Raw genomic sequence first — 144,179 nt, 5'->3', positions numbered from 1 at the left:
CCTGTACTGCTGGTGAGGCCTTCCGCGTGGGTAGGTGGAGAGCAGTGCTTTGCTGGCTGCTCCAGATCCCACTGGGCTTCCCTGATAGCTCAGTTGGTAAAGAATCTGCCTGCAATGCAGGAGACCCCGGTTTGATTCCTGGGTTGGGAAGATCCGCTGCAGAAGGGATAGGCTACCCACTCTAGTATCCTTGGGCTTCCCTTGTGGCTCAGCTGGTAAAGAAATCACCTGCAATGCGGGAGACCTGGGTTCAATCCCTGGGTTGGGAAGATCCCCTGCAGAAGGGAAAAGCTACCCACTCCAGTATTCTGGCCTGGAGAATTCCATGGACTGTAGAGTCCATGGGGTTGCAAAGAGTTGGACACGACTGAGCGACTTCCTCTTTCACTTTCTTTCCAGATCCCACCAGCAGAGGGCAGTGCTTGGAGGCCTTGGCAGGAACCCCCAGTGCTGGGAGTCCTGGCATGAGGCCCCAAGGACTTCTCTCAGTTTCCACATAGACTGTAAGGTGTCAACCACGGATGAGAGTGGAACAAGTGTCATGAGCCTTGATTAGCCGTGACTGCATCTCAGAGTCCCTGGTAGAGCCCTTACCTCAAGAGCTGCCACATGGGCACCAAGGCTATGATTCACAGAGGACTCCTACCCCTGGTGCTACTGCTCTGTTAAAAGACAACTTTTGGATTTGTATCCAAAGAACCCAGGCTGGACAGAGGAGGCTGGAGGACTGCAGTCCATGGGGTCACAAAGAGTCAGACACGACTGAGCACACAACCCAGGCTGAGGAGGGGGAAGGGGGTGGGGTGCAGGGAGTAGAGAAAAAACAGGATTGGCCATGAGCTAAAAATGGTTGAAGATGGATGGTAGTTCATTGGGATTTATTATACTTTTCTATTTCCATATATGTTGGAAATTGTCAATCTTAGTTTTCTGAAGCTGGACCTAAGAGCTGGCTTTCTGTTTCCCACTGAATGGGAGCTTACAGTGGTAATAAGTTAAAGGAGGGAATTCCCTGGTGGTCCAGTGGCTAAGACTCCGCATTCCCAATGCAGAGACTCCACATTGCCAACGCAGATTCGATCCCTGATCAGGGAGCTAGATCCCAAATGCCGCGACTAAGAGTTTGCATGCCACAGCTAAGAGTTTACATGCTGCAACAAAGACCTAGCACAGCCAAATAAATAATAAATAAATATATATATATAAAAGAAAAGCCAAAGGAGGATTTATTGTCAGCTCTTGCCATGCCAGTGTGGATGAAGGCTACATACACTCTTCTCCACCTCCCTAGGCAGGGGAAGGGAGAGGCAATCTGTGGGTCATGGGCATGGGGAGGGGCAGCATTGTCACAGCCACCCGCCAAACATGTGGGGCCTCAAGTTCAATCACTGGGCTAGGGAAGGACAGTGATCCCAGCAGCAGGTTCCAGACAGTGAAACAGCAGTGCAACGGACAAGGAAATGGAGGGCAGATTGGTAAAGGAGACCAAAGAGAGGAAGACCTGTGAGGGAGTTTCGCAGTGTTTCGGCAAGAGGAAAAAAAAAAAAAAAAGTGAGGGTTTGGCTAGAGCAGGAATAATGGATATGGAGACAAAGACACAGATAAGAAACATTCCCAAGAACAACCCATAGTGTTTATCTATATGTGAGATGAGCAGGCAGGAAGTTTTGAAGGTTGCTCTGCATGTCTAAATGTGTGGTGAGGTCATTAATGGAGACAAAGAATCAGGTCAGGGAGGAGGTTAGGGGAGATGCTGCTGCTGCTGCTAAGTCGCTTCAGTTGTGTCTGACTCTGTGCGACCCCATAGACGGCAGCCCACCAGACTTCCCCGTCCCTGGGATTCTCCAGGCAAGAATACTGGAGTGGGTTGCCATTTCCTCCTGCAATGCATGAAAGTGAAAAGTGAAAGTGAAGTCGCTCAGTCGTGTCCGACTCATAGCAACCCCATGGACTGCAGCCTACCAGGCTCCTCTGTCCATGGGATTTTCCAGGCAAGAGTACTGGAGTGGGGTGCCATTGCCTTCTCCATAGGGAAGATGAGAGGAAAGGCAAATGGTTTTCTCGCAGACAAATTTAATTTCAGGCACAGTAAGAACCCAAGTGGTGTGATCTAAGGAGGTTGGATATTTGAACCCGGAGCCCGGGGATGAGATGGGAGCTGGAAGGAAAGATGTGGAATTGATACAGTGCATGAGGGCAGTGAGATCCTCCTGGGAGAGAATCCAGGGGATTCCAGGGTTTAAGGGGCAGGAGGAGGGAACGGAGACAGAGACAGCAAAGACTGACTGAGAGGGGCAGAGAAAGGAGATGCAGTCATGGAAACCAGGAGAGGAGAAGGTGTCAGGAAGAGCAGAGAGTAATGCCACAGTCTCAGAGAGGACTTGTAAAATCAGTGCCACAAAAATATTTCACACAACATCTTACCCACTGGATTTCCCATAAAGAGGTCAACACTGACTGTGGCAAGAGTTTGAGGAATTTGCGTAAATGCATATCTCATGCACTCAAAATTCACATCATACTTAAGAAATCATTTTTTTAAAGAAAAGCAATTTCCAAAACTAGGTCTGAAATGCATGAAACCCATATTCTTCCGTAAATCCAACCTTCCCTCCAGTATGATAAATGTACTTAAGACGTTATTCAAAGTTCTTCAAGAACAATGAAGAATTTTCCAATCTAGACTCTGATGGGAGGAAGAGTTCATTAGTAAGAATAAATCCAGTCGAGAAGGCAGAGAATAGAAGACAAGGATTGATGAGTTAAGTACAATTTAAAGGGGCCCCAGGGTGCTTTTGGCCCCTCCCTCCTTGGCATAGGACTTTGTGTCACCATTGGTAATTTTCTTTTTAAATCTTAGGCATCATTCAAAGTTTCAGTCAACCCCAAATTTATTAAGGGTGTACTGTGTGCCAGGCATATGCTGTCTGCTGCAGATAAGATTTTTTTTAAGTTGATTAAGACAAATCCAAGCCCTTGAGGATTCAGAGTCCAGTAGGGGATAAGGAAGACCCAACAGGAGAACCCCATAGACAGAGGAGCCTGGCAGGCTACAGTTCAGGGGGTCACAAAAGAGTTGGACACAATTTAGTGACTGAATGACAAAACAGATTTTATCACAGAGGCTTAGAGGTGTGAAACAGAAGTGGCCAAGTAGGTCACATAGAACTGAGCCCCAGTGCCCTTACCTATCCGGGGCTCCTCCCTGGATTTGAGCCTCTTAAATCCAGGCTCCGATTTCACAGGGCATCTTACTTAGCCAAGCATCAGAAAGTATGCCAGGGCTTCAGAAGAAGCCAGATAAAGGCATTCAAATCTGTGCCAGGTTCACATGCCAGTGGCTACCTGGCTTGGAGTTAAAAAAAGGCACTTCATTAAAATGTTTCATTTTTCTCTGCCGGTGGCCAGACCTCTGTCGGTTCCTTTATCTCTTCCAAGTAGAAGGCAAACCCCTCTTTAAGACTACTGATGGTCCCAAAGGACAGAGGGCACTCCAGCCAGATTCTTTGGGTCTGCAGAGTGGGGCTTGCCACCAAGTTTCTGAGAGTCTGTCTGCTTTGAAGCCTTCCTTGGTTGCCAGTTTCTGAGGATGGCTGATGGTTTTCCAGCCTCTGCGTTCGAGAACGATTAGATGGTGGAGAAGAGCCATGCCTCTGTGCTGGCATGATAAATACGCCAGAGAAAGGTGCAGGGTGGGAGGTGTTAAAATTGCTGGCAGGAAAATAAAAGCTGAGCCAACTTCCTTCCCATTGAGCTGCTTCTGAGAAAGAGGGTGAGGGCTTAGAAAACTGAGCTAGAACTAGGGTGGCGAGAGTGAGTCACTCACCTCAGGCATAAAATCTCCAGGGGTGCCAAGAATTCAGTAATAAAGAGAAATCACATTCTAAAACAATATTATAAAAAAATCAAACAAAATGTACAAGCAAAAATGTACAAGGAATAAAAGGTCAAAACTTTAGGTCAAGGTACTATCAATAGGATCCATCAGATAGTGGAGTTGCCCTAAACTAGATGGGAAGTGCTGAGGTTGTTCCCAGGAGATGCACCTCTTGCTAACCCTAAAAGTGAAAGTTGCTCAGTTTTGTCTCTTTGCAACCCCATGAACTAAATAGTCCATGGAATTCTCAAGGCCAGAATAATGGATTGGGTAGCTTTTTCCTTCTCCAGGGGATCTTTCCAACCCAGGGATCGAACCCAGGTCTTCCATTGCAGGCAGATTCTTTACCTACTGAGCCAAAAGGGAAACCCAAGAATACTGGAGTGGGTAGCCTATCGCTTCTACAGGGAGCGACCCAGGAATCAAACTGGGGTCTTCTGCATTGCAGGAGAATTCTTTACCCTAACCCTAAAAGCAATTGAATTTTCTCCTCCTGCTTAAAAACCTCCCCTAATCCCAAAAGCAGCAAGATAACTCTTTACCCTGTGACTGCAGCCTTCCCCATTGCCCAGCACACTCTAGCCATAGCAACCTCCTTCTCTTCCCAGGATCAGTCAGTTCAGTCCCTCAGTCAGCTCAGTCACTCAGTCGTGTGTGACTCTTTGAGACTCCATGGACTGCAGCAAGCCAGGCTTCCCTGCCTATCACCAACTCCCGGAGCTTGCTCCAACTCATGTCCATCGAGTCAGTGATGCCATCCAATCATCTCATCCTCTGTTGATCCCTTCTCCTTCTGCCTTCAATCTTTCCTAGCATCAGGGTCTTTTCCAATGAGTCAGTTCTTCACATCAGGTGGCCAAGTATTGGAGCTTCAACTTCAGCATCAGTCCTTCCAATGAATATTCAGGGTTGATTTTCCTTTAGGATTGATTTGTTTGATCTCCTTCCTTGCAGTCCAAGGGACTCTCAAGAGTCTTCTCCAACAGCACAGTTCAAAAGCATCAATTCTTTGGCGCTCAGCTTTCTTTATAGTCCAACTCTCACATCCATACATGACTACTGGAAAAACCATAGCTTTGACTACAGACCTTTGTTGGTAAAGTAATGTCTCTGCTTTTTAATATGGTGTCTAGGTTTGTCATGGAGAAGACAATAGCACCCCACTCCAGTACTCTTGCCTGGAAAATCCCATGGACAGAGGAGCCTGGTAGGCTGCAGTCCATGGAGTCGCTACGAGTCGGGCACGACTAAGCGACTTCACTTTCACTTTTCACTTTCATGCATCGGAGAAGGAAATGGCAACCCACTCCAGTATTCTTGCCTGGAGAATCCCAGGGACGGGGAGCCTGGTGAGCTGCCGTCTATGGGGTCTCACAGAGTCAGACACAACTGAAGTGACTTAGCAACAGCAGCAGCAGCTAGGTTTGTCATAGCTTTTTTTCCAAGGAGCAAGCATCTTTTAATTTCATGGCTGCAGTCACCATCTGCAGTGATTTTAGAGCCTGAGAAAATAAAGTCTTCCCCTGTTTCCATTGTTTCCCCATCTATTTGCCATGAAGTAACGAGACCAGATGCCAGGATACCTGATCTCTTTCCCACCCCAGGACCTTTGCACTGGCTGATTCTCCATCTGGAGCTTCCACCAGCTCTTCCTCTATGAGACTTACTGTCATCCTTCAAGTCTCAGCTCAAGTGCTACCTCCCAGAATACTTCCCAACTCACTGGATTTAAAATAGGTCTCTCCTACATATGGATGATCACCAGCTTCTTTTCCTCTTCCTTAGCACGTTTCACAGTCTATAATTATCTTGTTTACTTGTTCATTATCTCCATAGCTGCAATGTAGGCTCCATGAAGGCAGGAAATCTGACTGTCATTCCTGTGGTGCTGACATACCGCCTGACACGAGGAAGGGACTCACTAAATATTTGTGACCTTGATAGTTGACTGAAGCTCCTTTTCAGGTATCGTCTCCTTTGTTAAGGTTCCCAGTATACATGTCCTCACCACCGCAGAAGTCACTGCTTCATTCTCTGTGTCCTCATTGCCTGTGTCCTCAGGCAATGCATTCTCTGCATTGCCTCAGAGTAATGCAGCATCTGCATTGCTGCATTCTACCTAGCTGGGCACACACCCAGCTCCTCCATGAAGCACTATCTCCTGGAGGTCAGGGACTGAGTCTTATTAACCTCAGTATTCTTGAGCACAACGCCCAGCACAGTGTCTGACATTAAATGCTCAAATAAATACAAATGAAATCTACATCAAATCAAAGTAGCCAGGGGGCACAGTAAATGTGTTCTGGAAATGTAAGGTCTAATTAAAATTTTGCAAACCAAATAATGTTTCAATGGCAGTAGAGGAGTTCACTGCTTAAAGGAACCCTATGGGGAGTCCTACGTAGAGAGAGAATCACCCCCTTACTTATCCTTTAGTTTTTAATTTTAGATGTTCATAAATCCGATCAGGTTGGTCCTAATCCTGTGCACATTCTTCAGAACTTTCAGATGTCGTGCGTCCTCAGCCCTTCAGAGGTTATTGTTAGACCCTGAGGAACCTGGTCACTACCCCATTTGTATATTTTGGGGGATCTTCAAGATGATCTCCAGGTCCCTCTATGTTTTTTTCTTTACCTGAGGAAACACAAGTTTATGGGCAGCCCCTGTTCCATGGAGAAGCCTTACTTGATCTCTACGAGACAGGAAACAGAGCTTCCCCAGTGGCTCAGCAGTAAAGAATCTGCCTGCAATTCAGGATATGCGGGTTTGATCCCTGAGTCAGAAAGAGGCCATGGAGAAGGGAATGGCAACCAACTCCAGTATTTTTGCCTGGAGAATCCCATGGACAGAGGAGCTTGGTGGGCTACAGTCCATAGGGTTGCAAAGAGTTAGACACAACTGAAGTGACTTAGCATGCATGCAGCCAGGCAGAGCTAGCATCTTGGAACAAACCAAATGCCTATGATACCTGAAACTGACTGACCCGGTGCCAGGATGCTACATGGCACACACAGTCAAAGAACGGCAGAGGGAGGAGCACCCTGAAGAAAATCACTGTTGCAGAGTCTTTACGTTCAGTGTGCAATATTTAATCTCTGTGAGCAGTTAAAGATTCCATTATAATCTCTAGAAAATTTCTGCCAAAAGGTACAAGTTAAAAATCAGTAGAGATATTAAAATGAAATAATAAGAAATATTCAATTAGCCTGAAAGTAGACAGGAAAGAAAAAACAGAAAAAAAAATTGATCGAACCAACAGAAAATAAAATATCAAAGTGGTAGTCTTATTCAATGATATCAATTTTGACATAAGTTAAAATTATATGGTTTAACATAAAAGGAAGAGGTTGTAAGAATGGATAAAAATCAACACCCAATTATATATCATCCACCAAGGGACATATTTTAAATATTAAGAAACAGGTTGAAAATAAAAGTCCAGAATGGCATGAAACTATTAATCAAAGAACTTTGAAGTCGTTCTATTAATATCATACAAAGTGAGTTCACAGTAAAACAATACTATGTTTCATAATGATAAAAGAATTAATTCTTCAAGAAAACATAGCAATAATAAATTTGTATGCACAAACACAGACCTTTATTGTGATTGCAGACCTTCAACGTATATGGAACAAAAATACAGCATATCAAAATTAAAGGGAGATCTAGACAAATCCAATATCATCCTCTCAGTAACTGGCAAAAATGGAGACAAAAATCTGCAAAGACACAGATCTGAACAACACTACAAACCATTTGATTGACATTTATAGAATAGTATCCTCAATAACAGCATACAGGGTCTGTTCAAGTGCACAGAGAACAGTCACCAAGGTAAAACATACATTGGGCCACAAAATTAATCTCAGTACATTTCAAAAGATTGAACTCTTCTGGCAGAAAACAACAAAATTCTGTAAAGCAATTATCCTTCAATAAAAAATAAATTAAAAAAAGATTGAACTCTTTTAGAGAATTAACAGAATTAAATTAGAAATCTAAGATAAGATATATATATAAAGGCTTAAATAATTAGAAATTAAACACTACATTTCTAAATCAGTGGCCCAAAACATCCTGGGCCACAAAATAAATTTCCATACATTTCAAAAGATTTAATTCTTCTAGAATATCAACAGAATTAAATCAGAAATCTAATACAAGATATATACCCAGGCTTAAATAATTAGAAATTAATACATTTCTAAATCAGTCATGAGTCAATGATGAAATCACTAGGAAAATTAGAAAATATTTCATACTAAATAGTAATAAGAATACAATGTATCAAAACTGTGTGATACAGCTAAAGCAGCAGCTAGAGGGAAATTCATTGATATAATACCCACATTGGAGAAGAAGAAAGGTTTAAAATTAATTATCTACATTTTTACCATTAAAAAATGAGCAAATTAAACCCTATGTAGATAGAAGAAAGAAAATAATAAAGATTTGAGCAGAAATTAATGAAATATAAAACAGACAATAAAGAAAACTAACCAGAGCCATAAATGTAGTCCTTTTAAAAGATTAATATAATCAATAAAACCTCTAGCTATATTGATCAAAAAAAGAGAAACAAACTATATTAGGGGTCTGGTATCACTACAGATCCCACAAACATAAAAATTATAATAAAGATATAAACAAGTTTATGCCTGTAAATTTGATAACTTAGATGAAATGAATTCCTTAAAAAATGCAAGTTTGCAAAAACTGACACAAATTAGAGAATCTGAAAAGCCCTGTATTAAAGTCATTAGATTTGTCTAAAATCTTAAAGCTAAAATCACAATAAACTCCCTAAATCCAGGTGGTTTTATTGTTCGTTTTATCACCAGTCTTATATAAATGCTTTCAGAAAATAGAGGAGGAACACGCCCCACTGTATTTTATGAGGTCACCATAAGCCTCGTACAAAAATCTGACAAAGCTTCTACAAAAATTACAGATGATAGCCCTCTTGAACACAGGGACAAAAATCATAAACAAAATATAGCAAGTCACATCCAGAAAAACAGGTAATCCATCTTGACTAAGTGGAGTTTGTCCCAAGAATGCAAGGTTATTTCAACATTTGAAAATCAATATATTTCATCACATTAACTGAACAGAGGAGAAAAATAATATGATCACCTCAGCAGATGTTGAAAAAGAATTTGAGAAAATGAAATAATACCCAGGGAAAGGAATTTCTTTTGGATTAAAACTTTATGGGTAAAAACTTTATGGTTTACATTATACTTGGTTGTAAATGTTGGATGCTTATTAAGCATTAGAATCTGCTGCTAAACAGGGAGCTTTTCTAGTAGGAACCTAATGGGTCATGGGGCATTTATTGGTTAGTTATCTGAGACTGCAGGGAAGATGTTCTAAACATATGTTCTCAGGCTAAACTGTTTGCCTCCTCTTCAAACTGAAGAGAGAAGTGTGTGGAAAAATTCCCCATGAACGGTGAGTTTGGACAGAAACTTTGTTCACTGGTCCAAGTGCTTCAGTGGTTCACTAATAAGAGAATAAGACTCTTAACCAAAATTTAAAATATGCCTGTACTTCAGTCTAGAATATCTTCTTCTAGGTTTCTAGCCCACAAAAATAGTAATATGTACAAGGATGAGCAGCATTATCTGTAATGGGGAAAAACTGGAGAAAAACTAAATTCTATCAATAGATTGGTTAAGATTGTGGAATACTACACAGTCAATAAAAAGGATGAACTCAATCTGAATGCAAAGATAGGAAAAAATATCTGTAATATAGTTTTTTAAGAGCAAGTTGATACATGATATTTATAGTACAGAACACACTTTTATTAATATTAATTTTATTTATACATATATAAAACAAATGCCTGAAGGGTACATACTAAAATGTTGATCCTACTTGCTTTGGGTGGTAGTTGTTGGGAGATTTCAATTTTCTTTATGTTCATTTTCAAATGTTTCAACAAGAAACATTTTTTAAAATGTGAGCCACCAATTGTGAAAAATAGATATAATTATTCCCCTTACTGGGAGCTAGGGAGTGGGGAGTGGTTCCATTAGAACCCCAACTGTGTAACTTTGACAAAATGAGGCTCTTGTCTCATCTCCAGTGAGAATTATTATAATATTACATTGTGCAGAGAGTCATTGTGAACATTTGTAAGACCTTCTGTGCTGATATACAGATGAGTCCCCGGAAGTCTTGTGTGTTGATCCATGAAGCAGGCAGAGTTTAAAGCACCACACACAGCACATCCACACCCCTTGCATGCACATTTAATACTAATGATGACAGAACATAGCCTGGGGACAGTCCTGTGCTGTGTGTTTTATACCTGTTATTTCTGGTCCTCTACAAAGCCCAGAAAAACATGCATAATTCAACACTCACTTTATTTAACACATATTCACTGATCATCTGCTGCATGCCAAGCACTTCTCTAGATGCTGCAGATACAGCACTGAATAAAAATGACAAAATCCCAGCACCTTCTGTAGTAAAATGTTCTTAGAAGAGACAAGCAATAAACCTAACGAATATCTGTAACTTACAGAGTTAACAGTAAGTATCTAGTGTGGTTGAAGGTAGCAGATACTACAGAAAAATACAGTGAGATAAGGTGAATTGGGAATGTCAGAAGGGGTTGAGCTTGCAGGATGCAGGGGATTGAGCACAAAAGGTTGATGAGAGTGGGTGTTTTTATAAAGCAAACTTTTGAGCAAACACTTGAGGAAGATGAGGGAGTGAGTCAGACAAATATCTGGGCAAGGGTTTTCCAGGTAGTGGGAACAACCAGTGCAAAGGTGCTGAGCTGCAGTGAGGAGCTATGGAAGCTGCACGGAACGAGTGAAAGGAGGGAAGGTCAGAGAGGGAACATGGGACCCAATCCCAGGAGGCCTTTTAGGTCGGCGTGAAGGCTGAGTTTTATTCTCTATGGAACAGAAGCTGTAACCACAGGGGGCGTGAAGTACACAGGTGTAGGATCTGATCAGAGTTTTAAAAAACTGATTTAAGACAGGTGCCGCAGAAACCAGGACACCGGTTAGGAGGCTACTACAATAATCCAGTCTTGGGCAGGGTCATATTCCCATTTTAAAATCAGGATATTGAAAGTCAACAGGACTGTCTGGCTCATAGTCACACAGTTAATGAATGGAATCCAGGACCATCTGACTCCAAATCTTTTTATCCAGAAACGAAAACTGGGCTTTGTGTTGTCCTGGGAGTTACTTTATTGCCAGTATCCTCACACTTGCTTGAGAGGGGGTATCACCTCTCAACTCCATTTTAAGCCTCTCTCCCACCCCATCATCTCTCCTTCCAACCCTCCTGCCCCTGCTACCTGCCAGCTGTGAAAACGGAGCTGATGTAGGTGCTTCACCAGTGCTGGGAATGCCATTTGACAGTCTAATGTTGGTTTCAAGTGTTTCTCGAACACCTGAAACAGCCTGGGGTGGCAAGTAACAACCATGGTAGTCCAGGCTGGAGAAACTGAGGCACTGTCAGATCAGTAAAGCACCCCACAGTCACACAGCAGTTTGGAGCTGGAGCCTCTTTCCCTCCCCGTTGCCCGTTTAGCACCTCCAGTCTCCTGGTCTGGGCTGCTGCTGCTGCTGCTGCTAAGTCGCTTCAGTCGTGTCTGACTCTGTGCGACCCCATAGGCGGCAGCCCACCAGGCTCCCCCATCCCTGGGATTCTCCAGGCAAGAACACTGGAGTGGGTTGCCATTTCCTTCTCCAATGCATGAAAGTGAAAAGTGAAAGTGAAGTCTCTCAGTCGTGTCCGACTCTTCGCGACCCCATGGACTGCAGCCTACCAGGCACCTCTGTCCACGGGATTTTCCAGGCAAGAGTACTGGAGTGGGGTGCCATTGCCTTCTCCATGGTCTGGGCTACTGGGTATCAAACAGGCTGTTCTTGGTCCCCAGCGGCTCAGTCCCCATAGGGTGCCTATGCCCCTTGGCAAGGGTGAGCCCGCAGCAATCCAACAAAGCTAGGGTGAGTGATTATTATTTCCTCACACAGCATCCATCAGGAGACAAGCCCTGGCATTTATCTAGCTGCGGTGATTGTTATCTGGTGGCGATGTTCATCCCTCTGACAGTATCTTTTAAATAAGGTTCAGCTATCCAGGGGTCTGTCTGCTGCCGATTTCTTCCTGAGGGTTGAACCACAATCAGACCCAAGGCAGCAGGGGCACTGGGTGGGGTGGGGAGAGAGAAGGTGATTAAGGGGGAGGTCATTCTCACAGCTGAGCCAGAGAAACCGCCCTGAGCTTTGATTCTGACAAATGTTTGGGAGGATACAGAACCCTCATTGCCACTTTAGCAAACTTCTATACATAAATGGAACAGATCATCCAGGAAACTCCCTGGATAATGAAGTTCTGGGTGTGAGGAAGGTGAAAGCCTCTTGATCTCTATTGCTTGCCTTCCTGTCATCAGACTGGAATCTGAAATGGGTTTTGATTGAGGAGCTCAGAATGAACTATCATCAGCTGGTCCTGGCCCCCTGCATGAGAAGACCCCACCGACTCCAGGATCCTGGACCTCAGGAAAGTCTCTAAACTTCTCTGAACTTTGATTGGTTCCCCTGCCTAATGAGAATGGGAATGACCCCTTTCTCAGGGGCTGCTGTGAGGCTTAGGGGAGATTATAATACCGTGTCTTAGAGACGCCGTGGCGACGATGCAGTGCTCTTCACACGTGAGCTACTGCTGTTCCTCTTCAGGTCTAGGGTTTGGTTGATGTCAAGTTGCTTGCCCTGCACTGTCCCCCATACCCGTCCTGTTGACTTAGAGGCTAGCCTTCTTTCTATTGTTGGTGCTGTTTTTCAGTCTCTCCCATGCCCGACTCTTTGCGACCCCATAGACTGTAGCCCATTAGGCTCCTCTGTCCTTGCAGTTTCCCAGGCAAGAAGACTGGAGTGCGTTCCGTTTCCTTCTCCAGGGGATCTTCTCGACCCAGGGATCAAACTCATGTCTCCTGCCTTGGCAGGCAGGTTTGTTACCACTGAGCCACCAGGGAAGACCCTTCTTTCTATTACTTTGCCTCTTTTGGTCTTAGATTGAAAGCCACGGTCCAAGTAACGAGTCTTGGCAACCAACCGAGAGTCCTATATAGCTGAGGCTGTACTAGCCTGTGGGGATTTGAGAGGAATGTGTGATTCAGTCTGTGCCCTCGTGGGATTTACTAAGGTTCACTTTTGGACAGATTGAGCCCAGAAGTCAAGGTACAATCATGAACTGCTCTGTAGGTGGATTCTATTTATTGAGGGCCTTACATGTGCTAAATGGTGCCAGGCGCTTCCATATCATTATGTTGTTTAACACTCTACAACCAACCTGAGAGGAAGATGTCCACATTTTACAGATGAAAAACTGCTATTTGGAGAGGTTGAATGACCAACCCAAGACCACTCTGATGACAGGACTGTGCTGAGGGCCATGTCTGGTTATTCTCAAGTCTGGGGCTCTCTCCCCTATTCCAATTAGAGTATCAGTTCAGTTCAGTCGCTCAGTCATGTCCGACTCTTTGAAACCCCATGAATTGCAATATGCCAGGCCTCCCTGTCCATCACCAACTCCCAGAGTTCACCCAAACTCATGTGCATCGAGTCGGTGATGCCATCCAGCCATCTCATCCTCTATCATCCCTTTCTTCTCCTGCCCCCAATCCCTCCCAGCATCAGAGTCTTTTCCAATGAGTCAACTCTTCCCATCAGGTGGCCAAAGTACTGGAATTTCAGCTTTAGCATCAGTCCTTCCAAAGAACACCCAGGACTGATCTCCTTTAGAATGGACTGGTTGGATCTCCTTGCTGTCCAAGCGACTCTCAAGAGTCTTTTCCAACACCACAGTTCAAAAGCATCAGTTCTTAGTGTGGTGCTTTAACCTGTCTATTACAGAGACGTGAAAATTCCTGGCTTGCATCCCAGGCAGCTGAGGCTCTGGGAGGCTCCTATGCATTGATTCTAGTTGCGCCCAATTCTGAGGCCTTGCTGCCATTGGGTACTATCACCTGTAAGCTCCTTTTGAGGGACTTGGAGATTGAAAACCCAGAGGAGAATTGCAAATCAAAACCACATGAGACTACACTTCATACCCACTAGGATGATTATTGTTTTAAAAAATGGAAAATAAAATGTGTTGGTGAGAGTGTGGACAAATTAGAGCTTTTGTGCATTGCTGATAGGAATGCAAAATGGTGTAGTGACTGTGGAAAACCATATGGCAGTTTCTCAGAAAGTTAAACATAGAATTATATGATCTAGCAATCCCCCTTCTGGATACATACCCCCAAAAATTAAAAGCAGAGACTAAAACACATTTGTATACCATGTTCATAGTAGTATTATTCACAATAGCCAAAAAAGTAGAAGCAACCCCTGTGTCCACTGATGGATGAATGGATAAACAAAAGCTGGTGTATACCCACAGTGGAATATTATGCAGCCCCCAAAGGAAGGAAATCGGAACACATGCTACAACATGAATAAATTTTGATGACATTATGCTAAGTGAAAGAAGCCAGACACAAACGGACAAATACCATAGATTCCACTTCTGTGATGTACCTAGAACATCAAATTCATAAGGACAAGAAGTAGAATGCAGGTCACCAAGGACTAAGGGGAAGGCAAAATGGGAATTAATATTTTACAGATAGAGTTTCTGATTGGGATGATAAAAAAATTTCTGGAATTGATCATAGTGCCATTTCCACAACACTGTGAATATACTTAATGCCTTTGAATTGTACACTTAAAATGATTAAAATGGTAAATCCTATGTTATGTATATTTTCAGTTCAGTTCAGTCACTCAGTTGTGTCCAACTCTTTGCTACCCCATGGATTGCAGCACACCAGGCCTCCCTATAGTAGTAAATGTATATTTACTACTATAAATGTATAGTAATAAAATGTATATTTTATGACAATAACAAAAAGCCCTCAGGGAGAAATGCTTCACTTGAAGAAAAGGAATTTATGCTACCAGTTCCTTTCACTAGTGAGTCTAGGTGATGATAATATTTGTTTCAGTTCAGTTGCTCAGTCATGTCCAATTCTTTATGACCCCATGGACCACAGCATGCCAGGCTTCCCTATCCATCACCAACTCCTGGAGCTTGCTCAAACTCATGTACACTGAGTCGGTGACACCATCCAACCATCTCATCCTTTGCCATTCCCTTCTCCTGCCTTCAGTCTTTCCCAGCATCAGGGTCTTTTCCAATGAGTCAGTTCTGCATATCAAGTGGCCAGAGTACTGGAGCTTCAGCTTCAGCATGAGTCCTTCCAATGAATATTCAGGACTGATTTCCTTTAGGATTGACTGGTTTGATCTCCTTGCTGTCCAAGGGACTCTCAAGAGTCTTCTCTACCCCCGCAATTCAAAGGCATCAGTTCCTCGGTGCTCAGCTTTCTTTGTAACTCTCACATTCATACACGCCTACTGGAAAAACCATAGCTTTGACTAGATGGACCTTTGTCGGTAATGTCTCTGCTTTTTAATATGCTGTCTAGGTTTGTCAGCATGTTTGTTTAGAAATCATTAACTGCTCATCAAAGAAGGGGCAGCCAAGACACTCAAGGGATGACAGGGCAAGTGAAACAGCTTTGCAATGTTAATGTAGGAAATGATTTGATTTCGTAAAACTCACTTTCACTTTTTATGCAACTTTCTTCTGAGCCCATCTATTGTCCAAAGCAAACAAACCTGCATCAGTATTCAGAGGAGCTACAAGAAAAACCACAGGTCCCTTTAAGTCACTCAACAATGCACATTTATGCCACATGTTTCTTGGGCTTTTAAAAGGCAATGTTCTGTGCCGATGGTCCCCCTGGCTGTATAGATAATTGTAAAACAAACTCCATATTCCGCTGACACCCTTTCTAATTACATCTTACCTTCATTAGGCTATTAAAGTGATAGATGGTAGCAATTACATTGAACCCCATTGAAAACTCTCTATCTGTGACGCGCAGTGACGAGAACATGAGTTATTTACCCAGAAGCCAGGAAGAACTTGGCTGCCTTAGCCAAGCCAAGCAAAGAGAAACCCCATGTGACCACTAGCAGCGCACAGGTTCCTGGGGCTGTGGTAGGCGGCAGTGGCAGAGTATACAGCTGGTGCTCACTTTTCTACTGGCCTCACAGATGCCTAGGCATGGAAAACAGACACTAGTATCAAGTGTTACATTAACGTGTACAGTGCACTCAGTTGTGTCTGACTCTTTGCAACCCCATGGGCTGTAGCCCTCCAGGCTCCTCTGTCCGTGGGATTTCCCAGGCAAGAATACTGGAGTGGATTGCCATTCCCTTCTCCAGTGGAACTTCCCTAGCCAGGGATCGAACCCCAGTCTCCTGCCTCATCTCCTGCCTTACAGGCAGATTCTTTACCACTGGCACCACCAGGGAAGAATTACTTAAAATAATATGAATGTACTCAGAAGAGAGTCTCCAAAATGCTGAAATATTCTCAGTCATTCCATATGAAATGGCAACCCACTCCAGTATTTTTGCCTGGAGAATTGCATGGACAAAGGAGCCTGGCAGGCTACAGTCTATGGGTTTGTAGAGTTGGACATGACTGAGTATCACTCTCTCATTCATTCCATGTGAGGAGTGGATGAAGAACTAAAGAAGCTGAACCAGGAAAAAAGATGGGAGCAGAGAGGCCATTGCTGGACATTCCAAGATGAACTTGATGTGTTACGTCTACATGGCCCAAGGGAGATGAATTTGGTGCAAGCAACAGAACACCCAACTCTAACAGGTTCCCATAGCTAGGGCATACAGTAGTTTGCATCACTGGAGGTACAGAGATAGATGGCCTTTGAGGGCGGGTGATTCATGGGCTCAGTGACATAATCTAGGCCTCAGGTTCTTTCCATTGCTCCACTCCACTCTTTAGCAGCCTTGCCCTGAATTGGTGACTCCAGAATGTTTATGACGGATGCCAGTAGCATTATGGGCTGTATGCTCTCTTATTCTCTTCCAATAGGAAAGCAAGAGCTGACTTCCTCTAACTCTCATGAAAATAAGGAAAGCTCTTAGAAGCCTCCAGTGAATATCTCTGATCTCATTGCTGGAACTGGGCCACGTGCTCATTTGTAAACTACTTATTGTGTAGGGAGGATGGGATTACTCTGGTTAGGTAAGGCGAATCATGGTCTACCTGGAGCTGCTGAGAGGTCAGCTTCTTCTGAGATACTGGGGAGAAAGTCATGGCAGGACAGGGAAGGAAGGAAGGGGATTGACATTTGGCAAAGCCACAGACAGTAAGGAATCCACCTGCCAATGCAGGAGACTCGGGTTCAATCCCACAGTCAGGAAGATCCCCTGGAGAAGAAATGGCAAGCCACTCCAGTATCCTTGCCTGGAGAATCCCATGGACAGAGAAGCCTGGAGGGCTATAGTCCATGGGGTTGCAAAAGAGTTGGACATGCGTTAGCAACCAAACAACAACAAAACTAAAGACCACAGACATTGTTTGTTATAGAGAAAAACAAGGACCAATAGTAGAGGCAGAAATGACTCATAGAAAGAAGAGCTTTTAGGACTGGGGGCAGATGTGTTGCATCCATTCCATAGCTGCCCTCTTGGACACCCATGGCAGACAAGGTTAATTAACCACACTACCACCAAACCTGGACAGCCTCAGCATCCTCCTTTACTTGACTTGTCCAGGAAGTCACTAACAATAAATTAGAGACTGCTCTCAAAAAGAACCCCTTTTGTCCTGCTATTTTATCAGCTAGGACTGCCCAGAGTTGAAATGGGCAGACTTGTAAGGCAGTGAGCTCTCAGTCACTGGTGGTATCCAAGCACAGGCTATGCGATCTGCAGAGATGCTATCTGGGATATTCAACCACAGGTGAAGGTTGGGATCCAACTGTCCCCAAGATTCCATGACCACAGAGGGCTCTGGAAGAAAGCTGGGGCACTCACGCAAGCTGCAGATTAGTGACAGGGGAAAGGTTTGAGAGCCTTATCCTAGCTTTTGATTTCTCTCCGTGGTCCTGAAGCTGCAGATTCCTTACTTGGGATCTTACTCCAGGCATCCCCAGTCCTTCTCCAGTGTACCCATCCTACACACAAAGTATCTATTCCTTTGCCCAAGGCTTTAATTTGTGCACAGTCTTTCCTTTTAGCTTCAAAAGTCTGATTCTCATTAAAACACACAAGTGAGACGGGCATCATCATTTTACTGATACACATACCTGAGAGGTTGGTTGACTTGCCCAAGATCACACAGTTAGGGTGACGGTAGGACTGAGATGGGACTTTGGGTCTCCTGTCTTGCAGCCCAGAATGTTCCTCTGGAAGCACAGGGCTGTGGGGCGCAGGTGTCCTCATCTGGGCATACATGTGATGGAGACAGTACTGAGATGGGCATGAGGGTCAGACACCTGAACCACTATCCTCATCCCGGGTACCACAGGAGGCTTGAGTGCCAGCGATTCCAAGGACTCTGAGTGTTGTTGGTCATCTCTCCTGCCTGGGTTTCACTTCTTCCATCCACCTCCTACGGCATGCAAACAGGAGATGCTGGAATGGCTAGGATGCTGTTGGACCAAGATGAAAAGTGAAGACACTTCCTCCAGCTTCTCCCTCTATATCAGATACTCTAGTGGGAGCCTGAATGACTGCTTCTTACCATGGGCTCCTGGAGCCTGTAACCTGACTAGATGGGGGTGGGAAGGTGGGGAGGTAGTCTGAGATTAAAGCCACACCTTGACCAGACACACAGCTTCTGTAGCCCTGCTCTGTCTCTTCTCTTAAGCCTTTTTCAGCTTGTAAAGTGTGTGAGAAGACCAGCACAATGTGAAGCAGGGAGCTGAAAAGCTCTGTCTGAAAAGACCACTTGGTTTCAGTGGTTTCTGGCGGCACAGCCAGCACTCTGAGCCCTCCTCTGTGCTAGGCCAGGGGAAGGCACTTCACGCGCTTTATCTGGGCGGTTCTCACTCGCAGAGCTGTAACACAGCAGTATTTCAATCAGCTGCTAGAAATCCAACAGATAGGTATCATAGGGCCTCATCTTAGTAGATGCTAAACGAATAATTCACTGACGGACTCAATGAGTACTTAAACCCATTTTATAGATGAGTAAACCAAGTTAGGTGATCGCTAGTTGTAGACCAAGACTACCTATGAGTTAACAGCAGAGCTTGCACTGGAACTCGGTCTTCTGCCTCCTAGTCTGGTCTGGGGGCAGGACTGGACCATCTCTACCAGCCCTCTGGGCTCCCCAGTAGCCGGACACTTGGATTCTGGACCAGCAAACTAGTCTATGGGGCAGCGCTAGGCAGCAGGACATTCTGCAATGGTGGAAATGCTCTATACCCGCTCTGCAATATATAATAGCCACTAGCCACATGTGGCCACGTGCTAGTGTGACTGAGGAGCAGAAGTTTTAATTCACATGGCTAGTGGCAACCATGTCAGACAGCACAGCTCTGGCATGTTCTCTTCCCCAGGGTACAGCATCACAGCCTCTGCCAAATAGGGATGCAGTGGAAGTTTGCTGTTGGTGATGCTCAGAGAAACTTTCTTATAATCTTGGCAAAACATACCAGGTACCCCCAGATGCATCAGTTATTCTTCAGTGGCTATGCTTCTTTCTACAGAAGGGAGATGAAAACAAAATTGGAAGACTTGAAGCAGAAAGCCTATTGATTTTTAATCCTTTTTTTTTTTATCATCTAAGTAGTTCAAGGTGTATTCCTCATGTCATGGCATTCCTCTCCTGGAAACTGTGAGAACTGACCTGTAAGGCCTGGATGGCATCAAGTGATATGACTTAAACACACTTTAAAGAAAACCTCTCTAGTCAACATTAGTTTTTCCTCAGTGAAATGTTTGGACCTTTACTAACTATTCTTTCTCTTTGGGTTCTTGCCAGGAGAGGATTTTTTAAAAAATAGATTAAAGCATGAATCCATTAACCAGTAATTTAATTTCTAAGCTCTTATTCTTTTAAATTATTTTCTCATCACATAATAGAACCAAGGCACATCTGACCTAGAAAACAGCTTAGGCAACCTCCAGTCCATAAAACTGACAGGATGAAAGAGTTACTACTTATCCAGGTTTATGCAACCACTGGTCTGTGTTCTCTCCACCATAATTGTATGGATATATAAAATTCTTCCCATTTTACAGATGGGTAAGGAGCTGAGCTAGCATTTCTATCCAGGTCTACCTGGCTCTGAGACTGGGACTCTTCCTCTGTACCTTAACCTTTCCAATCATTTCTTGGACAAGGACACGGAGACCCAGAGAGTTGTCAGAACTCCAGCAGTAAGGGCCTGACCCTTTGTTTTTGTGCTCCATTCAGTTCCACCCTCTGACCTCAGATTTACAGTCCCATCCCCACTCAGCTTGCACGTGTCACCCCTTCTCCCATAAAAAGTAACAATGCCTTCATTTGCCATCCAAGCCCCACTGACCCAGTTTGGTACCAACCTTCTGTGCACCATCCCTCATCTCCACTCAGTCAAAGGAGGTGTCTGAGCAAGTTCAGTGCTTGCATTCCTTCTCTACTCTCAGAATCGAGCTGTTTTTTCCTGCCACAGTGAATATATACATATACGCGCACACACACAAATTGTATACCTGTATACTGACAAAGGTGTTTTGGCATTAAACACAAAGATGCTTATTACAGCAATATACATTACAGTAAAAAGTAAAAACAACATACATGGTCATCATAACAGAAATGTTAAGAATAAAGTATTTGTACTCTGTAGATTAATATAAAGCCACTGAAAGGCAAATAAGAGCCCGTGACAGGGGAGTATGCGGCTTCCCGCAATGGGCACAACTGAAAGAGGAGAGAGTCTATCTCCCTGAGGCGTCGTGGGCATATACAGCATTGAGCAAAACCAGAAATGGCTGAAATGGACCCCAGGATAATAATAACAACAAAAGCAGTGAAAATGTGAGCTAATCAAGCTTTGCATTCATTTTTAAGTTCAAGTTTCCAGTACTTGCCAGCTTCTCCTTGAAGCGGTCCCTCAGGGTAGCTGGGAGAATAAAAAAGCACAATGGGCTTAGAGTCAGAAACCATTAGTTCAAGGCCCTGCTGGGTCACTGAGACTTCCGGGTGCCCATCTGTTAAATGGGGGGGGATTCCATCTACTGAGGAGCTGCCTTGAGCAAAACGGGTAGCTATTAGCATTCCCTGGAGTGTGTCTCCCTGCTGTTCCATTGTTCAGGGCTTTCTCCAAGCACAGCGAGAGTTAGGGCAGCTTCCACATGGCAGCCAGGCAGAAAAGGGGGCCAACCACTACCGCTTGGATTTGCCCACCCACCCACCAGGTTCGGCCTTAACCTGAGGAATCAAGTTGTTATGTAGCAGTTTTTCCACAAGGTGGCAGGCTTGGGGAGGCAGGAACCCGCCATGGCTCCCCCTGGAGTCCTGCTGTAAATGTGGGTTCTGCTAAACCAGAATATTAAAACTGGGCTTAGCAACGATGTTAATAGCTGCACATACCTTCGGGGCTTCTCATGCCTTAGCAACCATTTAGAGGACAATTTCCAGACCCTGGTCAGTGCACAAGGCAATTACTACTGTGTATTTCCATAGAAGATTATTGTCCCCGAATGTTCTTACAAATTGTTTAGTTCAGCCCGGTGTGCTAGTGGAAGCCTTGGCGGAATGACTTCAGCCCTGAACTGTTACACTTCAGCACTGACCTGGGGTCTGTCCTCCAAGGCCACAGAGGCTGGGAGCTTACTCACCTGATTTGCTTTTCAAGCCTCTAACTCAGAATCATGTGAGACGGAGAAGAACAGGGATTTCAAAATTTCTAAGCAGCAGAGGATTTTTTTTCCCCCAAATGAAATCACATCTGGAACGTATGTGTTTACTTTATAATTTATAATTAATAATACTTTTTTTCGAAGTCAATCAGTGACAACACTGAGACTGTTTTGATTAACAAATAAGATTAAATCAGGAACCATGGATGACAGTTGCATTTTTATATCAACTTCAGTATCTGATTTATATCTGTATTTTATTCGAGTTGTATTAATAATGCATAACAACTAATACTTCAGCACAGCTCTGAGTACTTCAAGTATTTTAACTCATTTAAGCCTCGGAACTCTTAACAGATTATATTATCATTCCCAGGGGAGGAAATAGAGACCCAGACATTTGGTTAACACTTGGTTAAGTGGCCCAAGATCACATAGCTGGGGAATGGCCAGAGCTGGGTTTCGAATCCAGACAATCTAGATCCATAATCCAGGATTGGAGTAACTAGTTTCTTCTGCAGCTCCCAATGAAAAGCCTTGTGTGTGTGTGTGTGTGTGTGTGTGTGTGTGTGTATTTATTTATTTATTCTCTACAACTACATATATATATGTAGTTGTAGAGAATAAATTTTAATTGCCTGCCCTGCAAACTTGGGCTATTCCTTAATTAAACTGGGAGGGCAGAAAAGTCTTATTCCCTGTTCTAACAAAAAATAATAAATAACCAAGCCCCTAAAGCACTCCCATTAGGATTTGGGGAATAGTTTGAAATTCCTGACCCAGAGCACCAGGGACATATTGAAGGAGCAATCAGTCTGTCAAACACATGTGGAGAGGACCCTCAGGGTAGAGCAGAGGCAAAGACATTGGCTGGCATTTCACCAAATGGAAATCTCTAGTCTCTGGCACTACCCATAGTCCCCATTACAAATCTTTCCAGCTGGTAAACAGAATGATGCCACTGACATTTAATTGAAATGTCAGCACATTTAGAAACAGCCCTGATGAAACTGCCAAGTTAAAGTTATCGCTGATGACTTAAGCTAAATGGAAACAGAAAATCACCACTAACACCCACCACCCCCACACATACACATACCCGCACTGTAATATCAGACAGAGAGAAAGCAGAGAGCTTCAGCTGTCCAAGAAAAATTTACAGATAGTTTTTAAATGGAGTTTTATTCTAGCTACGAAAACTATGAGGCAATTGGAAAAACTTGTGGAAGTAATCAGGTCTGAGACAGGCCAATGGCCATATAAATCAATTCAACAAGCACACACTGATTAAATTGTGTTTGGATAGTAATATTACCTTACATTTATTTGCATAGCTTATAGAGGCTATAGTAGATGGCAAGAAATGGCCACAATTCTTCACTTCTTCCTGAATCTTCACCTTATGCCTTCGTACTTTGCCTGTTGGGCTTAACCATGTGATTTGCTTTGGCTAATGAGTTGTCAGAAGACGTGACATAAGCAGAGGCTCATTTCCATTCATCCAGCCCTACCCTCTGCCATCGCCTTTAGAAGAATATACCTGTGGAACAGAGCCAAGTTGTCCTAAGACCATCATAGGTCAGCAGTGGCTAGCCAATTCCCAGGAATATGAATGAGCTCATTCATATCAGCAGAGCCATTTAGCTGTGACCTGAAGGCCATTTAGCATATGACCACAGTCATATGACCAAGCACAGTGGGAGTAACCAAGCCCAAATCAGCTGAAAGCCACATGCTTTTGAGCTAATTCAGTGTTTACCAGTGTACGGCGCTGTGGTTTCTGAGGGTTTTGTTCAACATCGCTAATGTGGCAACAGATAAGTGATGGGGAGACTCGCCTTGTATGACCTTCTGTGTCCCCTCCTTGGGAAGGAGTGTAGGACAGCGGTTATATCTCCCATTTTATAGATGAGAACGCTGTGATTCATAGAGTTTAAGTGGATTGCCTCTACTCCACAGCTGCTTCTTCTGATGCCTGGTTCTCTGTTTGTGCTTAAGTCATATAGCCTCTCTGAAGTACTTACCCAACAGCATTAACCTAGAGGCTGAATCCATTTTTTCCTTTTAGATCAAAGGGGCAGTTTTTATAGGTTGAAAATGCAGAGAGAGAGCAGAGGTTTCAGAAGTTCTTGGGCCCGAAAGGCAGAAACTGTGTAAGCATTGGCTTTGTGGGCCACTGTACCCACCCCCCACCCCCCACAACCTGGAATACCTCCCACCTTCTCTGGGTTCCACTCTGCTTTGGAGAAACTGTGTAAGCATTGGCTTTGTGGGCCACTGTACCCACCCCCCACCCCCCACAACCTGGAATACCTCCCACCTTCTCTGGGTTCCACTCTGCTTTGGAGAGATATGTGATTCAGCCCATGTCAGATGTGTGTTTCTCTTGCCGTCACTCTGTGGCTGATTCACGCACAGACATTCTTCAAATGCTTCACACAAATCCCTGCCAAGTAAGGAAACCACCAGGGACTTATGAAGAAATGAGCAAGAATAATCTTTTTGCCCTTGCAGTGCTCACCTTAAAAATCTACTCTAGCTCCCAGCTAAGGCCTAGACTCATGTAAGATCCTTTACAGTCTGGACCAACCTACAGTTTGAGCATCACTACTTCCTCCACATCCTCCCCACAAATACCTCTCTGTTTCAGAATCAGAAACATCCTTCTCTTCCTGAATAAGTGGCCCAAGACCACACAGCTAAGGAATGGCAGAGGTGGGGTTCACAGTCAGGCAGGCTAGCTCCAGAGTCTGTCATCTGTGACTCTGAAAGCATTCCGAACTTTTGCCTCCACTTACACTCCTCTCCTGTTCAGAATTCTCATCTCTTCTTTTCCTTCACCTGGTGAACCCCTATTCTTTCCTATAAGATCACTCTCACTGCATAAATACCTTAAAGACCCACCCACTTTATGTGTGTGTTCATACATTGATTCTGTCTGCCCAAGCCTGGGAAGCATCCTAAGACCTTGTTGTCAAAACATCATGGCATCCTGGTTCATGAAGAGCCCTCGAAAGTCATGGGAAACGGCAGGCTTTGTTCTACCAGGCAGCTGCCCTGTTTTGTTCATCTTTCTATTTCTGTATCTCTCCTGGAACTCCTTCTATAATGCTTGACATATATTAGAAACTCAACAATTGTTTGCAAAGAAGTGAAAACCCAAACAAGCTATTGGGCATTAGGTTCCCAAGAGTTCCTCTGAGAAGTAAAGGTACCTCCTCAGAGCCTTTGATGAATTCCCCTAAAAAGCTAGGAGTGCGCTAGAATAGTATGTGCTATTACTACCAAGGAAGGTGTTAGGAAGATCACTTATCCTCATTGTCTGTAAAATGAAAACAGCAGATGGTAGCATCTTAATACTATCACTTAAAAAAGAAAAGCTCATTTTTCAAGAACCTATGACACATGGGGGAGGGAAGCAGAGTGGTGAGTGGTAGGCATGTCTTTTGAAAATCTTTCCACGAGATTCTGACATTCTCACCCACCCCCAACATGAGACTCTTTAGTCTAGGTCTGCACACGAGAGAGTGTGAAGAATGGAGGAGTGTATGGTGTTCCAGCAGAACTCAGAAGTTCTAGATAATTTTTTAAAGAAGGAGTGAAGCTGAAAAAGGAGTGAAGGTGACTCCCAGGAGAATGAAGACAGAAAACATTCAGAGGGCAGGGAAGAGGTAAAGGAAAGTCACCACTGGATGTTTTATTATCCACATAGACTGAGGATAAATGCAGAGAAAAGTCCAAGGCTATGATCCTGGATGTCTTATTGATGACCCTGTGTGTTTTGGGGGAATTCCATGGTCCAAATTCATGGAGTGCGTTAGAAGTATGTGAGGGCATGCTCAGGACCATGAGGGTGTAGGATGTGGGGGAGGGAGAAGCTAGGAAGATGCTTTCATTCCCACTGGCCTTGTGGAAAAAAGAAAATCTAAGATGGAGTAGGTGGTGGCTGCAGAGCAGGAACCAAGAAGGGTTGTTACATGATCTGCAGGAGAAAAGGCCAGCAGGGCCTACAATATCCAAAAGACAGCCCCAGAGAGGATGTTCCAGCAGAGCTTTTGAGATGTGCTCTGTAACTCTGGGCTCTGACCTTGATTTAGTCAAGGCCTTCCCAGTCCAGTATTCTTGCCTGGAGAATCCCATGGACAGAGGAAGCCCACAGGCTACAGTCTGTGGGGTCGCAAGAGCTGGACACAGCTTAGCGACTGAACGACTGAACTGCTTCATCACGTGGCTCCTGGACTATTGCAGGAGCCTCCCAACGAGTCTCCGTAACATCTACTTCAAGTTCCCCACTAGTACCACCAAAGTGATCTCTTCCCCTCTGCATTATAGGTATGTTAAAAGTAGAATCATATATAGATTTATGTATTTACTATATGCATATATATATATATATATTGTTCTTTGTAATTATTTTATTAAAAGGGGATTGATTATATTATACACATCCTTCTGTATCTTTCCTTTCTCATTCAGCCAAACACAAGGAATTTCCCCTAAGTTTTCTAGTAGTTCTGCAATTCATAATTTTTGTTACATAATCATCCACAGTATAGCTGTATCAGCCTATTCAGCTTGGGATCACTGTGAACATCAATAACCAATTCAGTAAACACACGTGTGTGTGTGAATATATATATACAATATATATATATACAATATATATATTCCTCCTATGTCTGTGTCCTTAGAAACTTTTCTTTTTATTTATATAATCTAGATTCACAGAAGTTAGACTGCTAGGTCAAAGAATATATGTACTTTGTATACTAATGACTGTTGCTTTCTAGCTTCCAAAAAGCTGTAAATTTATCACTATCCTACCCAGCAGTGTCTGAGGACACTCTTTATTCTCTGCACCGCTGCCAGCAATAGATATGATAGTTCTTTTTAATTTCCACTGGTCTGGTGGGTACAAGAAGATACCTCATTGTTATTTTAATTTGTGACTATCAGTGAACTGAGTACATGTTGTGCCATCTGCATATGCCCTTCTATGAACTGTATTTTGATACAATTTTTCTGTTTATTGTGATTTAGTTTTTTGTCAATTTATAATTTCTCTTTGGTAGAAGAATTGACACTTTACCATCTGAAGTACAAAAACTGTATTGTCTTCTTATTATCTTTGCTCTGTCTTTTTTTGGTCAGAATGCATAAACTAAATTTTTTATTGAGGTAAAATTTGTGTGTCATAAAATATACCTTTTAAAGTATACAATTCATTGGTTTTCAGTGTATTCACAGGTTGTACAAGCATTAGTCCTATCTAATTCTGGGACATATTCATCCCTGGAAGAGGCCCTGTATCCATTAGCGGTCACTCCTCATTTCCCTCTTTCCCAAGTCCCCGACAACCACAAATCTGATTTTTGTCTTTATGAATTTGCCTATTCTTGACATTTTCTATAAATTGCATGGAATCATGCAATATGTGGCCTCTTGGGTCTGCTTCATTCTCTTAGCATAATGTTCTCAAGGTCCGTCCACGTCGTAGCATGCATCAGAACTTCATTTCTTGTCATGGTTCAATATTCCCTTGTATGCTGCTGCTGCTGCTGCCAAGTCGCTTCAGTCATGTCCGACTCTGTGCAACCCCACAGACGGCAGCCCACCAGGCTCCCCCGTCCCTGGGATTCTCCAGGCAAGAACACTGGAGTGGGTTGCCATTTCCTTCTCCAATATTCCCTGGTATGTATACACCGTATTTTGTTTAACCATTCATCAGCTGATGGACATTTGGGTTGCTTCTACCTGTGGCCTATTGTGAACAGTGCTGCTATGAACATTCATATACGAGTTTTTGTACAAAGATGTTTTCATTTCTCTTCATTCTATACTTAAGGGTATAACTGCAGAGTCACATGGTGACTCAATGTTTAACCTCTGAGAAACTGCCAGACTAGTTATTTTCCCAAGAAGCTGCATCATTTTACATTTCTATGAGTAATGTATGAAGCTTCCAGTTTCCCCTCCTATTATGTGGAAGAACTTATAAAAGGATTAGTGCTGATTCTTCTCTCAAAATTTTCAGAATTCAGCAGTGAAACCACTTGCTTCTAGGCTTTTCTTTGTGGGAATTGTTTTTGTTATTAACTCAGTGTGTTTACTCATTATAAGTCATTCCGATTTTCTATTTCTCCTTAATTAATGTGTCTCTTTCTAGAAACATGTTCATTTTTTCTGTGTTTTAGTTTGTTGGCCCACACGTATTCATAGTATTCTCTTATAATTCTCTTTATTATAAGATCAATAGCAATGCCTCCTAATTTTAGTAATTTGAGTCTTCTTTCCTTTTTACCAGTCTGGTTAAAAATTAATCAATTTGTTGATTTTCTTTCAAATAATCAAATTTTTATTATATTGACTTTCTGTAGTATTTTCTAGTCTATATTTTATTTGTTTCCATTCTAATCTTTATTATTTCCTTCCTTCTCCTTTCTTGAAGTTTAGTTTATTCTTATTTGTCTAGTTTCTTAATTAGGGTAGCCGGTTAGGATTTTGTTTTGAAATCTTCTTTTTTCATATAGTGCTTCACATCTATACATTTTCTATCAAGCATCCCTTTTGCTGTATCACATAGGCTTTAGAAAATTATATCTTCATTTTCCTTCTTCCCAGTTTTCCAATTTTCCTCATGACTTCTTAGACTCATTGGTTATTTAGGAGTTTGTTGTTTAATTTTCATGCATCTGTTAATTTAGCAAATTTCCTTTTGTATTGATTTCTAATTTCATTCTACATGGATGAAGAACAAACTCTGTGTGATTTTAATCCTTTTAAATTTATTAAGGCTTGTATTGTGGCCTAACATATGGTCTATCCTGGAGAATGTCTATATGTCTGGAGAATGTCTATTCAGCTCTTGTTGGGTAGAAAGTTCTGTAGATGTCTGTTGGGTCTAGTTGGCTTGTAGTGCTGTTTTATGTAGGGAAGTATTCTATTTTTTAATTGATTTTCTGTCTAGTTGTTCTATCCATTATTAAAAGTAGGATATTGAAGACTCCAACTGTTATTATTAAAATGTCTATTTTCCCCTTCAGCTTGTCATATATTTTGCTTCATGCATTTGGGAACTCTGTTGTTAGGTGCGTAAGTGTTTATATTTCAATGTCCTTCATTGTCTCTTGTAACCATGTTTGTTTTAAAGTCTATTTTCTGATAATGGTACAGACATAACTCAGACTTCCCTTGGGGCCTAGTGGTTAGAATTTGGGGCTTTCACTGTGGTGGCCCGGGTTAAATCCCTGGTCAGGAAAGATGCCACAGGCTGTGTGGTGTGGCCAAAAAGAATATAATAAAATTAAGTTTTAAGGGAAGCCTGGCATGCTGTGGTCCATGAAGTTGCAAAGAGTCGGACATGACTGAGCAGCTGAACTGACTAACTGAAGTTTTGTTTTTTTTTTTAATTAAATTTATTTATTTTTTTAATTTTAAAATCTTTAATTCTTACATACGTTCCCAAACATGACCCCCCCTCCCACCTCCCTCCCCACAACATCTCTCTGGGTCATCCCCATGCACCCGCCCCAAGCATGCTGCATCCTGCGTCAGACATGGACTGGCGATTCAATTCTTACATGATAGTATACATGTTAGAATTCCCATTCTCCCAAATCATCCCACCCTCTCCCTCTCCCTCTGAGTCCAAAAGTCCGTTATACACATCTGTGTCTTTTTTCCTGTCTTGCATACAGGGTCGTCATTGCCATCTTCCTAAATTCCATATATATGTGTTAGTATACTGTATTGGTGTTTTTATTTCTGGCTTACTTCACTCTGTATAATCGGCTCCAGTTTCATCCATCTCATCAGAACTGATTCAAATGAATTCTTTTTAACGGCTGAGTAATACTCCATTGTGTATATGTACCACAGCTTTCTTATCCATTCATCTGCTGATGGACATCTAGGTTGTTTCCATGTCCTGGCTATTATAAACAGTGCTGCGATGAACATTGGGGTACATGTGTCTCTTTCAATTCTGGTTTCCTCGGTGTGTATGCCCAGCAGTGGGATTGCTGGGTCATAAGGTAGTTCTATTTGCAATTTTTTAAGGAATCTCCACACTGTTCTCCATAGTGGCTGTACTAGTTTGCATTCCCACCAACAGTGTAGGAGGGTTCCCTTTTCTCCACACCCTCTCCAGCATTTATTGCTTGCAGATTTTTGGATCGCAGCCATTCTGACTGGTGTGAAGTGGTAACTCATTGTGGTTTTGATTTGCATTTCTCTGATAATGAGTAAAATTAAAAGGTATAGGTACACCTCAGAGATATTTCAGGATTGGTTCCGGACTACCACAATAAAGCAAATATCCCAGTAACAGGAGTCACGCAATTTTTTTGGTTTTCCACTGCATATGAAAGTTATTTTTATAGTATACTGTAGCCTATTAAGTGTGTGACAGATTTATGTCTAAAAATGTACATAACTTAACTTAAAAATACTTTATTACTAAAAATGCTAAACATCATCTGAGCCTTCAGTAAATCATAATCTTTTTGCTGATGGAAGGTCTTGCTTCAGTGTTGATGGCTACTGGCTGATCAGGGTGGTGGTTGCTAAATGTTGGGTGACTGTGGCAATTTCTTAAAATACTGATAAGACAACCGTGAGGTGTGCTGTATTGATTGACTTTTGCTTTCATGAATACCTTCTCCTTTCATGAATGATTACTCTGTAGCATGTAATGCTGTTTAACTGCATTTTACTTGCAGTAGGACTTCTTTCAAAATTGGAGTCAATCCTCTGAAACCCTGCTGCTGCTTTATCAACTAAGTTTGTGTAATATTCTAAATCCTTTGCTGTCATTTCAGCAATCAGTTAAGTTTGCCATCTTACATGGGAACAGTTCATGGCACCCGAAAACAATTACGATGGTAACATCAAAGATCACTGATCACAGGTCACCATGACAAATATAACAATAGAAGTTTGAAGTGCTACAAGAATTACCAAAATGGAAAACATACTCAAAGTGAGCAAATGCTATTGGAAAAATGATGCCAATAGACACACTCAATGCAGGGTGGCCGCTAACCTTTGATTTGTAAAAAACGCAGCATCTGCAAAGTGCAAAAAAGTGAAGCACAATAAGACAGGTATATCTGTATAGCTATTCCAGCTCTCTTTTGATTACTGTTTGTGTGATGATATGTCTTTTCCATCCTTACACTTTCAACCTATGTATGTCTTTGAATCTAAAGTGAGTCTGTTGTAGGCAGCATATGGTGGGATTATATTTTATGGATTCTGCCAATCTCTGCTCTTTGATTGGAGTTTACTAATTATATTTAATGCTAAATCTGTTTGCATTTAATGCAATTACTAAAGAGGTATTATTTACATTTGCCTTTTGCTATTTGTTTTTACATATCTTTTTTGTTACTCCAGTCCTCCATTACTGCATCATTTGTGTTAAATATTTCCTAGTAGTATACCTTAATTAAGTCCTTTGTCACTTCTTTTACTATCTATATTTTTTAGTTATTTTCAAAGTAGCTGCCCTGGTGGCTACCAGGCTGCTGGTTTTCACAGAGACTGTGAGCTATTGATCTTCAGGACTACTGCAGAGCTGGTGAGAGGGAGATGAAAATAGAACAAACTGAAAAGTCATATGTCCACTGTTCTTATCAAAATTCAGCCACTTTTCTTGTATAAATGCCCTTTGGATTTCTTCAACCCTTTGGTTAATTTTCAGAGTTCTGAAAGAGTTGATTCCAAACATTTTTGCTAGTGTTATTATTGCCTTTATGGAGGAGTGAATTTTTGAAGGTTCTTACTCTGTCATTTTCGCTGATGTCTTTGTAATATCTTTTTTCCCCATAAAAAGTCATTTTAATTTGTATTTTCTGTAAAGGTTTGCTTTTTAAATTTGCATGCAGTTAAATGTTTATACTTTATTTTATTTATTCTAGGTGTCCACTGTTCATTAGCAAAGTCTCCTCAACCTTAGATTGTAGTCTTCTAGGTTAATGTATGGGGCTTCCCTGGTGGCTCAGATGGTAAAGAATCTGCCTGCAAGCCAGGAGACCTGAAGATAAATAAATACCACATATAATATAAATGTGTATATATTATGCATGTACATAATACATTCAAAGATATGCATTATGGTTTTGTGCAAACAACATACATATTCAATTTATTTATATAATTGTATATATCGATATAATGATGTAATGAATTGTTTTAATAGATACTCTCATACTGGACTACCTTTAGTATAGAATTTGCTTAATCACAATATATTTTTCTTTAGATCATTGCCAGATTATATTAGCTAATATTTCCATTTGAATTTTGTACCATACTTATAAGCAATATCGGGATATAGTTTGTATTCCTTGTTGTCTTTATCAAGTTTCTTTTTATTATCTGAAAGAGTTAAATGGAAATTAGCTTTCTTAAGTTACATGAAATCTCAGTGTATAGGCCTAGTGATTTTTTAAAATATAATTCACTAATCAGTTTGTCTATTTCTTCTCTAGTAATTGGTCAAATCAAGATTTTCATTTCCTCTTAAATCAGTTCTAATGGGAAATGTTTTACCTAGAATTAATACATTTACTCTGGTTTAAATATTGCTGATATAAAGTTCAAGAATGTAGCAGTGCCTTGTCTCCTTTTTATTTCCAATCTTGTCTATGTTTATGCTCTGTTTTCCCCGTTAATGAGACTTGCAAGAGGTATATCTGTTTTATTGTTTTTCTTTTTAAAAAATCAGATTTTGGATTTATTTATCCTTTCCATTTTAAAATTTCCATTTCACTGATTTCAAAGAGGAAATTTAAAAAGAAATCACTTCCTAGCTGTATACCAGTGAAAAATATAACACTTCATACAAAATAATACAAGACGCTATAAAAGCAGTACTTAGTTATTAAAGAACACTGAAAAATAAAGGAACCAAGGGCTCACTTTAAACTGTAACAGCAAGCAATCAGGAAAAAAAGAATCAATAAAGAGAAAAGTTAAAATCAAAGAGATCTTTCAATTCTGGTTCTTCCTTGCTTATATGTTTTATCTCTGCCTACAAGGGGTAAAAGATAAGACTAGCTTCTTAGCACAAAACATGGCACCTAAAGTCACTTATCATCTAGTACCTACTTACCTCTTAGCCCCATCAGTTGACACTCTCTAACACAATTCATGCTTCAACAATACCTAGTTGCTTGAATTCCCAAAATACATTCTCTTCCTTGCCTTTATTTTATTGCATTTTATCCCAGTTCTGTGGAATGAACTTCCTATCTTCTTCCACCTGGCAAGCTCCTTTTAATCTTTCAAAATCCAGCTTTATGGCATCTCGGTAGGAAGTATACCCCACTTCTCTACCAGATAGAAAAAAATTTTTCTTCTTCTGAGCCACACCTCTACCTGTATATATCTTCACTGCTAATTTTGTACAGTGGTTGCATCTGCCTCTCTTATAAGACTATGAGCACCTTGAAGGCAGTAATTATATTTTTCTGGGTTCTCTAATGACTCCCAGTTCAGTACCTGGAATGTATTATCAGATTGAAAACTATTTATTGAATGAGTCAATGAAAGCCATGACTGTAATATCCAATCATTCAAAGTCCTTGTTTGCTGGAATACTCTATCACAGTGTTTTACATATTTGCTTTTTCTACTTTCTGTACGTTTGATTCCTCATAATCTTTTACATAATACATTCTGCTCCCATCATTTCAATGAAATGGCTTAACCCAAAATCTCCAACAGCCTTCTTGCTACTGAATTATTCAGTGACCCTCATTTTCCCCAGGTTTTGTTTGGCCTTCAAGTAGCATTTCTCCTGTAAAACCCCTTCATCTTTTTGCTTCCCTCCTTTGATTGTGGGGCAGCATTCTCCCTAAGCATTTATTTTAAATTGCTTCACTTAGCTGCTTCTAAACAAGTTTCGTCTGTGTAGCTTAGTTGTCGTCTTCATTTTTTTCTGAATGGCTTCATGTATTCCTATGGGGACAGATGGCAAATTTGTTGAGGCTCATCCATGCTGTTTTCCACGTGGCTGTACCAGTTTACAATCCCACCCACAGCGCACAAGAGTTTCCTTTACTCCACATCCTTGCCAGCATTTGTTATCCCTTGTCTTTCCTGATGATAGCTATTCTAACAGGCGTGAGGTTATAAATGATACAGAATCTTGTCCCCCATTCACACAGGGCTCCTCCTCTGTGGAGCATTTCTTCTGTCTGTCTCTTTAGTTCACCTGCCATTCCTTTTTATTGAAGTATAAAGCCACAGAATGTCAGAACTGAAAGGGGAAACTGAGGCCCCACAGTTGGAGTGACTTGTCTAAGGCCATATGGCAAAGAGCCAAGGCCAGGCCAGATCCACTTTCTTAAGGACAGTATCTTTCCCACTTGACTCTGTCTGCTCTCTCTTTATACCACCTTCTTTCTGATGCCTCCCTAATGGGAGACGGTATAAGGGAAAGTGTCAGGGAGTGAAAGGAAATGCATAGGCCATGGGGCCCATCGTGTGTGTGTGTGTGTGTGTGTGTGTGTGTTTCCCTCCTTTATGCTCTACGTATAGCCCTCTGTGCGGCTGCATCAGGCTCCTGGAAATGAGCAGAGAAGTCTCTGATCTTGACAGGATCTGTGAGGAAAGAAGTCATCACTCCTGGCTCTTCCCAAATCACTCACCTTCTAGAAGATACCCAAAGCCCACCCAGCCTGGGCTCTGGCACTCTCTACCACGGCAGGGTCAGAGGTGAGCCCTGAATGGCTCACACAGCCACACAGCCTTGACATGTCACTGTCTCTCAGAACCCAGATCCCTAGACATTATGGACACTGGTAAGTCTATGACCCGTCTCACTCCATTGCCTCGGCAGACAGCAACCCAGCAACAGCCTCTGACCTCTGTCCTGCTCTGACCCTCATGGCTCAAACACAGAGCAAGGAATAGCTCAAAGGGATGTCAAGCTCCAGCATCCTCCAATATCAAATTTTTAAAAGTGCATTACCATCAATAGATGTGGTTTTATTGTAGCTGCTTGGAATTTGAATAGCATGCTATAACCATCCCCATAAATTGGACTTCTTTAGATTTATTAAGCTATTTATTGAATGGAAGGTAATAAACATTCGGGATTAACAGCTCTGCAACTTCTCTGAGACAGTTACACAAGAGAGTTGCTAAAATCCCATAAAATAATTACGAATCAGTCACCGTGCTGACAAATCATAATTGTCAAAAGTTCAATGCAGACTCAGGGCCTTATTTAAAAGTTTGTTCTTGTTTGCAGATCTGATGTTCCTCTTCCTTTCTCCTGGCATTTCCTTTCTTTTCTCTCTTTTTCCCTACTTTCTTCTTATTCCCCATGTCCTCGTCTCCTCTCCCACCGTTCCTTATCGTTTCTTTCACTTATAATATATGTAAGAAGTAGCATGGTGTAAAGAAAAAGGTGAGATGTAGACAGCTGAGCTCAAGGCAGGGATCTGCCACCTGCTGCCTTTGGGACCCTGGGTGAGTCTCTCTTGGCCTTTCTCTCTTTAGATCAGTGCGGAGGCCTATGCAGAGCATCCAGAATGTGAGGCTTTGGATGACTTTTGGCTTTTACTTCTCTCCTCCTCCTCCTCCTCCCCCCACTTAGTTCATCCTGAGCATGACTGCCAGACTGGCTCTCCTGCAGTCCCATACTCTCCGTGTCTCTTTTCCACGACTCCTCTGACATCACAGCTCAGCTGGGATATCGAGGCCCATGTGGCCCACTGCCTGCCAACTTTATCACCAACTTTATCACTTTATCTAGGACCTGGCATTATCTGGATTTTAATTCAAGTCAGATGAAAATACACTTTTAAAAACTGTGGTTAAAAATATATATATATATATAAATATATCAAATATATATATATATATAAAACATGGGGGCTTCCCTGGTGGCTCAGTAGTAAAGAATCTGCCTGCCAATGTAGGAGACACAGTTTAGATCCCTGGGTCGAGAAGATCTCCTGGAGATGGAAACGGCAACCCACTCCAGTACTCTTGCCTGGGAAATCCCATGGACAGAAGAGCCTAGTGGGCTACAACCCATGGGGTTGCAAAAGAGTCAGGCACGACTTAGCGACTAACCAACAAAATATAAACTGAAATTTACCATTTTAACTTTGAGTATGCAATTCAGTGATGTTGCATACGTTCGCATGACTATGCAACCATCGCCACCATCCAACTCCAGAGCTCTTTTCATCTTGCAAAACTGCAACTCTGTGCCCATTAAAGAGCAATTCCCCATAGCCCTCTCCCCTAGTTCTAGGTAACCAGCATTTTGCTTTCTGTTTCTGTGAATTTCACTAGTCAAGTTTCCGCATATCCGTGGAAATGTACAGTATTTGTCCTCCTGTGACTGGCTTATTTCACTTAACACAATGTCCTTAAGGTACATTCATGTTGTAACAAGTGACAGATTTCCTTCCTTTTAAGGATGAATACTATTCAGTTGTTTATACTACATTCTGTTTATCCATTCTTCCATCAGTAGATACTTGGGTTGCTTCCACTTTTGACTGTTGTCAAATAATGCTGTGAATATGTGTGTGTTAACTTCTGCTTGAGGCCTTGCTTTCAATTCTTTTGGGCAGGTACCTAGAATGAAATTACTGGATCATATGGTAATTTTATATTTAAATTTTTGAGGATCTACCATATTGTTTTTCATAGTGGCAAAAATGGTTTTAAAATATCTTCCTTAATTTTAAGACTAATATACATGCTTTATGAATGATTTGGAAATGACTGTAAAAGAAAATGAAAATTATTCATAACACCACCATTCAGAGATAATCTATGTTTACATTTTAATGCTGGCCTTGTAAATGAGTTTGGAAATGTTCCCTTTTCTTCTGCTTTTTTTTTTTTTTTTTTGTGAGAAGGATTCAGTTCAGTTCAGTCGCTCAGTCGTGTCCGACTCTCTGCGGCCCCATGAATCGCAGCATGCCAGGCCTCCCTGTCCATCACCATCTCCCGGAGTTCACTCAAACTCATGTCCATTGAGACGGTGATGCCATCCAGCCATCTCATCCTCTATTGTCCCCTTCTCCTCCTGCCCCCAATCCCTCCCAGCATCAGAGTCTTTTCCAATGAGTCAACTCTTCGCATGAGGTGGCCAAAGTACTGGAGTTTCAGCTTTAGCATCATTCCTTCCAAAGAACACCAAGGGCTGATCTCCTTCAGAATGGACTGGTTGGATCTCCTTGCAGTCCAAGGGACTCTCGAGAGTCTTCTCCAACACTACAGTTTAAAAGCATCAATTCTTCGGCGCTCAGCTTTCTTCACAGTCCAACTCTCACATCCATACATGACCACAGGAAAAACCATAGCCTTGACTAGACAGACCTTTGTTGGCAAAGTAATGTCTCTGCTTTTGAATATGTTATCTAGGGTGGTCATAACTTTTCTTTCAAGGAATAAGCGTCTTTTAATTTCATGGCTGTAGTCACCATCTGCAGTGATTTTGGAGCCCCCCAAAATAATGTCTGACACTGTTTCCACTGTTTCCCCATCTATTTCCCATGACATGATGGGACCGGATGCCATGATCTTCGTTTTCTGAATGTTGAGCTTTAAGCCAACTATTTCACTCTCCTCTTTCACTTTCATCAAGAGGCTTTTTAGTTCCTCTTCACTTTCTGCCATATGGGTAGTGTCATCTGCATATCTGAGGTTATTGATATTTCTCCTGGCAATCTTGATTCCAGCTTGTGATTCTTCCAGCCCAGCGTTTCTCATGATGTACTCTGTATAGAAGTTAAATAAGCAGGGTGACAATATACAGCCTTGACATACTCCTTTTCCTATTTGGAAGCAGTCTGTTGTTCCATGTCCAGTTCTAACTGTTGCTTCCTGACCTGCATACAGATTTCTCAAGAGGCAGGTCAGGTGGTCTGGGATTCCCATCTCTTTCAGAATTTTCCACTATTTGTTGTGGTCCACACAGTCAAAGGCTTTGGCATAGTCAATAAAGCAGAAATAGATGTTTTTCTGGAACTCTCTTGCTTTTTCCATGATCCAGTGGATGTTGGCAATTTGATCTCTCGCTCCTCTGCCTTTTCTAAAACCAGCTTGAACATCTGGAAGTTCACGGTTCACATATTGCTGTAGCCTGGCTTAGAGAATTTTGAGCATTTCTTTAGTATCGTGTGAGATGTGTGCAATTGTGCAGTAGTTTGAGCATTCTTCGGCATTGCTTTTCTTAGGGATTGGAATGAAAACTGATCTTTTCCAGTCCTGTGGCCACTGCTGAGTTGTTTTCCAAATTTGCTGGCATATTGAGTGCAGCACTTTCACAGCATCATCTTTCAGGATTTGAAATAGCTCAACTGGAATTCCATCACCTCCACTAGCTTTGTTCATAGTGATGCTTTCTAAGGCCCACTTGACTTCACATTCCAGGATGTCTGGCTCTAGGTGAGTGATCACACCATCGTGATTATCTTGGTCTTGAAGATCTTTTTTGTACAGTTCTTCCGTGTATTCTTGCCACCTCTTCTTAATATCTTCTGCTTCTGTTAGGTCCATACCATTTCTGTCCTTTATCGAGCCCATCTTTGCATGAAATGTTCCCTTGGTATCTCTGATTTTCTTGAAGAGATCTCTAGTCTTTCCCATTCTGTTGTTTTCCTCTATTTCTTTGCATTGATTGCTGAGGAAGGCTTTCTTATTTCTTCTTGCTATTCTTTGGAACTCTGCATTCAGATGCTTATATCTTTCTTTTTCTCCTTTGCTTTTCGCTTCTCTTCTTTTCACAACTATTTGTAAGGCCTCCCAGACAGCCATTTTGCTTTTTTGCATTTCTTTTCCATGGGGATGGTCTTGATCCTTGTCTCCTGTACAATGTCATGAACCTCAGTCTATAGTTCATCAGGCACTCTATCTATCACATCTTGTCCCTTAAATACTTCCACTGTATAATCATAAGTATTTGATTTAGGTCATACCTGAATGGTCTAGTGGTTTTCCCTACTTTCTTCAATTTAAGTCTGAATTTGGCTATAAGGAGTTCATGATCTGATTCACAGTCAGCTCCCGGTCTTGTTTTTGCTGACTGTATAGAGCTTCTCCATCTTTGGCTGCAAAGAATATAATCAATCTGATTTCGGTGTTGACCATCTGGTGATGTCCATGTGTAGAGTCTTCTCTTGTGTTGTTGGAAGAGGGTGTTTGCTATGACCAGTGTGTTCTCTTGGCAAAACTCTATTAGCCCTTGCCCTGCCTCATTCCATATTCCTGGGCCAAATTTGCCTATTACTCCAGGTGTTGCTTGACTTCCTACTTTTGCATTCCAGTCCCCTATAATGAAAAGGACATCTTTTTGGGGTGTTAATTCTAAAAGGTCTTGTAGGTCTTCATAGAACCATTCAACTTCAGCTTCTTCAGTGTTACTGGTTGGGGTTGGTATCCTTTAAAGGGTAGAATTCACTGGTGAAGCCATATGGCCCTGGACTTATGTTTGTTGGGGGGTTTTGATTACTGATTCAACCTCCTTACTTATAATTGATCTGTTCATATATCCTATTTGTTCATGATTAAACCTTAGAAAGTTTTATGTTTCTGGAATTTATCAATTTGTCCTAGGTTTTTCAATTTGTTGGCATATAATTATTCATAGTTGTCCTTTATACTCCTTTGTATTTCTGTGGTATCAGTTGTAATGTCTCCTCTTTCATTTAAAATTTTATTCTAGTCCTCTTTTATTTCTTGGAGAGTCTACTTAAAGTTTTGTCAATTTTGTTTATCTTTTCAAAACAATAGATTTTAGTTTCAGTGATCTTTTCTGTTGTCTTTTTACTCTCTATTTCATTTATTTCCACTCTATTTTATTTATTTCCACTCTGGTCTTTTTTTCTTTTCTTCCTTCTCCTAACTTTAGGCTTAGTTTGTTCTTCCTTTTCTAATTCCTTGAGGTACAAACTTAGTTTGCTTATTTGGGATCTTTCTTCCTTCTTAACGTAGATATTTACCACTATATACTTCCCTCTTAGAACTGCTCTTGCTGTATCTCACTACTTTTGTTATGTTGGGTTTCCATTTTAATTTGTTTTACAGTCCCTTTTCTTTTTTTCTAGTTTTCTTAAAGAATAATTAACATGTATCACTGTATATGTTTAAGGCATACAGCTTGAGGATTTGCGTTATGTGTATCATGAAATGACTATCACAATAGTTTCAGCTAACACCAAGATTTTTCATTTCTCTTTTGTTTTCATCCTTGATGCATTGGGTATTGAGGAGCATGTTGTTTAATCTCCACATAGTTGTGAATTTTTCAGTTTTGTTCTTATAATTGGTTTCTAGTTTCATACTATTGTGTTCAGAAAAGAGGCTTGATATTTATCAAGCCTTTTTCATGCTCTATTATGTGATCTATACTGCAGAATGTTCCGTGTGTGCATGAGACGAATGTGCATTCTGTTGCTTTTGGATGGGGTGTCCCGCAAATGTTTCTTAAGTTCATCTGATCTAACATGTTGCTTAAGTCCAATCTTTCATTACTAATTTTCTGTCAGATGATCTACTCATTGATGAAAGTGAGGTATTGAAATTTCCTACTATTATTATATATCTGTTTCTTTGGGTCATTTAATATTCAGGTATGTAAGTGCTCCTCTGCTGAGTGCATGAATACTTACTAGTGTTCTATCTTCTTGGTGAATTAGTCCCTTTACTGTTATATGATGGTCTTCTTTATTTCTCTTTATTGTCTCTGGTTTAGAGTCTGTTTTGTCTAATATCAGTATAGCTAATTCTGCTTTCTCTTGGTCTCTATTTGCGTGGAATGCTGTTGTCATGTTCAGTCCACTGTGTCCCTTAAGCTAAAATGAGTGTCGTGTAAGCAGCATGTGTTTTGGTCTCATTATTTTCTTTGCTTGGCCACTCTGTGTTTTTTGATAGAAGAATTTAGTCTGTTTACATTTAAATTGATTATTGATATGCATTGACTTACTATTGCCACTTTGTTCATTTCTGGCATTTTGTAATCCCTTTGTTCCTTTCTTCCTCTTTTCTTTCTCTTCTTTTGTGAATTGATGACTTGCTGCTGTAGTATGCTTTGATTCCTTTCTCTTTATTTTTTTTATGCATCCAATATGAGATTTTGCTTTGTAATTACATGGAGGTTTACGTAAAACTTCTTGTATTTATAAAGTCTATTTTAAGCTGATAACAACTTAACATATGAAAGGTCTACATTTTTAGCCCTCTCCCATTCTGTGTTTTTGATGTCACAGTTGCATCTTTTAACTAGTGTGCTGCTGCTACTAAGTCGCTTCAGCCGTGTCCGACTCTGTGCGACCCCATAGACGGCAGCCCACCGGGCTCCCCCGTCCCTGGGATTCTCCAGGCAAGAACACTGGAGTGGGTTGCCATTTCCTTCTCCAATGCATGAAAGTGAAAAGTGAAAGTGAAGATGCTTAGTCGTGTCTGACTCTTCGTGACCCCATGGACTGTAGCCCACCAGGCCCCTCTGTCCATGGGATTTTCTAGGCAAGAGTACTGGAGTGGGTGCCATTTCTTTCTCCATTTATGTAGTGTATTCAATAATAAATTATTATAGTAATAGTTATTTAACACTTTTGCATTTTAGTCTTCACATTAGAGTTAGTATGATTTACCCACCCCATTACAACACTAGCATCATTTACTCAATGAGCATGAGTCTGAGCAAACTCTGGAAGATAGTGAAGGACAGGGAAGCTTGGCACGCTGCAGTCCATGGGGTCGCAAAGAGTTGGACACGACTTAGCAACTGAACAGCAACATTAGAATATTCTAAATTTAACTATATGTTTTCTCCTATCAGTGAGTTTTATACTTTCATATGTTTTCATGTTACTAACTAGTGCCCTTTTATTTCAGCTTAGCATTTCTTGCAAAATTGGTCTGGTTGTGATCAATAGCCTCAGCTTTGATTGTGTGGAAAACTCTTTATCTTGCCTTCAATCCTGAAGGACAGTTTTGCCAGATAGAATATTCTTGGTTACCAGGGTTTTTGTTTTTTTTTTTCTTTTTCTATCAGCACCTTGATTATATTTTCCCATTATCTTCTGTCCTACAAAGCTTATCTAAAAATCCGCTGATAGTTTTATGAGGATTCCCTAGTACATAAAAAGTTGTTTTTCTCTTGCTGCTTATAAGATTCTCTTCTTGTCTTTAACTTTTGACTATATAGTGATAATGTAATGTGGTGTGAGTCTCTTTGGATTCATCTTTTTTCATACTTTATGGTATTCCTGGGTCTTAATGTCTCTTTCCCCAAATGAGAGAAGTTTGCAGTCATTATTTCTTTTAGTAAGCCTTCTGCCCCCTTTTCTTTCTCTTCTCCTTCTGGGACCTCTGTAATATATAAATTGGTCCACTTGATGACGTGTCTTACAAGTTCTTTAAGCTATCATCACTCTTTTCATTCTTTCTCTTTGCTCCTCTGATGGGATAAATTCCATTGATCTTTTTTTCCACTTGATCTAGTCTACTGTTGAACCCTCTCTATTGAATTTTTCATTTGGATATTATATTCTTCAGCTGTGTGAATGTATGCGCTATACTTTTTTATACTCTCCCTCTTGGGCTTCCCTGGTGGTTCAGCTGATAAGAGTCTGCCTGCAATGCGGGAAACCTGGGTTCAATCCCTGGGTTAGGAAGATCCCCTGGAGAAGGGAACGGCTACCCACTCCAGCATTCTGGCCCAGAGAATTCCATGGACTGTATAGTCCATGGGGTCACAAAGTGTTGAACACAACCGAGTGACTTTCATTTTCACACTTTTTTTTAAATTCCCACTTTGCTTCTCTGACCACAGTGAACATCTTTATCACCATTATCTTGAACTATCAGGTAAATCTCTTATCTCCATTTCATTAAGATCTATTTCTGGAGATTTATCTTATTTTGTTTGGAACATATCCTGTATTCTTCATTTTCTTTGCCTCTCTGTTTTGGTTTCTGCACACAGGATAAAACAGCCACCCCTCCCAGTCTTGACAGAGTGGCCTCCTGTAGGAGATAAATCCATCAGTCAGCCTGGGCTGAGCTCGTGCTTGTCCCCCAGACCTCTCTGACTGTCCAGGCCACCATCTTTGTTCTCCCAGTAGTAGAGCGGCTGTGCCAAGACCTGTCTGTGTCCCAAAGGAGAGGGCTGCGTTTAATGCCTAGATGCAGGCTGGTGAGAAGTTAGATTCTCAGGGAGAGTATGAACTCAAGCCCCTTCCAGGGAGAAACTGGAAGACAGGCAGTTTTGTCTGCTCCCTCTGTACCGGGCTGTGGTGCAGGTGCTCAGCTTGCCACTGCTTCTTTGATTGCTACAGCTCTATGGGGCTCATGAATGGAAGCCTCTTTGGCTATTAGAATCGTGCAATGCAGGAACCCATCCATTGGGTAGCACCTGCAAAAAGGAGAGCCTGGAGGTATGTACACACTCTTTTCAGGGAGATACTGGCAATCTGGGTCAGACCACAGGAAGACAGCAGAGGAGATGTCCACCAGCTTCCCTGATCCTTTGAGAGGATCAAAGCCAGCCCCTAGATAAGTGATAAATTAGAAGGCTGACACTTTGGCAGCAACTCGTGAGATGAGGTCTTTTCAGAAGACTGGGAAATGAACGTTTTGTCTATCTCCTCTGGGCCGAGCCCTGAGGGGACAGTCAGTTAAAATTCCTTTGATTGGTATAGTCTTGTGGTATTCATGAATGGAAGCCCCATTGGCTATCAGACCTAGGCAATCTGGGGATATGCACCTTGGGCAACAGCCACAAAAGCGTGGGTGCAGATGTGTGCACAAGCTTCTTTCTGAGAAAAACTGGTGATTTGGAGCAAGTTATGAGAGACAGCGCGGGAGGTGTCTGCCTGCTATCCAGCCCCTGAAGAAGATCATAACAGCCCCAAGATGTGTTCTAAATTAGCAACCTGACCCTCGGGCAGCAGCTTTGAAACTTTTCAGATGGAAAACTTTCAAGGAAAGACTGGGATGTGGGTGATTTTCTCAGCTCCCTCTGAACTCACCCTGGGGAACTGGTCTTGGTGAATGCTTGCATGCCCATTAACAGCTGCCCCTCTGTTACAGTCTTGTGGGTCTCCTGGCTACAGCCTCCTTGGCTTTCAGAGCCAGATGTTTTGGGAGCCTATCGCTCAGGTGGAAGGTTTAAGAATTGGGACAGTAACTGTGGGGTCCCAAACCTGCACACGTCACTGAAAAGCTGGCAGATGGGAGTTCCCTCTCAATTGTATGATGTTACTCCAGGTGTAGGGTTTATGACAAGCGTGTGTCTCAGCCTTTCCTATCCATCTCAAAATAGGTATTATCTCTTTTTCCTTATGTGTAGAAGTTGCTCTGGAGAAGGCAATGGCACCCCACTCCAGTACTCTTGCCTGGAAAATCCCATGGATTGAGGAGCCTGGTAGGGTGCAGTCCATGGGGTCTCAAAGAGTCAGACATGGCTGAGCGACTTCACTTTCACTTTTCACTTTCATCCACTGGAGAAGGAAATGGCAACCCACTCCAGTGTTCTTGCCTGGAGAATCCCAGGGACGGGGGAGCCTGGTGGGCTGCCGTCTATGGGGTCACACAGAGTCGGACATGACTGAAGCAACTTAGTAGTAGTAGAAGTTGCTCAGCTAGTTTCTAGATTTCTTTCCGAGGTAATGGCTCTGTGTGTGGCAGTACATTCAGTGTGGCAATAGGAGGAGGTGAGTCTAAGAAGTGCTATATCACCATCTTGGTTCAACTCCCAGTGATCTTGATTTTAGACAAGGCCCTTTATTCCTGCTGCATTTGGACTCTGTTCGATTCAGACAAACCAACTTTCTACTCACCACCCATGAACTTTCCGTCTTCTCTAGAAAGTTCTCCCTTTTCTTCCCTGCTGAACCATGTGACTCTCCTCCTAAAATTACAGCCTATATGTTCTGCCTCCTCCTGGAAACTTTCCCTGACTGATCCCAAATTGACATGACTCACCTAAAGACTTTCTGATCTACTTAGCACTCAAATATACATACAAACACTGAGAGCCAATGATAAACCGGGAGAAAAAAATTTCTGGATATATTTTACAAATAATACTGAGCCTACTCTTCTGAATTACAAACTCCCTTCAAATTAGTGTTCTCCAAAACAAAGTGTGCTTTGACTGTCTGTGTAAGGGGTTAGACACGCGGACAATCCCAAACACACGGGATGATCATAAAAACAGATAGTCTGACATTTAGAAGGAGATTGTCTGCAAGTTAACCAGGGCTATTCTTCCTGTCTGCATATGATTCTCCTGAGGAACCAACTAGATTAAAAACACATTTTAAAACAAGTTTCAGAAATGAAATGTTGCCTGTCGGGAAATTTGCCTATTCTATCCCTATCATAACAGGCAGGATTCCAAACCACATCCAAATTCAGTCTAGCGAAATCTGACTTAATCCTTTCAAATAAAATAAAATAACAAAGTAAAATAAAATGTTTCCTTCAGTCCTTCAGAAGGGTTTAGATCACAACTCTTTAAAAGATCCTTGATATGAAATTTTCTAGAAGGAACATGTGTGCATGATAAGTCACTTCAGTCACGTCCGGCTCTTTGCAACGCTTGAATTGTGGCCTGTCTGACTCCTCTGTCCGTGGGGTTCTCCAGGCAAGAATACTGGAGTGGGTTCCCAGAGGATCGTCCTGATCCAGGAATCAAAACTATGTCTCCTGGGGCTCCTGCATTGCAGGCAGATTCTTTACCACTGATCTACCAGGGAAGCCCCTAGAAGGTCTCAGTTCAGTTCAGTTCAGTCGCTCAGTCGTGTCCGACTCTTTGCGACCCCATAAATCACAGCACGCCAGGCCTCCCTGTCCATCACCAACTCCCAGAGTTCACTCAGACTCACGTCCATCGAGTCAGTGATGCCATCCAGCCATCTCATCCTCTGTCGTCCCCTTCTCCTCCTGCCCCCAATCCCTCCCAGCATCAGTCTTTTCCAATGAGTCAACTCTTCGCATGAGGTGGCCAAAGTACTGGAGTTTCAGCTCTAGCATCATTCCTTCCAAAGAAATCCCAGGGCTGATCTCCTTCAGAATGGACTGGTTGGATCTCCTTGCATTCCAAGGGACTCTCAAGAATCTTCTCCAACACCACAGTTCAAAAGCATCAATTCTTCGGCGCTCAGCCTTCTTCACAGTCCAACTCTCACATCCATACATGACCACAGGAAAAACCATAGCCTTGACTAGATGGACCTTAGTCGGCAAAATAATGTCTCTGCTTTTGAATATGCTCTCTAGGTTGGTCATAACTTTTCTTCCAAGGAGTAAGCGTCTTTTAATTTCATGGCTGCAGTCACCATCTGCAGTGATTTTGGAGCCCAAAAAAATAAAGTCTGACACTGTTTCCACTGTTTCCCCATCTATTTCCCATGAATTGATGGTATAGTCTCACATAAAAATTTGAAACTAAGAGAAATTCTCTTGGGCCCATGTCATAGCCAATTGTATCTCAGGTTCAGCCAGGAAAAAACACACCTTCAAATTATACAAGTCCCTACAGGGTCAAGATTAAACTGCTAACAGGTGCTACTGTGATCAGTATGGTTATCTGAGAAGGGAACATTTATCTAAACAGTAAACCAGACTCACTATTTTCTATATCTGCTAATATATAAGCATTTCTCAGGAATAGGGTGTGTCTGCTTTAAAATCTTAACCCTTTGCATGAAAATGAAAGTGATAGTTGCTCAGTCATGTCTGACTCTTTGAGACCCCATGGACTGTAGCCCGCCAATCTCCTCTGTCCATGGAATTCTCCAGGCAAGAATACGGAGTGGGTTGCCATTTCCTTCTCAGCGGATCTTCCCAACTCTCGGATCAGATCCGGGTCTCGTGCATTGCAAATAGTCTCTTTACTGTCTGAACCAAATAGCCTTGGCATAGTAAGGGTTGTCTAGTGGTGAACTTTTCCCCTTGGTAAATTTCTCAAGAATGAGGCTCTTATCTCTTTGTAATCCTTTATATTGATTTACAGCTTGAAAGATAATACTTTGTGTTTACTAGCTGGAAAAGAAGGAAGAGGAGAACAAGGTGGAGAAGAGAAGGTCCTGGTTCCAGTTTTGATGGTGCTCCTAGAGGGCAAAATACCCCAGGAGGAGAAAGCTCTTCTGAGCATTTTCAACTCCTGTGAGGTGAGTGTTGGAATGAACTTCTGGATCCTGGATCCCAGGGTTTCTAGGCTGTGCTCCTGAGTCCTCCCCAATTCCGGCGAGGCACTTCAGGGACCTTGAATCGAGGGTGGGAGACAAGGCAGGGGAATGTTATTTGGAAGCCCAGGTGCATAAAAACAGATTTAACAAATCAGTCAGAGAAGCTCTTATGTTTTAAATTGTGGTAAGTCACTCCAGTATTCTTCCCTGGGATATCCTATGGACACAGGAGCCTGGCGGACTATAGTCCATGGGGTCACAAAGAGTGAGACGTGACTGAGTGCACACAGACACAGTCACAGTTGGTGTAGTTGACGATGTGGTGTGGCGGGTAGATCCTGGTTCAGGACTGAGACATCTGGTCCTGAATGGCTTTCCCCTTCTGCTGAAAATGTTAACAATTAATGACTCTCAGTTGAGTCCCTCTCCAGGCATTTCCCTGAATTGCCCTTGGCAGAAAAGAAACACCTTATCCAAGGTCATGCTCCCTCCTCAGAAGCAGCATCACTGGTCCATGTCGGGTATATATAAAAGGCTTGCCCTCACTGGGCCATCCAGAGTCTAGACCTGCTCTCTATGAGGTCTGCTGAGACCTTTGCTGTGATGGCCTCTATCCACTTACTTCTGTCCATAACCTCTCTCTATCCTGTCCTTTTTCCTTCATCCCCTTACCTTGAAAGCACTGATCCCAACAACACTCCTCAGTAAACCTTGTGCACGTAAATCTCAGAGTCTGTCTCTCTGGAGCTTGCCCCAAGACCATTAGACCATTAGACATCCACACACTGTACAAAGGGGATACAGACCTGCACAACTTCCCTCTGCTGCTGCTGCTGTCGCTTCAGTCATGTCCGACTCTGTGTGACCCCATAGATGGCAGCCCACGAGGCCCCCCATGTCCCTGGGATTCTCCAGGCAAGAACACTTCTCCAATGCATGAAAGTGAAAAGTGAAAGTGAAGATATTCAGTCGTGTCTGACTCATAGCAACCCCATGGACTGCAGCCCACCAGACTCCTCCGTCCATGGGATTTTCCAGGCAACAATACTGGAATGGGGTGCCATTGCCTTCTCCCTCTAGGACTCCTGAAGGCTGGCATCCTCCCCCGGCACCACCCAGAGCAAAGAGAGGAGTATGTGTAGGAGAGGCATGGGGGCTCCAAGAAAGAGCAGGCCTAGAGGGGCAGCAGAGCTGGGGCCTCCAGGCAGCCAGACCGTGTGGTCTGAGTACTGCAATGGAAGTGCCGCCACCCAGGAGGGAGATAGGAGAGAAGGGACCCAGGAGGTGAGAAAGAAACCTGTGGTTCTCAATCGTACTAGAATCACCTGAGAATCTTTTCAAATATATTACTGCCAGGAGCACCCTTACTCAATCAAGATTCTGACTTGACTGATCAGGAGTGGGGCCCAGGGACAAACATTTTAAAAATGTTCCCAAGTAATTCTAGTTCATAGGAAGAGTGGAGAATCATTTGGCTACCAGAGGTGCAGACAGGAAAGGCTGATGACTTTCCCTGAAATCCCCTCTACAAGTTTAATCTGCCCCCTGCTGGACTGATCCTGACTTACTACTCACTGGGCCCCGGGCTGAGCTCACCGAGGGCAACCCCACCTTGACTGTGTGAAGGCTAGGGGACCCCTCTTATAGCACCAGTGTCTCGGCAGGGACCATGTGTGCATGTGGTCAGGGGGTTGGCTTTTCTAAGTAGTGGACCAGCCTCAACCAGGCTACTCCAGGTATTCAGTCTCAATGCCTGATTTCCTGAGATGCTTATCAAACCTGTAGATTTTCTGGCCCCACCCCAGACCTACTGAACACAAATTTCTGGGGTGAGGCCTGAAAATCCTCATTTTCAACACACCCCTACCCCTCCAATGACTCTTGTGCACCTAAGTTTGAGAACTGCAACTGACAGTATCACTGATGGCATCACTGACTCAGTGGACATGAGTCTGAGCAAACTCCAGGACACAGTGAAGAACAGGGAAGCCTGGCACACTGCAGTCCATGGGGTTGCAAAGAGTCGGACACATCTTAGTGACTGAACAACACCAAGTGAGAGTTCACTTCCAGGAAACCCTGTTATGCCCCAGTTTGCTGATAGGAAGGCTTTGCTTTCTCTGCAGCAGAGGAGCCCTGGCCTGCTCCTAGTTCTCTAACACACACTGGAGTAGGCAGTCAGCTTCCTGGATGACCAGCTCAGCTTTCCACTGAGCATCTGAGCACAGCCTGAGAATCCTCTTCAGCAAATTCTTTCTGGTTCTTCTTTTTTTTTTTCCCTTTTAGCCGCTCTAGTAAATATGGCTTGTAAATTGTCCCAAATACTTTTTTTTTACATTGTGCAATTGAATCAACAGTTTTGCATAATAAAAGGTTAACATGATGAGTGATCAGAAAATGAATAAAGCTTGATTGTTCAGATTAAGATTTGCCACTGAGCACTCGGTGCTTCTCTCCAGACTCTGCCCATTGTTTAATGATTGCCCTCTCCAGATTAAGTGTGGCTCTGAGGTGGATAAAAATATTCACAGGTTTGGATGCCTCCCCCTCCCAGCAGCATCGTCTCATCAAGGAGGCACGACTATTGCTTTGACCTCCCACATTGGCTTTTAGGAATCATAACCGGCATATCTGAGCTTGACGGAAATCTCATCTTTATGAGGCACCTCTGTGTATTCCTTGGACATGGTACTGAGCAGTTGGTTTGTTTGACTGTGCTGGGTCTTTACCACTGCCAGGGGGCAGGCTTTCTCTAGTTCCGGGAAGCAGGGGCTACTTTCTCCTTACAGTGCGCGGGCTTCTTATTGCAGTGGCGTCTCTTGTCACAGAGCTCAGGCTCTAGGGCTCACAGGCTCAGTAACTGTGGCTCACGGGCTTAGCTGCCTCACTGCTTGTGGAATCTTCCCGGACCAGGGATCAAACTCATGTCCTTGCACTGGTAGACAGATTCTTTATCACTGGACCACCAGGGAAGTGCCTATTGGGCAGTCTTAACATCCTCATTTAGTTACTTTTTGAGGGTGCCAGCATCCATAATAATGAAATTACTTTGATTATCTTCCATAGTGTGTCTGTGGGCAGTTAGGAGCATAGTGCAGATTTTCTGCCGGCTTATACTTAGGGTTTCCCCTTTTATCTCCAAATCTCTCCACATTCTCTGCCTTTTGTTTTCCTGGGGATTCATTTACCTGCTCTGTTAACCTCTTCAGAACATCCCTTTCTTTCTGTACTCCCAATTGAGCATAGGTGTCCTTTAGAGGACAGATGGGGGAGCCCACAGATCCCCAGGCAGAAGCTGCACTGGCCTAACAGGGTTCTCTGAGATTGTGTTCTGAGAGGGTCCCTGGATCTCTGAAGGTTTCTGCCATCAGGACTGACAGCCTCTTTCCAGGTGAATCACTCAAAATTAAGCAATCCTGCCATACCCCCACATGAATTTGGGTTGGTGCTGCCTGTCGTGGTCTGGGTGCAGTTTGGAAAAGATTTTCCAGATGTGAGGCAGAATGAGAGGGAAAGTTTATTAGAGTGGGCGACTGTTAGACCAGTGGGCCAGCTCCAGGGAGAACTGACATTGAACAGGGGTCCTTAGTCCACTTTTATACCCAGGGTACAAGGTGTGGGATAGGGGTCTTATGGGCCATTTGCTGATTGGATGAGGCACATATACTGGGTGATGGGGGTGGAAAGAGTAAGGCAAACATCTTCTCCCTATGGAGTAGGAGGGGAGACAGGTTATACTGCTTAGGAGGACCTGAAATCCATTAATAGTTACAACACAGTGGAGGGAAGGACGATAAGGGTCTGGTTTTTCTGTTCCTGTAGTCCAAGACCCCCCTTGGTTTTATCTGCTCTTTCGTCCTTGGGTCACCACACTGCCATCAGGCTTGGTGGATTCCTGGTCCCTACAGGAACCTGCTTGGTATCCTTTGTCCTGGCCACACTGCCTCTTCCTCTCTGAGTTCTGCTCACCTCCAAGGTCAATCACTGACTTTTCTGGGCAAGCACAGCCTTTCCCCACCTGGTTACCAAATGCCCTTCCTCTCTCTGCAGGCCACTATGAACCATCTTTGAATCCTTCTAATCTGTACTTGTCCCTACCCCATCCCGTTTATCTCCTTTCAGAAAGAAGGGAGAATTTTCCACAGTCCCCTGGGGGAGCTCAAGAATGAAAGTTTGGGGAGTAACCTGACTCTAATCCTCCCCAAGCCAACCTCGTGTGTGTGGGCTCCTGAGCCTTCTTGCCTCCAGTTTCTGAGAACTTTTTCCTGGGGATGCAACCCAGGAAGGAAACAGCAATCACAGTCCTATATCCGTCATCTCACCCACACTGTAGCCTCAGGACAGTGCTGGTCCACACATCCTTCTCGGGCTGCAATGACAGTGATCACCCCTGGACTGTGCTTTCATGGACCTGGGTGTCCAATGATGGAGCCCTTGTCCTGAAGGATGCTGGAGTGTTGCGGGCCACAGCAGTGCCCAGGGGCCCTGCCCCTACACATACACATGTCTCTCAGGGTGCTGGCTTCCTGCTTCTTTAGCACAAGCAGGACATGGGTCCCCCCATCCCTCTCCACCATGGTCACCGTATCAGAAGGCAGGAAAGGGGCCCATCTCCTTTCAGCCCCCTCATTATGAAGAAAGCACAGCTCCTTTCTACTTAGCCAGACGCCTCTGCATTTCTCAGGTCAGCAACATGAGGAACACCGGATAGAAGCACACCATGCTGGTCTCAGTTGGCTTCTTCAGGCAATACTTATGTAGACTTCCTTGTTATGGAAACAGAATTTTATGAAATGAATGAAGACAAGTTTCCTTTCCCTTTCTGGACTTTCTCTTCGTCAGTGTCAAGCTCTCCTTCCCTAGCCTGAGTCGTCATCTTTATCCTTCCTTTATCCTTCCCCAATGAGGCCATGGTTTCCACCTTGGAGGTCCCAGCCTCTCTCCTAACAGCAGTTCTCTGAACTCCCACCAGCCAGGTACTGTGTCTGGCTTCACTAAATAGCCACTGTAATAGCCACTCATCGTTGCACAGTTACCGTGTGTCAGGCATGGTAGTAAGCAATTCACCTGCCTTTGCATTTTTTTTTTTATTCTCATGATGGCTGATGAGTTAAACTCTATTATCATCTCCATTTTGGAGTTAAGGAAACAGGCTTAGCATTAAGTGTGTGTGTATGCAGGTCATTCATGTCTGATTCTCTGCAACCGCATGCACTGTAGCCTGCCAGGGTCCTCTGTCCATGGGATTCTCCAGGCAAGAATACTGGAGTGGGTTGCCATTTCCCTCTCCTAGCATTAAGTAGCTTGTCCAAAATTCCATGATAAGTAAGTGATTGTGCCAGGACATTTTGGTTTGAAAACTTGAGTTTATGATAGAGACAGAGTAAAGGCATGAAATAGGTGATTAAATAGTTTATCCCACTAGGGGATTGTAAGTACAAAAAATATGGGAAACCCCTGTAAGTTAATGATTACTCAAGAAAGCAGGGTTGCTTAACCACAAAGCCAAGCACGCTCGCTTAGCAACAAAACCATGTGGCAGAAGCATGAGACGTGCCCCCAGACAAGAAAACAGTGGTGGCAGGGGACCCATGTCCTGCCCAGTGAGATAAATAAGGTAAGGATCCCTAGGACATACTCTCTGCACACATAAAAACAATAGTTTATGGACCTAGCTTGACCATGTCCCAGGTGGTACAGTGGTAAAGAACCCACCTGCCAGTGCAGGAGACGCAAGAGACACGGGTTCAATCCCTGGGTCAGGAAGATCCCCTGGAGGAGGAAATGGCAACCCACTCCAGCATTCTTGCCTGGAAAATTCCATAAATGAGCCTGGTGGGCTACAGTCCATGGGGTCACCAAGAGTCAGACATGACTGAGTACACACACATACACTTGACCGTGAAGGGACAAGCAAATTCCCCTGCTCAGCTTGGAGGAGGAGCTGATGATGGAAGCACGAGCCAAGGAAGTTCTTCCCCCAACCCCTCCATTTCTCCTTTGATTACGAAACTGTAGCCCGGTAAGTTCCCAGGGTGTGGCATCTCTCACCTGCCCGTTTGTAAACTCACAAGCATCCTATTCTAATAAGTCACTTCTTACCCGTCACTTTTCCTCTCGCTGAATTCTTTTCTACACTGAAACATAAAGAACGACGGTACCAGAGCTCTTCAGAACCTCCCCTCTCCAGGAAATACCAACTAACCAGCTTCATTTATAATGCTTCTCCTGAAGATATTGTTAGACTTGTCACCTATTGCTCGGAGTCTAAGAATATGACTTGCCTGATTCATACAGAGCACAGCCCACACCACAGCACTAAAGCTGAGTGAGCTTGCACTTTACACTTCTTACCACTAAGAAAAATCATCTCACTTTGTTGACTTTTTCCACCCACAGAGGAATGTAAAAACCCATGAAATCTGTTAGATGAGCCATTTGATTACATGGCAAATACTCTGTATACCTGTTTGCCCCACCACAATAGTCTCCTTTGTCATATTTTGTAGGAACTTTTGATTTAATCCCCTAAATCAACACTGAATTTGTTTTCTTAAAAGAGGAAGAGGATAGAGCTTATCAAAAGGCACAGGACTGGGAATAGTTTACCTTGAGGCTCTCCTGGAGGGTAGTAATGGGAAGGAGATCCCCAAGGGGGCTTTGGGGTGCTGGTAATGTCAGCCCTTAAAGTGTCTGTGGGTGATTTGGGTTTCACTTCATGCAAGTTCCTCAAGCTGTCCACTTGGGATTTGTACTTTCTCACCACGCTCACCCTTGCCTGGACCACTTCGCCACCTTTTTTCTTGGCAAACGCTCCACTACCCGTCACTCTTTAGCAGGGCCTCCCATGTCTCATCAGTAGAGACGAGTTTTCCCTCTTTTATATTGTGAGAGAAAAATACTGCCAGCTATGTCAGTAGACAAAGGGTGTTGCAGTCATCAGCCACTACAAAAGCCCTGGATGGATGGAGAGGAACAGGACTGCCCACTGCCAAGTACCTGGGACACTGCGGCCACCCCCAACAGTGCACCCTGAGGGGGACTCAGGCTGAGAAAGAATGGATACTGGCAATAGATAGCCGAGGTGCATATCAAAGGAATGATTCCAATGAGCCTGAACTCACGCCTCTTCCCATAAACAGAAAAGTGCCAAATTACTTAACTTGAGATACCTGATTCTTTCATTAACGGTAACCTTTTGACGTTTCAACGACCTGGTCTTTGTTACAAAAACTCCTATAAATCCTGGTTCCTCCCTTACCTCTTTGGAGCAGTCCCTCAGAGCTATCGGAGAGGCTGCCTCTCAGGCCTGAAGTCCTAAGAATTCAACTTCTAGGCTGTGCATTTTTTTTCAATCAAGGCCTACAACATGAGTGGACCATGCTATCAGGGGTCTGGAGTCAGGAAGTGCCTGCCTTACACGCTTCATCCCTTTCTCCACCATCCATTAAGCACGAATGATACAGAGACCTTCCCCGGGTCTCTCCACGCCCAGGGTTCATCGAGTCTGCCATTTATATTTGTCAAAAGGAGATGCCCTTCCTGCACAAAGCCCATGTGGTGTGACTTACTCTGAGTGTCTGCTCTCGATGTGTGACACCTGGTGAAGGCCCTTGGGATGTGAGAAGAGGCACCAAGGAAGGGCACTTCCCTCTTCTCTCAGCTCTTCCTCTGAAGGAAAAGTCCCTGAAGCTCAAACAAAGCAACTGAATTAGCACCTGGAAACCTCGGAATTCGGCACTTACAGATCAGGCAGCCAAGAAATTGAAAGCTCGGGACTCCAGGAAGTGAAATGGGATCAGGTGGAGACCGGCTTCGGGGAAGATCTGCAGTTAAATCCAATATCTTCTCTCCAGGCCCCAGGATGGAGTCATTGTTTAACTAAGGTGGGGCGGTATCTGCCGTGCCCATATAAGGAAGAGCCCAAGGGGAAGAAGCAAGCAGACACCTGGGCAGCCAGCCATTTCTGCAAAGAAATTGCCACTGTGCCACCACCAGTATCCTCCATTATCCTCCATCCCGCAAAGCAGCTGTAGCCAAGCCTGTGGGACCCACCTAGTCCCAACTTGGCTCCCTATGGGGGAATCCTGCTGACCAGGCTGCATCAATACACCTGTCTTCGAAACAGGTAGGGTGTGAGGGGTAACCTCTCAGGGCTTTGGACCAAGAAAGCGCTCCAAACTTTAGTAAGCATATAAATGTCTCAGAGACTGTCTCAATTCTGCAGCTTTGAAATCTCCATCCCCAGAGATATGGGTTCAGTAGCTCAAGAAAGTAGGTGTCTGTGATGCAAAGGGTCCAAGTACGTTTTAAGAAAAACTAGGGCAAAGGGTGAGTTGACCCCCTAAATGAAGATAACCTCAGCTTTGCCCGTTTCATACAGTGAGAGGCTCTCTTAATCAGCGAGTCACCTTCGCTTTCTGCTCATTCAGTCACAACCTGGAGGGCTACATTATCATCAGGGACACCCTGATGGCAGGAACCATGTCTTTTTTTTTACCGTTGTACACTTTCTGACATACAGGATAAGCAAAATTACTTATCTTTTCAAAAAAAACAGCTTTTGGTTTCATTGATGCCTTCTATCATCTTTTTGATCTGTTTTATTTATTTCCTCTCTACATTTCCTTCCCTCTGCTGACTTTGGGTTTTGTTTGTGCTATTCCTAATTCTTTTAGGTGGTAAGTTAGGTTGTTTCAGATGTTCTTGTTTCTTGAGGAAGCCTGTATCAAACTTTCCTCTTAGAAGTGCTTTTGCTACATAGATTTTTTGAAGGGTTGTGCTTTCATTTTCATTTTGTCTTGAAGTATATTCTGATTTCCTCTTTGATTTCTTCATTGGTAGTATTCAGTGAGTGATTCACTGGAAAGAATGCTTTAGAAGAAAAGGTGCTAGTGAGAAATATACAGATTAATGATCCCCCTACTGACCCTGGGTTTACTCTGTGTCGAGCTCTGCACTTGATCCTCCCATGTGTGATTTCTAATGCTATCATTTGGGCATGTTATATAACCTCTCTGGGTCCCAGTTTCCTCATCACTAAAATGTAACAGTAGTGTATGCTTCACACAATTATTGAAAAGATTAAATGAGATAATATATGTAAAGTACTTAGCAGATAATATATGTACAGTACCTGGCACATGATAAGTGCTCAAAATATTCTAGTTATTACTGTTGATATTATTCTATCCTGGGTTCTCTACAAAACAAAGCTTGAGGCAAAGCTTGAGTGTTAATGCCTCACTGGGAGGTGCAATCCCAGGGCGGCAAAAGTGAGGGAAATAAGAAATGAGGAGAGGAGGATGGGAAGCAATACAAGGCGATGTATCAGCCATGCCTCTTCACAAAGAGACATAGTCAACTGCTTGGCTAGAGCAGAACACCTACAACCGGCCTTGCAAAAATGCTGCGTCTTGGAATAAGCCGCAGGAGACCTGTTAGGGAGGAAATTTACATGTAGGCTCCCTTCTGTCTTCCATCTCTCATTGCTCAAAGTTTGCCCCATGGGGAATTATTGCTTCTGAGCTTCTGGCTTGTGCATCTGGCCCCTTGGCAATCACTGGGAAATCCAGATCCTACTCCTTGAGGTTTGGCACCTCACCTCAGTCCAGAAGAGGTGAGAAAAGCCTCTTTGCCCAGAGTCAAAGAAAACCCTCAAAAGAGAGATAAGGGTCCCAGAGACAGTTGAGACCAAGAGGACCTGGGACTGCACATAAGGTTCTGGCCCACTGGGAAGCGAGCCGTCTGGAGTGACCTGGGGAGGATGAGTTGGAGATAGTAACTCTTAACTTCAGATTATCATTTGATACATGACAGGCCCCAACTTCCTAAATCCCCCTAATGTGCTTTAGAAGGAGTTTAAATTAGTAAGTGGAAAGTGTATCCTCTCTTTATAGATGGGGGAAGAGCCGTGCCCAGAAATTCGAGATTATACTGAACATTACACAGGGTTTCTGGGACACGTGTAATTATAGAAGCCAGGAAGAAGGCTCTGCCATGTCCTCAGAATACATCGGCAAGCTGCTTGGGAACTTTCTAGGCCTCATCTGTATTGAGTAACACGTCAAAGCACTTGGGAGATGGGAAGGAGAAGCGGTTCATGCAAAGATGTTTGGATTTTCTGTGTTTGCACGTGATGAACTTGACTGAAAGGAAAACTGTATCCCAGTTTCACTGCCTGCCCGACAGTATCATGGAGTGTGCATAGAACATTCTCAGTTCCAGAAACACAGAATGTTACAGCTGAAAAGCACTTCAGAGAGTAAGTCCAGCTTGCTCAGTGTTCCAAACGGTGAAACGGAGGCCAGAGAAGAGGCATGGCTCATGGACTTAATGGAGTGGCTCAGACTCCTTGCTGCCTGGCAAGGGTTCTCCTTGTTACCCCACAGGGTGCCCTGGAAGGGACCCATCAGCCATGAGTCCCCGAAGAGGCTGGGTTCACATGGCGAGGGCACCTGCTAGAGAGCACAGTGGGGTAGCCCCGTCCACGGGCCGCACGAGTGGTTTCTGCTTTCTGCCACTCTTGGTGCCAGGCTGTTCATCTCCTTGGCACTCGGCCTGGCGTTGAACCCAGAGTCACTGGCAGACAATGGATAGTTCTATCCTGAGTACTCACTTCTCTGGCACCTGGTTCCCATCTGGGGTGCAGCAGTGTTCTGTAAATCTGAAGCCATGTGAAAGGCTTCTCTCATCACTCCCTCTCCCGAGGCCCTTGGATTAGAGATTATCTCAGACCCCTCTCAGCCCCAACAAAACATCAAGTAAGATACCCCTCAGCAGGGCCCATGACAAGCTTTGCTTCCAGGCCAGAGCATCAGCCTTGAAGCTGGGAGCCAGACAGCCATCTACTCCCCATGCTGCCCAGACACCTCCTGTCTGATCTTAGGCCTCAGTTTCCCCTTCTGCAGAGAGAGCCCTGGGTAGTCTTCCTCTGAGGCTTGCCTTTCCAGGGGCCAGAAGCCTCCATTCACAGCTTCCGGGCCGTCAAGGCAGGGAACGCCGCTGAGACGATTCTGAAGCCGGGGAGCCACCCAGGGAAAGCCCTGGTCTAGGTGTTAAGTTCCATTTTAAAGCTCGAAATTTATGTTCATTCTCACCTTCACACCGTCTCATATGCACTTTCTTTGAGAAATAGTCACGTGCCCTCCCCACTCACAGTGGATTTGACTCTGCCCCAACCCTCCTTCTCTCTCCCCCATCTTTGTTCTTTCTCTCCAACCCTTCTCCCCACCCTCTCTCTCCCTGCAAAGCCCTGAGGTGTGCGCGGTGGCACACAGCTGAGAGTGGTTTGCACGGGGCTCTTTTCCACCGGAGAGCAGTTAAGTGCCTTATTTTCCCCACTCGGGTGGCTAAATTATTCTCGATGTGTTAAACAGTGTAATTAAACACATACACGCGAGTGCGCCGGGCCCCTCCCCCCACCCTTCCTTGCTCCTTGTCAGCAGAGAGCACAGTCAGCCCCAGCCTTCAAGCTCTGTTAGTTTTAATTTGAGTTGTGGAATTAGTAATGGGTTTTGCCGGAACACTGTTGTGGGAAATAGATAGCTCCTCATGTGGGGTGTGGGCACCATTTCCAATGAGTATTTGTTAAGAGAAAAACCGTCCCTTGTCGTGTTCTGCTACATTACATCAGATATATTTCCACTGTTCTGGAAAAAAAACACGAGCTAGGAAAGAGCTGTGTGCAGCCCTCCCTGCAGGGAACAGCTGAACGCTGCTTCCGGATTCTTAGTGGATTGAGAACAAAATGCAAACAGCATCCCTCTTGGTGGCTGGGATGTGCTAAGCTCAGCCCAGAGGCTGGGTCACCAGGACCAGCCCTGCACCTGTCACTATGAGGTCTGTCCTGTCCTATCACTGACAGGAGGGGACTGGGTGGTTTAGTGGCAAAAATACAATGTTGAAGACAAGCAGGTGAGTGCAGAGAACCTCTGCAGGTCAAAGTGAAAGGATCTGCCCAATTCAGGGCTACTTCTGCACCCTTCTTTTATAATCATCCAACCTCATCTTGACTGTCTCCACTTAGGGGTGCTCAGGCCCCCCTGGTTCTGTGCTCATCGCTGCCATTACTCTCTTACCCTTGACTCTGTCTAATAAGACAGCTGCTAGCCATGTGTGTGGGTATTTAAATATAAATTCAGTTCAATCGCTCAGTCATGTCCGACTCTTTGTGACCCCATGGACCACGGCACACCAGGCTTCCCTGTCCATCACCAACTCCCCAAGCTTGATCAAACTCATGTTCATCGAGTCAGTGATGCCATCCAACCATCTCATCCTCTGTCATCCCCTTCTCCTCCTGCCTTCAATCTTTCCCAGCATCAGGGTCTTCTGCAATGAGTCAGTTCTTCACATCAGGTGTTCAAAGTATTGGAGCTTCAGCTCCAGCATCAGTACTTCCAGTGAATATTCAGGACTGATTTCCTTTAATTAATTAAATTGAATTAAATTTAAAATTCAGTTCCTTAGTTGCATTTGCCATATTTTAAGTGTTCAAAAGCCACATGTATCTAGTGGCTACTCTGTTGGACTCAACTCTGGGGACCTGGGAAGGCCTACTGTTAGAAGTCCAGGAGTAGCTGGCCAATACCTGAGGTGCCCCTTCCTGTCACAGGGCAGGGCAGTAGGTACCTGAGGAGATCCTGGTGGTGATGGTCACAAGATCTACTTACCTAGTTGTCGTTATGTTCCAGGCCAAGCCCTTTGCAAAAAACTTCTCATTTAATATCCATCTACTGTTAAAAGGCTGGTTTTATTGCCACCACCTCCAGTCCATTTTATATGTAAGAAAAGGAGGCTCAGAGATATTAAGGGCACTGCTTAGTCACTAAGCAATATCTGGATTCAAACCAACATTTCAACCTGATTCCGCATGCTCTTAACCACTATTCCACGATGTCTTTTTTTTTTTTTTTAAGAGATAGGGCAAAGCCCAGTTTTCTGAAAGGGAGTATTGGGAGTTAGAGAAGCAGCAAAGGGGATTCCACCTGTAGGACCAGAGATTGTTAAATCTGTGCTCTCTAAGACCAGGATTATTCTACAGGGCTGGGGATTAGGTCTCCAGGGCTGGATCTGACAGTCACTGTAAATCATTCAGTCTTTCTCCCAATAGGTATTCCTAGATTTCTAACTTCCCAGGAATTAATCTCTAGATTCCTTGTGTACTTAGCTGATGGCAAGTTTGTGCCAATTAGAAAAAGTCATCACCTTTTCTAGGTGGATATGACTGCACACTAGGAAACCATCCTTGCAAGCAGACTGCTTGCTCCCTGGCCAGGTACCCTCTGCTACTCTCTTTGGATACCATTGAAGATGCTGATGTTTCTCTTAAAGTGTGGCCCCCCCAGAACTAAACACAGTGGGTTAGATGGTCATGTGGGGTCAAGGGCAGCTTTGATTAGGGGGCTGGAAGTGTCCTTTCCACAGCAACCCCTTACCACTGTGACAACAGTACAGACTGTGTCTAATCTTTTACCACATTGCCTCATTTAAAACAGGAAGTCAAATAAGGCACACAAAATAATTCTGAAATGAAATTTAACCGAGGCAGAGCCCACTCACTATTTACTTGCAATTAACTTTAAAATGTGAAGACAGCTTTGCAGTTTCATTGGTTAAATTCCATCTTCTCGATTTTGAGGTCCTTCAGAATTTTGTCTCTGCCATCTGCTTGGTTAATTGTAATGTTTTCTTTCTATCATTAGAAATGATGAAAGTGTTGAAAAGTATTTTCCTTTTCACTTCAACATCTTCATCCAGGACCAAGATAAAAATGTTAGTGCAAGGGACAGAGTTTTGTGACTATTACAGTATGATGATTCCAAGATAATCTGAAATCATTCATCTGTGATTTCTGGTTCACACTGTGAATTGTATCTGTGCTATGCTGCACTGTGCTTCTGTGTAATACTACAGGACACATACAACCTACTCAGTCTAGCTTGATTTTTACCATCTTGTATATAAGGAATAAAGGATGATTTTTATTGAACAATTTTAAAAAATCAATATATTTTATCTATCTACATGTATATAAATCAATCATATACATATGACCGTATATATGGTATTCTTCTATTATTCTAAAGTTGGAAGTCTAATGTTAGAATTAAAAAAAAAAAAGAAAAAGAGCGAGAAAGTTAAATGATTTTTGGTAAGGCGCTATTTGCCTCTAGAAAAACATGCACCGTTTCCTAAGTACACAAAGTGTTTCTTAACAAGTTCATTTCAGAATTTTGCTATGAATATCATAGTGCTTCTTTACAAGTTCATTTCAGAGTTTTGCTGTGAATATCATACTTCTTAAAAACGTTATTATAGGGCCATAAAAATTTATAATCAATACTTTGGGGAATGAATGCATAAATTACAAATGAACTTCCTGTTTTTAGAAAGAGAAACTCTCACAAAGTTTCTTAAATTAGGTTCCCATAAGAATTAACATATGGCTCAATTTATAAAAATTAAACTTCTAAGCAAAGATTCATAACATGTTTATATTTGTATACAATGAATATCTCTATTCATCCAAAGACATTATAAAGGAGGTAAAAAAATAAACCACCAACTGGGAGAAGACGTTTGCAACACATATAACAAACAAAATAGAAATATCCAGAGTAAATAAAGAATGCCTCCAAGTCCATAAGAAAAATATAACTTACAGACAGATAGGCATAGATGTGAATATTCATCTCATACAAGAGGGAGTACAAGAATAAACATTTTGAAAGATGCTTGGTCTACCAGTAATTTCAGGGAGACATAAATTAAGACTGCAAGGGGTTGCCATTTCGCTCCCATCATATGGATACAAATAAGAATCCTGCCAATATGCAGCATTAATGAAGAGATAGAGCAACAGGAACTCTTTTACATCACTGGTGAGATTATAAATTGTTAACAACCTTAGAAAATACTGAGGCATATGCAGTGAAGTTGAATATATGCACAAGTGAAACCCAGAAATCCCACTCAGTAGACATATCATTTCACATATGCACCAATGGTATGTTAAAGTTCCAGCCATTCCATTTTGCCTCACCAATACTTAGTAAAGTCAATATTTTTAATTTTAGTCTTTCTTCTGCATGTATGGTGGTATCTCCTTGTGGTGTTAATGTCCATTTAACTGACAAGATGTGGATCATTTTTCATTTTGGTTATTGCCCGGTTTTGTTTACTTCTTGGTAAAATGTCTGATCAAATCTTTTGATCATTTTAAATGGGTTATCTTCCTTTTATTATTTGATTTATGAGTTCTTTATATATTCAGAGGGCCTGATGAACTATATGGACAGAGATTCATGACATCATATAGGAGACAGGGATCAAAACAATCCTCAAGAAAAAGAAATGCAAAAAAGCAAAATGGCTCTCTGAAGAGGTCTTGCAAATAACTGTGAAAATAAGAGAAGTGAAAACCAATGGAGAAAAGGAAAGATATACCTATTTGAATGCAGAGTTCCAAAGAATAGCAAGAAGAGATAAGAAAGCCTTCCTCAGTGATCAATGCAAAGAAATAGAGGAAAACAATAGACTAGGAAAGATTAGAGATCTCTTAGGGAAAATTAGAGATACAAAGGGAACATTTCATGCAAAGATGGGCTCAATAAAGGACAGAAATGGTATGGACCTAACAGAAGCAGAAGATGTTAAGAAGAGGTGGCAAGAATACACAGAAGAACTGTACAAAAAAGATCTTCACGACCCGGATAATCACGATGGTGTGATCACTCATCTCGAGCCAGACATCCTGGAATGTGAAGTCAAGCGGGCCTTAGAAAGCATCACTATGAACAAAGCTAGTGGAGGTGATGGAATTCCAGTTGAACTATTTCAAATCCTGAAAGATGATGCTGTGAAAGTGTGCTGCACTCAATATGCCAGCAAATTTGGAAAACTGAGCAGTGGCCACAGGACTGGAAAAGGTCAGCTTTCATTCCAATCCCTAAGAAAGGCAATGCCGAAGAATGCTGAAACTACCACACAATTGCACGCATCTCACACGCTAGTAAAGAAATGCTCAAAATTCTCCAAGCCAGGCTTCAGCAATACGTGAACTGTGAACTTCCAGATATTCCAGCTGGTTTTAGAAAAGGCAGAGGAACCAGAGATCAAATTGCCGACATCCACTGGATCATGGAAAAAGCAAGAGAGTTCCAGAAAAACATCTATTTCTGCTTTATTGACTGTGCCAAAGCCTTTGACTGTGTGGATCACAATAAACGGTGGAAAAATTCTGAAAGAGATGGGAATCCCAGACCACCTGGCCTGCCTCTTGAGAAATCTGTATGCAGGTCAGGAAGCAACAGTTAGAACTGGACATGGAACAACAGACTGGTTCCAAATAGGAAAAGGAGTACGTCAAGGCCGTATATTGTCACCCTGCTTATTTAACTTCTATTCAGAGTACATCATGAGAAACGCTGGGCTGGAGGAAGCACAAGCTGGAATCAAGATTTCTGGGAGAAATCTCAATAACCTCAGATATGCAGATGACACCACCCTTATGGCAGAAAGTGAAGAGGAACTAAAGAGTCTCTTGATACAAGTGAAAGAGGAGAGTGAAAAAGTTGGCTTAAAGCTCAACATTCAGAAAACGAAGATCATGGCATCTGGTCCCATCACTTCATGGGAAATAGATGGGGAAACAGTGGAAACAGTGTCAGACTTTATTTTTGGGGGCTCCAAAATCACTGCAGATGGTGATTGCAGCCAAGAAATTAAAAGACACTTTTACTCCTTGGAAGGAAAATTATGACCAACCTAGACAGCATATTAAAAAGCAGAGACATTAATTACTTTGCCAACAAAGGTCCATCTAGTCAAGGCTATGGCTTTTCCAGTAGTCATGTATGGATGTGAGAGTTGGACTATAAAGAAAGCTGAATGCTGAAGAATTGATGCTTCTGAACTGTGGTGTTGGAGAAGACTCTTGAGAGTTCCTTGGACTACAAGGAGATCTAATCAGTCCATCCTAAAGTAAATCAGTCCTGGGTGTTCATTGGAAGGACTGATGTTGAAGCTGCAACTCCAATATTTTGGCCACCTTATGTGAAGAGCTGACTCATTTGAAAAGACCCTGATATTGGGAAAGATTGAGGGCAGGAGGAGAAGGGGACGACAGAGGATGAGATGGTTAGACGGCATCACTGACTCAATGGACATGAGTTTGGGTAAACTCCAGTAGTTGGTGATGGACAGGGAGGCCTGGCGTGCTGTGGTTCATGGGGTCGCAAAGAGTCGGACACAATTGAGCAACTGAACTGAACTGATACAAGTCCTTTGCCTAACATATGTGCTTCATATTGAATATTTTTCTCCTGGTCATGGTTTGCATTTTTGTTAATGATGTCTTTTACACTTCTGATGAAGTTTTATTTATCCATTTTTTTTCTTATAAGGCTAATATTTATGTGTATAAAAGACCCCAAGATTGCAAACATTTTTTATATTTTCTTCCAAAATATCCTTGTGATTCTTTTGATTTGGTTTCGTGTATATTGTATGAAGGAAACGTTTGTGTTTACTTTTTTCCCTAAGTGAATATCTTGTTGCTGTAGCATCAGTTTTTGAAATACATTTCTGTCCCTGTTGAATTGCTTTGGAATCTGGACAAAAATTAATTGACCACATATGTTTTGGTCTATTTCTGGATTCTCTACTCTGCCATGTTGATCTGTTCATCTGTCTTTTTGCCAATACTGTATCTTTATAACAAGTTTTAAAGTTAAGTTGGCTAAATCCTCCAATGATTTCCTTTTAAAAAATTATTTGGTTATTCTAGGCCTTTTGTGTTTAGATACAAATTTTAGAATAGGCTTATTAATCTCTAAAAAAAGAGCATGCTAGGATTTTGGTTGGGATTTTATTGAATCTTTTGGAAGAACTGTAATACTTAGCCATCTAATCAATGAACCTGATCTATCTTTCTGTTTATTTAGGTCTTATTTAATTTCTTGTCACAATATTTTGTAATTTTGATATGGAGAGCTTGAATGTTTTTAGTTAAAATTTTCCCCAAGCATATATAATAAAATGCTACTATTTTCCTATTGTTTGCAGCTTGTATCTTGTGACCTCAAATTCAATTATTAATTCTAATAGTTATCTTGTAGATTTTGTTTCTGAACTCCAAATATCAAGTAGGAATCATTTTTTTCTTCTTTCTGATCTTTTTTTGTTCTTTCCAATATTTTTGCTTTTTATTTTCTTATTGAACTGGCAAGGACCTCTGGTATAATGTTAACTAAAAGTGGTGACAGTGGGCATCTTTGCCTTGATTGTGATCAAAAGGGAAAAATACACTCTTCCATCATTAAGTATGATTTTAGCTGTAGGTTTTTCATAGATGTCCTTCATCAGTTTGAGGAGGTTACCTACTTTTTCTAGGTAACTTTCCTTTGAAAGTTTCTATCATAGATATATGTTGAATTTTGTGAAATAATTCTAGTTCAATTATTGGTTTTCTTTTTAGCCTTTTAATACAGTTAATTGCACTGATTTTTTTAAGTGTTAATCCAACCTTACATTCCTAAAATAAATTCAACCCAGTCTTGATGTATTACCCTTTTTTCTTTTTTACATTGTTGGATTTGGTTTGCTAAACATTTTTAAGGATCTTTGCCATCTCTGGTCATGAGGGATGCTGATTCATAATTTGGTGAAGGGTAAGGTGGGGGTGGATTCCTTCACAGGGCTTGGTTGTCAGTGTTATGCTGTCCTGACAAAATACATTCAGCACTGTTTCCCTTCTCTCATTTCTGAAGAAGCCTATAGTCTTAGTGCTATTTTCCATTGACAGTAAAATAGAATTCACTAGTGAAACCACCTAAGTCTGAGGAAAAGCTTTTGATAACACATTCAGTTTCTTGATTAGATACAGGGTTATTTAGGTTCTTTTCCTGTCAACTTTGGTAAATTTATATTTTTATTTTATATTTTTCAAGAAATGTATCCATGTCATATAACTTATAAATTTGTTGGCCTTAACTTGCTCATAGTATCTCTTCAGTTCAGTTCAGTCGCTCAGTCGTGTCCGACTCTTTGTGACCCCATGAATCGCAGCACACCAGGCCTCCCTGTCCATCACCAACTCCCGGAGTTCACTCAGACTCACATCCATCGAGTTGGTGATGCCGTCCAGCCATCTCATCCTCTGTCGTCCCCTTCTCCTCCTGCCCCCAATCCCTCCCAGCATCAGAGTCTTTTCCAATGAGTCAACTCTTCTCACAAGGTGGCCAAAGTACTGGAGTTTCAGCTTTAGCATCATTCCTTCCAAAGAAATCCCAGGGTTGATCTCCTTCAGAATGGACTGGTTGGATCTCCTTGCAGTCCAAGGGACTCTCAAGAGTCTTCTCCAACACCACAGTTCAAAAGCATCACTTCTTCGGCGCTCAGCCTTCTTCACAGTCCAACTCTCACATCCATACATGACCACTGGAAAAACCATAGAGATCTCTAATGTTTATAAAATCTGTGATGAGAAACTCTTATCGGTGATGATATTGGTGATTTGTGTTCTCACTCTTTTGTTCTTTCCTCATTTGACTTTGGGTTTGTCAATTCTGTTCATGTTTTCAAAGAAGCAGCTTTTGCTTTGTTCATTTTCTCTACTGTTTTTCTCCTTCATTCATTTCTGCTCTTGTCTTTATTTACTGCCTTCTACCTCTTTTGAGTTTTCTTAATTCCCTTATGATATCACCTTTGACTCATGATTATTTAGAAATGTGTTTAATTCTGGATATTTGGGGTTTTCTTAAACATTGTTATTAATTTCTAATTTTAATTCTGTTGTGGTTCGAGAATACTCTATGAGATTCGATCCTTGGAAATAATAGTGTTTTATGGCTCAGCATATTGTTTATTTTGGCGATTATGTATCACATGTTTGCAAAGAAAGTATATACTACAGTTTATATGTATAAAGTAGTAAGTATGTCAGTTAGACTGAGATGATGGATTGTGTTATTCAGATATTCTGTTTCATGAATGTTTTTGTCTAGTTTGTCTACTAGATGATGAAAAATGCACGCTGAAATTTCGCTGTAATTGTGGTATTGTTCCTGTCTTCCTTTACTTCTGTTAAGTTTTGATTTATATATTTTCAGTTTCTATTATTAGGTCGCATTTATGATTTTATTTCTTTCTGATGTATTTTTACCAATATTAAATGTCCCTGATAATTTTATCCCTGGTAACACTCTTTATTATGAAGTCTGACTAATCAATCTACTAAAAACATTCCCACCAGCCTTCTTATGATTACTTTTTTCCACTTATATTTCTTTTTGTCCTTTTTTTTCAAATTATTTATGGCTTTGCTTTTAAAGTATGTCTTTAATAGGCAGAAAATAGTTTAGTCTTACTGTCAATCTCTGACTTTACTGGAATTAAATTAACACTTAATTATTAATATGGTTGGATTTAGGTCTATTTTATTTGTTTCATCCATCTTCCACTTTAATTGATTTCTGTTGATTATTTGAATATGTGTTTGTATTCCATTTTAATTTGCCTACTGGATTTTGGGTATATCTCTTTTTGTTAGTGGTTGTCTGGGAATTAGGGTGCACATACTTAACCTTTCTCATTCTATTGTACCATTGCATTCTAAAATGCAGAATATTTGCAACCATATGCATCCCTTTAATTCCCTTCCACTATTCCTTATGTTATAGTTATCATATGAATTATACCTGCATATATTTAAAATCTCTCCCGATAATGTTATAATTTTTGCTTTACACACATATGTATTTTAAAGAATTTAAGAGGAAAAATAGTCTTATATATTTATTAAGATATTTACTATATACCACTTCTGAAAATTCAGTTTTCCCTATTATTACTCCCTTTTATGATTTATTACTGTTATTTATTATTTATTTATTCTTTTATTATTTCTTCTGAGACATGTCTCTGCATGATGTCTCTTCATTTTTGTTTATCTGAAATGTCTTTATTTTTATTCTTGAAGTTTTCACTGGATATGGAATTCTAGGTTGACATTTCTTTCTTTCAGCCTTTTAAAGTTACTCCTCTGATTTCTGTCCTCCATGGCTTTGGATAGGAAATTTGTCAGTGTTGTCTCCATTTTTCCTTTCTGTTTAATGTGTTATTTTTCTCTAACTTCTTTCAAGAATTTTTCTTTCTTTTCTCTAACTTCTTTCTTTATCTTTGGTTTTCAACAGCTTGATTATGATGTGTCTAGTTATGGTTTGCTTGACTTTGCATGCTTCTCTAGTTCATAAACTTATCATCAAATTTCGGGAGTTTGGGGCCATTATTTCTTCAGGTACTTTTTCTGCCCTGATATCTTGATCCTCTCCTTCTGGGTTTTCAATTACACATAAATCAGACATTTTGATATTACATCATGTGTCTCCCTGTGGTTATATTCTACTTTTTCAATGTTTTATTCAGTCTGTTCTTGGGATGGATACTTTTTATTGATCTTTTCCCTCATTCCACGTATTCTTTCCTGTCACCTTCCTTCTGCTCTTCAGCCCATCCAGTGAATTTTTTATTTAAGATTTTATATTTTTCAACTCAAAATTTAGCTTCAGTTTGTTTCCTTTTTTTTAATAACTTCTGTTTCTCTATTGAGATTGCCTACCTTATCATTCATTTCTAGTGTGCTTTCCTTTATTTCATGGAGCATAGTTTAGTAGTTGCTTTAAAACCTTTTCTTTGTAATTTCCACATCTAAATCATTGCGACATTCTCATTTGTCAGCTGTGTTTTCTCTTGTAAATAAGTCAGCTTTTCTTAGTTCTTTTATTTTGAGAAGTTTGAGATTATATTCTGGACAAAGTGGATGTTGGATAGATTTTGTGTTCTGTTATAATCTTCTGGGGAATGTTGATTATTTTTAGGAGCAGGAATCAATTTTATTAAGTTCAGAGTATACATTCTAGCTCACCTTCTGTGGAAAGTGACTCAAATATCAATTTATTTCTTTAAAGCTCTGCTGTACTGATTTGGCTCTGGACCACACATCTATAATACAGATAGGTTAGGCTAAAACAAGTGCAAGCTTGCTAACATAATTAGACAATCTCATTCTCTAGTGCCCTCTCTTCTCGGCTTCTTTCCCCTAGAGTCTTTCCCCCCAGGTCTGTAGGAATTCCTTTCCCAGAAAAACAGCAGGGTGTTCATCAAAGCTTCAGTTATCTGTACTGGGACACTTGATGACTGAGCCCCGTCCTTATAGCAAAAGTATGAGAGGGAAAAATCAAAGACCTGGAAATTCACCCTCCTGCTTGTTTCTTCTCCAGGTTTTGACTCCCCTGTACAATTTGCCAGCTTTTGTTTTCAGATTCCCAGTTTTTATTGTTTCCAGAGGTTATAGTTACAGTTATGATCAGGAGGACAGGTAGATTGTATAGGGGGCTTCTTACATTGCCATAAAGGAACTGGAACTCCTCTCTATAATTTTTAAAAGCTGAAAAATAAGGAAAAGTAAAATAATTCAATATAGAAATGCATAAATATGTGAGAAACCTGTTTTTCAATAAAAGCAAGAGAATGATAAATACAACATTCTGGTTTTGGCCTCCTCTTGGAGAGGAAAGCACAAGTACCTTCATAAGTATTGGTGTGTTCATAACCTTGGTGTTAGGATCATGAGTGTTCGTGAGATTATGATATTTCATAGTCTACATAGCTTATGTAGGTCAAAGGCTAACAAATTGAAGCAGGTCAAAGGCTAACAAGAGTTTTGCCAAGAAAACGTGCTGATCATAGCAAACACCCTCTTCCAACAACACAGGAGAAGATTCTACACATGGACATCACCAGATGGTCAACACCGAAATCAGACTGATTATATTCTTTGTAGCCAAATATGGAGAAGCTCTATACAGTCAGCAAAAACAAGACCAGGAGCTGACTGTGGCTCAGATCATGAACTCCTTATTGCCAAATTCAGACTTAAACTGAAGAAAGTAGGGAAAACAACTAGACCATTCAGGTATGACCTAAATCAAATCCCTTACTATTATACAAGGGAAGTGATATAGATTCAAAGGATTAGATCTGATAGACGAAAGCCTAAAGAACTATGGATGGAACTTCATAATGTTGTACAGGAGGCTGTGATCAAAACCATGACCAAGGAAAAGAAATGCAAAAAGGCAAAATGGTTGTCTGAGGAGGCCTTACAAATAGCTGAAGAAAGAAGAGATGCTAAAGGCAAAGGAGAAAAGGAAATATATACCCATTTGAAGGCAGAGTTCCAAAGAATAGCAAGGAGAGATAAGAAAGACTTCCTCAGTGATAAATGCAAAGAAATAGAGGAAAACAATAGAATGGGAAAGACTAGAGATCTCTTCAAGAAAATTAGAGTTACAAAGGGAACATTTCACACAAAGGTGGGCACAATAAAGGACAGAAATGGTATGGACCTAACAGAAGCAGAAGATAGTAAGAAGAGGTGACAAGAATAAACATAAGAAATATAAAAATCTTCATGATCCAGATAACCATGATGGTGTGATCACTCACCTAGAGCCAGACATCCTGGAGTGCAAAGTCAAGTGGGCCTTAGGAAGCATCACTGCAAACAAAGCTAGTGGAGGTGATGGAATTCCAGTTGAACTATTTCAAATTCTAACAGAGGATGTTATGAAAATGCTGTACTCAATATGCCAGCATATTTGAAAATTCAGCAGCAGCCACAGGACTGGAAAAGGTCAGTTTTCATTCCAATCCCAAAGAAAGGCAATGCCAAAGAATGCTTAAACTACTGCACAATTATACTCATCTCACATGCTAGCAAAGTAATGCTCAAAATTCTCCAAGCTAGGCATCAACAATACGTGAACTGAGAACTTCCAGATGTTCAAGCTGGATTTAGAAAAGGCAGAGGAACCAGAGATCAAATTGCCAACATTCATTGGATCATCAAAAAACCAAGAGAGTTCCAGAAGAACATCTACTTCACTGTATTGGCTACGCCAAAGCCTCTGACTGTGTGGATCACAACAAACTGTGGAAAATTCTAAAAGAGATGGGAATACCAGACCACCCGACCTGCCTCCTGAGAAATCTGTATGCAGGTCAAGAAGCAACAGTTAGAACTGGACATGGAACAACAGACTGGTTCCAAATCGAGAAAGGAGTACGTCAAGGCTGTATATTGTCACCCTGCTTATTTAACTTCTATGCAGAGTACATCATGAGAAATGCTGGGCTGGATGAAGCATAAGTTGGAATCAAGATTTCTGGGAGAAATATCAATAACTTCAGATATGCAGATAACACCATCCTTATGGCAGAAAGCGAAGAAGAACTAAAAAACCTCTTGATGAAAGTGAAAGAAGAGAGTGAAAAAGTTGTTTTAAAACTCAACATTCAGAAAACTAAGATCATGGCATCTGGTCCCATCACTTCAACTCAAATAGATGGGGAAACAATGGAAACAGTGAGAGACTTTATCTTTGGGGGCTCCAGAATCACTGCAGATGGTAACTTCAGCCATGAAATCAAAAGATGCTTGTTCCTTGGAAGAAAAGCTATGACCAACCAAGATAGCATATTAAAAAGTAGAGACATTACTTTGCCAACAAACATCCATCTAGTCAAGGCTATGGTTTTTCCAGTAGTCATGTATGGATATGAGAGTTGGACTATAAAGGAAGCTGAGAGCTGAAGAATTGATGCTTTTGAACTGTGGTGTTGGAGAAGACTCTTGAGAGTCCCTTGAACTGCAAGGAGATCCAATCAGTCAATCCTAAAGGAAATCAGTCCTGAATATTCGTTGGAAGCATTGATGCGGAAGCTGAAACTCCAATACTTTGGCCACCTGATGTGAAAAACTGACTCATTGGAAAAGACCCTGATGCTAAGAAAGATTGAAAGCGGGAGGAGGGGATGACAGAGGATGAGATGGTTGGATGGCACCACCAACTCAATGGACATGAGTTTGAGTAAGCTCCAGGAGTTGGTGATGGACAGAGAAGCCTGGTGTGCTGCAGTCCATGGGATCACAAAGAGTTGGACACGACTGAGTGACTGAGCTGAACTGACATAGCTTATCAGTTCAGTTGCTCAGTCATGTCCGACTCTTTGCGACCCCATGAACCACAGCACGCCAGGCCTCTCTGTCCATCACCATCTCCCGGAGTTCACTCAGAGTCACGTCCATCAAGTCCATGATGCCATCCAGCCATCTCATCCTCGGTCGTCCCCTTCTCCTCCTGCCCCCAATCCCTCCCAGCATCAGAGTCTTTTCCAATGAGTCAACTCTTCTCACGAGGTGGCCAAACTACTGGAGTTTTAGCTTTAGCATCATTCCTTCCAAAGAAATCCCAGGGTTGATCTCCTTCAGAATGGACTGGTTGGATCTCCTTGCAGTCCAAGGGACTCTCAAGAATCTTCTCCAACACCACAGTTCAAAAGCATCACTTCTTCGGTGCTCAGCCTTCTTCATAGTCCAACTCTCACATCGGTACATGACCACAGGAAAAACCATAGCCTTGCCTAGACGGACCTTAGTCGGCAAAGTAATGTCTCTGCTTTTGAATATGCTATCTAGGTTGGTCATAACTTTTCTTCCAAGGAGCAAGCGTCTTTTAATTTCATGGCTGCAGTCACCATCTGCAGTGATTTTGGAGCCCCCCAAAATAAAGTCTGACCCTGTTTCCACTGTTTCCCCAGCTATTTCCCATGAAGTGATGGGACCGAATGCCGTGATCTTTGTTTTCTGAATGTTGAGCTTTAGGCCAACTTTTTCACTCTCCTCTTTCACTTTCATCAAGAGGCTTTTTAGTTCCTCATCACTTTCTGCCATAAGGGTGGTGTCATCTGCATATCTGAGGTTATTGAGATTTCTCCCGGCATTCTTAATTCTAGCTTCTTCCAGCCCAGAGTTTCTCATGATGTACTCTGCATAGGAGTTAAATAAGCAGGGTAACAATATACAGCCTTGACGTACTCCTTTTCCTATTTGGAACCAGTCTGTTGTTCCATGTCCAGTTCTAACTGTTGCTTCCTGACCTGTATACAGATTTCTTAAGAGGCAGGTCAGGTGGTCTGGTATTCCCATCTCTTTCAGAATTTTCCACCGTTTATTGTGATCCACACAGTCAAAGGCTTTGGCATAGTCAATAAAGCAGAAATAGATGTTCTTCTGGAACTGTCTTGCTTCTTCCATGATCCAGCAGATGTTGGCAATTTGATCTCTCATTCCTCTGCCTTTTCTAAAACCAGTTTGAATGTCAGGGAGTTCACGGTTCACGTATTGCTGAAGCCTGGCTTGGAGAATTTTGAGCATTACTTTACTAGCATGTGAGATGAGTGCAACTGTGTGGTAGTTTGAACATTCTTTGGCATTGCCTTTCTTTGGGATTGGAATGAAAACTGACCGTTTCCAGTCTTGTGGCAACTGCTGAGTTTTCCAAATTTGCTGACACATTGAGTGAAGCACTTTCACAGCATCATCTTTCAAGATTTGAAACGGCTCAATTGGAATTCCATCACCTCCACTAGCTTTGTTCATAGTGATGCTTTCTAGGGCCCACTTGACTTCACTTTCCAAGATGTCTGGTTCTAGATTAGTGATCACATCATCATGACTATCTGGGTTGTGAAGATCTTTTTTGTACAGTTCTTCCGTGTATCTTGCCACCTCTTCTTAATATCTTCTGCTTCTGTTAGGTCCATACCTTCTCTGTCCTTTATCGAGCCCATCTTTGCATGAAATGTTCCCTTGGTATCTCTGATTTTCTTGAAGAGATCTCTAGTCTTTCCCATTCTGTTGTTTTCCTCTATGTCTTCCATTGATCACTGAGGAAGGCTTTCTTGTCTCTTCTTGCTATTCTCTGGAACTCTGCATTCAGATGCTTATATCTTTCCTTTTCTCCTTTCCTTTTCACCTCTCTTCTCTTCACAGCTGTTTGTAAGGCCTCCCAGACAGCCATTTTGTTTTTCTGCATTTCTTTTCCATGGGGATGGTCTTGATCCCTGTCTCCTGCACAATGTCATGAACCTCATTCCATAGTTCATCAGGCACTCTATCTATCAAATTTAGGCCCTTAAATCTATTTCTCACTTCTACTGTATAATCATAAGGATTTGATTTAGGTCATACCTGAATGTTCTAGCGGTTTTCCCTACTTTCTTCAATTTAAGTCTGAATTTGGCAATAAGGAGTTCATGATCTGAGCCACAGTCAGCTCCCGGTCTTGTTTTTGTTGACTGTATAGAGCTTCTCCATCTTTGGCTGCAAAGAATATAATCAGTCTGATTTCTGTGTTGACCATCTGGTGATGTCCATGTGTAGAGTCTTCTCTTGTGTTGTTGGAAGAGGGTGTTTGCTATGACCAGTGCATTTTCTTGGCAAAACTCTATTAGTCTTTGCCCTACCTCATTCCGCATTCCAAGGCCAAATTTGCCTGTTACTCCAGGTGTTTCTTGACTTCCTACTTTTGCATTCCAGTCCCCTATAATGAAAAGGACATCTTTTGGGGGTGTTAGTTCTAAAAGGTCTTGTAGGTCTTCATAAACCCGTTCAACTTCAGCTTCTTCTGTCTTACTTGTTGGGGCATAGACTTAGATAACTGTGATATTGAATGGTTTGCCTTGGAGACGAACAGAGATCATTCTGTCATTTTTGAGGTTGCATCCAAGTACTGCATGTCGGACTCTTTTGTTGACCATGATGGCTACTCCATTTCTTCTGAGGGATTCCTGCCCGCAGTAGTAGATATAATGGTCATCTGAGTTAAATTCACCCATTCGAGTCCATTTTAGTTCGCTGATTCCTAGAATGTCAACGTTCACCCTTGCCATCTCTTGTTTGACCACTTCCAACTTGCCTTGATTCATGGACCTTACATTCCAGGTTCCTATGCAATATTGCTCTTTACAGCACCGGATCTTGCTTCTATCACCTGTCACATCCACAGCTGGGTATTGTTTTTGCTTTGGCTCCATCCCTTCGTTCTTTCTATAGTTATTTCTCCTCTGATCTCCAGTAGCATATTGGGTACCTAATGACCTGGGGAGCTCCTCTTTTGGTATCCTATCATATTGCCTTTTCATACTGTTCATGGGGTTCTCAAGGCAAGAATACTGAAGTGGCTTGCCATTCCCTTCTCCAGTGGACCACATTCTGTCAGACCTCTCCACCATGACCCGCCCGTCTTGGGTTGCCCACAGGCATGGCTTGGTTTCATTGAGTTAGACAAGGCTGTGGTCCTAGTGTGATTAGATTGGTTTCAGTGTGTCTGCCCTCTGATGCCCTCTTCCAACACCTACCATCTTTCTTGGGTTTCTCTTACCTTGGAGGTGGGGGTATCTCTTCACGGCTGCTCCAGCAAAGCACAGCCACTGCTCCTTACCTTGGATGAGGGGTATCTTCTTACCGCCACCGTTCCTGACCTTCAGTGTGGGATAGCTCCCCTAGGCCCTCCTGTGCCTGCGTAGCCACCGCTCCTCAGGTTGCTCCTCCCAGCTGCAGGCCCTGGCCTTGGGCATGGGTGGCTCCTTCCAGCTGCTGTCCCTAGCCTCGGGCCTGGGGTGGCTCCTCAGGGTCACCACCCCTGGCCTTGGGCATAAGGTGGCTCCTCCCAGCTGCCGCCCCTGACCTCAGATGCGGGTGTCTCCTCTCCATTGCCCCTGACCTCGGACGAGGGGTAGCTCCTCTCGGCCATCGCCCCTGACCTCGGACGTGGGGTAGCTCTTCCCGGCCGCCACTGACCTCGGACGCAGGGCAGCTCCTCTCGGCCGCTGCCCCTGACCTCGAACACAGGGTAGCTCTATTCTCGTATATATCAAAATGGCCTATTTTAAAAACTAACAAATGCAATTGTTTGTAAAGTTTAAAGACTTTGGCTGTGCTGTGTTGTGCTTAGTTGTTCACTTGGGTCTGACTCTGCTACTCCATGAACTGTCCATGGGCTACATGGACTGTAGGCTCCTCTGGCCATGGGATGCTCCAGGAAGGAATACTGGAGTGAGTTGCCATGCCCTCCTCCAGGGGATCTTCCCAACCCAGGGATCGAACCCGCATCTCCTGCCTTGCAGGCAGATTCTTTACCATCTGAGCCACTAAAGAAGCCCATGTATTCTTACAGCTATCCATCTCTGAGTGGTAGAAATGCATGAAAGTTTAGGACAAGTTTATTGGAGTCAGAGAAATAAGAAATTAATTTCTTTGTATAATGCTTCATGATTTATATCTCGTCCCACCTATATTTTCATTTTATTTTTCAACAAAGTATCATTGTACCCATTTGACAGAAAAGAAAACTGAAGTTCTAAGTGCTTAGAAAACATCTTTGGGCTCGTATGACTAATAAGGGGCAGAATAAAAACTTGAGTTGGAATCTTCTGAAGTCATTTAACTTTGGGACATTTTTTTTCTTCTGAAGTCTTTTAATTCTCGTCCATCTTCTCTTTATGTTAGAATGGCTATCATTAAAAAGTCTACAAATAATAAATGCTAGATAGGGTGCAGAGAAAAGGAAACCCTTGTAAACTGTTAGTAGCAATGTAAATTGGTACAGTCACTATGAAAACCAGTAAAAAACTAAAAATAAAGCTACCATATGATCCAGAAATCCCACTCTTGAGCTTATATCTGGAAAAGATGAAAGTTCTAATTCAAAAATATACATGTACTCCACTGTTAATAGCAGTGCTGTTTATAATAGCCAAGAAACGGAAGCACCCAAGCACCCATCAACAGATGGTTTAAAAAGATATATAAATATACAGTAGAATAGTGCTCAGCCAGCAAAATATTGCCATTTGCAGCAATATGGATGGACCTAGAGAATATCATACTAAAAAAGTAAATAAGACAAAGAAAAACATGATATAATTTATATGTGGAATCTAAAAATTAATGCAAGTGAATATATATAAAACAGGAAAGATTCACAGACATGGAAAACAAACCTATGATTACCAGAGGGGGAAGGATAAATTAAGAGTATGGGATTAACAGATACAAACTACTATATGTAAAACAGATAAACACCAAGGATTTACTGTAGAGCACAGGGAACCATATTCAATATCTTATAATAACCTATATTGGAAAATAACCTGACATATATGTATATATATATACACATATATGTCTGAAAAAAACTTTGCTGTACACCTGAAACTAACACAGTATTGTAAATCGACTATACTTCAGTTTTAAAAAAGAACTTGATTTCAACTCTTTTTGCCATTTTTCTAGCTTCTCCTGTGCCATTTTCATTTTGAGATCCATAGGATACTGCAGCAGCAAGACTAGGTATATTCTGACTATTGGGTAGGCCTTCCATCTTTCTTTTTTTCTTTCTGTTTCTAAGATAGCTGAGTCTTCTCCTGCCTTTGTTTATTTTGCAACGTGAAGCAAGTATGATATAGAAGAAAAGAAATTAGCCAAAGAGTCCTTGCCAAAGTGACAGGTGGGAATATTGTTTGCCCTTTTCTACTGCATGCAAAAGGGAGATGTTGTCAAGTTCTGTAAACCCTTCATGCCCAAGAAAGCAAGTCTACAGGCTCTTCCCTGGCAAAGCCATTACCAATTCAGAGAGCAAGAAGGTGAACCCAGTAGGTGTCATATCTGTGCCTATGGAGGCTCCCTTCCAGCCTATTCTCTCTTCCCATCAGTATTCTCCTCCCTCCCGGAGCAGCAGACCACCTCCTCCAGCAACGGGGCCAGGCAGCAATGGAACCAGGTCTGCCACCTGGCCCCCAGAGTCTTCTCCTTCCTCACTGCACTCTTGGTTAGTGGATACAGAGCAGTGGCAAAGCCAAGGACACGGGTCTGGTGTACCACTCCTGACCCTTACCCATGCTGGCCCTTCTGGGCCTGGCCCGTCATCCATAAGAGCAAGTCCTCCTCTTACAGAGTGTATGACCTCTGCATGTCCTTTCATGGCCAAAATGATAATAATGTTAATTATGCTAATAACCACTGATCAGTGGCCAGTTTCTGTTGATCAGCCAGTGCTAAACATTCAGCAAGCATGGTTTCATCTGAGTCTCACCACAGCTCTATAGCTTGTCTATTAGTGTCATCTCCATTTCACAAAAGAGGAAAGAGAGTCTTAGAAGGGCGATTCCTAAAGCTACCCAGCCCACTGCCCAGCAGTGGGCAGTAAGGGCCCTGCAGATGAGCCTGGATCTGATCCCCAAACAGAAAGCCTTTTTTAAAGATTCTCGTGGAGAAGTCAAGCCAAACTCTTCTGACTCATTTTTAGCTGTAATTAAGAGCTGCTTAAGAATAGTCCCATAATCATAGGTCAATGGCCTGGCAGTGCTGTGCTGGTTCCACCATCCCTAAGCATGTGCAGCGTTGGCAGACCCACAATTTTCACAACTCTCCCTTATCAGGTGTCGTTGCCTTGTCTTTACTTGGAAACCAAATTCTATTATTGTTTTCTTGTTCTTGAATTGTACCTGACTGTTATTTCAGCTTTATCACTCTTACATAATTTGTGGTAGGTTTTCCTCTTAACCCTATAGTGAGTGGTGAGGTACACTGACATATTTTCACCTGTTATTTTCCAAGAACTAGAATGAAGAAATGTATATATCATATAGGACTAAACCAAATAAAATTGCCCATATTTGCTTTCATATGGTCCAACCTAGTAGTTCACATATAAGTTATTCTTACTTCATTTATTAGGCAATTGTATATATAATTCTCTCTAAATATGTGTGTGCAGTGATACTTCATTGGTGCTATTCTGTGTATTTATTTGTGTTATCTAAATAATTTGCAATATACTATTATATATTAACTGTAAGAAAATTATAAATTATTTTTTGTTTGCATATTTTTTCTGTGATCCGAAATCTTGTTTATAAGCTCATATTCTTTCTTTATGAGTTGTTCATTCATGTTCCTCTCTAGTTCTTTATCATCATTTGACTGCTTTTTCGCTGTGAAGTAGGTATGGATAGGACATATGAACCTTGGGGTCTTTTGTGTCACCTTAACAGACTCTGGTCAAAGAAGCTTGAAAAGTACTAGTTTAAGAGCTAAATAGGCTTTTCAAGTCCTGCAGCTAGTAAGTGTGGATTCAGGTCCAAGCCAGCTTGTCTAGCAGATGGAGGATGTGATACACATTTTGTTAAATGGCAGCAGTTACACCCCTGTAGCTTCCTGAACAAGAAAACCCAGACTTCCTTGACTTCTCTTCAGAGAAATTAGGACGCTGGCATTTATTGGCTGCCTACTATTGCCAGGTGGCTCAGTGGGTAAAGAATCTCTCTGCAATGCAGGAGATGCAGGCAGACATGAGTTTGATCCCCTGGTGGGGAAGATCCTCTGGAGGAGGGCGTGGCAACCCACTCCAGTATTCTTGCCTGGAGAATCCCATGGACAGAGGAGCCTGGTGGGTTACAGTCCACAGGGTTGCAAAGAGTTGGACATGACTGAAGAGTCTGAGTGAACTCCGGGAGTTGGTGATGGACTGGGAGGCCTGGCATGCTGCGATTCATGGGGTCGCAAAGAGTCAGACACAACTGAGCGACTGAACTGAACTGAAGTGACTGAGCATTATTCAGTCTGTTAGGTCCAACCTCATTTAATACAGCAATAAACACTCCAAGACTGGTATCATTAACCTGTGCAGGTGGAGAAATAGGTTCACAGGGCTGAATACTAACTCATGATTGCAGAACTGGATATGTAAGTGGTGAGAGCAGAAAGCAAACTCAAAACTTATTTGATTGTTCATCGTACTGCCTTTTCTTTTTCCTACCCCACATCCCCATATTCTACCTATATCAAGCCCTATATATTCTACCTATAAAATGACTCTGGAATCTCTCTCTCCACCATCTTCATGACAATTGCCAAAACACTGACCCTCCCAAGGACAAATGGAGCAGCCTCCCAACCTCTGCCCTGTCTCAGACCCTCTCCATTCTGCCACGTGGCCTCCAACTTGCTCTGTAATCCCACAAATGGATCTTCAATGGCCCTGCAGCGCTTGAAGGGTAGAAAACAAAAACAATCCAGCTTTCCAACCTACCTTCCTGGCCTTGTCTGGCAACATTCTTTATCCCCAACTCCCACTCCATTGACCCTCCAGCCCCTCCCATTCCTTCTAACACCCATGACCTTTCCAATCCAACTCCTGGTCCTCCATGTACTTGCTACTCGGGATGCTGGAGGGACTTGAAAAATATATATATATATTTATTTAGTTTGCTGTCCTGGGTCTTAGTTGTGGTATGTGGGATCTAGTTCTCCTCAGGGATCAAACCTGTGCCCCCTGCATTGGAAACACAAAGTCTCAGCCATTGGACCACCAGGGAAGTCCTGGAACTTTTTTTTTTTTAATCTACCTACCAGTTCTCCACCTGGAAAATTCTTTTCCCCCAAGGCCAATTGCAGGGTGAGAACTCGTGGGAGAAACATCTCTTGGCAGTTCCTAGGTCCTCCTCTTTATATCCACAGGACAGGAATTTTTACACATTTTTAAGTAGACCATTTCTGTTGAACGATAGCTAGTTGTTGAAATGTCTAATATATTTTGCCACTTGATAACGAGCCTCCAGGGGATAAATATCATGTCATATTTATCTTTGAATTCCCGGCATTCAGAAAAGTGCCTGGTACAAGGTCAGTACTTAATAAATGTTCATTAATGTGCAAATAGTCTCTCATGCATGTAAAAGCATCCTGAAAAGCTGTTCAGTAGGCAGATTGAAAACTGACCTGGAAGGAAGTTTTCTTGGATTCTAGTCTGGGTTTACCCCCCACCAACTGGCTGGGTCCACAGGGGACAGAACTTACCTGGTTCCAGTCTCACTTGTGAAGGTGGCAGACATCTGAATGCCTTCCAGGGCTCACATCCAGTGATGCAAAGTTCCTGACAACTTATCCCTAAAAAATACCTATTTTTCTCACCCAAAAGGAAAGATCTGATACCTCTTCTAGGAAGAACCATGGCACACAACCAGCAGTTTCCAGCCAAGACCCCCATCATCAAATTCAAGGAGCAGGACTTTTACTCCTTGTGGGATCATTGCCTAAACAGAGGGCTGCTGTTTGAGGATGAGACATTCCCTGCTGAGACTTATTCCATAGGTCTGCAGCTCCTCAAGGGAAAAAACCTCTCCAACCTAAGCTGGATGCGGCCAAAGGTGAGTGAAATTCCCCACCAGGGACATGCCCATCTCCTGGGCCCTCTGACTGTCTCCCATGGTACTTCCCACTAAAAATGGATGGGCTTGAAACCTGGTTTTCAGGGCTGGCCCAAACCAAACTGGAAGGAGACTGAAATTCATCTGATCCCCTCAGCTATAGTGTTGCATCCACAGTGGGATGGAAAGACTCTATACCAGGAATCAGGACCCCTGGGTTTTAACACAGTTCTAACACAGCATATCACTAGGTTACATGCCTCAGGATTCCCACGTAAAAAATGGGGAAACAAAGGTATGAGGATTGTAGTAGTAGCTGTAGGGTCTCTTCCATCTCCATAAACGAGCCCCTCTGTCAGTGTTCGTCACTCTTTATTCTGTTCAGGTATCGCTGTCTTTTTCTTTTTTCTTTCCCAGTTAGAGTTTACTCAAAGGGAAGATAACATGTCAATCACTTGTACAATAGGATGAATTTCAACAATTGCCTTGCCTCTCTCACGTGTATTTGTATTTTTAGTCTTATAAAGGCTGATCACCTATGAAAGAGTTTTAGACATCAGTTGTAAAATTAGAGATATTTTGTGGCAATGTTCAAATCCCCTGACTCCCCAACCCCAACAGATGACCACTAACTCTACCTTGCAACCAAGTGAGCCCTCTTGGTTTTTCTAGAACCATCTCAGTTTCAGGACATGAAGCTCCAAGGGAAATTTCTCAGTCCACTAAACATTCTTTTGCCGTCATTTTCAACGATACAAAGGACCTGGCTAAGGGCCACTTTGAGGGCACTGATGCTCAAACATCCTGTTCATGCTTCCAAAAGCAGACAGCAGAACCTAAAACAAGAGGGCAGAGTATAATGTCTAGTAAGCTAATGATTATAATATCACCAGGGTTACTGAATGTGAATGAAACGCCAAGAACTCTGTGGAACACACTCAATGAAGCCAGGTTAGGATATACAGAATAGATGTTTTCTGATGATGGAACAAGACATAAACCCTGGAGTAACCATCTCTTGTCCTAATTCAGGACCAATTTGTAGCTTTGGGGAAGGCGAGGGTGAGTGGGGATCTGATGGAGTTGAGGATGCTGCTTAGTTAAGATGAGGGTGCTTCAAACTTCTAGGATCCATCTCACCAGCCAGAAGCAACAAGTCTCCAGTGACTCTCTTCTGGACTTCACTCCTGAGGAGAACTGAGCAGAGAACTCTATTTAAAGCTTGGAAAGATTATATTTTTCCTCCCTTTGTTATTTTCAGATGAGATTCTTTTAGAATGTTTTTTTTTTCCACAAGGTACTGAGGAATAGATGTGAGACTATATTTGTAGTGTTGGATTTATAACATTTTTATTTAGAAAGGATTGAGTTTTTTATTATCTAATTCCAGCAACATCTCAATTTGTGATGTCTTTTGGGGTCAAGGAGAAACTGAGGCAAACAGAAATGAAATGACTCACACAGAACCATTCCAGGAACCCATAGCAGAGGCAGCCAGGGGCCAAGTACATTTTACTCCCATTTTCCATCTCACCCCAAAGCTTATCCATCCAAAAACTCTACCAGGGGATCAATTTTCATTCCCACATTTCTTTTAAAATGTATATGAGGATATTTCTTTGTATCCCTTATCGCAACTGGCAGCACTCAACACTTGTATTTTTCAGAGCTTTCCATATGTCTTCTCTCTCTCTGTTTTTTGTTCTTTCCCAGTTTTATGAGGGAACAGGTTCAGACAGGTGATGTGACTTGCACAATGTGACATAGTTAGGGAAAGAGCAGGATTTAAACTAAAATCTCTGACTTCACATACTATGTGCCTGCATCCTCAGTTGCTGTCATGCGACTCCTTGTGACCCCATGGACTGTATGTAGCCCACCAGGCTCCTCTGTGCATGGGATTCTCCAGGCAAGAATACTGGAGTGCATTGCCATTTCCTTTTCCAGGCGATCTTCCCAGGGATCAAAACTGCATCTCCTGCATTGGCAGGCGGATTCTTTACCACTGAGCCAACTGGAAAGCACCCCCTCCTCCCCATACTGCACTTTCCCTCATATTGTGTTTTAGGCTCCTGTTTGCTGCTAATAATATATTGTGCATCAATAGAATCTCCTGCTTTGTCTGAGTAACCAGGAATCAATCTCTGTCTGTGTTCTGCCCGTCTTTTCGTTTTTTTTTTTTAGGTGAAAAGAGTGAGGATAAAAATGGTACCAATGCCTAACAAGATTATTTTAAGGAATAAATGAAGACAATACATAGAACATTGTCTAGCACATTGTAAGAACTTACTAAACACTAGTTATTGTTACTCCGATTAATTTGAGAGGGATGGCATAGTGTAGCAGCTACAGGGGCCATCCCCTAGGATTCCTTGGGCTTTCACTGTCCAGTCATCTCAGTTCCAGTCTTCAGCCAATTTCAGCAGACACTTTTAAGGAGAAATGTGGGTCAGAGGAAACCATCTGGGGAGCCCAGAGGAGGCTGGCAGGGAGTGTGCAGGGTGCTTTTCCTCTCACATTCTGCTGTCTATCTCTGTTAGAAGAGTGCCTCCCAATCTAAAGCTTGCTCAGTGCCTGGCCAGAGACCTGACTGGCATCCCCTGAACTTCAGGTATATAGCAGCTGAGGTGGCACCAAGGCTCCTTAGGCCATTTCTGCATTCTGAGTTTTCTAGACAATGGGAAAGCATCCTACTCTAGGGAACTGCTAAACCAGCATGGATATCATCCTACCTCAAGTACTCACTCAGGCTTGGTAGGTTCAGCAACAGAGCGAGAGTCAGGGACATGAAACGAGGCTTGGCTTTCTACACGAAGAAGAAAGGTTGTTTCCCATGTAGCTCATGTTCGCTCTCTCGTTTTGTCTACCTCTTCCTTCTTATCTCCTCTCTCTCTAACAATTAAACCTGATCCATTTTGCTACTGTAGAAGCTCCTCCCATTGCTTCCTTCAGCTTTTCTGGGTTTAAGGAATCAGTAACCCACTCCCCAGACCCTCCCTTCCCCCGACCAGCAGGCAGTCAGGTTCCATAAATGCCTGTGACTGTGCCCAGAGCAAAAGGCGCTGAAAGGACCCAACTCCTCATCCTCCTCAACGCTTCCTGCAGCCCCAGCCTCGGGAGGAGAGATGCCAAGAATTACGCCTGTACTCAGAGACTCTACATGAGATTTCCTTGAACTAAATTTGGTAGAGTCATTTTCTTCTAAAAATTTTATCTCATGAATAATATCAAATTCCATTTATCAAGCATGTCTCTATGCTAAGTATTAATCTAAGCACCTTACATACAACATTTCATTTAGTTGCCATAACAGGCCTCTGAGGAAGATGCTATTGTCTGTGTGTGTGTTAGTCGCTAGTGGTGTCTGACTCTTTGCAATCCCATGGACTGTAGCCCGCCAGGCTCTCTCCATGGGATTCTCTAGGAAAGAATACTGGAGTGGGGATCCAGGGGATCTTTCCAACCCATGGATCGAACCCAGGTCTCATGCATTGCAAGCAGATTCTTTACCATCTGAGCTACTAGGGAAGCCCAGATGATATTATCCTCATTCAATAGATCAGCACCATCCAAAAGAACTTTCTGCGAGGATGGAAATGTCCTTTCTGCAAATACAGGAGCCACTAGTCGCATGTTGGCATCAAGCAATTGAAATGTGGCCAGTGTGACTGAGGTGTTGAAGATTTAATTTCATTTAAATGTAAGTAGCTAATATAGCTTGTGGCTACCATATTGGAAAGCACAGAATTGTGGATAGAGATCTTCACAGCAGGGTCACCAATATGTCAGAGTAAGAGATTGAAATTTCATCTTTGTCTTCATTCTCTAGTGAAAAACATGTTCATTACACACCTGAAGAATGGGCTGTGGGCCCAAAACAGGTTCAGGGTTCAGCACCCAGCCCCACTGTGGATTCTGGCCTGTGGCAAGCCCAGAATGTCACTTACCCAGATGACAACATTCATCTTCCAAGTAACCAGAGCAGAGTTTCCGAAAGGACCATTTACTAGATGTGACTCATCTTGGTTCCAACATAAGTTGTCCCAGAAAGGAAGGGGTTAACAATAGGTAACAGAAGGCAACAGACAGAGAACACAGCAACAGACAATTAGCACAGCACCAAAGAACTTTGATTCCAATAAAGCAAAGTTCTCTAACAAAAAATAGAAAAGGGAGTGACGCTGCCACCTGGCCCTGCCTGAACTCTGGTCACTGGCTGAAAGGGGCTGTGTCTGAAAGCCAGCACGCTAAGCCTGGGGTTTCCCCATCCCAGAGCAGCAACCGTCTGGGGCAGGGCATGAGGAGCTCTTGAAAAGAACACAGGAATCACTGTCTAGAACATAGGAAGTGATGCCACCTTAGAAAGACCCCTCCAAGGTTGACTGCAGTGGAGTGCCTGTCATACCACTTCAGATATGGGTGTGGGTGTGGATGCAGAGAGGGGAGAGGTCGAGATCTCCTATAGGACATAAAAAATAGTAACTGCACAGATATAGCCTGTGACTTCATCTGTTATGAGGAATTGGCACACGTAGTTATGGAGGCAAGACATCCCGCAGTCTGCTATCTGCAAACTGGACACCCGGGAGATCCGGTGGTATAGTGTAGCCCACACGGGAAGGCCCAAGAACCAATGGGGCTGATGATGTCATCCCCAGCCCCTGGGCAGCAGTCAGGTAGAGAAGGGGTGAATTCCCCCTTCCTCTACCTTTTGTTCTGTTCAGGCCCTCCATAGCTTGGATGGCGCCCATCCACGTTGGGGAGGGCAGTCTCCTTTACTGAGTCCCTTGATTCAGATGCTAATTTCATCTGGAAGCACTCCTTTGAAATAATGTATAGCCAAATATCTAGGCATCCTGTAAGCCAGTCAAATTGACACATAAAATGAACCATCACAGCTTCCTTCTGTACGGATGATGTTGCAGAGGCCTCAAAGGGCCAATCTATGTCACAGAATCAGAAAATACTGAAGACCCTGCCTGCTGGTGTGGTCCACGGCAAAGGCACTCTGTGGGTGGAGTGTCTAATGCACAGCCTGCCTCCCGTGTGACCTAGGATAAATCACTTAATCACCAGAGGAGCTATGCAGATCCTGAACTGTACCTCCAGTGACCTACATCCAGCAGCCTGCATATCTGCAAAACTTCTGGGTGATTCTGAGTCACTCCCGGGGTGGAGGCTGCCCATCACCAGTCCTGTCACACTGCCTTACCGTCATGGTGCACCCGGCCCACGTGGTGACAGGGCACCTACCCAGAGCCAGAGGATTTTTATCTTCCAAGCATATTAACCTGTTTTCTCTGAGGGCCTGGTCTCAGAAAGCCGGCCCAGCAGACTGAAATGCTTCTGGGTATGATTTCTGTCTCCTCCTTCCTTTGCTCTTTTGGGATTGCCCAGGACCCTTCTTAACCCAGGGTGAGGAAGGAACAGGTGGCTCAGAAAAAGAGACAAAAAATGCTAGTTTTGTGCCCAGCTTTGATGCACACACTTCTAGTGTTTGTCCATGAACTTGATGACTGATTTTTGGTTTGAAATAATTCCCATTTAATCTTCAGAATGTTAAAGTATCCTTCTGTTCCTACTTGGCAAAATTTGCAGTTTCTTAATTTTAATATACTGGTGAATCAGAAGAAGTTGTGCATTTATGAAATGCCTTCATGGCATTTACTGGAAAGAGAGCAATTATTTTTCTTTTGGCCTATGTAAATGTCATTTGATATCATCAGATATCCTGATAGGAATCCATCCTGGCATCCTACATTTCTATGGCAAACCCTACTTGATGATAGTGGGTTAGTTGTATAATTTATTGTTGATTCCCTTGCCAGGTATTTATTTCAGTATTTTTCCATAAGTGAAATCAGTCTGTGAGGGGGCTGTGTGTGTGTGTGTGTGTGTGTGTGTGTGTGTCGGGTTGGGCATCCAGGCTGTGCTGGCTTCTTAAAATAAACAATGACAGGATTCTTTTTTTTCCCCTAATGCTAAATCTACAAGCAACACAGGAGTTGTTTATTCCCTGAAAATTTGAGAGAACTCAGCAACAAAATTGTGTGTAGAAGCCTTGACAGAGATATTAGGGAGATATTCTTTAATCATTAAAAGAAAAGCTATATCAAGGTTATTGATTGTCAGGTGACTTACCAACTTGGATCATTTTGGGCCATATTAATTTTTGTCCAACAATCTTCAGTATGTTTTAAACCAATTAGTATAGAATTTTACATCATGTTTTTATATTGTTAAACCAAGATTTCTAATTTTATTTGAAATAAGATTCTCTACCATATTAGCCAAAGATTGGGTCTAAGTAAACCTTCTCCCTAAATACAATGTATTTGCTGATCTTGCTGTGTTTCTATTTTGTAATTCATCAGTTGTTCTCTTTATCATTTTCTTCCACCTATATTTGTGAGGCTCTTTTTTTCTTTCTTTTATTTATAATTCGACTGTGTAATTCATGTTTTTATTCTCTCTTGTTTAATAATGAATGCATTGGAGACACTAGGTTTATCCATGAGTGTGGTCTTTTTAATTTTGCAAATACTACAGAAGCAGGGAATCAATATTTATTGAACAGGCCCCTTGTCTGACACTACACTAATATTTCACATCCTTCCTCATTTGTTAAATAATGAAGACTCCTGTTTGGCAAGTCCGTCAGGAGATCACTGTCAATGAAGCATCTTGTCCTCCATGAAGGTTTGGTCACAGCAGCCGGGACATCACGACTTTCTCATTTGATGCCCATTTTCTTACACATGAAGAAACAAGGCTCTAGCAAAGTAAAGGAAGTTGCTTAAGGTCGTCCCAGGAACAATGCAGACAGGATTCCACACCAGGTCCTGCTCTTCTGACCCTCAGCACACCCACCCCTGTTCTGCCCATCAGGGTGGTAAACCAGGAGTAAACGACAAAGAAGCTGCAGCGTTCTTTATGCGGTGGTCAAGAAACCTGAGCCAAAACCCAAACGCCTTCACCCTCTTCTTTAACTCCCTTGAGTGGAGGATCTCCAGCCAGCCTCCACTAAGACCTCGAGTTCCCTCTTCCAGCAGAAAGGGAGGGGACAACTAGAGCCACCGAAGCACCCCAAGTTGCTTTGACACTGGGAGAGCTGATCCCTTCAGGACCCTGTGACAGCTCTGCCCTTCCTGTTGGTGTTAAGAGAGACCCTGAGTTCTGTGCAGCCAAGGGTAGGGCAGAGGGTCAGCTCAGGGGCTCCACTGCAAGGACCTGGGCCTGAGGGCCCCCTTCATGGTCATCAGAGAGGGCCAGTTGTATGCAGAGAAGATGGTGGGAGGAGGCCTGGTGCAGTGGGCTGGCTGACTTGTTTGCAAGCACGCATAGCTTTGTGTGCCCCATGAAGGCTCCACCAGGAAACTGGAAGGCAGTTTATGAAGGGCTGACAGGTCTCACAAGCTACAGGACTTCACATGTTCATGGCTGTTGAGCAGACGAATCCATTTCCACTTTGCAGCCCCGTTTTCTGGGAACTCTCGTCAATGTGAAAAGAAATGACACAGGAACAATTATACCAAATCATGCAAATCCATGCAATGGAGCTACAGGACACAGAGAGGATGCTGAGGAAATCCTGTGGGCTCCTGGTTGCAGGAGAACCTAGAAGCTGCCTGGGGTCTTCCAGAATCAGTCTGGGTGTTAGCCAAGGAGTGGGCAAAGACCTGAGTAATACACAGCCTGCATCCTGTACAGCACGTGGCTGGACTTGAACCTGGAGCTCCGAATGCCTATACTGACTTCTGAGAGATGACATTTCACAAGGACAGTGTGATTATGTTCATAGAAGTTTCCTCTAGTAAATGCATTCTTTTCTTTCTTGGCTGTTTATAGACTCTTAATGAAACACTGCTGTTGAGACCAGGATGGCTGATCATTTGATGTAAGGATCCTGGTCCTTATCTCCTCGTGCAGTCTGCCCATGCATTCATTGCCTATCTGGGCAGTTACACATATGCCCCTCTGACATCTGCCTCCCTGTTAGCAACAAAACCTGAAGAATGAGGGGAACTTTCCTAACTCAGATCCTAAACACCTCTTTACAAAGTAACCTCTACTCCTCAAAGACGAGGAGAGTGATATCTTGGGTACCACCCTGGGAGACAGAGGGATAAAAGATGCTCATGGCTTTCCCCTGCTCTTTTCTAAGGATTTATTGGAGGGTAAATCAGAGCCTCTCTTCATCCTGGAAGGTGCGAGCAGATTCGATATCCAACAAGGAGAGGCAGGTAAGAACTCAACCTCTTTCTTCTTGGACCTGGATGGAGGCAGGCTGCCCATAGTCCACCTCTGAGCAGCAGTGGGTGGAGAGAAGTGCCCCTACTCAGCCCCATAGAGGCCGGCACCCTCAGTGTTGCTGTGGTTGGACTACTCGTGCTCAGACCTTCAGCCTGCAAATCAGCTTAGCAGTGGGTGTGCAGAGCCCTTTAGGGAGAGAAATTGTCAGAGAAAAGGAGAAAATATGCACAGAGTTTAGTCTGAGCACTGAGTAGAGGGAAGTAAATGTTTATTGAACTTCTGCAAGGCTTTGCTAGATACTTTGCATGAAATAGTTCATTAACCCTGCAACATCCTCATTTTATATATGCGGAAGCTAGGGGTCCAAGGGACACAATAATGTCTTTCATGTCACAAAAGCAATACATGACAGAGTTGAGTTTGAATCTAGAGCTGTGTGACTCCCTCCAACCCACTGGACAGGCACAGGGAGGAGTTGTTGCTGAGACCTGAGGAGTGTGGCAGAAGAAGGGAGGCCCCTGGGCGGTAGCAGGTGTGGCCATGCAACACCCCTGAGCAAGAGCCCTAGGAGTGGGCGGCGAGACTCCTTGGGGTGGGCAAGTGGGCATGGAGCCCAGAGACATAGCAAAATAAGACACAACCCTTGGGACTCCCCTGGTGGTTCAGTGGCTGGGGCTCTTTGTTTCCAGTGCAGGGGGCCCAGGTTTGATTTCTGGTCAGCAAACTACATCCCACCTGCCAGAACTAAGACCCAGTGCAGCCAAATAAATAAATAAGACACAACCCTTCTGACAGCAGGCCTTACGCCCTTAGAATGTCACTTTCCAGTTGATGCCCTGGCACTTGGACTTCACCTGGTGAATTTGATAGAAGCCTGCCTGGCTTGCTGTCTGTGTTGGAGAAAGTCCCCTCCAGCCAGTAGCCTCCTGATGGGAGAAGGGACCTCTCCCAGGGCATCCTTGTGGCTTCTGCACCCAGCAGCATGCCTGACTTGAAAGGGCATTCAAGCCATTGTGTGAAGATGGAGAGAAGACTCAGGAGAAGAGGGTGAGCTTACTCAAAAGGGCTCACAGCGACCTTCAAGGAGAAACTCAAAGCCATGTTCCCTCAAGGGGGAAGAGGGGAGAACCTGGATATGGGCTGGAAAGGCCCCAAAACCAGGAGGGACTGAGTAAATATTAGCAAAGAAAAACAGAAATCTGTTCTCCCCAATTTTAGAGTGCACCATTGCCACCGATGCTGGCAACAAAATTTGCTGTAACTTTGGTTCTGGGCACCTTGGGCCAAAAGAGAATCAGAAGGCAAGTTGGCCCATCCGCTTGGCTGGGGCTCTCCTGACTACACTACCGTCACCATCATAGCAGCACCAACACCACCATCCCTATCCCTGCTCCACCCCTATCCCCACCACTGTCTCCATAACTACCACCATCACCTCTATCTTACTTGGAACTGACCCCAGTGAATCTTTCCCCCGATTCTCCTCTCTCAGACAGAAAAAAAAAAGCATTATTAGGAAGGAGGTACGCCAACTCTGAGCAGCGCATGGGGTGGGGCTTTCAGGTGTGTCCTAACAGCATCTCATGACTTACATCCCCCTCCCCTCCAGGGGATTGCTGGTTCCTGGCAGCACTGGGGGCCTTGACACAGAGTCCAGGGTATCTGAAGAAGATCCTCACAGACCAAAGCTTTTCATACCAGTATGCGGGGATTTTCCATTTTTGGGTAAGTATGCTGCTGGGATGCTCCTTAAATGGGATTCTCTGTGAGCCTAGGGAGGCAGCTGTCTTGAACATTCTCTTGGTCTAGCAGCCTGAGATGCGGGAGAGACACATAAGTGTTAGTTAATGTGTGTTAGCTCCTCAAAAGGATTTGAACTCAGGATCTGGCAACACATAGGGAAGAAAACAGTTAACATGTTCATTTGCTTTTTTCCATAGCATCTTTTTTGTTTTCTTTTTCTTTTTTTCCATAGCATCTTATGGAAAGATCTGAAAGAACATTTTAGGCAACCCAATAAAAAGTATGGCAGAAACAATCAGCCAAAGAAAAGTATTATTGATCAAAGACCCCGTACACCATTGTGATTTTGTCTGTCTGGCCTGTGCCACACCCTGTTGTTTTGATTTCAGCAGCTTCACAGTGAGTTGTGACAGCTGGTGGCACGTGTTCTCCTTCATTATTCAGTGTCTTTCCCTCAAAAATATTTTATCTTGTTGATTCTTGCACATTTATTCTTCTGTGAGAATTTTTAAATCATTGCATCTAATTAAAAAGAAAAGCCACCATGAAGCAGAGTAGAGCAGCATTAAATTTATGTATTAATTTGGAAAGATCACATTTTTATTATTGTAATTATTTCTTTCCAAAAGCACAGTATATCTTTCCATTTATTCAGAACTAGTTTTATGTCCTTCAATAAAATGCTATAGTTATGTTTTGATATTCCTTCCATATCCTTCTTGATAAATGTATTCTCAGATATTTTACAATTTTGTAGCTAACATGAATGATTTTTCTAACTATATGTTGATGAAAAGAGAATGCTAGTCCTTTTTTTATGTTAAGTTGTATCTAGCTACCTTATCAAATTCTCTTATTCTAATTTTTTCTTTATTAATGTCTGGATATTTTTTAGTTATCAAATATTATCCACAAATAAAGATACTTTTGTCTCAATATTTATTTTTTATAGAGTTATTTTGTTTTGCTGTATTAATTAGAAGACTGTAATTTTGAATGAGGTGACAAGAGCAAAATTCTGCCTTCTCTTGATTTTAGTGGCATACTTTCTGGTATACCATTCTTTTAATCCACTGTTGGATTCAAGTTGCTAAAAATTTATTAGAATTTCTGCATCTATATCACATGTACAATTGGATTCCAGATTTTTGTTGTTTTGCTTTGGAGTTATACTAGCTTTTTGATATGAGCAAACTGAGATTTACTTTGATCTGAAATAATTTATATAATGGTTGTTAATCATTGATTATCTGTTCTTTGCAAGTGAAATAGACAATTGTTAAATTGTCTGGACCTATCTCCTTTTAAAATATGATTTCTTTAACTCTTCCAGTGTGTTCAATAGCTATTGATCTGCTTGGGCCTCTTATTTCTTCTGGAGTTAATTCTTGAAATTTATATTTTGCTGGGAGAATCAACTATTTCTTCTATAGTTTTAAATGCATTACCCCAAAGTTGCTTAGATAAGTCTCTGAAATTTTATTTAATTTCCTCTAATTTGTGGTTAAGTCTACTTTATCAATCTCTTTGCTATATATATATATATATATGTTAATAAATTATCCAGTGGTTTTAAGTTTGATATATGCAGTCAAGTTCTCTGATTTATAGATTATATGATCTGCAATTATCTCTTTTGTCTTGGCTTATCTTTTGTCTGTTTGATTTGTCACATTCTAAAAGAAGTGAATTAAAGTTCTTTCCCAAAGTTATAGTTTGGAGGGTTCCTTTTATGTTTTGACTTTATAGTTTTCTTGCTCTATTCTTTTGTACCCAAATAATTATGTTTTTGCTCTTCAGCTTTTAGAACAAAACTTACACAATATCCCTCTTTGTTACGTATGAAGCTTCTAACCTTGACTCCCTCCTCACCTGATTTTCACATTGCTACTCTAGATTCCTGTTACTTACATTTCCCTGTTATATTTTTGCTCATCCTTTCACTATCAATTTTACTCTCACTATGTTACAAGTATGTTTCTTGTCCAAAATATATTCAAAACTCACCATTCAAATTCACCATTGTTTCCTTCAGCCTTCATTTCCCCTTAAGATTTTTGTTCTAACTTCATTATCATTTGGTAGGAGTAATTCCTTGAATAGTTTCCTCAGATTACGTATTTTTTTCACTTGCTCTTTCTTTAAAACAGTATTTCAGTTGGATTTAGGATTTTTGGATTACATTCCTTTTTCTCAAAAATCTGTAAACATTTTTCCATTGTCTTATAGCTTCTCCAGTGTTGCAGAAGAAATATCCAATCTATTTTCTTGACCTTGTATGCAACACATTCTTTCAAACTGCAAATTTGTATGATCAAAACTGTGATCCCACTCACAGTCTCATCCGATCCCAGTCACAGTGTGAGGTGGTTCTACTCTTACCACCATTTGATAGATAAGGAAACTGAGTCACAGAGAATTAAGCATCTTATCCAATAGCTATTGCTCAGGAAAAAGCTAGGCCTGGAGCACGGTTCCACTGACTGGACACTGACTCCTACACTTTGCCATCCAATCTCTCTCCTTGGTTCGGAAATTTCTTTAGAATATGTCCAGATGTATGCCTTTTTTTATAATTAAATGTATTTATTTTTAATTGAAGGATAATTACTTTACAGTATCCTGTTGGTTTCTGCTGAACATCAACATGAATCAGCCATGGGTATACCTATGTCCCCTCCCGCTTGAACCTCCCTCCCACCTCCCTCCCCATCTCACTCCTCTAGGTTATTACAGAACCCTGGTTTAAGTTCCCTGAGTCATACAGCAAATTCCCATTGGCTGCCTATTTTCCCTGGTGGCTCAGATGGTAAAGCATCTGTCTACAATGCGGGAGACCCAGGTTCGATCCCTGGGTCGGGAAGATCCATGGGAGAAGGAAATGGCAATCCACTCCAGTACTATTGCCTGGAAAATCCCATGGACAGAGGAGCCTGGTAGGCTACAGTCCACGGGGTCGCAAAGAGTCAGACACAACTGAGCTGCTTCGCTTACTTACTTAACGTATATGTTTCCGTGTTACTCTTTCCATACATCCCACCTTCTCCTTCCTCCCCCACCCCGCTGTAAGTCTGTTCTCTATGTCTGTGTCCTTTTGAAGAATAATCTTGCCTGGAATTCAGTAAGCCCCTTCTTTCTGAAGACCTGCCTCCTTTTTCTGCTCAGCTGTTGCCTTCCATTTTTTTTCTGGGCATCCTCCTTTATCCTGTTTTCTCTTCCTGAAGTCCAATTATTTGCATGCTAGGTCTTCTAACAGATGATGCTGATATTACTGGTCCAAGGATCACACTGAAAAGTTAGCCAGAGGGGGCAGGGTTTAGCTGTGTCCAGGCTCACCTCAAAGCTACAAGTGGTGGAGAGACAGGTGGTTAGGACAAATTGAGGTCTAGGCAGGGTATGCTCTGCCCTTCTGGAAGGTGAAGAAAGTCCCACGGTTCTCCAGAAATAGCTGCAGTGTTGACCTCTGTATATCTGTTCTTTCTGAGTTTGGGCACAGTTCTCAGTAAAGAGCCTTGTATCTGGGCAACTTGGATGCTTTGCCCAAAACCCTTCTGGTTTCCTGCAGATACTTGGGTGCTGGTCAGATGGCTGCCTGTTAAAGGGTGCAGATATTATCTAGGGGCCAGCCCTCCTCATCCAGAGAAGTGAACTAGGAAACACAGATCGCTGACCTCATTCTTGACAAGCCCATTTTCATCAGGCCATTTACATCCTTTCTGGGAACAGTGATTTTATCTGAGGTTCCCTTTGTATAGGGAGAGCAAGTCTGGTCAGCTCTACTGGCCTGGGAAGGTGCAAGTATAGGTAGAACCAATCAGAGGGGCTCATTCAAGCCAGGACTCACTCACTCTTGGTGGCCTACTGTGTGCTGGGCACTATCCTAGGTGCTGAACAAAAAGGCTATTGAAAAAACAGTTCCTTCTTTCAAAACTGTGATCCCACTCTCACAGTCTCGTCCGATCCAGTCACAGTGTGAGGTGGTTCTTACTCTTACCACCATTTGACAGATGAGGAAACTGAGTCACAGAGAATTAAGTATCTTATCCAATAGCTATTGCTCAGGATAAAACTAGGCCTGGAGCATGGTTCCACTGACTAGACACTGGCTCCTACACTTTGCCATCCAATTAAACTCCAGTCGGTCTGTGCTTCTGGTACCCTCCATCCAAAAGCCAGGGTTATCTTCCTCGGTGCTTCAGACATGTTCAGTGGCCTCACTAGAATAGCGTCTCTGCTGGCTCCCCACTTCAGCCGCCTGTACATCTGACCGTAGTGGGGACGCAGACCCACAGCTCTGAGAGCACCAGCTCCAGTGGACTGGTTCGTTAAAGACCGCAAGAACACCTTCTTTGTTTTGTCTCCCCTGACATCTCTGTCTTGGTCTCCATCTCTGCTTCAATAATGCATCCTCATGCAGGTGCAACAGTCCAACACCTGGGACATTCAGCTGTGGACAAGGCCACGCGGATGGCTCCCCCTCACCACGAGCAGGTGATGGATCACATCCACCCGGCCTTACTCTGAACCATGCTGTTGGAGGCTTGCCTGTGTCAAGACTCAGGCCTAAGGCCAGAAGCCCTGTTGCTGATCCAGAGACCAGCAAACAAACTCCAAAAAGCTGCCTTTGTTATGAATCTTCGTCATTTGGCAGCATCCCCGGGTGAACCATTAAGAGTTGAATGCTGAAGATTAAACCAGTCTGTTTTGGAGAGGAACATCTGGTTCGCTCACGCTCTTGGCGGCAGCAGTGCCAGCCTGCTTCATTGCTGCTGCTCTGATGGCAGAGCCAGCCGGACGTGAGGACAGGAGGGCCGGGGTGAGGCTCAACCTGCTCAGTCCTCCCCAGCAACCTCACGTTCGGAGGCCTCTGTGTCCTGCCCACTCTGTGGCTACCATCTGGGATGCTTTCCCACCTCCTTGCCACCTGCAGGAATCCTGCCCTTCTTCCCTTGAGCCTCCAGCTCCCCAAAGACTCTCCTTCCCCATCAGGACACTCCCAGTCAGCTATTCTCCTCTGCTATCAGCATCTGCTCTTGCTGCACCCATTTTGTACACAAGATGTACCTGGAGCCTCTTGCGTGTGTCCGAAGCTCACAAAGGCCATGCCAAAGTGAGGCAGGAATTAGTAGCAAAGTCCAGCTAGACCCGAGACGCCTTCCTCCCTGCCTGTGTTTTCCTTGATTAACTCGACCTGTGACTCACCTGTCAGTGAGATGACAGGCCCGTCCCCTGTCTGCCAACCTGGGCTTGGATTTTGATCTGCATAGACTTCTCGTCACACTGTGGTGGTCATGTGGCGATGGTGGTAATCTTTTGGCCTGGGTTGGGGGATCAGCACCTCCCTCCTGCCCCAGCTCTACTAAGGCATATATTTTGCTCTCTCTCCTCCAGTTCTGGCGGTGTGGCCAGTGGGTGGAAGTGGTCATTGACGATCGCCTACCTGTCCTGAACAACGAGTACCTCTTTGTCAAACCACGCAACAAGCGAGAGTTTTGGCCGTGCCTGCTGGAGAAGGCCTACGCCAAGTAAGGATGGGCCTGTCCCCATGCCTGGGGTCTGGATACTAGCCCTGCCCGCCCAGCCACTAGCCCTGACAGATGCTCCCCGCCAGTCGGTCCCGAGACTTTTGGCAACTCTGCTCAATTCAAGCAGTGCCCCTGGGAGCCTCAGAGCCTTTGCCACCTCGTGGGACATCCTATATAAATAATTACATGTGCAAGGCTGTGTTAGACACAGCCATTGGGAGGGACCCAGAGGCACACAGCGAGGGGTGGGCGGGGCAGAGCTGGACAGAAGTAGGGACTGACAGTGGTACTATTTTCGGGGCTGGTGTACAGGCCCAAATAAAATACAAATATCATGGGCAAAGTCTGCTGAGAGGGCAGAGAAGAGACAGTAGTTCTGACTTTCTGACTCACAGAGAGTCAGCTGACACTGCACAGTGGAGGTGGCAGTGATTGAGGCCTTAAAGGATGGGTGAGATTTCAGAAGAGGGAGAGGGGACATGGGGGCATGGACATCCCCAACAATGGGAATGATAGGAGCAGCAACCCCGGCAGACAGTCTGGGGCCTGGTGTGGGTACCGTGAGATTGGATTTATGTGTGTGGGGCAGGGCAGGAGCTGCTTATTATCATATGGTCTAAACACCCTGTGTCAAGGACTATTTTCTGGTGTTCACAAGCTGAAGTACCTATGAACTCCTCAAGTCACGTGCTTCGCTTGCACAATTTGGGTTGATTTTATTCAACAGATGTTTATTGTGCCTTTTGTCATAGTCTAGGCACTGCACTGCATGCTGGAATAGAGATGCTCAGGCTGGCCCAGGTGGGGTATGCAAGAGTTACATGTGTGTAAGAGGTTGCTAGCATCAAGAGCCACACAAGGGAGGGACACATCACAGCTAGGAATCAATACTAGGAGACAGAAGGCCAGGGAACCCCACATTTCGGGAGAAAATGAGTAGTGGAGAGTGTTCTGGAATCAAGTTCCCCAAAGATCTTCCTAACCAATGCTTAAGCATTGGTTCATATGGGGAAGCCAAGACTCCGAATGGTGATGTGATGGCAGGTGAAAGTGATTAACCTGAGTCCACTGAGGTCTTTGGTCATTTGATCAGGCGACATTATTTGGCAAGACTGTAGACCCCACCCCGCCCAGTCTTGGGCTCTGAAGAATGGTTCCGACCCCACAGACCACTACCAGTCCCTGTCCTGCTGAAGGGCACATAGCTAGCACTCTTTTTAAACATTGTTTCTTTTGAGTCAACTTGTTCAAAACTAAAGCTGTTACTCATTTCCAGTGTCAGGAAGAGCTGGACATTAACATTTGAGAATGAAGCCCAGAAAACAACCAAGGCGGTTGAAACAATCCATATGTTTTGGGAGGTTAATTCACTTCTAAGCTTCTTATGCAAATACTGCCATTATCTTTCTTGGGTGGATTCAGCACTCACCATTCCAGGGCTTCATTTTTTTTTTTTTTTTCCTTTATTGAAAGGGGGGAGCAAGGCGGTTCACTTGGAGAATTAAGAGAGCTCGAGAGTCAAGTGATGACTTTGACCTCATTTTGTTAACAGCTGACCTAAAGCTGTCATTCAGCTTGAAAAGAAATGGGAAACTGGACTCAGAATCCACATTGAACTGCCTGAAGAAACCTAGAGCCGGAGAAAATGTTGCCAACTCCAAAGCTATTTAAAAGCTTTCCCCTCCATCAAAGAAGGGGATTGTAGAATGTGGAGGAAATCAAATAGAGCACATCAGACCTAGACGGAGCCTCTTTCAGCATCAAACCCTACCTTCTCTGAAAGATGAGGAAACCGAGGCTAGTGGGGGATGAAATGACTTGCCCAGAGTCACACAGTGTTTGAAGCCAAGCTGGGATCAGATCTGTCCTCCCCAGGCACATGCCTGTCCATCATCCCTTGACACTGCCTGTCCTAGAAGAAAAGGATTTGTCTTTTGCTTCTTTTTGCTTCAGTCTCTGGCCCACAAGAACAAGCATGGAGAACCCCACATGTCTGAGTGGAGAGGTCCTCTTTCCCTCCCAGGGTGTAGAGGACACTGAGTGAACATTTGGATTCCAGACTTTGAAACACTGTTGCAGCTGGGGAGTCTGGAAATGAATTGGTCAAGTGAGTCAGATGTGGAGGGGAAAAAATATATATTTGCCTGTTTTTTTTTCCCCAGAGGTCACAAAACAGGAGAGTGGGGGACAAAATCTGGTAGGCTGCCTAGCATCCTTTCTGGGATCTCTGCGACTCAGAATTACAGCCTTTCGGCATCCTTCCTGGATCTGACCTGACATCTGAATTCTTCCCTCTCTCCTATCATTGTCAGGTAGAGAGACGTTTTTCTAAAATGAGGCTGAAGCTGAGGGGCGAGAACAAGGCTCTCTCAGAATTCCTGGGTCCAGGTGACAGGCGTAGTGACAGGTGTGGCAAACGCAGCGCTCTCTGTCTTTCCCTCCCTTTCTATTTCCTGTCAGCCAAGGTGGCTGAGAAGAGCTGCCATGTCCCTGAAACACAAGCAGGATCTGTGAGCTCGTGTCTGTAAAGCAGAGAGAGAGCTCTGTCTAAACACCCAGCCACTGCTGGGACAGGATACATAGGCATCAGGGAGACATAGCGAGAGGAGGCTGTGGACGACACCGAGAGAGGGGCTGCTGGCCGTGGATCCTTCCCCTTTCCTTTGGTGTCTCTGTGATGGCTCCAGAGGGTAGGGTGCTGACATCAGATACAAGAGTCATATGTGTGTAAGAGGCTGCTAGCATCAAGAGCCACACAGGGAGGGACACATCACAGCTAGGAATCAATACCAGGAGACAGAAGGCCAGGGGACCCCACATTTCGGGAGAAAATGAGGAGTGGAGAGTGTTCTGGAATCAAGTTCCCCAAAGATCTTCCTAACCAATGCTTAAGCATTGGTTCATATGGGGAAGCCAAGACTCCGAATAGTGATGTGATGGCAGGTGCAAGTGATTAAGCTGAGTCTGCTGAGGTCTTTGGTCAAGTGATCAGACATTATTTGACAAGACTGAAGACCTGGGACCATGCAGTTGTGGGCCCTAAAAAAAGGTTCCAATCCTATACACCACCACCAGTCCCTGTCCTTCTGGAGGGTGCATTGCCAAGTACTGTTTTTGTACATTGTTTCTTTTGAGCCACCTTGTTCCTAACTGAAGCTGTTGCTCATTTCCAGTGTCAGGAAGAGCTGGACGTTAGCATTTGAGAATGAAGCCCAGATAACAAGACGAGGCTTGTAGACACTGAGGTCGTGGCCCTGGAGTGACGGGACAGAGCCAGCAGGGCCTCCCTGGTGTGGCTCTAGTGCAGTTCTATTTGAAGCCAGAACGGGGTGTGGCAGCAAGGGAGGTGGGTCATGCTGGTGGGCTCTGGAATAGATTCTAAAACCCTGGTCTTGGGCTTCCCCGGTAGCTCAGACGGCAAACTGTCTGCCTGCAATGCAGGAGACCTGGGTTTGATCCTTGGGTCCGGAGGATATCCTGGAGAGGGAAAGGGCAACCCACTCCAGTACTCTTGCCTGGAAAATTCCATGGATGGAGGAGACTGGTAGGTTACAGTCCATGGGATCGCTAAGAGTCAGACACAACTGAGCAACTTCACTGGTTCACTGGTCTTGGTGACCTTCTGGCACCCTCAGCGCCCTCTTAATCTATGACCCAGAGCCTGAAAACATGTTGAAAATCAAGTGAGTCAGATATACTGAGACCCACCTGGGCACAATCGTGACCAAAGGGAAGCTTTGCAGTTGACTCAGCAAACATCACAGAGATAAGAGTCTAATACCAAACATAACCCTAGTCAGAGAGAGGGAGATAAGATTTAGAACCAGTTTAATAACAAGTCGAGATCCATCTGTCATCTGTTTCTTGTAGAATGGCCGTTGGGTTCTGTGGGTCCTTTGCTTTCATTAAAACAAGGCTTTCTCAGCATCCATGGTGTTTGTACCTGGGACAGTGTCCTGCGGAGAGCGGCTGCTTATCTGTGCTTGCTGGTGTGGGTTTATGTGAATTTTGGGGGTCTCAGGGGAAGAGAACAGCAGAGTTGGAAGTATGCTGAGAGAGAGATGTCTGAGGGGCCCCAGAGCAGATCTGGGTGAAGGGCTGAGGACTGGGAGGGGTCTTATCCGAGGCCATGGGCCCCAGTAGAGGCGGCAGCAGAATGGACCCACGCCTGACCTTCATCACCAGAAAGCAAGCCAAGGCCAGGGCTTTCTCTGGGAGGGGCTTGGCCACTGCTTGCCCGTCAGGGACAGGAAAGCTGAGATCCCTGGCCAGGGCCAGGCAGTGATGGGGAACATGCCCACCAGACAGCTTTGACTATGGGTGGCAGGGTCTCCCACCCAGCCCGGCTCACCTCGTGTTGTTGTGGGTTTGCCCTGCCTGTATTTTAGGACCCCACAGTAACCTTTCCAGGTCACCTCATTGACAGGAATTTGAGTTCTCAAACCAAATATGACCTCATCCATCCGGCCCCTGCTGTAGGCTTTCCCCGTAATCTATCAATCTTGCCTCTCCCAGGAGCACCAGTCAGTCCATCACTGGCCCCACTCCACCACACTCTTCCGGCTCCAAAGCCTCCCTGACTTGTTCTTCCTCCCCAGAGTGTCTGTCCCACTCTCCTTGTTGTCCAGTCGCTCAGTCATGTCCGACTCTTTGTGACCCCATGGACTGCAGCACTCCAGGCTTCCCTGTCCATCACCAACTCCCGGAGCTTGCTCAAACTCATGTCCATTGAGTCAGTGATGTCAGCCAACCATCTCATCCTCTGCCGCCCACTTCTCTTACCCTCAATCTTTCCCAGCATCAGGGTCTTTCTCAATGAATCAGCTCTTTGGCTCAGGTGGTCAGAGTATTGGAGCTTCAATATCAGTCCTTCCAATGAATATTCAAGGTTGATTTCCTCTAGGATTGACTGGTTTGATCTCCTTGCAGCCCAAGGGACTCTCAAGAATCTTCAATACCACAATTTGAAGGCGTCAGTTCTTCAGTGCTCAGCCTTCTTTATGGTCCAACTCTCACATCCAGACGTGACTACTGGATAAACCATAGCCTTACTTGGATAAAACTTAGTTCAGAGTTGTGCCCCTTCTCAGAAACTTTCCCAGAACCCCCAGTCACTTCTTCTCTGTTCCAAGCTGATCCACGTGCTCTCATAATTAACAGACACCCGAGGAAGGCCAAGCAACCTGACGTGTCCTTTGAAGGGGAGAGCATCTCGGTGGCAAGTGCTGCTGTTCAGGGGGGACAGTAGAAGCAGGGAAGCAGGGACTTGCTGTCCCAATTGTGCCCACGGGAAGCACACCTCCGTGAGCCAGACCCGCTCCACATGCTGTCTGTGCTTTACTGGCAGCACCGCTGCAAGAGCCCGTTCCCTGGATGAGCAGAGGGGACCTTGAGAAGCTCAGCCTCCTGCCCAAGCCTGAGACATCATGACAGGGGAGGCCAGGAGGTGGCCCAAGCAGACTGGCTCTTGAGTCGAGACTGCCTCACCAGTAGGTGATTGGGGCTGCCACAGTTGGGAGAAAATTGGGAGGAAGGCAAGATAGGAGTAAAGCTGGGCTTTTCTCGGGGTGTGGGTCCCGAAGCAGAAACCCCGTGGGAGGGTGGGAGAGGCACTTTGGAGTACGGGTCTGAGAGTTTAGCTGGTATGTATGGGGGATGTGTATGGAAGCCTTGTCCTCACCTGTGTTACCTTCAGTGACATCACCTCCCTGATGATTCTTGGGATTGGGGGAGGGTTAGTTCTGAGGATGGAAGGGGGAATTCTGCATCAAGCTTCACACAAGAGTAAGGACTAAGGCTGCTTATGGTCACAGAGGGCATCAGAGTTGTTGACTGTGGTCTCTTGGAGGGCAGAGGTCTCACTTGTCTTTGAATACAAAGTACCATGCACACAGCCAGTACTTACCACTGTTGTTAAACAGGAAACAGTGGATCCTCATTGTATTAACAGCCAGTCTTTATTAAAAGCTTTCCATGTGCCAGGCACTATGTGAAGCCCAGTCCTAGGAGGTTAAGTAACTTAGATAAGGTCAAGCAGTTAAATATCTGGGGAGATTGGGATTTGACCCTTGGCCTGTGGCCCCAGCACCTGCATTCCTAACCTCTATATAATGCTGCCACCTGTGAGACTGCCCAGGGGACCAGGAAAAAGAAGCGATAAGGGTGGCACATTGCTAGAATCTTTATCCAGGAGGACAGAAGTTGGGCGGATGGCCACAGCCAAGGGGTGGTTTGGTAAATCCTTCCCCTGGGAAATACACAGAAGTCCAGGGTGCTATCTCCCTTCCTGGAGGCACCAGAGGCACCACTGGGGTTGATCTGCCTTCCTCTTTCTCAGGTTTCATGGGTCCTATGCCAACCTGCACTATGGCTACCTCCCCGATGCCCTGGTGGACCTCACGGGAGGGGTGGTCACCAACATCAGCCTGCACTCATCCCCGCCTGACCTGATGACGCTGGTGAAGACGGCAGCGGAGGCAGGCTCTCTGATGACCTGCGGCACCCTGGCCGGGGTGAGTGGGTCAGGGATCTTGTTACACTGTTCAAGCCTTTCCTCACCCCTGAGTGGTCAGCCACTGGCCCATTCAGTTCGTAAGGGGAATGGCCAAGTGACCACCATGGAGCACTGATGCTGTGCTTTGTTGACACTGCCTCGTTTAATCCTCGCAATAGCCCTCCATGAAACCGGGAGCGCAGAATTCACTTACAGAAGAAGAAATGGGCTCAGGGAGGCTAGGTGAAACGCCCAGCATCACACAGCCGGTAAGCGGCTGAGCAGGGCTTCAGGCGCTGTCGTCTAATGCTGAAGCCTTTGCCCACTGCTCCCTGTGACCAGAAGCAGTGGGGTTCAGAGTGATCGGGGGAGGCCCTTTGATTCTCACTGGCTGTAAAGGCAGCACCCTAAAGGCAGCATCCCCCATTGTGAAAAGCTTGGCTCACCCTCCAAATTATCTGATTCTGTTCCAAGGCAGCCAGCGCCTGATCCCTGCAGATCCTTCCTTCGCTCTTTAACCACGTGGGCTTTGAGTCACATGCCCCTGGTCTGGAACACCACCTGAAACCAAAATGCACTTTAAATCCCAATTCCTCATGGCCTGGAGGTGGCAGGTCTTCCTGACTCCCACAAAATGCCCAGAAGATATGTGTTGGGATATGTCTCATTGATAACAAGCCATTAGAGAAAAGCAAGCAGCCCAGGTCCTCAGGACCCAGTGGGCTTCTGTCTGTCATAGGGTGGTCACCTGAGGTATGAAGTCCTGGAGCCTCAGACACCCTACAGCCTTCAAACTCCGCTGCTGTAGGAAAGAGATCCAGGAACACATGGCGTTCCAGCGTGAGTCAGTGGGAGGCTTGTCATCTAGCCCCAGCTCAGCTGCTGAGTGAGTTGTGCTTTTCTGGGGTTTTTTTTGAAGAACACATGAGTGTTTACTGCTTGGTCTGCTTCTCTCCTTTGAAGCCCATAAGCGAGTCCATGAGGATGGCAAATGGACTGGTGAGCCGGCATGCCTACACAGTGACTGGCGCTGAGCAGGTAAGGCTCCCTGTGGACACGGTGCCCCAGGGTTCTTGCTCCCCTAAACAGGAATCAGAATCGCATGCCAAGGGGAGCCCAGCAAAGCTGAAACGGGTACTGATCACTCTTGCCTCTGCTTTGCCCAGGCCTGTCATGGACAATCTCATTCCCTCTATTGGTCCAAAAGTTCTGGTGTCTGGTATCACCATCCTTCAGGGACACCCACCCCCCAACCAGAGATCTACTCTCCTTAAATGTCCTCAGAGAGGCTGAGTGTCTAGCCAGGTTGGGGGATTAGCCCCAGAAGAAAGCAGAATAGCTACCCAATTGACTTTGGAGGAGAGTTTGTCCTGAAAGGGTTTTATTTGCTACATACCAACTTAACTATGACAGAGACTCTCCAAAATGTAGGAGCTCAAACAAGATCAAGTTCATGCCTCAGGTGAGCAGGTGATTCCAGAGCTGGTAGGTGGCTCTGCCATCTGTAACATGGGGCTTCTACCTGTGAGTCCAGGACAGCGGCCTCCGGTCTCCTCATCTCCCATCCTGGGGAGGAGAAAGAGGCTAGGGACACTTATACACCCATCTGGAAGGCATGTGTCAATGCAGGCACACACCTCTCAGATCCCATGAGTCTGGACCTAATCGGGCCACCCCAAGGCCCAGGGGTATCTGGAAAACAAACCTGGTAGGGCCGCCATATGCCCAGCTAGAACTTTATTCCCACAAAAGAGGGGAGGGTGGCTCTTGGGGGACAGTCTTTCTCCCCAGTGCAACAACCGACTTGGGTTGGACAAAATTGCATGTCACCAGTGTGTGCAGTAACATTTATTCTGGAAAACATGACTTAAGTCCAGCCTCCTTCATTCATAAATGAGAAGCCAAGGCCTGAGGGGGGAAGGTCAGGGTTGCATAGCTGCTTGCAGGGGCTGGGCTCAGACACCACGTCTCCTTAGTTCCCATCTATGCTCATCACTCAGACATGCAGGGAATGTCCTTCCTGGTCTTGTGATGATTTCCCACAAATGCTACCCCCACCACGATCCCTGTATTTCTCACAGCTCTTGAGATCTGATAATGTTTTCTAGGGCCTAAGAGACAGAGTTACAAACCCCAGGGTCCATTTTTCACATGTATTTATGGAGCAAGGAATGCAAAGCCTCAGTTTCTATTTCTGGCTTGTTTCTCGTATCTCCCTTCCCTGTGCCAATCTGTCTCTCTTGTCCATTGACCAAAGGCCAGTTGCTTCACTGTTTTGTGTTTGGGTGAATGGTCCAATCTGCAAAACAGAGGCAATACCTTCTGTCTCCTGCCCCCCTGCCTACCTCCCTAAGGAAATCAGGACCAAAATGCTTCCTCTGCACAGCACCTGGAGGATAGTAGGCACCTAATAGATGCTCTTGGATCAATGGATGTGGGCACTTGCCTGCGTGAATCAATGCATTTGTTCTTGGCCTGTGAAAATGACATCACGGATCCTCCATCATAGAATGTATGTGAGGAGCTCAAATATTTCTCAGAAGCAAGGAAGAGGCCCTGACAAACCCAGGCCACAGAAGATCCCAGTCCCAGCGGCTCCGATGCACTTCATCTGGAACTGGCCACGCCCTTCTCTGAATTCTCAGTGGAGACAGACAGTACTGTCATCACATCTGACCACGGATGGATGCTCTGCTCCCCCAAAGCTCCCCATCCCAGATGTGGACAAGTCTAGGCTAGGGAGAGCAAATTGGCTTTCTCGTGTGCCAGCCTTGATCCCGGCACTGCTGCCTAGATAACTGTGTCGACAAGACTTTGGCTCTGCTTCCAGACTGGGAAAAGAGAGCTGTGATCAATGAGTGACATCTGTACTGGGCCTAGAAGGAAAGAGCCATGGTACCTGTGTGATGTGCCAGCCATTCCTGGCAAGGCCCTTAAATACATTGAGATAGCCTCTGTTTCTCCTCTGAACACCGGGGAGAAGGCACTTTGTGTATCGAGAGGTCCAGATGGCTGTGGAATGTGAGTCCTGCCAAGGCTGGGCCTGGGGATGGCAGTGACAGAGTAGCCAAGTAAACTTCTAGGGCAAGCTCAGGGAGGCAAACTGGGGAGTCCAAGTGTGGGTTTAGCTGGGGTTTGGGCTCCTGATGCTGCTGCTCATGGCCCTGATGTTTCTCCCCCACAGCACATGCTTTGAGTTGTTCTTACAATGCATTGAGCAGTCTGAACAGGACAGTCTCCTGTGACAGTAGGTGATGAAGACCGTGTGTCCTGCACGGTCCATTCCCGCCATTCCTGCTGTTCTGTGGCTACTAACACTTCCCAACATGTGCTCTCAGCAGTGCCAGCCTGGTGAGATACTCTGCGAAGGCAGTATTTGGATGTTAGCATTTAAAGGCTCTGAGAAGGCCTGTATTAACAACATAAGTGCAGCTTGGTTTTAATCTACCGTTAGCCATGAAACAATTTTCTCTAGGAGTCACTATTAACCACCTATGGAACTCACATTCAAGAGGATGCTTTCCAGGAGAGATGACCTGGATCACCTCTTCCCAGTGGCTGCCTTTCTGAGAGATCTGACCAGGGTCAGGGTACAGTCAGTAGCTAGGAGAGTAACGCAAGGAAGCTCGCCCATTCTCAGAGGCAGCCGTGACCCTGGCCTTGAAGGTGACCCCTGAACCCCTTGGCCAAGGCCCATGTGGTAACAGAGCCCTGTCAGAAAGAAGTAACACAGTCAGACAAGGACCCAAGAACTTGATTAAAGATTCTTCCTCTAGGAAGAGGGGCTTACAACTCTGACCACAAGTGCTAAGATTAAACCAGCCCATAAATGCAACATGCTTTTTAATCTGCTCATCCTCCCTCTGGGTGGGACACAGACAGGAAGATAAATGAAATTGGCATTTTTTACTATGCACCTAGCTGGGTCGGTGACTCCCCGGGGCAAGGGGATGTGTGTTTCTCTGCACGCATCATTTAGTGCTGCCTCAGCCCCTTCCAGTCACTGGCTGCTCTTCTCCCATGCCTGCCTGAGCCCCTGACTATCCCTTAGGCACTGAGGGTGGCTTATTAAGCTTTTTGGACCACCAGAAGATTGTTTCTCACTTCCCTGTTCCATGGGCTCCATCATATGCTGGCGGTTAGTAATATACCATGTACAAAGCCTGGGGCCCCAGGGGATGGGGCATAGAAGGGGAACCCGCATCTCATGTGGCATTAAAAGTCAGAGTACCTTCCCCTGCAGTGTCAGCCAGACAGAAGTGGACAGAAAAGAACTGTACCCAAGCTCGGTTCTTGTGACTTTCTCTGACCCCATTGCTCTCTCATGTATGTGTGTTAGTTGCTCAGTCGTGTCCGACTCTGCAGCCCTATAGACTGTAGCCCACCAGGCTCCTCTGTCCATGGAATTCTCCAGGCAAAAATTCTGGAATGGGTTGCCATACTCTTCTCCAGGGGGTCTTCCCCACTCAGGGATTGAACTTGGGCCTCCTGCCTTGCAGGCAGATTCTTTACCATCTGAGCCACCAGGGAAGCCCCTGGCTCCTTCATGGCACCACCCTTTTGGTAATCACATGCTCGCCCAGGGTTTCCATGCAAGGTCAAAGTCTCAGCCACATCCCAGAATGAGCTGGGCCCTGGAGCAGCTGTATCCGTTCTCCACTCCCAATTTCAAAATTAAGAGCCTGGGCTTTGGAGACTGACCATGGTGAGGATCAGAATTCCTCCTGTGCCACTCACTCTGTGGCCTTGGGAAAGTTGCTTAACTTCTCCGATGCTCATTCTCCACCTCTGCAAGACGGGGGTTACATGAACATTTACCTGGGAGGATTGAAGGCTACAGCACACATCACACGCTCAGTCAGGCCTGGCTCTGGGCCTGCCTCCACACACATGTTTCTTTCCCACATGGGAATATTCCACTCAGAACTTTCTCCTCTGACCTGGAATCAGTGAACAAATCCTCTCCTTCTTCACCCCTCTGTCTCTTCCGACAGCATTAACACCGATCAATATCACAGCTGTAATTCAATCATGCTTTAATTCCTCTCCCCAGGCAGAGGCCTCCTGGATCCAGGAACTTAGGTTCAAAGGGTTGTGATTGTTTTAACTTTGCAACAAACAGTCCTGCCCTCTGGCCTCAGTGGTTTGCTGACCTCGGTATCTAGGAGGGATAATGATGTGACCCCTTCCACCTCTACCCCCTACCCCCCACTCCCTCCACCCCCCCATCCCCCCGCCCCCAGGAAGGTAGGAAATTTCAGAGCACTCAGATGCCCTACAGAGACAGGCTGCCGGAGCCAGGTGCAGCCCCCACTCTGCCCCCCGCCCCAACTGCAGGCTGGGGAAGGGCTCAATTCCCAGGCAGTCCTCTTCCTGCTCAGATCAGCCTTCTCTATTGGCCTTGCTCAGGACAGTGCTGTGGAGACCCCAGCACAGCTCCCAAGGGGCTGCCAGCCAGGAAGCAGCTATTTCTGTGGAATAGAGATGCCAGCTGCAACAAGATGTGGAGGAGGCTAGGATCCCATAAAGATCTCCCCCTCTGCAGCCGTGGCAGCAGCATCCTCAGTGTTTGTCTGCCAGGCAGTCTCAGCTGGTGCAGGCTTTAGGATGCAGTCTTATGGAATGAGGAAGCCGCACCTGCCTTCAAGGTGCTGCGCAGAAAAAAAAAGGACCATTTTCTTCTCGATCTCATTCCAACTCCACACGGGCAGAAGCATTGATTTTTTTTCCTTTCCATTTTTTCTTCTGGCTGCAGCCAAATGAGGTCAGAAGTTAAATTAGTCCTTGGAGGTGAAAAGCAGCTGCATTCATATCCTTTCTGCCAACTTTTGCTGGAGAACACTGACAGTTTTCCTTTTCTGTTCTTTGCAGATTGAGTACAGGAGAAGCTGGGAGTATCTTATCCGCCTGTGGAACCCCTGGGGCAAGACTGAATGGAGAGGGCGCTGGAGCGACCGGTATGGCTTCTGGAAACCTCTCTCTCTCTCCTTCATGGACACCTGGTGTTCAGAGAGCACCCTGGCCCACGAGGGCAGCAGATGGAGCTCCCTGCGAGCCTATCCAGCTCACACCTGTGTGGCACTGTCCATCCATCACACACTCCCATGATGCCACTTACCAGGCATCATGTAGACACCTACTGTGTACTCTGTACTAAGTACACTGCAGGATGGGAGCTGTGGGACAAGAGACAGTGTCTGTCTTCCAGTGGGTACACCAGAGCAGTGAACTCATACACTACCTAGAAAAAGTAAAAAATTAAAAGGGGTGGGGCAGGGCAGACGCTGGGTTCTACTTGGCAGACAGAGATGGAGATCAGGAGTCTCAGCCCATAAAAGGATCCCATGGGATTCAGGTCCTGATGGTGCTATGTCGTCAGGATGGAAGCAATGGCACCCCACTCCAGTACTCTTGCCTGGAATATCCCATGGACGGAGGAGCCTGGTAGGCTGCAGTCCATGGGGTCACTAAGAGTCGGATACGACTGAGCAACTTTACTTTCACTTTTCATTTTCATGCGTTGGAGAAGAAAATGGCAATCCACTCCAGTGTTCTTGCCTGGAGAATCCCAGGGGTGGGGGAGCCTGGTGGGCTCCCGTCTATGGGGTCGCACAGAGTCGGACACGACTGAAGTGACTTAGCAGCAGCAGAGGGGGAGTTGGCAAACTGAGGCGCAGATCTGGCTGATTTTTTGACTTGGTCCACCTGTGTTGTCTCTCCTGCCCTATCAGTCCAGATGCACCTTGCTGGTGGTGGGAGTGACAGGAGGAAGTGGGTCTTAGTTGTGGCTGTGTTCCAGGCAGCTGCTCGCTGGCCCAGCTGACCTGTGGGCCCCCTCCTGTGTGGTCTGTGGTTCCTGGGGAGCTGGGCTGGCCTTTCCCAGCTGCCAGGAGGACTGACTCCTGGTCCCCACCCCTTTGCTAAGAATGACACGGCAGTCCTGAGCAGGGATGGAGGGCCAGCCACGACAGACTGGTTCCTCTTGGCTCCTCTCCTCCAGTGAGGCCCAGCCCATCCACAGGCCACTGAGGACCTGTATTAGGTCCATGGACAGAGTCCAGAGGCCAAGGCAGCTTAGCACAAGGAAGAGATGATCCAAAAGGAAATGCAAAGCATTCAGGCACACAAGAGAACAGGCCCTAACAAGCAATGAGCATCAATGTGGGGAGAAGCGTGTCCTGGAGGCAAAGGCCAGTGTTGCTCCTGTCCCCGTCCTGACCCCTGTGCTCCAGGCTGAGTGGTGTGTGATCCTGTATGGGTCCCGGGATCCTGTGTGAGCCCCAACAGCTGAGGTGCCTACACAAGTGGGGCTGGAGGGTAGTAACGTGAGAAAGGTCGAGAGAGGAAATAGGTAACCTGACTTAGAGTAAACCTGTTGTGATCTCAGATACCCTCTGAAAAAGGGGCAGCTAGTCCCCTCTCCCCCAACACAAGGGGAATGAACTTGCAAAACCACAAACCACTGGACAGCATTTTTGCTCCCTGCCGCCCTCCCTCCTTTTACTGTACCTCTGTTCTTTTCTTCTTCCCCAGGGGTGTCCATGGCGCTACCAAGTCCCTCCCCCCACCTTCCCAATCATCACTCCAAGCTGCCCACTGTGGCTGGGGCAATCAGATTAGCTGGGATCCCTAACTGGGGCTGGCCGCGATAGCAGAAGTAGAGGAAGGGAAGGTGTCTGCAGTCCATCCTCCTTGAGTGAAAGAAGCAAGAAATTCACACGAGCTGATGTTCTGGCCACAGTCTCTGTGCTAGAGATCAAATGGCCAGTGAAGGCAACTAGGGACCCCAGAGATGAGGGAAGAGAAGCTTCCCACGGGCAGGTCTGTTCAGGGATTGATGGATGGCATTGAATGGAGTTCAACCAAAAAAAAAAAGTATAACTCACTTTGAAAGCGATCCCTAGGTAGGAGGGAAGTGTCAGCTGCTGTGCCTAGACACATTTATTGTGTGTTATTTAGTGTGTTAAGAGCCAGGAAGCTGGCCTGGGGCAGTGGAACGAGAGAGAAAGACGTGTCACAACCTGGAGCCAGGGAGCCTGGTGCCTGCTGAGAAGTTTAGATTTGTGCCCTAGAGTCCTGGGGTTCATGAAGGCCTTTGAACAGGGCAGAGAAGTGTGCAGAGCAGGAGTCGGGGGTGGAGCCCACCACACCTTCTCTGGTGGATCATGACTGAGGGCTGAGGTTCGCAATCCCCTACCAATGACCAGGCTGGAAGGAAGTGGCATGGCTGCATCCTCACTTTCCCCATGCGCTGGTCAATTCCCTCCCTAGTTTTTAAGAACTGGAGAGTGGATGGTCTAATCTCAACCATAATGGAAATTTCAGTCACACACACTTAAAGGCAAACTTGCATGAATCAATAGCGTATTGATTTACACTACATTTATTTTCCCTTACACACTGCAGAAAATGTAATTATCACTCAATTATAAAATTACCATTTTACAATAACACATCTGACTGGCTCAGCCTGCAGCCAGAAGCTGGAGTGGTCCCTGCCTTGCTCTCCTGGCTCAGAAGTGACCCAGCCCCACCCTGCAAGTTACTCCCAGAGAAACATCTCATTGCACTTTTGTGCCTATGGGGCTCATCTCCTATGAGCATGCCTCTGCTCTGAGGAGCAGGCTCGAAAGGAAGGGACAGCTACTCCCTTCTGCCTATAAGAGTATCCTTCACTGTGGACCCTAGGACTAGCTTCTGGAATGCATCATCCCAATGAAGCAGACAGCTTTAATTATTTATTAAGCCGGCATTCTACTATATAACTTTCCTGGTGGCTCAGACGTCTGGTAAAGCGTCTGCCTACAATGCGGGAGACCCGGGTTCAATCCCTGGGTCGGGAAGATCTGCTGGAGAAGGGAATGGCAGCCCACTCCAGTATTCTTTCCTCTCCCCCACTCCCTGCCCCAGCAAAAAAGGGGCTCAAAGAATATAGACAGCTTCCCTTGTGGCTCAGAGGGTAAAGCATTTGCCTACAATATGGGAGACCCGGGTTTGATCCCTGGGTCAGGAAGTTCCCCTGGAGAAGGAAATGGCAACCCACTCCAGTATCCTTGCCTGGAGAATCCCATGGACGGAGGAACCTGGTAGGCTACAGTCCATGGGGTCGCAAAGAGTCGGACACGACTGAGTGACTTCACTTCACTTCACTTCTACTATATGCCAAGGCATGTGTTCAAGCCATAATATCATCCAACATAGGATGATATTATGCAATGCTGAGCAATGTCACTCATCTCATGGACCTTGGAGGCTAATGAGGGACAACAAGAAATATACAGGCACTAGTATCAGAGGGTGCTAAGTGCTGGGACAGGAGTGGTACAGTGTGCTGTGCGGGCTCAAAGGAGGGGCACCACAGGGGACAAGGCAGGTTTCCCAGCAGAAGTAACTTTTAGGAGGAAAAATGAATAGAAGTTATTGGGCTTCAGGACTGAAAGGAGGAGTATTCCAGGCAGAGGGAGCATCATGGTGAAGGCCAAGGTGGGGTGGAGGTTGGATGCTGCCACGGCCGCCAAACAGACCAGCATTTCTAAGAAACAAAGATATTCATTATTGTTGGAGTGTATAGTTCAAGGGCAGGGAGAACAGGTCGCTGCTCAGGTAAAGCTGGAGAGGTGGGCAGAGGTCAAGTTCTGTTTCAGAGTTTGAACTTCATCCTGAGAGAAGTGGGGCAGTGCTTCATGTGTTTATGGAACTGCCATAATCAGACTTCTGCTTTAAAAAGATCATTTTGATTGGAGGTGTGGAGAATGAATAGGAAAGTGGGTAGGGCTGAGTTCTGGGAGGCCAGTCCACGAGGGAGGTGAGGGTTCTTGAACACAGCAATCAGGATGGAAATAATTGGATGGTTTTGAGAGGGGTTTAGAAGGTAGAATCAATGCATCATTAATATTTGGTGATGGCTTGGACGTGGAGGGTACAAGAGAGAATAACCCTTCATGTTCTCCCTTGGGCAATAGGAGAAGACAGTGGGTGAGTATGGTTTGGAATAGGTTGATTTCAAGGTCATGGTGGGGCTCTGGTGGAGACAAGGGATGAAGCATAGCATGTATCCTTCTAAAGCTCAGGAAAAAGGATAAGGCTGGGGACAGTGTAGAAGCTATCAGCATAGAAAGAATTGTCAGGTAGAATAACACTGTCCACTCGCACCTGGAAACTTCTGGAGGCCTGTGCAAAGGGCCCCTGTCAGGGCACGTGTGGTTGAAATGAAACATCCTAGGAGATCTCATCCTATGGTCTGTCTCTCCATGCCCAGGTCTCCGGAGTGGCAGGAAACCCATGACCAGCGGAAAAGCCAGCTGTATGAGGATAAGGACAATGGCGAGTTTTGGTACTTTATTTTATTATTTGGCACTTCATTATTATTATTATATTTTAAATCTTTAACCACTGCCCAAAGCCTCAATCCCCACCCTTTCCCTAAACTTTTGTGAGAATGAGGATTAGCTTTGCAGAGACTTATATAGAAGGAGCTTATTTTCTCCACCAAGACACCAAAGCTTTGAAAAGGATATTGTGTGTTCTCTCTTTGCATGAAAGGCCTTTCAGCTCTGAAATATTAGAACTTGCAGCAGATGTTAACGGTGAAAAGGAATATTGGCACTAAAGCTTTGAAATCAGCAGTTTCCTGGCAACCAGAATACATGGTTATCAGGCGTGTAAATTCTTTGCCGTCTTTTTGGAACCCTGGAGTGCCACAGTCTTTCCTGGCATGAATCATAAAAGAGTGACTTGAGGTTAACCTCCCAGCCCTCTCTCTAGAGTTCTGAGTAAGATGTCAGTGTCATAACTCAGCAGCTATGTAAGACTAGATGCTTTAAAACATATCGTCAGATAAAGAAGATGTAATACATATATACAATGGACTATGGCTCAGCCATTAAAAAGAATGAAATAATGCCATTTGCAGAAACATGGATGGACCTGGAGAATGTCATACTGAGTGAAGTTAAGTCAGACAGAGAAGGAGAAATATATGACATCCCTTGTATGTGGAATCTAAAAAGAAATGATACAGTGAACTTACAAACAGAAAGAGGCTCACAGACTTAGAGAATGAACTTTATGGTTGCCAGGGGCAAGGGATAGTTAGGAAGTTTGAGAAGGTCATGTACACACTGCTGTATTCAAAATGGACAGCCAGCAAAGACCTACTGTATAGCACATGGAACTCTGCTCAGTGTTACGTGGCAGGCTGGGTGTTGGAGGGGAGTTGGGGGAGAATGGATATGTGTATATATATGGCTAAGTCCCTTTGCTGTCCACCTGAAACTATTGGAAAATTGTTAATAAGTTACACCTCAATACAGCATTAACATTTTTTTTATTTTAAAAAATTTGAAAAACATCCTCAGCCCTACACTCACATTTGTAAAGGATAAGATGGACATTTCTCTGATGAATTGTCTAGTTTTTTCAGTGACAAATTTGAATAAAATTTAGTATGTGTGAAAAAGAGACTAGGTCTAAGTAATTGAGAATCAGAGGGACAAATATAAATTAGAAGGAAAAAATATTTTCAGCCTTGCAACTTTAATCAGAGGCATGATTTTAGGTGTTGAGTCCATTGTATTCTGATAAGGGCTTCCCAGATGGCTCAGTGGTAAATACTCCACCTGAGATGCAGGAGACACAGGATATGTGGGTTCCATCCCTACGTTGGGAAGATCCCCTGAAGAAGGAAATGGCAACCCCTTCCGGTATTCTTGCCTGGAAAATCCCACGGACAGAGGAGCCTGGTGAGCTACAGTCCATGGGGTCACAAAGAGTTGGACATGGCAGAGAGATTGAGCACACACCAGCACAAGACTTCAATAGAGCGTTTGGCAAAGGGCCTATGGAAAAGTGACTTTATTAGCACAGTGTAGGACCCAGGACAGAAAGAGACTGACAGCCATCTTGCTGGCCAGGAAAGGGGCCTACAGAACCCGTAATTTGACTGTGTCCTTGGGCTTCCCTGGTGGCTCAGCTGGTAAAGAATCCGCCTGCAATGTGGGAGACCTGGGTTGGATCCCTTCCCTGGTGGCTCAGCTGGTAAAGAATCCGCCTGCAATGTGGGAGACCTGGGTTGGATCCCTGGTTTGGGAAGATCCCCTGGAGAAGGGAACAGCTACCTAGTCCAGTATTCTGGCCTGGAGAATTCCATGGAGTCGCAAAGAGTCGGACACGACTGAGTGACTTTCACTTTCACTTGTCCTCCCAGGAGAAATCAGAAGGGCATTTGCCCACAAATGAACCAGAATGGGGTTCTGGTCTTTGGGTAGGATAGTGGTAAATCAATGGACACTATAGTTGACAGGCAAAGGGACAGTAAAGTGATGGGAACCTCCACCCAAGGAACAAACAAATGGTCACGAAAGCGATGTGTCTCTGTTTATAACAGGATGTCATGTCAAGATTTCCGAGATAACTTCTTCGGCCTGTTTATATGTAACCAAGTTCCAATCAGCCTGGACCATGGAAGCATGCTCCATGAAAGATGGTCCCAAATGACGTTTAAGGACCACCTAATTCCAGGAAACACTGAAGGTAGCTATGACAGTAATTATTCTACCAGGTGAGAAGCTGCCAGCTCTTGCCCTGTCCTGGCTTAAGCTCTCAGTGGCCCTTGATTCTAGACCGTCAGCCTAAAGAAGGGGAGGACTTTGTCAGCCCAAAGGGACAGCTGTGTTTCTCCAGGAAAAAGGATTGCTGGAGGGGGTGGGTGGGAGGCTCTCAGATGTGCCTCCCCTGGCTTCTTGCTTTCCCACAGCCCTTCTGCTAACCTCCACCACCTCCCAGGACTAGAATGGGCCCACTGCACTTCAGTGATTATCCAGGACTTTGGGAGGGCTGTGAGAAGAACACTGGACATGTGTCAGGCCCTGGGTTCAACCACTGTCTTTGCCACAGTTTGGCTTTGTGGCTCTGGGCTCTCTGTCCTCAGTCTCCCTAACTGTTCCCAGTGGAATTAGTCATCTCTGTCTGCCCCTGGAAGCCACAAAGCCCCATCCAGGCACCAGGGAGCATACTCCTACCCCTTTTGGTTGATGTTGACTGGTACCTGCAGGCTGCAGCACCGTACTGAGGTCCAAGAGGTGGGCGCCTCAGAGCCTGTCTTTGGGCTCCTGGAAGATGAATTTTATTGATGAGATTTTAAGGGAGTAAGTGACATACTCTCACTTGCCTCGGCTCCCCTTTTGTGACATGGATAAGTGAAATATCACCCTCTGAAGATGAACCTGAGTGTGATTACACACCCTGGATAGTAAAGGCTATGCAAACAATGTATTTGTGTGTGTGTGTGTGTGTGTGTGTGCGCACGCGCGCCCTTGCACCTTGACATGCGCATTCCCTCTCCTTGGCACCAGTCTGCCAAGTATAGTGTGTTTGAATGATCTCACCACCCACCCTCCCCCAGTCTTTTCACTCTGCTGGTCAGAGAAGCTAGTCACCAGGAGGCCATGGGCAGATTCTGAGAAGTCACTGAGTCACTCTTAGGCAGCAGGTTGACTGATTTAAATCTTCCTGAGCTCCACCTACCCAACTGTGGGGCTAAAGCCCTCTTCCCTAAATATAGTGCAGGTCGAGAAACTAGCCAGAATTATACATTGGTGCCATCGTTAGTAATTCCTTACAAGGGAGAGAGGGCAGGGCGGCAGCCAACAGCACCGGCTCTGTGCTGCTAAGCGCACCTGGGGTGCATCACCTTAGATCCTCACAAAAAAGCTGACAACTGTGACAGTCATGTATGTCTCCCTCTTTGCCTTTCAGAGCTTCCCAATTGTGCCTTAACCTTCTGATGTTTGCTAATTCATCTCTATCTTGATTTATCTTCATTCATTTTTCATATGTTATCTCTGCATTGGAATCTCATGGTTTTCACATTAGTGGTCTCCCTCTGGCTTTGGTGAGGACACTCGGGTAGCAGAGTTCTATGAACTGACATCTCTCAGCCTCTCTTCCTCTGTCTCCATGTGTGCTTGGGGGTTTGACATCATTTCACGGCTCCATGGTTGTCACCAGTGCATAAGCTCATGCATACCTGAGGCCTCGGGAATCCCACTTTTACAAAAATTGTTTTAGTCACCAAGTCATGTCTGACTTTTGGTGACCCCATGGACTATAGCCCACCTGGCTTCTCTGTCCGTGAGATTTCCTAGCTGAGAGTACTGGAGTAGATTGCCATTTCCTTCTCCAGGGGATCTTCCCAAATCCAGGGATCGAACCCACATTTCCTGCATTGACAGGTGAATTCTTTACCATGCACCAGGGAACTTTATAAAAATAGCCCTCCATTTTACAGTGGAAGAAACATTTTCACCACATAGGAACTATACTTTCCCTCCTTGTTTTTAAGAAGAGACTACGGCTCACAAAATAAAGCAGCTTGTGCCACAACTAGTAACTATGGGGACTGGAACCCTGGTCTTGGGTCTTCAAATGCAGAGTTTCTTCCACAACCCACTGAACTGGGCTTGGCGCTCTGAAGTGGTCATGGTTCCATCCCAGAACCCCAGGGACAAGCTGAGGTCCAATCACTGCTGTTCTTCATGCAGGATACCAGAGGGGCATGCAATACACCTTCTCTGTGCCAGACAGCATGGAAAACAACAATGTCATCATGTCCTTCAATATTGGGCCACAAAATATAAAGGCAAAAGAGAGGACATTTCCAGTGAAGTATGAGGTGTTCAAGGTAAGGCAGTATGTTTCAAGGCTTGCCCTTTGGGGACATTTCCATACACCTTGGGTGGAGAAAGCAACTGACTAGCCTGGGAAATTTCACTCGGCAACAGACTCAGAGATAAAACCCAAAGGGCAATTGAGTTCACCGGGTTCAAGTCTATAAATTTGCAGGGAAATCCTGAGACAGAAGAGTACAATGGGACACACCTCCTGTCCTTGTCACTTGTCACAGTTTCCTGGTACACTGGTGGCTCTAATGCTTGTTCCTCAAAAAGTAATCTGGTCCAAGGCCAGCTGTTGCAACAGTGCGTATTTCCAGGACCACCCTCCAACCTGCTGAGTCCCAGTCAATCCCCCTGGACAGAGCCTGAAAGTCTGCATTGTAATGAGCTCTCTGGAGACTACGTATACCCAGGAATGTCTGAGGATCATTGGTTACACTCTGGGAGGAGTTTAAGGAAAAAAAACAGTCCTGGGTATACATCTTGGAGGTACATTTTTCTCTCATGCTGAAACTAAAGTCTGGTGAAAGTTCCATGCTTGGCTTACAAGCATCTGCTTGGCCACTCATCCAAGGCCAGGTCTTCCTCTCTACCCAACCTCTCCCCTCCCCTCTCATGCCTCTCCCAGCCAGCCCTTCAGCTCTGAAGGGGTCATTTCCTCCCCTCACCTACTCATACTCACCTGCACACACCCTAACTGTGAGTAGATGATCAGGGTATTGATTTTTTTTTAAATACCATGTAAAATAAAGGAGTTACGAAAGGAAATCTGACACCCTTGATCCCTTCTCCTTTCCCAAATAATTTAATGCATCCCAAAGATCAAGTGAAGGGTCCTCAAAGCATACACCCTGCAGCCTCTGCACAAATATGGATAGCTAAGTGCACAAACATCCAATGCAGGGATCCTCTGTCCCCATGTTAGAGGTGAAGTGGCATTGTCAGAGTTAATGGCAGATCTGGGGACTGGGCACCAGATGTCTCTCAGGCCTTCAGTACACCCATCATCTGTGTGACTGGAGCTCTGATCATGGCATCTTTAGGATGGAGCCCAGGAATGTTACCCAAGACTAAGGCAATATTCACGTCTAGGGCTTCAGCCCCCTCATGGACAGGCAGAACTTCTGGGTCCTGAAACAGTCTTGTGTACTGGCTATGGTTCACTCTAATAGGAAGGCCTTGCTGATAGAGAACTTCAGAGTTCCAAGCATGTTCACATTCATTGTCTCAAAAACCCTAGTACACCTGCTTTTATAGATGTGGAAGTCACAGGTCAGGAAGAATGAGTGTCCTGCCCAAGGTGCAGTAAGATGGTGACAGGGGTGTGCTTGAGACCAGAACTTGTGGCCCCAGGACCAAAGCTCTCAGCAGGACTTAGGCATGTGCCTTTCTGGTGATGCTCACAGTGCAAAGAAAAACAATGCTTCTGGTTCTAGAAGGTGGAGAACCCTTTGGATCCTGCTCTCTCTGAGCACATTTTCACTTCTAGTTGCATGAAATCAAAACACCATACTTTTGAGGCACCTCAAACCAGCAGAGACTATCAAAAGAACATCTTTGGATGCTGTCATGGACAGTTGTCCTTTTCATCACCACTGGGCACATGTGAACCCTTTCCATGTGGGCAGGGACTAGGCAAGGCTTGGTCTCCCACTGAGGCAAAGAGGTCAAATATTGCCTCTCCCAGCCCTTGGATACAAAGGAGTAGACTGTTGGGCCAGGCTTGTCCGATCAGATGTTCTTGATCACTCTAGGGCTTGAGTCTTGAAAAAGTAACTAAAGGTGTGGGGTCAGCCAAGGGATTCTTTGCAGCAAATCTTTGGGCCCACAAGCAGCAATGCAGTCAGATCCGGTGGTGGTGTCCAGCTGTGTAGCTACCTCTTTTCATTCCTGCCCACCGTCCAAGCTGCATTCCTTAGATTTCCCATTGATTCTGTGACTTTCCTTTCCATAAAAGACTTTTTGCTCACTCCACCCTAGATTGGTTTCCACTGTGTTTGGCCAAGGATCCCAACTTATTCAGGTGCCCCCTAAGAGGACCCTCAACTTAAAAGTCCCCCAGCTCTCCACCTCCAAGAAAAACAAAGCAAAAGGAGTTGGGAAAGGCTGGGAAGGAATGAGGCATCTAGTATACCCAGGTAGACTTTTACAGTTCAGGACCAGACAGGACTACTAAAAATATTTCAGCCTACTCTTCCATTTCCTAATGAGAGAAGTCCAGAGAGGATATAGGGGCTGCTCTCAGTGCACAGAAGTTGGGTGTGCACTTTTTATTGTCATTTGGACAATGTAGCAGCCTTGTGTTTACTGATTTGCTCGAAGTCTTTATTGTTCAGGAGCAAGATTGTAATCATATCTGTTTTCTAAATGTTGCCAAGCCTGTTTGTCTACTTTTCAACTAGAGCTGCCTTATTTCTCTTCTGCCCACCTTGCTGAAGGGACATGCAGACCTCAGCTTCCCAGGTGGCTCAGTAGTAAAGAATCTGCCTGCCAATGCAGGAGACATGTCTTTGATCCCTGGGTCGGGAAGATCCTCTGGAGAAGGAAATGGCAACTCACTCCAGTTGGCTGGGAAATCCCATGGGCAGAGGAGCCTGGTGGGCTACAGTCCACGGGGTCGAAAAAGAGTCAGACAGGACTTGGGGACTAAACAACAACAACGTGCAGACCCATGAGCTCCTCAGGCTCCCTGGAGATCCCATTGGATCTTGTAAAATCCTGATTGAGAGGGTTCTAAACACCAAAGAGCAGTCCAGACCTTGACATCTCAAGAGACACTTGTGGGGTCCTTCCATGGTTCTGCTGAGAAATAGGCCATGTTAATGCCAGCAACTAGGCTTTGAAGTCTCCAGGGCTCCAGTGGTGTTGTGAGGACAAGGCTGCCACCTTGGCACGGGCTTGTGACCCTCCAAGTGTTATGGGATCCAAGGCTCTGCCTTGCATCATACCAAACATAGGTGATATGCAGATAGGCAGGGAGAAGACCGAAAGGGAAAAGGGAAGGGTGGACTAGCTTCATCCTCCCCGAGCCTGGACTTTCCACCTCCCTTCCAGCTTACCCATGAGCTCCAGAGACGTCTGAGGAAGGCAAGTCAAATGGTCTGTACACCTAAGTGGAGCTGAGGATCAGCAGTAGAATAGAACTGAAACCCATGCCAACATGAAATACAGTGCCTGGAGGTGGTGGGTATTAATTGAAAAGGAAGCAACACAGCGCTCTCTATTCTCACGTCCGCTACTGAGACTGCAGAGCCTCAGTTTCCACACTCATAGAATAAGGAGGCTACCTTCTGCTTGGGATTACTGTGACAATCTAATACATTACATGGAAGTACTTTGTAAACCCTGAAGTGGCTTAAAAATGGGACTCCATCTTCGGTGCTTCCTTCTACAACATGGGCAGACTGGAACATAGACATTTCTCCATTCAGACACACACATACATCCCTACAAACACTGGGATACAGTGGGGTGGGGGACATTAGAACAAACTCCCATCATGCTTTACAGCAATTTGACAGAACAAGTTTCCTTCTCATTGGAGCTCCAGAGCTGGAGAATTTGCCCTTGATCCTGTCCCCCTCACCATTTACCTTTTCCTCTCAATTTTATCATCATTGCTGTGAAGAGTAACCAAGCTGAGATGATAAAGGAAGACTCTCCTCTCCTCAAACACCTCCCCCACCCTTGATTTCCTTCCCCTTCAGGTCTCTACAGCAGCTGGCTTTCCTTTCTTGCAGCTTCGCATGGGGAAAGAGTGATGGTCCCCATTCATCTCCCGGGTGTTCCAGGGAACAGGCTGGGCGTGCAAGAAAAAGGAACACAGCCCTGGGCTAGGCTGCTCTGATCTGCTCACCTTTGGGTTTTTGTTTGAGTTCCTGAACCTGCCTTTCTTCTCTTCCTACAGGTCGACTATCAGGTATGGCCACCGCCCTTGCCGTCTGTCATTATTGCTATGCCTCTTCCAACACCCTTGACCTCCATGTGTCTCTCGCTATTCGGTGGCTGCCAGTTCAGTCTTGCTATGTCCTGCAACAGACACAAGCTTAGAACCTCCAAACAGGTCAACAACACAGGAGCTCAGGTCAACAACTTCAGCTGTGCTCATCTGAAGCTGGATTCCTTGGGTTGCTCTCTGGCTTGACATCCCAGAGAGGCTGCAACCATGAAACCATCCTCAACATTTGGCCCCTGATAGATAAGATTGATGCTGCTGATTCCTTCTAAGACGAGAGACAGGACTAACGGGTATCTTTAGCCTCCTGTATTCTTTTTCAGCCCCCAAACTCACCACGACTAGGATGCATGCAATGCAAATACAAGCTCAAGGCATGTCCTCCAACCCTTCTTACAACATCACCGCCACCACCCTCCTGCTAGCTGCTGCCACCACGACAACCCCACCCCCCACCCCAGTAAATATTGTGGCTTGGCATGGGTGAAAGGTGACCAAAATATGGGTAAGGATGGAGAAGGAAAGACAGAGTTTGGGAAACCTGACCTCCCAGGCACTCAGACTGCTTAAATAGATGTGAGCTCTGTGGTGCTGTTATTGCCAAAGGGAGGTGCATGTGACCAGACCAAGGATGGAAGGGAGAAGAGATGCAGCAGGATGGGGCCACAGTCAATGAGTAGTGACTGCAGCCTGCTGGCAGGTCCAGGGACCCTCCTCTAGACCTCCCAGAGGTACCCCGACAGGGAGACAGAGGCTGGGACGAGGGTCTCTGAGCAGGGGGCACACAGAAGCCCAGGCAGACTGCAGACAGCGAGGAGACCTGTCTGTCACAGTGGTGGCACAGCCACAGAGCTGCATTTAGGGTCTGACTCTGGTTCTCAGCATACCAGTCATGAAATTAGAACTGCGGGAAGGACTTCAAGGGCATCACTCAAGTGCAAGAAACAGGTCAGGGTTCTAGTTCTCAGAGCTGGAGAATGAAATGAGGACTTGATTAAAGAAAAGCCATGAGCCCCTTCCCTGGAATTACAGGGTCAGGTCTTGTGATTATAGGAGGCTCAAAGCCCACACACCTCTGCACACACTGCCTCCCCATCTGCACGTGCGCACACACACATCTATGTATACACACACACACACACACACACACACACACACAGAACAGTGCTGACTCTCTGGAGAACTGATCTCATCATTGCTTTTGCCAGAAAGGCCCAAGCGAGGTAGGCTCCAAACCTACTGGGGTGGCTGCTGCTGTTAGCAGAACCACTGTGGAGCCTCAGCCCAGCTCCCTGCTGCTCAGCAGCCACCATGGTCTCCTCGTGCAGCCCAGCCTGGTCCCCAGCCCCTGCAGAGAACCTCTCCCGTCTCCCTGCTTCCCCCCAAGGCAGAGCTCACAAGCAGTCATTTCACGCTGCATGCTCATTCTAAATGGAATCCCAATCTCAACCGTATTGGGGAAAATTTATTTAGTAAGGGGTTTTTATTATGTAATATGTATGTGACATCCAGTAATAGGAACTGCGTTATATTTATTGTTTTGTCTCTGAGCAAATATTGAAATAAAAGGAAAATGATCAGAGCCTATTATTCTCCAGTGAGAAGGCATTTCAGGACTCCACTGGAAGGACCAGATGGAGGGAGTGAAAGGCCCCCAGCTGCTACAGGGGTCCAAGAGTGCTTTGCAAAAGAGCCCAGGGAGAAGGGACTTTAGGGGCTCCGAAGGTAATCTAGTCCTGGAAGAATCTCACTGGTTTTCATGGGATTCGTCTTTATATATAAGCAGAGCGATAAACCCAGAAGCCCAGGATGCTGTAAGGTTTAATGAGGTAAAGCCATGTGTCATATTTCCTCGCATTCATTGCAGTGTTAGCATCTATATTAAATAACAGTCTGAACTCTGTTGCGTGTTGAGACTTCAGGTAAGCAACTGTCTCTCCCTTTTCAGGGCCTGTAGGGCTGTTCTGAGGGATATTGAGGGGCCTGGAAGGAGGAGGGTCTCTCCCAGTGGCTGGGGCCCATAGACATAGGGGGTTTCTCACCAACATCCCATCTCCTCTAGTTCCAGCACTTCCAAGACAGATTGCCATCCACCTTCTTCTCCAAATTCAGGATTGCTGAGAAGGGCATTGTGTCTGAAACCACATGCAACCTCACAGAGTGCTTCAGTCTGAGCCCCGGGACCTACGTGGTGGTCATCTCCGAGGGCAGAGAAGCTGTTGAATTCTTGCTCCGAATCTTCCTGAAGATGCCAGACAGTGACAGGTACAGAACTTCTGGGATTCTAAACGTTTTTATCCTACTTAATTTTATAAGAACACATCACATCATTCTGTGTAGCAATGCACTGTGTCAGTGGGGGACACAGCACAGCCCTCACTCTGGAGAAACTCAATGCCAAGTCCAATGCCAAGACAAAAAAGAGGATGGGGGTGTTGCTTGTTGGAAGGCAGGGTCACATGGGAGACAGCCAGGCAGGGACCCATCTCTGGAAACAGGGCCAGAGGAAGGCTTCTTGGGGGCATGGCATGTGAGCTAGTCCTTGAGAAAAACATAACTCAGAGTTTCAAAGGGGAAGGCAGTGCTGTTGTTCAGTTGCCCAATCATGTCTGACTCTTTGCGATTCCATGGACTGCAGCACACCAGGCTTCCCTGTCCTTCCCCATCTTCCAAAGCTTGTCCTGACTCATGTCCATCGAGTCGGTGATCTCATCCAACCATCTCATCCTCTGTCATCCCCTTCTCCTACCTTCAATCTTTCCCAGCATCAGAGTCTTTTCTGATGAGTTGGCTCTTTGCATCAAGTGGCCAACGTATTGGAGCTTCAGATTCAGCATCAGTCCTTCCAATGAATATTCAGGGTTGATTTCCTCTAGGATTGGCTGGTTTGACCTTCTTGTAGTCCAAGGGACTCTGGTGGAGGGAAAAAGCATGAGCAGAAGCAGGGAGGTGGGCAAGGATGGGGCTCATTGAAGAATCAGCAATGCTGTCCGTAACATGCAGGAAGGTGGTACACGGCATGCATGGTAGTTGTCTGAAATGTGGCCAGAATGTGGGGTCACTGCCAAGTCGGCGGTCAAGACTGGGACCAACAGCACACTCGCTGCTGGGGCACCGAGGCAGGTATCACTGCTGCCGGGGCAGTCTTCACAGCTGAGTGCAGATGAGGCTTTCTCAGTCCAGCATGCCATGCGGTCACTGTGCCACGACTCACTATTGGAACCTAAGACAAATCTTATTTACCATCCTGGCAATGGGGGTCACTAAACACCCATATTTGGGTGTGAAAGGAACAGTTTACTAAATGATTTGAAGGCCGGGGAGGCCCACCCTGAAGACTGGACGTGAGGTCACGATGTTCATCTGTCTCCTGACTGCCCACTTCACAGCCCGCTGTGCTGAGGACTCTCCACGCATGTCGTTGGCATAGATGCCCAATGCCTCCAGAGGTGCCCACTGTATGTAAGCATGAGCCTCCTTTGAATAGTGAGCTGGTCATCCTTGTCACACTGTCCCCTGGTTTTCTAGGAACCTGGATGGCAGTCTCAACCTGCTAGCCCTGCAGGTAGGTTGGCAGCCTTCAGTGGGTCACAGCCCATCCCCAAGAGCGTCTATCTCCTTCCTTCTGCCTCACCACTGACCAGTGAAGGAGAGACACCACAACGGGCTGGTGACAGCTCCAAGGGGGCAGGGACGAGGGGAGAAACCCAGGCTTCAGAGGCCAGGCTGGACCCAACCATCTTCCTTCCACAAGCTTCCATTTTCCTATTCCCCACAAAGGTTTGATCCAGTTGCTGGATGAAGCCTCTAATTTCCAAGTGGAGGTTCTGGGACCCTCACTGTATCAGACAGGGGATCCCTTTCCCAGAAATTTGATGTTGGCTGTTCTTCCTTACATCCAGGCAAGTCTTCCAGGAAATGGCTCCCAGCAGAGCATTTTCTACAAGTATGCTCAGCAGGTACTGTACTTAGCAACGTGGCCATGAGGGGCCCTGCCTAGGACAGGGATGAAGAGGTGAGAGGAAAGAAAGCCTCTCCCACGTCCTTACCAGGCTAGAGAGGAAGATGACCGGCCTCTCTCCCTGGATGCCTCCAGAACTGATCCGGGGAGGTGGGACACCCCAACTTGGTGACATCTGGGGTGAAGTGTAGAGTTTTGAAAGGGAGGGGCTCCTTATAGGAGGGTGGGATGTATAAATCTTTAAACAAGCCGTCGGCAATGCCCCTGAAAATCTTCCCTTCTCCCGCTCTGCTGCCTCCCACTGCCGTTGGCACCCTTCCTCCTGGGAGCTGGCCAGCTTTCAGAAGGCACCACTAGCCTTCTTCCTGCCAAGCCACCTATGTGCACAAGGGATTTTCTTAATGGTTTAATAAGCTGTTATAAAGATCCTTGACTTGTCAGGAGAAAAACAGCTGCCAAGGTCTCCACACAATGGGCCTCCTACCATTAGTCATCATGTCGGTGTGGGAAACAGAAAGCCATACGGATGACCATACACACCGAGCTGGCCTCGGAAAGACAGGTGGGAAGTTCTTGGGCCCTTGCCGTGTCAGACAGGTGGCCTCCTTCCCCAGAAATATGGGTTCCCAGAAGACCCCCAAGGAGGCTTCTTCTTCCCCCTGACCTCGTGATGCTCTGCAGAGCTGCTGCTCAAGCCCTCTCGCCAGCTCCTTCTCCCGTAGACAAGCTTTCGCAGGGTGGTGACATCTCATTATGCCCTCACTGTTACCAGGCTGGGTGTGAGAAATGCCTGCATGGGGAACAGCTCTGCTTCTCCATACAATCATCATGGAAGCCACTGCCCGTAAAGCTGGTCAGGGTCCCCAACAGAAAAGGGAAGGCAGTTAACACCTTCAGAAGTTCAAGCCAGGAAGAGCATCTCTCCCCTCAACCTCTGTTGCTTTCTGTTTTTTTTATCCAAGGGAAACCATGATGTCTCCCTTTCTAGCTTCTGTGGCTGGGAAGATGAGTGCTAAGTCATGTGCTCAATTAGAGCAGCTTCTCTTAGCCTGGATTCCTGGCATGTGTGTCTCTCCTCACCACACACACACACACAACACATAGTAGCCATGTTTTCTCTCACTCCCATCTTTCTGGAAGCAGATGGGGACACATACCTGCAGGGCTGAATTGATTCATTTAACAATACTTCTCCTGAGGGGCTCCCAAGTGCCTGGTATGATGGGGAAGAGGCAAACACTGCTTTCAGCCCAATAATGAATACAGAGAGAAATGCAAGGTGACCCTCACCAGATATCAAGTGTCAGGAGTGATCAGCACTGCAGATGTTCAGGGAGGGAGTTATGGCCTGGAGCAATCAGGCAAGCCTTCATGGGAATTCCCTGAAGCCCTGGTGGTTAGGATTCCATGCTTTCATTGCTGAGGGCACGGGTTCAGTCCCTGGTGAGGTAACTGAGATCTCACAAGTCACGCCACGTGGCCAAAAAGAAAAAGAAAAGGCTTCATGACAAAGGTGAGATGGGAACTTAAGTGCTCAGAAATCCCAGTGCTTTCACAGTCAGGCAGGCATTGCCTCTCAGTTCCTGGGCACTGATGTGATTCCTGCATCCCTTCCTCGTTTGGAGCAGGGGCTGGACATTGATGCTATGCAGCTTCAGAGCCTTCTCAACCGGGAATTCCTAAGAGGTAAGGACCTGCTGGCCCAGCCCCATTCCCACAACCGCACCAGGCCAACGCGCCCTCTCAGACCTCTCAGTCCTTTCTGCTCTTCCGCTCAGGACCTCCAGGGGACGCGTTCTCCTTGGACGAGTGCCGCAGCATCGTGGCTCTGATGGATGTATCCTTTGCAGTCACCATCCACCCCCCACCGCCTCCCCAGCACTGAGAGCCTGTCTGCTCCATCAGCTAACCCCAGGGGTCTAACTGGGACAGTAGAGAATCTTTTTCCACTCTCACTGTTTTCTCTTTTTCCTTGGTTCTAAGGGCTCACCAAAGAGCCTGGGCTTCTGGGGACTCTGCACTAACTCACTAACTCTCTAGAACCACCAAGGCAACAACAACAACACTTACTATCTATCAAGTGTCTACTGCATACTCAGATGGTACTGATAGATGTTTTTTCCCTGTAGTTCTTGCAAGAATCTCTGTAATATAAGAAGTATTGTCCCATGGTCCAATGGAAGAAACAGGGGTTCAGAAAGGTTTAGTCATTCACCCAGATCACACAGCTAGTCAGGATTTGTGCCTGGATTTGAACTTAAAGTTTTCAGCCTCCGAAGCCCATGTTCTAATAGTATTCTTCACTGCTTAGCGAAGGATAGTATCCTCACTTCTTTGCTTCTACCCCTCTCCTTACCACTATTTAAATCCCTTGCTCAACAAAACCCCAGTTCAATAAAGGTAACAACCACCAAAGTGAAAGTCGCTCAGTTGTGTCCGACTCTTTGGGACCCTGTGGCCTGTACAGTCCATCCAGCTAATGTAGGAAACCCTGGGTCCGCGTGGCAGTGACTCCCTGTTATTACTATTCTGTTGCACCGACAGATGAGGCTGGGCTGGGCTGGGCAGTGACTTGCCCTAGTTCCGTGGCCACAGGTGGCTGGACTGGGACCCAAGCCCAGGATCTCCCACCTCCCGTCCTGACTTCCACTCCCCTGGGAGCCATTTCTCCCCTGCCACCCCATCTCCCTGCTGGTGGGCATATCCCCCAGGGGTCACCTTGTGACTCTCCCCTTGGTGTGCACTGACTCCCTGAGGGGTCACTGATCCCCCAGCTCGTTCACTCTTAACAAGGCTCTACTGGGGACCTGAAGCTGGGCATTGTCGAACAAGAGCCATCTTGATGAACTCGTCAGTCAGGCCCTGTCTCTTGACTGTTGTATAGAATCATTCAGAGACACTGCTCATCCCTGCAGATAAATCAGAATGACACTCAGGAGCCCCGCAGCCTAGGGCAGGTAACCCCACGGGAGGTCATGTCTGTTGGACCCCGGCACAGAAGACCAACCTTTTCTACCCTTCCTCCTGCTCACCCGTCATCTCCCCTCCAGTGCCAAAGAGATCCATTCTTTCCATTAGTTCTCATTAAACTCTTTGTATGGGAGGACCAGGCTTCCCTGGTGGCTCAGATGGTAAAGAATCCACCTGAAATGTGGGAGACCTTGGTTCGATCCCCAGGTTGGGAATATCGCCTGGAGAAGGGTATGGCAATCCACTCCAGTATTCTTGCCTGAAGAATCCCCATGGACAGAGGAGTCTGGCGGGCTACAGTTCATGGGGTCACAAAGAGTCGGACATGACTGAGCAGCTAAGTGCAGCACACAGCATGTAGGGACCAGGGCCGGCTTTAGTACCCAGACTGTGGTCCCTCCAAGGCCACACACTTAGCTCATGCGCTCATCTCTCAGCCTGCCTCAGGAGTTGCAGTGACCTCCCCCCACCGCTGCTTCCCACCCCTCTACAAGGGGCCCCACCCCAACTGGTGAAGGCTGTGTTTGGGGTTCAACCTCTTTCCATGGGTGCAATGACATTGGCATCCCTCTCTCAGGACTGCCTTCTTCCAATTGCCCGTTTTCTCCTGTGAAATGAATCTAAGGCAGGTCCCTTTTAGACGGATCAGAGACAGCTGGTGTGGGGCCACGTCCAGGTGACTCTGGACCGCCTGTGTTACTAGGTGATGGATGGAGCCTCTCCAGGCCTGAGGCCCCTCTGCTCACTGCACACAAGACTGCTTGACTCTTAACTCCCCACCAGCTGAAGGTGAATGGGCGACTTGACCAAGAGGAGTTTTCAAGGCTATGGAGCCGCATTGTCCACTGCCAGGTACCAGCATGTTCTCTTTTGACGAGTGTTCATTCCAGTTGGGTTGGCACAGATTTACTGGGTGCCCAATTCTGCCCCAGCATTGAGGGCTGTTAAAGAAGGGGAACCTCACCCCACCCTCAAGGAGAGCCCCGGTTTAGCTTGGGGAGATGTGCGTGCACCACTGGACGGCTCAAGGCCATGCTCAGTCAGGTGGCAGGCTGAGGACTGCTCTAGGAGGCCAGAGGAGACAGGGTCACAGTGGACTGCCAGCTGGCACTGCCCTCCCCGTTTCTCTGTGGGCCCACTGCAGCATCCCCCAAGCCACTAGTTCAGCTCGTTCCCTTCCCCTACCTCTGCCAGAAAACAGATCAGAGTCACAGCTGTGGTCTGTGGCCTCAGTGTGGCCTCATCATTGTTCCCAGGACAAAGTCAAAACTCACCAGCTGTACCCAAGACCCTCTGAGGGTAGAATCTTAAGATTCTACTTTGGGGTCTAGGAGAAGCCCCTACTCATCCCACCTGCTCCTTTGAACCCTAATGTGAGACTCCTCACTTTCCCCTCCCTGCAATGGGAGCCTGCCTGGTGCCCACCCAGCCTGAGAGTCCAGACCCCAAAACTCCGTGGGGGCCTTGCCTCCCCTCTCCAGATCCGGTTAGTTCCCACTCAGCTCCCAACACTTGAACTCACAACAATAAGACGCAAACATTTCCTGTTTAATACTGTTTATTTATATCACCTGCCTCTGATTGGAATGATTGGGTTTCCCACTGGACACGGCGATGACTGATGGCCCATCCATTAGACTGCAGGGTCTTCCCGGGCAGGGAGCCCTCATGTTCATCCTTTCCCTCAGTGTCTCCCACGGTGTCCGACACACAGCAGATGCTAAACAGTGCTGGGCAAATGAGTGAACGAGTGTGCGACACTGGGTCCCTACCTAACTGAGGACACCTGGGACTCTGAACTCACAAAAGCCAAATAAGGCCAGGAAAAGTTCTCAGGCTGCCTGTTCACCGTAATTGGCTCTCACAGTCAGCCCGGACTGAGCACCTGCTGGGGGTATTTTGCTTTGAAACATCCTGGGTTCAGTCCTCTGGTGCTTGTCTGTTTCATTAGGGCACAGGACTCACCAGCCCATGTTCTCACCTGGGAAATAGGAGGCTGAGGGTTAGAGTGAGAATTAGAGGGACGTAGAAAAGTCCCCGGAGAAGGCAATGGCACCCCACTCCACTACTCTTGCCTGGAAAAATCCCATGGACGGAGGAGCCTGGTGGGCTGCAGTCCATGGGGTTGTGAAGAGTCAGACATGACTGAGCGACTTCCCTTCACTTTTCACTTTCATGCACTGGAGAAGGAAATGGCAACCCACTCCAATGTTCTTGCCTGGAGAATCCCAGGGACAGGGGAGCCTGGTGGGCTGCCGTCTATGGGGTCGCACAGAGTCGGACACTACTGAAGTAACTTAGCAGCAACAGCAGAAAAGTCCCCAGCAAATGGAGAACTGCCCTGTAAAAAAACTTAGGTGTTCTGGGGACTCCACCCTGAGGCATCGCCTGGTCCCAGAGACAATTCTCACCTGCCTTCAGTGCCGCCTACACTGCGCTCACTAGCGTGCAAGGTGTGCTTCTGAGCTCTTTATAAGATGTGCTCATTTCTTCCTCACAGCAAACCTACAAGGTAGGTAGTACATTAATTAGCCCTGTGCTGCAGAGGGGGTAGACTGAGGCCCAGAAAGATTGGGTCACTTGCCCAAGGTGACACCGCTATAAATAGTTAGGCTGGGATTTATACCCAGCAATTTGGTTGTGAAGTCTGTGCTCCTAATGCTCATCCTAGGCAAGCTCTTTAGCGAGCTCGTCACGTCCCTGGAAAGTGACAAGCCGCCCTGGGTGGATGGAGCGCAGTCTATGGGGCGTAGAAGCTAAAGGAGAGCATGTTGGGAGGGGGGAGGTGCAGACCTGAGAGAGGGGCCCGCAGCCCTGCAGTTAGCAGCCAGGAGGTCGGTGGACTTTAACAAGCGGAACCGATGCTGCCTCCCCTTCCCTCTCCCCCTCCTCCCCCACCACCATCCTCAGCTGTGCACCCTTCGACCTCTGAGCTGAGCCCATCATGTTTTAGTGAAGCAGCCTCCAGGGATGGGTACAGGATCTTCCAGGACACTCTCTTCCACTTGGGCACTGGGACTCATACGGGTTTCTTGCTTCTTTCTCCATATCAGAGTGTTTTCCAGAACTCCCCAAAGAATGCTGGCATTTTCCTCAGCTCGGATTTGTGGAAGGCCATAAAGGACACAGGTAAAGCAGACAACCCCTTGAGCTTTGATAACTGGCAGTGGCGTGTGTGTTTGGTGTGTGTGTGTGTGCGTGTCCGCCCTCTGTGGACCTCCTGGCTGCAGACTCCGACTCCACCCTCCCCCACCTGAGTTCTCACCTCGCAGTCAGCTCTCCTAATTGCCTTCTCTCCCCAGCACAGCGCTAACTGTGAAAAATGACCCTGAATGGTTGATACCCTACCAGAAATCTAACTTGCTTGAGGACACATCCACCTCAGCATCCAGGCCATGAGGATTAAATACCCACAGGCCAGCTGATGCCCTCTCTTCGCAGAGGGTCTGGGGTTAAGTGAAATCATCTGTTTGCTTCAAGGAGGCAAGAGCTTTCAGTCCTGGGAGAATGATAATAATACTGAAGGGCAAGGATGCATCAGAGTTCAGCCACAACTTACATGCACATCACCTCCTTTGATTGTCTAAACAGCTCTTGAACTGGGCAGAGCAAGAGTCATTGTCCCCGCTGTCCCTGCAGGGAAATGGCCCACAGAAAGGTGAAGTCGGGAAACTGCCACCTTCCCTAATGAAATGTAAAATCAGACTCCCGCAGGTCACTCCTGAAAGCGCAGCCTCAGTGGGTCTTCCTCCTGGGGCTCCTGGCCTGGATGGAGAGCAGGTAGAAACCTGAGCTCCTGCTCCCCGCCCCTCCCCCCACTTCTGCCTCTATCCTTCCTCTTCTGCTTACAAAAATATGTGTTTATTTGGCTGCACTGAGCCTTAGTTGCAGTAAATGGGCTTAGTTGCCCCACAGCATGTGGGATCCTAGTTCCTCGACCAGGGATCAAACCCACATCCCCTGCATTGGAAGGGGAATTCTTAACCACTAGCCCACCAGGGAAGTCCCTCCCCTCCCTTAATTCTTCACAGCAGAGGGTTGTGTTTCTCACTCTTGAGGTTGAGGAAGACCCTGGGGGCTTATGGAAGCAAGGAATGTTGAGCCTCACTACCCACCCCAAGGTACTGACTCAGGAGGACTGGGGTGGGACTTGAGAACCAGCATCTCTGACAAGTTCCCAAGTGAGGCCAAAGCTCCTGGTCTGGGGATCACACTTTGAGAACTACTGAATGGCCAGTGGAAGTTGAAACCTTTAAAGGAGACCTCACCTATGACTCCAGAATAATAAAAGGGAGAAAGAAAATAGCTGGAATTCAACTGAAAAGCTTGCAGGGGCCAGCAGGTAACTGAAGAGGGCCATGGAGCTGATGTGATTTGCGGGGCAGTTTGGGAATGTACAAGCTGCAGGCATGTCCTATCTAAAGGCGTTCGAATTCACATTTGATTAATTCTGCAGGAGAAACCAACGTGTGTGGGGCCCGAAGGCCACCAGCCTCGTCCCCGTGATGGATGGTCCGGTTTATAGGGTTCTGCTTGCTCACTGGGGTGCATAGACGCCCCCCCTCCCGATTTTCAGTCTGCCCTTGTCAGTTCTGTTGTCAGTGGCTCCCTGGAGCTTATAGCTAGACACGTAAGATCACAAGACCCAAAGAGGGCAAGGCAGCTCTGTCCTGCCCACCTGAGGTCTCTGCTCTGAGATCCAGCCTCATCCCTGGATGACCAACCTAGGACTAAGCCCCTTCTCCAGGAACCACACATGAGACCACACATGGTCCAGGACTAGGCGAGGAGGGCTGTTGGAGAGGGTCACCAGCAGAGGGAGGCCTGACAAGGTGGGGCTAGGAGCAAACTTTCCAGGTGTCCTGGCAGCTCCCATCCCCCACAGGAATTATCGGATGATTGTGAAGGGTCAGAAGTGTTTTGAGTTGGCCTCTGGCCAAACTCTAAAACAGTATTGTTGGGGCCTGGAAGCTGACATTCTAAAGAGTCAAAAGTACACAGAAGAGGAGTGGGCTGGCCGCTGAGCCAGGTGGAGGAGGAGATGGTGGTGAAAGGCCACGCGGTCTCCGCACAGCTGTTTCTGATCTCCCGAGGTCGAGGCCCACCCTGTTCCTCCCTGCTCACCAGCTCCCCCACTGTGTCCCAGACTTCCTCGCAGGGATCTCCATCACCAGGGAGCTGCTGGACCTCATGAAACTCCGGTACAGCGACAGCACTGGCAGGGTCAGCTTCCCCAGCCTGGTCTGCTTCCTGATGCGGCTGGAAGCCATGGCAAGTAAGTGTCACCCGGAGACCATCACACTGACCTGAGAACACAGGAGAGGACCAGGAATGCGCTCTGGCTCCAGGCCTGGGCAAGGCCTCAGTAGCGGGACAGGCTGGAGTCCTGCAGAGGAGCCTTCATCCTGAGGGGCAGAGCCAACATCAGCCTAGGTGACCGTGTAGCTGGCCTGAGACCCTAGCCTCCCTTCTGCAACCTTTTCTCCCCAGGACATTCCACATCCCAGATCGTTTATTTCCTCTTCACCCTTCTCAGCACCTCTCTCACTCAGGAACAAGGTTAAGTCCCCATGGCCCCCCTCCAGATTGTTCACGGTTCAAACCTACTCTTTAGTCATGCAGTAAATGGTTTGATCTCTGCTGAAGGATTTCACAAATGGTGTCTTGGCGGGTGCAGGAGGTTCCCTCAAGGCCTCAGAAATCCAGCTATGTAGGCCTGAGTTTTTGACACTTTTTAGCAGCATACCCCTTTGTTTGAAATGAAATTTCATATGAAACCCCAAACCACAATAGAGCTGCAAACGGAGCTGTGGCGGCTGAGTTGAAGTGGGGTCTGGCCTCCACTGCCATCATTCCACCCCCTCCTCCCTAACCTCCTCACCCCACCACATGGTCCTTAAACCCCACAGCTCTGGCCCCACACCTCTCAGCTAGGGAGTTAACAGGACAGAGAGTGGAGCCCTGGGAGGATAAAGGAGAAGCCAGAGGCATAATCTTGCTCCAGAGAATTCGCAGCTGGGCAAGAGCGCTGCCCTTGACACGCCTCCTAAGACAAGCCCTCTGCGTCTCTACGGCCAAGAATAGAGGGTCTGAAGTGCAGGGAAGCTAGAGAAGGGAGGGGCGAAGTGGGCAGAGCAGTCAGGGAGCTGTTTTGAGAGCTGAGCCCTGAGCTGTCTCACGGGTATGGAGTTTAACTGGGAAGAGAAGCGGAGAGGAGGCCAAGCACAGCCTGTGGCTTCTCACGGGATCAACAGGCTGGCTTTCCTCTCATGTGGGCCCAGGCCCGTCCTGATCCCTCCCCTCCTCTCTACCCTAGAAGCTTTCCGGAACCTCTCCAAGGATGGAAAAGGACTCTACCTGACAGAAATGGAGGTGAGGTACCTTCCCCTCCCAGAGACAGGACACAACCCTGGCCACCTCTCCTCACCAGGGAGTCCAGGGAGCATTTCCTTCCCTGAAGCTATTGAACCGTCTGTCAAAGGCCAGCCAAGCTGCCGCCCCCCCCCCACCCGCCTCCAATTACTGCCTTTATATATTGCTAGCTGCCAAGGCTGCTTTAGGATCTTGGCAGACAGATTTTATTTTTTTCCAATAGCTTAATAAAGCAGAGGATTATGTGGGAGTCATAAATCCAAGAGGGAAGGAAAGAACCCCTGCTGAGCTCACTGTACATTAAACTGACTCCCAGTGAGTGTTAGAGAGAGCCTCCTGGCCCAGCCAGCTGGTCGACCTCAGCTGTCCCTCTCAGTGCCCGGTTCTTCAGGGAGTAGCAGATGACAATGCTGTAATAGGGGGCTGAGACCTCCTGCTTGGGTGGGAATTAACTGGAAAGAGTTGAGGAGACTAGACTGAGATCTTTCGAGGGAAGAAGAAACCATTCGCCCCGCTCTGTGTTAAGCTAACAAGTTTAAAGACTGGTTGTAACAGGGATGTTTATTTTTCAGTGGATGAACCTGGTGATGTACAACTGAAGCCAGGAAAAGAACAGGCACCAGAGCCCAGGTAAGACATAGAAGCTTTGGAATCATTTCCTCCCAAGGGCACAATGTGTCTTTCCCTCCAGGAACTACACAGAAGACTCTCTCCCTGGGGGCAGCCTCCCCAGAGGTTACAGAGCCCTCATCTGTGTGAGTCAAGGCTTACAAGCTGCTTAGCCTGTGAGTTTCAAAGCCAATACTGCAGATTTCATCCAAGTCTTATGAACATTCATAAAAGGATGTGGCCTGGAAGTTAAGAGTGAGGAATTTAGAATTTTTTTCATTTATTTTTATTGAGATATAGTTGATGTTTAACACTGTGTTCATTTTAGGCATACAACATAATCATTTGATATATGTATGTATTGTGAAATGATTACCATTACAAGTTCAGTTAATATCTGTCACCTCTCATAGTTACATTTTTTTCTTGTGATAAAAACTTCTACAATTTACGCTCTTAATAACTTTCAAATATACAACACAGTATTGCTAATGATGGCCACGATGCTGTATGTTACATCCCCAAAACTCATAACTGGAAGTCTGCACCTTGTGACACCTTCACCCATTTTGACCACTCCCTCCCCTTCCACCTGTAGTAACCACCACTCTGTTGTCCGTGTCTATTCAGTTTGGGTTTTTTTATTAGTTTCCACATGCAAATGAAGTTATACAATATGTGTCTCTCTTTGACTTACTTCACTTAGCGTAATAATCCTCAAGGTTCATCCACGTTGTCACAAATGGCAGAGACACCACAACGGGCTGAATACCATTCTGTTGTATGTATATATAAATATGTATACCACATTTTCTTTATCCATTCATTCACTGATGGACACTTAGATTATTTCTGTGTCTTGGCCTTTGTAAATAATGCTGCAGTGAATATGAGGCTGCCTATATCTTTTCAAGTTAGTGTTTTTGTTTTCTTTGGATAAATGCCTAGAAGTGGAATCATTGGATCCTGTGGTAGTTCTGGTAGTTCTATTATTAATTTTTTTCAGTTCAGTGACTATTTATAGAACAGCTCCTATATGGCTATGTGCTGGACTCCAGGCATTCAAAGATTAAGAAAATTCACATGGTTTCCACACTCAGTTGCTCACTATCTATTGGAAGAGATAGTCTTGTAAATAGGAACTAAGCTATAATATACAAGATTCAGTGAACGAGGCTTGGGTGCTGTGTGGATACTAAGAGCAGATGCTTCAGATGATTTCTGCTTTGGACAACGTGATATGCTTGTGGGACACCCATATGGAGATCTCCCATAGACAGCTGAACACACAGGTCTCTAGGGAAATCAAACTCGATCCTTGCCTTGGAGGGTCTTGCTGTGAAATGAAAGAGACAGAAATGTAATAGATCAATTACAGTACTCTGTAGAGAAGGCTAACACAGAGGTTCACGCAAAGATGACGATACAACTAACTTGGCCTGCAAGTTGTCTCTAGGAGACAGCCCAGGAGCTGAGTCTTGAATGATTCAGAGTTGTTATCCAGTGTTGTGGGTAGTTGTTGAGATCAGCGTTCACATGGAATTCTTTGGATAGACTGAGCAAAGCTTCAAGGCACAAAGACATTACCAGCTGGGGAGCCAGTGGATGATATGCAGGCAGTTGGTCATGGGAGGTCCTTTTCTGAGGGCAAGACACACAGTTTACAGTCTACCTTGATGCAAGTAAAAGATGGCATGCTGTCCCCACTCAAGTGATGGGTGTTTTTTGATGGTCCTAGGAATCAGTTCAGCATCCTGTGGAGAGCAGACACCCAGAGCCTATTACTCACTTTTTAAGGAATCTCCATACTGTTTTCCATAGTGGCTGTACCAACAGTGCACAAGGGTTCCCTTTCTCCACATCCTCATCAACATTGGTCTTTTTGATAGTAGTTATGAGGTGGTCATTCTACCAGGTGTGAAGTGATATCTCATTATGGTTTTGATTTGTATTTCTCTAATAATTAGAAATGTTGAGCATCTGTTCATGTGCCTATTAGCCATCTGTATGCCTTGTTTGGAAAAATGTCTATTCAAGTCTTCTGCCTATTTTTTTATGGGACTGGGTTTTTTATATAGAGTTGTATGAACTGTTTATATACTTTGGATATTAACTCCTTATCAGTCACAGCATTTACAAATATTTTCCCCAATTCACAGGTTGTCTTTTCATTTGGTTGATGGTTTCCTTTGCTGTGCAAAAGCACTTATTATTGTTTTTATTTCCTTTGCCTTAGGAGACAGATCCAAGAAAATACTTCTATGATTTATATCAAAGAGCATTGTGCCTATGTTCTCTTCTAGGAGTTTAACATGAGGGAATGTTCAGTTCTCATTGTTTTACATGTGACTGTCCAGTTTTCCCAGTGCTACCTGTTGAAGAGTCTGTCTTCTTTCCATTGTATATTCTAGCCTCCTTTGTCATAAGTTAATTAACTGTAGTTATGTGTATTTATTTCTGGACCCTCTGTTCTGTTCCATTATCTATGTGTCTGTTTTCATGCCAGTACTATGCTGTTTTGATTATTGTAGCTTTGTATTATTGTCTACAATCTGGAAGGGTTATACTTCTGGCTTTGTTCTTTTTTCTCAGCATTGTTTTAGCAATTTAGAGTCTTTCATGGTTCCCCGCAGAAAGAAATGCCAACCCTCTTCAGTATTCTTGCCTGGAAAATCCCATGGATGGAGGAGCCTGGTAGGCTACAATCCACGGGGTCACAAAGAGTCGGACATGACTGAGCGACTTCACTTCACTTCACTTCACATGGTTCCATATAAGTTTTAGGATTATTTGTTATGCTTCTGTGAAAAATGTTCTTGGTAGTTTGATAGGAATTGCATTAAATCTGTAGACTGTTTTGGGTGGTATGGTCATTTTAATAATGTTAATTATTTTAATACAAGAGCATGGAATATCTTTCCATTTCTTTGAATCATCTTCAATTTCCTTCATCTCACCAACATTTTTCATTGTCTATCTTTTTTGTTTTAGCCATTCTGGAGGGTATGAAGTGATATCTCATTAAGGTTTTGACTTATAGTTTCCTGATAGCTTGTGGTATTGAGTATCTTTTTGTTGTCTGCTGGCCATTTGTATATCTTCTTTTGAGAAATATCTATTCAAGTCCTTTGTTTAAAATTGGGTTATTTATCATTTGGTTGCTGAGTTGTAACATATATATATATACACACACACGTATATATATATATATATACTCACATATATATATATATACACTCACACGTATATACACACATATATTCTTGTTACCAGTCCCTTATCATATATGTGATTTTCAAAATTTTCTCCCATTCTGTAGGTTGTCTTTTAAGTTTCTTGTTGGTATCATTTTCAGAATTTGATCAAGTCTAACTTATCTGTTTTTCTTTTTGTCACTTACACTTTTGGTATTGTGCCTAAGAAATCAGTGCCTAACTTAAGATCATGAATATTTACTCCTGTGTTTTTCCCCTAAGAGTTTTATAGTTTAGCTCTTACATTTTGGTCTTTGACCCATTTTGAGGTGATTGTTGTGTATGGTGTGATGTAGTGGGTCCATCTTCATTCCTTTCCTGCCAGAAGCTTCACCAGGCAAGCCTGGATGTACTCCCATTGTAAGAATACTTCTGTTCCCCTCACTCATCTTCAACCCATCTGCCCTCCTCTGACTTAGTAAACTGCAATATTAAAACCAACCAGACAACTCCCCTTCCTTCCCTCCTGTCACATCTGTTTCTTTTGAACAAAGCACACACTTCCGTTGTCACACTGGGGGCAATGTTTAAAGTTGTTTGAAATATTGAATTCTTTTTTTTTAATGTTAAATATTTGGCTCTGCTGGGTCTTAGTTGCAGCATGTAGAATCTAGTTCCCTAACCAGGGATCAAACCTGGGCCCCCTACTTTGGAAGCATGGAATCTGCCACTGGACCACCAGAGAAGTCCTCCAAAATATTGAATTCTTACTTTAAATAATCATGCTTTAAATACTCATGCTTTGGTATATGGTCCTTGGATATCTGAGGCTATGTTGATCTTAACTGATTGCAGAGTCTAGAGGGTTCGTACATGCTAGTCACACCCGCTAACAGTCTGTCTAACTGATGTCATCTACATTCGTGTTGATCTACAGTCAATATGGCAGTAAAGTGCCTTACTCTAACAAAGTTAGTATTTAGAACAGCTTCCCACTACACATAAATAACGTGTCTCGAGGGATGGGCCACCTCCTCCTACTCTGCATGAGGGTGAAATATGAGCAGCAGAGGCCCAGGTCCTGCTGATTTACCAACAGTCGTTTTCACAAGAGTGGGTCTACTTCCATCCTAATAAATCCCATCTCTCCAGCCTTCAGACCAGAGAAATTCTTTTTGAGAGGTAGGAATCTGCGTTTGCCTCCACTGATAGGAAATCCCCCCCACTTCCTTTAGCAAACATGCACCCGGTGATTACCAGGCACCTTTCACACCTAGGGTGTCCACCTTTCCAGAGCTGACCTTTAAAGAGAAATGTATCAAACTGGGATGATAACATGAACACTCCAAGAGCATAAACCAAGCAGGAGAAAGAGCTGGAATTCAGGAAACAGGAGGCTCAACCCCAGACCCATCACTGGCTATGGAACTCCAGAGTCCAGGGCTGTACAGCTAAATGGGAGAGCCAGAAACCCAGCAGAAATCAGGAAGAGCCATCTTTGCAGAAAAAGGATCCGTCTGCAATGCAGGAGACCCAGGTTCCATCCCTGAGTCAGGATTGAAAAGGGAGGTTTTCAGCCTAGAAAAGGGAAGTTTTATCTAATCTGACTCTTTGCAACCTTATGGAGGGTAGCTGGAGTGGATTGCCATGCCCCCCTTCAGGGGATCTTCCCAACCCAGGGATCAAACCTAGGTCTCCCACATTGCAGGCGGATTCTCTACCATCTGAGACACCAGGGAAGCCCCAATCTAATCACTTAATCATGGGTAAAATAGTGTTCAGAAGGATTTTGAATTTCTGCTGGAGGGTTTTGGAAAAGTTATTAGGATAATGACATAGACCAAACAGATTTTTAAAACGAGGTAATTATTAATTCCTAGAAGAACAAAAACTTCTAGAAGAAAGCAAATGGAGTTTTTCTTCACTCAGCAGAGAACTGTACATAGATAATTGTAATAAAATAAAAATGGAGTATTGATTTAATGAAATATGTGACACAAATATATTAGAGAAAGGAAGGAGAGAAGATACAGGCACAAAAGTGGGTTAAGAACACCCCAGTTTCATCTTCCATTACAAGATGTCAATAGGCATTTAAAATTGGTAAGTCAAGGGGATAACCATATAAAATATTATTTAGAAGTAAGGAGTTCAGAAGAAAGAGTTAGGAGAGAGGAATTCCATATAGGAGTGGGGCAGGGGACTGCTGTTCTTTCTTCATGCTTTGTATTAATGTCTTGAGTTTTTAAATGTATCTTGGGCTGGACTTTAATGAAAGTAAATAAGAAAACTAGCAAATAATCTGAGAAACAGAGTTTAAGACTCAAGAGAGGGAGGGGGGTTCATGTTTGGGAACGCATGTACGAATTAAAGATTTTAAAATTTAAAAAATAAAAAACTAAAAAAAAAAAAAGACTCAAGAGAAGAGGAGGGAGATGGAGAGCAGAGTTGAGACTGTTTCTTTACCACGTGGACAGGAAAGTAGGTTGTTAGAGTTGTAGAAAATAATGTCCATGCAGGAACGTCACTTGAATCCAGAAGATAAGCCCTTGAGGAAAGCCACTCTTCCCGGGGAGTCCTCTGGACAGAGGACAGAGTCCCTGTTCTCAGCCCTTCGGTCCTGTCCATGGAGTCATAGGAACATCTGCTCCCCAGCTTTCCCTCCCCTCTGCTGCAGGTACTCTGGAGCTAAAGGGACAGTGGTTTGCACTCAGACAGGGCAGAGTAGGGTGGGTAGGGTGCATCTGGAGAATTTTGAAGAATGAAGTAGAGTCACTGCCGTCTGCTGGAGCCGCGGGTGTGATGGAGCTCGGCCAGCCTCGCTAGTGCGTGGCACACTGTGTTGCCTGGTGACCTGAGAGTAGCATCTGTGGGGAGGGGGCCTGCCTCTGCAGTCACTCAGAGAGAGGAAAAGCTTCTTTACCCACCCTGGGGCTCTGCAGTCACTCAGAGAGAGGAAAAGCTTCTTTACCCACCCTGGGCCTCTGCAGTCACTCGGAGAGAGGAAAAGCTTCTTTACCCACCCTGGGCCTTCTGTGTTTGAGTGTCTGTATCTTTCCCTAGGATGAGTTCTCAGTGATCACTCGAGAATCTGGCTCTTGTTCCACTGAGCTGTGTTGCCCCCATGGGTGATATACATCAAAGCCTGCCCTGCCTGGACGTAGTCAAAGCTGCCTTCGAGGAGCCTGGGCCGGGTCCTCAGCTGGGTCAAGCTCTGGTTTGCCCAAGGTCATAAAACAGGTTATCTGAATATTTCGGGACACCAACCTGGAATCCCAGGAGAAAGAAGCAGAAGATGTTCCTTTGTGGGAAAGCAGGGGAAAAGCCACATCTCGGTCCTCTCCCACCAACTAGTCATTTCTCAGTCTGTCCACCCACAGGATGCTGTGCGTGACATGGGAGTGGTTCACTGGGTGTTTGCAGAATTAATCATACTCTCCGATATCTGAATCCTGACTGTTTCACAGCCAGATGGCAAAATAAAACATGGTTCCCATAAAGGTCTTCAACTTCATGACAAGTAAGATCTTAGTTCTGGATGAAAAATGCCTTTGGGTAAGGGGAAATCCAACCAGCAAGGCAAGCACCTCCTTCCCTCCCATTCTGTAACGTCATCAGACAGTTCCAAAAGATCACGGCCCAGTAGAGTGCAGAAGAGATTCCAGAGTGACCAGGCCAGACCTCACTCGGGAGAACTGGCATTTGAGAACTCATTCCTGGATGCATCTGTCCAGTGAGGGAACACTTGAAAATGTGTGTGTCAAGAATAGGAGGGCAGGAACCTTCCAAAGTGTGACTTTTCTGAGAAGAAACAATCAAAATGTAGGTGGCATGGGCAAGGGTATGCCATCATGCAAATACCCACGCTCAGGAACTAGGTTAGCATTTGGAGGCAGATGTCCTGGTCAAGGAACAAACACACAGCCAGCTAACTGCCTCTCACAGGGGCTGCTGCTAAGGGTTTGCAGTCATTTCAGTAGCACAGCAGGTGAGACACACAGCATAGCCTGGGCCACATCATTGTGCGTCCTTGCCCTGTGCTTGGCTAACCAGGACAGATGGCCATGGTTAGCAGCGTGGGCTTCAGAGGTAGACAGAGCTAATGCCTGAAGACCCACATCCTAGGCTGTTGTGCAAAACAATGAGTCCTGACCAATCAAGACAGACTGTTTCAAAATAAAAGGAGAAAGTTCAGAAAAAAATGAATGAGCTGTTTTGGCAGGACTCAGAGATGACCTTCACCTACCTGTACTTTCAGGTAGAAAGTCCAACATGCCTGCACACTTTGCTGAACCAAACAGCTGGACTAAAACCCAGCTTGGCCTAGGGAGCCCTCAGTGGAGGAGCAGGAAGAACCGTCTTGCTTCCCCAGAGCCAGGGGTGACCCTAGTGAGGGCGGATATCTGAAAGTGCATGTGCACAGACACACACACAGACACACAGACACACACACAGACACACACACACACCACACACACACACACACACACACCCCAGGGAAGCCTAGCCCCAGAGAACAGTTCCACATGCAAGCCCACTGATCAGGGAGGACATCAGTCTTGCTTCTCCCTAGAACAGAAACAGTTTCCTTTGAGCAATTGCTCCTCACCACCTCCAGGCAGCGGCAGGACTGCCCTGGAACAGCACAGCGCGTGCATGCGCCTCCCCTCCCTAACCCCTGTGCCCCATCAGGGCCCTGACCCCGGGACAGAGTCCACAAGGGCCTTAGATGATAACCAACTCAGCCCAGTGATGGGTTTTCCAATCTCAAGAACATGAACCTCACATTCAATTCACTTGTGTTTTAAATTAAGAATGGAGATACTATAACTTATCCAGTGTAAACATTTAAAGCCTGAAGTTTCATATAATAGCCCATTAGGAGGCGGGGCTGGGAACAGGGAAAGGGGAGAGACTGTGGAATGGAAGTAAAGGTTAGGGGGAAGGGAGGAGCAGAGAGCGCAGCAGGCAGCATCAGGCAAGTTAAACAGGAGCTGCTCAAGCTATCTTACGAAGGAGTTTAGCACAGGGAGCGAGTTGCTCACAAATCTGTTGGATCAGCTGGAGGAGCACAGGCCAGATAAAGAAAGTCAAGTCGCTCAGTCGTATCCGACTCTTTGAGACCCCACGACTGTAGTCCACCAGGCTCCTCTATCCATGGAATTTTCCAGGCAAGAGTACCAGAGTTTGTTGCCATTTCCTTCTCCAGGGGATCTTCCTGACCCAGGGATCGAACCCGGGTATCGCGCACTGCAGGCAGATGCTTTGCTGTCTGAGCCAGCAGGGAAGCCCTAGGCCAGAGAAGATCACCACTAAGTCCCAGCTTCACCACCGAGAGAGAAAGAGAGAACGACGAAGCTGCCGCCGCCAGCCTCGTCAGACATTATAGGGAGTGGCCAGAAATGGTCACGGCTGCCTGTAGCCCTAAGCGGGTGAATTTCCGGACAATGTTTCACAACTTCTGAAGCCCACGTGTCTGCCCACCCTGCCCAGAGGCAGAATAAG

The 144,179-nt window shown here is 44.9% G+C and overlaps 1 protein-coding gene across 1 annotated transcript; it reads left to right on the top strand.

The window, feature by feature from the left end:
- The first annotated feature begins 80,729 nt into the window (after positions 1 to 80,729).
- CAPN13 (calpain 13) lies at positions 80,730 to 138,337 on the top strand. The gene is made up of 23 exons (XM_070292321.1): positions 80,730 to 80,927; positions 86,089 to 86,099; positions 88,192 to 88,198; positions 89,116 to 89,170; positions 90,790 to 90,905; positions 96,315 to 96,448; positions 102,786 to 102,960; positions 103,905 to 103,979; positions 108,813 to 108,898; positions 113,200 to 113,274; positions 115,327 to 115,472; positions 117,482 to 117,621; positions 121,521 to 121,532; positions 123,631 to 123,833; positions 125,437 to 125,527; positions 127,158 to 127,215; positions 127,308 to 127,366; positions 129,283 to 129,351; positions 131,553 to 131,628; positions 133,646 to 133,774; positions 134,816 to 134,871; positions 135,444 to 135,501; positions 138,114 to 138,337. The coding sequence occupies exons 1-22, from the start codon at positions 80,730 to 80,732 to the stop codon at positions 135,468 to 135,470; spliced, it is 1,998 nt and encodes a 665-aa protein (XP_070148422.1). The 3' UTR covers positions 135,471 to 135,501; positions 138,114 to 138,337.
- The last annotated feature ends 5,842 nt before the right edge of the window (positions 138,338 to 144,179 follow it).

Source organism: Ovis canadensis, chromosome 3, assembly GCF_042477335.2.
Source record: "Ovis canadensis isolate MfBH-ARS-UI-01 breed Bighorn chromosome 3, ARS-UI_OviCan_v2, whole genome shotgun sequence".
Lineage (NCBI taxonomy): Eukaryota > Metazoa > Chordata > Mammalia > Artiodactyla > Bovidae > Ovis > Ovis canadensis.
The sequence above is the reverse complement of the archived record's forward strand: the minus strand, read 5'-3'. Positions and strand labels throughout refer to the sequence as shown.

What these genes read in the sequence shown, in the direction of transcription:
- CAPN13 (XM_070292321.1), top strand. Translation starts at nt 80,730, where the DNA reads ATGGCACACAACCAGCAGTTTCCAGCCAAGACCCCCATCATCAAATTC. An exon ending in CAACCGGGAATTCCTAAGAG is followed by an intron (nt 127,216 to 127,307) that starts GTAAGGACCTGC and finishes TCTTCCGCTCAG; the next exon opens with GACCTCCAGGGGACGCGTTC. An exon ending in GCATCGTGGCTCTGATGGAT is followed by an intron (nt 127,367 to 129,282) that starts GTATCCTTTGCA and finishes ACTCCCCACCAG; the next exon opens with CTGAAGGTGAATGGGCGACT.